The sequence below is a fragment of the Pipistrellus hanaki genome, assembly GCF_964339955.1.
Source record: "Pipistrellus hanaki genome assembly, chromosome: 5".
NCBI classification, from domain to species: domain Eukaryota; kingdom Metazoa; phylum Chordata; class Mammalia; order Chiroptera; family Vespertilionidae; genus Pipistrellus; species Pipistrellus hanaki.
Genome location: NC_140507.1, coordinates 73,338,877 through 73,478,826, shown reverse-complemented (window position 1 = coordinate 73,478,826; position 139,950 = coordinate 73,338,877). Strand labels below are relative to the sequence as shown.

Below are 139,950 nucleotides of genomic sequence, written 5' to 3'. Positions count from 1 at the left end.
GGGAAGATAACTGTGTCAATGTTAGGTAAGGACTGAAGTGCTTTGGCCAACATTCTCTCCCTCCCTCCTTTCCTCTCTCCCTCCCCTCTCCTTCCCCCCTCCCTCCCTCCCTCCCTCCCTGCTTTCTTTCTCAGGCATTTATTGACCACCTACTATATGCCAGGCCAAGTGCTGGGATGGGAGTTTTAATCGGATACAATCTCTCCCTCGGGACACCCCCTCCAACACATCTGAGGTCTACGCTCTCTTGGAAACCCCCGAGCCAGCAAAGCCTTTTAAGACACCAAAGCGTGGAGCCATGATGGTGCTGGCAGGCGGCGGGCGGACCACCCCCTCCGGTTCCTGCTGCTGGTAAAGTCCACCCCTGAGTGTGTCCCCGCTGCTGGCACTCTGGGCCGGCTCCCTTCCTCAGGGCGGGCTTGGGTGGCGAGTGACTTCATCTGGCCCCAGTGGCTGTCACTCAGCCCTAGTCAGACAGGAGACAACACGGTTGCCATGGAAACGAATGTGCTTCCCCCTGGGGGGGCCGGTGAGCCAAGGGAGCCAGAAACGGTTTATGGATGTGTGAACTGAGGCACAAAGTGACCCAGGCTGGGTGACTCAAGTGGTGGTGGGAGAGGGAGAGGCGGGGTGTGTGTGTGTGTGTGTGTGTGTGTGTGTGTGTGTGTGTAATCCTTCGCTGCCACTCTCCTCCCCTCTCCGCTCACGCTCCGGGGCCTGGAGGAACCGGGTTTCAGCGCCAGAACTGACATGCTAGTCATGGAGGGCCTCCTGCCCGGCTCTCACTCCAGGCGACCCCCAACCCCTCCCCCCAGCCAACCCCTCCACGCCTCAAAAAGTGGACATGCATTTGTATTCAGGGAGTGAACACAGATGCCTGCCACATGCCTGGTGCTGTTCTGACTCCCCTGGGTTGTCTAGACCAGCGGGGAAGGGCCAGACAACAAAGAAATAAGTGAATTAAAGAAAAGTGAAAAAGTGCCATGCCGGGGGGGAGTTGAGAGAATGGGGGGATATGACAGGGAGAGGAGGAGGAGGGGCAGGGACATTCAGCTGGGGGTCAGGAAGGAGCTCTGAAAGGAGGTGACGTTTACGCGGAGACTTCAAGGGTGAGCTGTCTGGGAGAAGGGTGGCTCTGGTTGAGGGAGCAGCTCATGCAAAGGTCCTGGGGCAGGGCCAGGCCTCATTCACCAGAGGAACAGCGAGGAAGCCTGTGTGCTGGAGCAGAGGGAATGAGAGGGAGAGAGGGAGGAGGTGAGGGCGGCGAGGGCATTGTGGACAACGGGAAGGACCCGAATGCTCACCCCACTGAGGTGGGAGCCCTGGAGAGCTGTGTGCAGAGGATTCAGATGTTCATAGGCAACCCCGTGGCTTTTGTGGGGAGGACAGGCTGTGGGGCACCAGAGGGGAGGAGGGAGAGGCTGGCACAGTGACTCCGATCTGCCCGGCGGAGGCTGCCTTGGCCAGCCTCACTGTGCCCTCTATGACGGTTGTGCTGGATCGTTTACATATGGGAAGACAGGGACTTTTGTTATAAAGGTTATTCTTTCTATTTCTCCCCTATATTATAAGTAGCAAGTTATGTTCTTTGAAAGTACATGTGTAGGTTGGTTATGTTGTCTCTGAATGTTACTCCAGGGGGCGCTGAGACTCCCAGCGCGGGGCGGCCCCTGGCGTGGATCCTGTGACTAGCCTGGCCCACAGCAAGTGCCTGGTCGCAGGGTCACCGGCAGAGGTGGGGGGGAGGCAGGGTTCTGTCCGGGCTCCTGGGATGTTCAGACACAATGGCCCCTTGTCTCAAGGACCCAATCATAACCCTTCCCTCCCCACCCCTCCCCCAGCTCTCTTTTTATGGTGAAGAAACAGACTTCCAGAGAGGGCAAGCCATTTTCCCTAGATCACACAGCCTGTCCTGGTGACCCTAAGATTTAAACCCTGGCTGGCTGGGCCTGCTCAGATGCTGTGGGGTGACAAATCTTTGCTCTGCTTTTGGGAGAACCCCAGTTCCCCACTCTCTGCCTAACCCCGCCCTTCAGCCACAGTGAGGGAGTCAGGGTGGCCACGTGACATGAGTCGAGATAGTTAGAATCAGCTGTGGACTTTGCAGAAAGCAATTGTCAGGAAGGTTTCCATTTCTATCTGAGTTGCTGACAACTGGGGAAAGACAAATAAGGCTGGATCTCGGGGTCTTTTGATTCCATGGATGAGGGAGCCTGACTATAACCGAAGCGCACTCAGAGGAGAGCCAAGCTGAGACACGGAAAGAGACGGACTTCCAAAAGCATAATTTCAGCTCCTAGATCCCATAACATCTTCTCAGCTCCTGGATTCAGCTATGCCTGAAGCTGCACTCAGGACTTTACAGTTGCAAAACCTGTTTTTACGTGGGTTGCTGTTTTTCAGTCATTTCTTTTTGTTTTGTTCCTTCTCATCTGTGTACGTTGCATTGCTCACAATCGGAGGCACCAGAATTCCTGCCCCTGAAGTCCGCATCCCATCATGGCCCCAGGCTTTCTCTGTGCGCTGGGCAGGCACTATAAAGAGGCACCAGGATGATATATTCGTTTTCTTGATTGTGGTGATGGTTTCATGGAACGATACATGCATCCACACCTACCAAAGTGTACACTTTTACAGTTTGTATGTCAGTTATGCCTCAATAAAGGCATATGTTTTTTTAAAAAATAGCATCTAGCCCCAACCGGTTTGGCTCAGTGGATAGAACGTCGGCCTGTGGACTCAAAGGTTCCAGGTTCAATTCCGGTCAAGGACATGTACCTTGGTTGCAGACACATCCCCAGTAGGGAGTGTGCAGGAGGCAGCTGATCGATGTTTCTCTCTCATAGATGTTTCTAATTCTCTATCCCTCCTCCCTTCCTCTCTGTAAAAAATATTTTTTTTAAAAAAGCAAGGCGCCATGTTTACAAAACAACGAGGCCTTGCCTTTAACAACAAACAAACAAACAAACAAACAAAATTAAAAATAGCATCTTTTCAGCTCCTGGATCCAGCCATGCCTGAAAGCAGGGACCTTTGGACTTTTCAGATACAGAAGCTGGTTGATGTTCTTTGGGGTAAAGAATAATTTTTGCTTCCTTGTCAGTTCTGTTAACCCTTCTCCGTCTCTTTCATGTCACCGTCTAGATACACGGAGGCCAGGAGAGGGCAGTGGCGTGATGCAGGGCCTCTGAGGATGTGTCCAGGGCACTGCTGTGGACAAACATTTGTTTTTGAGCTCCTCTAGGAGCTTGTTGAACAGATGTCTCTTCTGCAGGACTTACCAGGGCCTTTACTATACGAATGGGACAATCTGAGGCTTGCTGTACGCGGTGTCCCAGAGACCCCAGCAGGTCTGAGCCCCAGTTGGACACGAGGACCAAAGCCCCCTGGGCCTCTCCCCTTGCCGGTCCCCACCTCCCCTCCCTCCCTGCTGCTTCCTGGAATCACCTCTCAGGTAACACACTTTCCCTCTAGAGCCAGAGCCCAACCCCCCTCCCGCTCGGACCTCCTTGTTTGTTTTTTCCCTACCTTGTTGGAAAACATCAGGAAAAACAGACGGCCCCTTTCCTTCTGGCCCATCTTCCAGTCAGTCCTCCCTCTGAGCCTTTGCTCACGCTGTGCCCCCCGCCTAGAATGCCCTTCCTGTCAACCTGACCAAATCCTCCCTCTGCCAGTCAGGATTCCAAAGTGATTCTGGACGACGAGGTCCACAGCACGAGTTTGCACGGTGAGAAGTGAGCCCCTTTCAACCCTCTCTCATCCCCTCTGCTGCCATAAAGAAGAGAGACTGCACTGGAGCCTTGGGGTTTAACACCACCCCCTCCTTTTTTTAAAATCTCTCTCTCGGATGCTCTTTTAAGCAAAGTGAGAGCAGGCTCCGAGCCATGGTGGGCAGCAGCACCTCACTAGGTGGAATAATCGTATTTTGTTTCCACACAAGCGTTTTGCCACCCACCTTCTATTTGTGGCAGGTGCGCCTGGCTCTCCTTTCCAGGAAAGAAGCAGAGCTTCTGTTTTTAGATGAATCTGGGAACAGGTGGGGTGCCTGCATGGCGACAACCATTCCCTATGACACTGGGAAATGCTCTCCTCTTTCAGGAAGCCCTCCTGGATTGCCCTGGCCAAGCCTGCAGGGTCTCCACGTTGCCTTCCAGAGCCCCGCCATTTCTGATGAGGGTCCCCTGTGTTGGCTCACACTGAGTGCCGTTTTCACCTAAGAAGGGCACGCTAGAGCACTTGGCAGGTGTCTCTGGGCCTCAGTCTCCTGTCTGTGCCAAGAGGAGAGCGGAGGGGGGGTGGGGATGACTGCAGTGCTGCCATGGGGGTGGGGGTGGCAGGTGCCTCCGTGCCAGCTGGGCCTGCCTTCCCACAGCTGCTGGCGTTGCCATGGTTACCACACAAGCCTTCCCCTCTATCCATCCCCCCCCTGGCTAGCCCTTCACCCTAAGACCAGGTCTTTCCAGGGACCATGCCTCCTGGGTGTCATGGAAACGGTCTCCAGGCACCCACAGGAGGCTTCCTCATTGGCTGGAGAGCCTGCAGGCAAAGGTCACCCTCGGGGTCACTTCTAGGGACCAGGTCCAGGTTTCTTCAAGGTGCCCGGAAAGTGGGGTGTCTGCTAGGTCATCTTGATTTTTAACCCATTTGCTCCTGGGGCTGAGGGTCTCAGAGTCGCCTGGGTGGGCTAGGGCCTTAGGGACTCCCCCCAAACTCCAAAAGCGCCCCCACAACCTCTGTTTTGAGACAATGAACTGGGCTCGCTCTGCGTATGTGGTGCTGAGTGGGGCCATCTGGCAGCCCCTCCCTCTCCTTCTAGAACCTTCTCGCAGCAGTGGCGGCTGCCACAGAGCAGGAGCTGGGGGCTAGGACACTGGACTCGGGAGCAGAGGAGAGCAGGGCTGGGACTGGGCCCCAAGGAGTTGGGAAAATTTAACAGCAAGTAACACACTTGTGAAAACAATTCTCATGTGGTGACCCAGTTACTCCTTACACAAGGTAGGCACCTCTATCCCCATTCTAGCAACAGGGAAGCCGAGGCCCAGAGAGGTCACGTGCTTTGCCCAAGGTGGCGGCAAGGGTTTGAAACCAGGCTCCAGGGCCAACAGAGGCTCTCGGGTGGCTCCAATGGCTGTGACTGAAGGTGACACCTGCCACTGGAGGTGGGGGCAGGGGCCTGGGACCGAGAGGGGCAGCCAGGAGGGGGCGGGACCCTGGGTAGCCAGAAGGAGAGATAGGCACTGCCAAGGGGTGTGACCCTTCTGAAGGCCCCGTCAGACACTGCAGAGCCACCCCAGAAACGGACAACCTGAGTTTAAGAAGCGAGCCCACGGTGTGAGCCCAGCACCCCGGACAGTCCCCTCAGCCCCAGCCACGCGGCCCTTCCAGAGACGCCGCAGCTGACCCCATGCACATTCTGGGAGGAAACCAGGCCGGGGGCACACGGAGAAAAACGGAATTCAGGCAACGTGTGCTTTGTGATGGCTCCTGGGTGTTCAGCCCTGTGCGGAGCGGTAAGCAGGCGGCCCCGGGATGGGGGTAGACATACTGGACACAGACCTACCAGTCCTGGGGGCCGGGGAGCCAGAGAGGGGACTACAGGGCCGGGCAAAGAGATGATATTGGAAGAGGGACGTTGAAACTGGGCTTAGATGGTGAGTAGGAATTGGCAGCCAAAGAGAAGAGGGTTCTTGGCAGAGGGAACAGCCGGGCAGAGGCCCTGGGGCAGGACAGCGTGTGGCGAAGGGACTCATGTGGCCAGACCAGAGTGAGCAAGGGGAGGGTGGGAGGACATGGGGTCAGGGAGGACACGGAGACTGTCCTCCCCCCGGCCCCCGCTGTGTATGTTGAAACCTAATTCCCAATGTGATGGCATGAGGAGGTGGGGCCTTTGGAGGTGATTAGGTCATGGGGTGGGACCCTCCTGAATGGGACCAGTGCTCTTATAAAAGAGACCCCAGAGAGCCCAGCCAGCATGGCTCCGTGGTTGTGTTGACCTGTGAACCAGGAGATCACGGTTCGATTCCCAGTCAGGGCACATGTCCAAGTTGCGGGCTCGGTCCCGAGTATGGGGTTTGCAGGAGGCAGCTGACCAATGATTCTCTCTCATCATGGATGTTCCTATCTCTCCCTCCCCTTTCATCTCTGAAATATATATATATATATATATATATATATATATATATATATATATATATATATATATATATATATATATCTTTTTTTAAAAGAGAGACCCCAGGGAGCTCCATACCTTTATGAACCAAGAACACCAGATACCGAACCCACCAGCACCTTGATCTTGGACTTGCAGCCTCCAGAACCGTGAGAAACAAAAGTCTGTTGTTCGCAAGCCCCTCGGCCTGTGGTTCTGTTAGAGCAGCCGCAATGGACTGAGAAGCCTCCCTGTCGCCGTTTCTATGTCAACGCTCCCGTGTGCCAGGAGCCAGCAACATCCCCATTTCACAGATGAGAAGACTGAGGCCCAGGGAGGGGAAGCCTCTTTTTTCGAGGTCCCACAGGAAGACTCGAGTCTGGGCAGCCAGACTCCCGTCCCCAGGGCTGTGCCACCTGGCCCTGTGCCTGGCTGCGTGGTGGCATTTTGCTTTGTTATTTCCTGGGTGCCCCATTAATCGTCTGAACCAAGAGATTAGCACATCCTTTCTATACGGCCCGGTGTCTAATTGTCCAGGCTGCAGAGCCAGTGACTCAAAACCTCCCTTCCTAATTGTCTTCCTTTGCACAATTAGTACCTCGTTATCCATGGCTCTGTGGCTGCCTGCGCATCCGTAGTCTCCCAGCCTCGTTTCTAATTGTCCAGACTCGGCAATTAATACCTTGTGCTGGGGCGTCTTCCCCGCTCGGTGTGGTGCAGTGTTTCCCAGCCTTCTCTCATGATGAGAATCACCTGGTGGAGTTGTTAAAACAGATTCCTGAATCCCAACTAAGAAGTGCTAAACTAGAATTTTTGGGAACATATAGGTAAAATTGTATACTTAACTAGTGCTCTAAGACAGATGTTATATACAGAGCACTAAGTTAGGTATGCAATTTTACCTATATGTTCTCAAAAATTCTAGTTTAGCACTTCTTAGTTGGGTTTCAGGAATCTGTGTTTTAACAACTCCACCAGGTGATTCTCATCATGAGAGAAGGTTGGGAAACACTGGGTTAGAGCCACGTACATTCCTGGGGTGGGGGCGGGGGAGGCCCACGGGAGGGAAAGGCGCTCCTGCCCACAGAAATCAAGTGAAGGCGGGGCGCACAGAACAAGGACGCCCTGTGCGGGAGGAGGGGCCACGGGGGCGGGGTCCTGCCGGGTGCACAGGAGTGTGTGAGGTGGAAAGGAATTCCAAGCAGAGGGAACAGCAGGTGCGAGGATCTGGATGTTGGAAAGAGCTGGGCATGCGGGCGGGGAGGTAAGATTTGGTGAAATAGTCTGGCTGGCATGTGGAATTATTTAGGGGAAAATTAGGGAGAACATGGAAGATTTCGGGAGGGTCTTTATGAGTGGCTTGGATTTTTGAATTCTGGGGATACACAAGAGCAGGGGGGAGACTTGACAGGTTAAAATGTTCTAAAAAGACATAACCACTCTAGATGCTTCGGGGAGAGTGAGGAGGAGGAGGACGTGGTGGAGGCCGTGAGACTGGGAAGGAGGTGATTTCTGTTGTCCAGAGATAAGATGAAGATGAATTGAGTGGCTCGGAGGCTGTGGGGATGGAAAGAAGGGAATAGACGAGACAGAAATTCCGGGAGTGGAACGGACAGGCTGTGGAGGCTGACAAATGATGGGTGAGGATGTGGGAGGAGGGGCAGCACCCCCCAGGCCTTTGATGAAGGGGAAACGAGGTGGGTGATGGGGCCTTTCCCAAGAAGAGGACATGGAGGTTTGTAACAACGATGCTAAGTTCCATTTGAATCGCGCCTAAGTAGGGGTTGGGGTGCGGGAACGTTGGTTTTCCTGGTCTAGAGCACAGAAAGCAGTTCGGGGTGGCCCTCACCAGTTTGGCTCAGTGGACAGAGCATCGCCTGCAGACTCAAGGGCCCTGGGTTCGATTCTGGTCAAGGGCATGCACTTTGGTTGCAGGCACATCCCCAGTATGTGTGCAGGAGGCAGCTGATCGACGTTTCTCTCTCATCAATGTTTCCAACACGCTTTCCCCCCTCCCTTCCTCTCTGTAAAAACAACAACAACACAATAAATATATTTTTAAAAAGAAAGAAAGCAAGTAAGAAAGAAAAGAAGAAAGGAAGAAAGAAGTTCAGGGTGGCGTTCAGACTTGGCAGGAATCTCTGAAGCTTATGAATTCACAACAACAAGGGAGAAAGTGGAGACCCCTACGCAAGACACCAATGGTGATTGTTATCAGCCATTGAGATTGGGGGGTGGTTTGTTACACGGCATCATCCCAGCATTAGCTGACTGCTACGAGCGCCTGTAAGCAGACTCTGAGCTCCCTGGACTCCTCTTGGTAAACATGGAAATGGGGGCCGCAGACACGCTCGCCGCCGCCGATCCAAACTGGGGCAGCTCCACCTACACGTCTCAGAAATCCCTGGCCAGACAGGAATCTGGCCTCCCGCAGCTGCTCTCTGAATTAAGAAACCCAAGGGGCTCCAATAGGTTCCGTGGTAAATTGCCCATGAAAGTACCGGGGAAAACGCTGCTCAGGGGGAGAGGAAGATGTGCGATGATATATCTGCAGGAAAAAAAAAGATTTGGGAGCTCGGCAGCGGAAGGTTCTATAAGAACCTTTTAAAAGCAAACACGGGAGACATGAGCAGTTTTTTAAATGACAGACAATACAATGGAAGATAATATATTTAAAACCCATATCAGTTGTTAACAGACCGTAAAAATACAGCTACATTAATCTGAGCTGTCTGTCACGAGCCCTCGGAGCAGCTGTGTGATTTTATAGTTTCTCTCCTGGAGGCTTCCTTGACACGTTCACAAATACATCTCAATTTATTTGGATAAGAACAATGGAAATATTGAGCTTTCCCCCTCTTCTTTATTTTCCCTCTTCTTCCTATTGGCTTGGAGAAACGCTTCTGCTGAGTTATGAGGTCCCCAAGTCTCAGAGCGACAGGGAAAGGCTCGGCTGGTGCCTGTCACCGCCGTGTTTGCAGACAAATGCCTCCCCGTCTCTGAGTTGGGTCTTTTGGAGAATGTCCTGCACACACCTGCTGGGCCCTGTCTGTGCAGTGCGTCCTCCCCACGCGAGGCTAAAGCTGGCCCTTGTGGGCTCCTCCACGTTCCCCCATCACTGCCACAGCCCGGCCCTCGCTCCCCGCTCTCTCTCCTTTCCGCACTTGGTTCAAACCATAAGGGCTTGCTTTCTGTTCTGCCAACATGCCAGGCACCGTTCTGTCCTGGCTCGGGGACTTTCCACTTGCTGTTCCCTCTGAAAGCTTCCCCTCCCTGGGGGCTGGATCTTCTTGCTTCGGCTCTCAGTTCAAATGTCACCTCCTCTGAGAGGCCCTCCCTGACTGCTCCCAACTTCCGAGGCTTTCTTGGTTCTTCCTTTTACACCACCTATTGTTTCCTTCCCAGCACTTACACCTTTCTAAAATGTTTGGCTTATGTGTTAATTTAGTACCTGTCTCACACTAGACTGAGACCCCTGAGAGCAGGAATTTTTTGGTGTGTGTGTGTGTGTGTGTGTGTGTGTGTGTGTGTGTGTGTTTTGGTCTCTGCTATTTCTTTGGTGCCCTGAGCAGAGCTTGGTATACATATAGCATGTGCTCACGGCATACGTGTTGAGAGGATGAATAACAGGAGTGAGCAGGGCACTGCTGGCAGGAAGAAGGGCTGGGCAAAGGCTTGGACGTAGGAATTTGCGATTGGAAATTGTGAGCCCCAAGTGCCAGGCAGGGGACCCCCAGCTTCCCCCTTCCAGAGAGGGGTTTATCGCTGACAATTCCAGCAGCTCAGACCCCATCCCAAACTCCATCCCATCCACGCTGGGTTCTGCTGCCCAGGGGTCCCCTCCCCTGAGAGGTGGTGACAGGCTCCTGGCTCCCCATAAAGGACTCCTCTGCCCCGACTCCACCCTGCAGCCTTCCGTTCCGGCACCCAGATGTCGGACTGCGGACGAAGCCTCCGATGCCGGCTGCCGGCTGCCGGGAAGGCGCGGCGCAGATGTCCCCGGGATGGAACATCTGGAGCCCATGTTGCCAGCAGCTGGCGGGATCGGGGACGCCGCAAGCGCAGCGACATCTCCGGGAAGCCGGGTGGCCCCGAGCCGCTGCCTCGGCTCACCATCTGTCTGAGGCCTGGTGGTTCCTCTTGGCTGGGGAAGAGAGAGCCCCACACCTGACTGTCATCCCGAATTCCTCCACCTCCCTCCCTTCCTCCCTCCCACTTCCTCCCATCAGCAAAATGGGGGGCTTGAACGCCACATTATGCCTTGGACCCAAGCATCTGTCTCCATCCCGCTCCCAGGGCCGCGGCCGGGCCAGGCCACCGCCATCGCTCGCCTGGGCGAGGGCAACAGCACCTCTCGGGTTTGGTCCCAGCTGCTCCCGCCCTCACTCCTCTCGCCCTGTTGCAGCCACATGGGCCTCCCTGCTGCTCTGTGATTACGTCCCTGTGCCCGGAGCACTTTCCTCCCCAGATCTGCTCAAATGCCACCTCCCTCAGGAAGCCCTCTTCCCTTCCTTTGCATAGTCACTCCCTGTCTCAGTCCATTGCGGCTGCTGTGACAGAACCACAGGCTGAGGGGCTTGCAAACAACAGACTTCTGTTTCTCACGGTTCTGGAGGCTGGAAGTCCAAGATCAAGGTGCTGGTGGGTTCGGTATCTGATGTTCTTGGTTCGTAAAGGCAAGGAGCTTCCTGGGGTCTCTCTTACCTTTATATCATTTCTATTAGAATATATAGAATATATATATATATATTTCTATTGATTTCAGAGATGAAGGGGGGAGGGAGAGATAGGAACATCCATGATGAGAGAGAATCATTGATCAGCTGCCTCCTGCACGCCCCATACTCGGGACCGAGCCCGCAACTGGGACATGTGCCCTGAATGGGAATTGAACCACAGCCTGGGCGAGTCCATTTTGAAGAAGTGGTTCTAACGCCGAGCCACACTCAAGGGGCCAAAGAGCCGCGTGTGGCTGGAGAGCCGCGGTTTGCCGACCACGGCCCTAGGAAGCTCAGACCCAAATGTGAGGTCCAACTATCAGTACCTTCTTACAGCCCCAAACCACGGTGGGACATTATCGCAATTACTCCTCACACAACCTATGAGATAGGAGCTGTCAGCTACTCTGGCTATGGACCCCAGCCCCATCTATCCACAGTGTACATATATATCTTCAATTTTTTGGGGACAGTAAGATGATCAGCCATCCCGGTTTGCCCGGAGCTCCCTGTGAGGTGGGGATGCAGGACTTTCAGTGCTAAATCCAGAGAAGTTCCGGGTAAGCCAGGATGAGTTGTTCACCTATAGGACAGCTTTAAAAAAAATAAAAATAAAAAAGATCAAACAGCAAGCCTTTCGCACCCAGTGGCCCACATGCCTAGACCCTTAAGGACTCATTTAGATATCGTGGAGCACCTGAGCCAAGTGTTTTGTAGTGTGTGTGTGTGTGTGTGTGTGTGTGTGTGTGTTTTGCTGAGCACTTGTTGATAAATTAATAAGAATAATTGCAAACAAACCCCTAGTCGTTGCCCCTGGGGAGGTGGCAGAGCACGGCTCAGTCAGCAAGGGGGTTGGCACTGGGGGCCCAAGGTCTGGCCCCGCATCCGGGTCGCTGGGTGACCTGGACAGCATGGACCTCAGGTGGCACTGCTGGCTGGGAGGGTCCGGCCGCTGAAGCTGACCAATTATGTGCGTCTCCAGCAGGCAGTGCTGGGGAGGAGGTGTGCCACCTCCGGGGGGATGAGCCGCTCAGGGTGCTGGGACATGAGGCTGGGATGTTTCTAACTTCTTCCCCGTCCTGTGCATCCATCTGGGTCCTGCCTCACCATCACCCATTTGGCCCAGCGCAGCTGTCTCTGACCTTCTCCCAGGCTCCAGCCAGGACCCCGTGGCCTGTCCTCCCCGCAGTAGCCACCAAAGGGCGCCTGCTAGCACCGGAGTTGGGTCCTGCCCCTTTCTACCCACAATCCTCCAGGACTCCCACCTCCTTCCAGGTAAGAGCCCAAGTCCTCCCTGAGGTGCACAGGGGGCCGCATGGCCTGCTCCTGTCCTCCCCCTGCTCTCACCCCCTTCCTCTCTCCCCTCGCTCACTCTTCTCCAGCCACGCAGGCCTCCTGGCTGTTCCTTCCACATGCGAGGCCCCTTCCACAGGCCGTGCCCTCTGCTTGGGACGTCCTTCCTGCACAGGCCCCTCTGGCTGCTTCCTTCTCCCTATTCCTGTCTCAGCTTAACTGTCACCTCATAGACACCCTCCCTGACCATCCCCGTGAACGCTGCATCCTCCCACGCACCCTTTCCCCTACACCACCCTGCTTACACTCCGCCCGTGGTGTCACTGTTTGAAGTGATTGTTTTGTTTACTTGCACACACTCTCTCTCCAACTAACACAGCTCCAGGAGGGTGAGGAATACTGTCCCTCCTGTTCTCTGCCGGGTCCCCTGGGTCTGGAGCAGGGACACGCACACAGTGGCCGTCGGTGTTTGTTGGATGAATAAATGAACACGCAGGGGCAGAGAGGGTAAGAACGCAGAGGTGGGCAGCAAAGAACTCATGTTTAATCCCCAGTTTTGTTGTATCCTGGCTGTGTGATCTTGCATCAGAAGCTTAACCTCTCTGTGTCTCCATCTCCCCATCTGTAAAATGGGGGAGTCTAGTGAGATGATTCCCATAAATAATTCACATGACATGCCTTGCACAGTGCCTGGCAGCCAGCTGGGTCTCAGCCAATAGCCAGCTGTGGTAGAAAAGCCAGTGTCCCACCCGCAGGACTCAGTGATCTTCATCTCAGAGACCTTGCCAGGTCAGGACGCGTGCACCAGCTTCTCTTTCTTTGTGGCGATTGTGTCCAAACTGTTCATGTTCTATGGCTTCTCTACCATGCCCACCTGAGGCACACGTCACCGACAACTCTGCAGGGCACAGCCTTGAGCACACCTGTTCGCACACGCGTGCAGATGTGTCTGAGTTGGCGATGGAGGACGGGAGTTGCTGCACTGCAGTCTGATGCTGTCAGCCCACCAGCTATATGAGTCCTGCTTCTTTCATCTCATTAGTACTTTTAAATATATATATATATATATATATATATATATATATATATATATTGATTTCAGAGAGGAAGAGAGAGGGAGAGAGAGAGAAACATCAGTGATGAGAGGGACTTATTGATTGTGGATCGAGCCCACAACCCAAGCATATGCCCTTGACCGAGATCGAACCTGGGACCCTTCAGTCTGCAGGCCAACACTCTGCCCACTAAGCCAAACCAGCTAGGCCCCAAGGTCATTTCTTATTAGCATCCCACCCAAATGTTACCTGGGTTTCCTTTTTCCCTCTTTAAAAACAAGAATTTGTTGATGCCCCTTATCTGGACTCTAACCACAAAAGTAACTAAACAAACTGAAATGTAATAAGAAACATGGCTGTCATCTGCCCCAAGGAGCCAACATGTGTATTTCCTTTTAGTCTTTTTTCTATGTGATTATATACATTTTAATCTATTTAATGGCAACCTACTTATTTTAAAAAAATGTATATATTTTTTATTGGTCTCAGAGAGAGGAAAGGAGAGGGAGTGAGAGAGAGAGAGAAACATCAATGATGAGAGATAATAATTGATTGGCTGCCTCCTGCACTCCTCCTACTGGGGATTGAGCTTGCAACCTGGGCATGTGCCATGACTGGGAATGGAACCAGGGGCCTCTTGGTTTCTGGGTGGACACTCAACCGCTGAGCCACACCCGCCAGGCTTTTAGTGATTCTTGCTTTTGACATGTATCCAGGGTATCCCCCTATAAGAACTCATCGCAGGAGATGCTGATCTGTACTATCAATTTCACCATCAGCATCTGTCTCCAGGGCTGCTCTGTCTTTGCCCTCATTGTTCTTATTTTAATTGCGATGAAATTCACACAGTGATCACAGATTTGGGATGTATCCTTTCGCTGCACATTACCCAGTTCTCAGACATCCCTCCGCCCCCTGGGTTACCGCTATGACTGTTTCGATGTGTTTTCTTCCCATCTTTTTTCTGTTCATGGAGGATGTGGGTTCCTGGTGTCTCTATGTCTGCTTCATCCCCTCTGCCCCCATCACAAATCTGATTTGATCAGTCATAAAGTGAGGGCAGGGGGGTTGTCTGTCGTGGACACCGCGGGGCCACTGGTGCCTGGCACAGCCTGGCCCACAGGGACTCAGTAAATACGTGGTGGATTAATTCATGAGCAACATCTCAAGACTTGCTTTATTTTGCAACCCAGTGTGCTAACATTATAGGACTTCCCCCGAAGCCTGTGAATATGGGATGAAAGGATCAGTACAGGCTCAAGAACAGATGACCCTTAATTCCAATGGAGACTTAAGCCGTTCCCCCCCAGTGTCTCCTGCTGTCACAGTCCTGCTTAGTGGAACCTCAAGGTGTCACCAAAGCACCCGATCTGTTCTCCATTACAGTTGGGGAAATTGAGGTCCGGAAAGGGGAACTGTTCTGCTCTAAGAGCCACGACAAAATAATGAGGGGGGTGCCTTCTGTTTTCAAAGGACAGCGACTCGGACGGGTGGCATTTGACTGGGATGTCGCCATTTGCAATCACCTGGTTTCAGTGGCTCATCACTCACCCATTTGGTTATTGTCTGTATCCCCTGGCCCAGGCTCGCTCTTGCTGGAAGCTCAGGTCCTGCAGCCCGTGGGACTGAGAATAATAATATGTATTGTTTTTTGGAGCATGTATTGAGCACCTACTATGTGCTAGGCACCGTGCTCCACGTACATTATCTCTTTTGACCGTGGCAACGTTCTAGTAAGGTTGGCACTGTTGCGACCATACCCATTTTCAGAGCAGGAAAGTTGAGGCTCAGAGAGGGGGAGGGAGTCAGTTCAAAGGATGAGAAGAAAGAGAGGGCAGCCGGGTGGGAGACACAGCTCCTGCAAAGACTCGGAGGTGGGCGGGCAGATGGGCACAGATCTGATCAGAGCCCTCTGGGTGGGTGCTCCCACTCCTGGTCTCCATCCTCCTCAGACAACCCCCGGGGTGGTTTGACAGATAAGGAAACCGGCTTGGTCTAGGGAAGTGATTTGCTTAAGCAGAGACACGGAGGTCCAGAGAGTGCGGGGTTCAGGTGAGGGGCCCGTGACCTGCTGGTGAGGAGGGAGGCCCTCTGGCCGTCTGCCAGTTCTGCGGAGCGCCCAGGGGAGGGGAGATAAATCTTCCCGTGCTGGAAATTAATAGGGAGGAGATTTATTTCGGTGCCACCTAGGGGTACCTCTCCTGCTTTTCTCCCTCCCCCAGGCTGCACACATGGTGGGGCGGGGGTGTTTCGGAACGGGGGACAAAACAGGGAGCCCAGACTCAGTAAAGGGTGGACGCTCTAGAAGGGCAGAGAGAGGATCGAGTCCCTTACCAGGGACAGGGAGGGGAAATGGGACCCAGAGGAGGGGACACGCCCCCCCCTCAAGTCACCGAGGTCCGCCATGCAGGCCAGGCCAAGCCTGCCGGAGCCCCGTCTCCGTTTAGCAGGTGGTCAGCGCACCGTCGGAGCTGTCTGGGATGTGCGCTCACACGCAGAACCCTCCCAGGGCACACAGAAAGGGACTGAGGCCCGAGGAGCCGGGGGGAACAGCATGGCCAAGGTCACCCAGCGAGGGGCACCTGGCACCTGTCCCGCTTCTAAACTGTAGGCAGCTCCCTCTCTCTCTCTCTCTCTCCCCCTTCCTCCTTCCCTCCTTCCTCCCCTCCCTCCTTCCCTTCCTTCTTCCCTCAGAACCATTTAAACGATTACAAAGATGCTATTTTTATCTCGGGGAAAATTCAATTATAGACATTGACCTTTATGTTTTTCCCCAGGCTCACGTGCCGCGGGCCCGGGGTGTGCAGGCTGCTGCGGATGTTCTCAGGAGAGAAACGTCTTCAAAAGCAGGAGGAACTCGGAGGTGAGAGGAAGAGCGGGGGCCAAGGGTGCAGGGCCAAGGCCTTGGAGCAGGAGGCTCCTCTCAGCCCCCGGAGAGACCTGAGGGCCGGACTTCCCTTGTTGCCACATTTGGGGGCCAAAGTCAGGCAAATCTGGACTGCACTGGCTTTGAGCCCCTCCCCCCCCCCTTCACACACACACACACACACACACACACACACACACACACACACCTCATTGTGTTTCCCGCTTTCCTGCAGGGATTTTTCAGGGTCTAGCAATAGCAGAAGCTCAATGGGTTGGGGCTTCCCCTAGGTATTGAATTCTTCAACAAAGACGTTGATGGGGAGTCAGACGCTGTCCAAGGTGCTGGGAGGAAATGGCCAACGGAACAGAATGGGAAAGTGTCCATTTCCAAGAGCCGATGTTGTATGTTAAAAAGTAAACAAGTCAGATACGCAGTGGGTGGTGAGAATGAAGGGAAGAAACCAAGAGAAAGAGGCTGGAGATGTGCGGGGAGGTCTGTCTTACGCAGGGTGGTTGGGGGAGGCCTCCGTGAGATGGTAGAGTTTGACTAGGAGCAGGGCAGGGGGGCAGAGGGCACAGCGCATGCAAAGGTCCTGGAGCAGGACCAGGCTGGCGAGTCGAAGGAACAGCCAGGAGGAGAGTGAGCTGGAGAAGAGTGAGCGAGGGGGAGAGGAAGGAGGTGAAGGCGGGGATGTTATGGGGGCGGGTCATGCAAGGCCTATGGGCTACAGGGAGGTCTTAGACTTTTATCCTGAGGGAGGTGGGAGTTCTGGGGGCCTTGGAGCAGAGGAGGGATGGGGCCTGACTCAGATGCCCACCGGCACCCTCTGGCTGTTGCCAGGAATACAGACTGGGGGGAAGGCGAGGGCAAGACCTGGCCCGGGTTCTCACTGGCGTCCTCTCCTGGCTACTGCCAGGATGACAGACTGCGGGAGAAGAGGGTGAAGTCACCAGGGTACCGGTGACTGCACTGGTCCAGGCTGGCGGTGCGGTGGTGAAGAGGGACCAGAGGATGCAGAAGAGGGGGATGACGTGAGCATCTTCCCGATAGAGTGTGGAGGCAGAGCCAGTGGGATTTTCTTTCTTTCTTTTCTTTTTTCTTTTCTTTTCTTTTCTTTCTTTCTTTCTTTCTTTCTTTCTTTCTTTCTTTTTTTTAAATATATTTTATTGATTTTTTACAGAGAGGAAGAGAGAGAGGGATAGAGAGTTAGAAACATCGATGAGAGAGAATCATCGATCAGCTGCCTCTTGCACACCCCCTACTGGGGATGTGCCCACAACCAAGGTACATGCCCTTGACCGGAATCGAACCTGGGACCCTTCAGTCTGCAAGCCGATGCTCTATCCATTGAGCCAAATCGGTTAGGACGCCAATGGGATTTTCTTAGGGACTGGCAGCAGAGGGTGGGGAAAGAGAGCCGAGGATGGTGCCAGTGTGTCCGCCCTGTGTGCCGGGAAGGCTGGAGATGCACCGGAAGAGACAGAAGTATGGGGAGGGGCAGGCTGGAGGGGGAGGGGGAGGAAGAGAGATCTGGCCTGGCCTCACACAGAGATGTCAGATGCCTTATGAAGACCTCGGTCTGGTGGCCAGGGATGGGAGAGGGAACTTTAATCCCCGGGGGTGGACGAGCAGGTGGGGAGAGAGAGGATGCCCGAGGGCGGTCCTGTGGTTAGAAACTGAGCAGAAAAGGAGAGAAGCTGGCAGAGAGTGAGGGGTCCACAGAGGATGGGGAGGCCCGGTGGCTGTGGGCTCCTGGGACCCAGGGAGGACATTGCTCCCAGGAGGAGGGGCCGGCCAGGTGAGATGTTGCCGGGACTGAGAGCAGGATGGGGACTGAGAAGTGGCCGTCGTATTTGGACTGGGAGGCCACTCCGACGGGGCAGTCTCAGGACAGTGGTGGGAAGGGCGCTCCGATGAGAGTTTAAGAAGGATTTTAGCTCTCTGAGACTCAGATGCCCCACATCTGGAGTGAAAGTATCAGTGAGACTTCCACCTCCACCACCACCATCACCATCTCCAAAGTCAACCTGAGGACTTGGTGAGGTCATGTTCTCAGCACATGCTCTGCGTGGCAAGGCAGAGCTCATATCACTGAGCTACTATTGTTATAGGTAGGCGTGCTATCTGTCCATCCATCTACCTCCATCCATCCACTCATCCAAGTATCCATCTACCATCCAGACATTTACCCACTCATCCATCTACCCATTTACCCACTTATCCATCCATCAACCTATCCATCTATTCATCTATTCCTCCATCCCTTATCCATCCATCCATCCATCCATCCTCCCATCCTCCCATCCATCTCTTATCCATCCACCCATCCATCCTCCCATCCACCCATCCATCCTCCCATCCACCCACGTATCCATCCACCCCTTATCCATCCACCCACCCATCCCTTATCCATCCACCCATCTATCACTTATCCATTTATCCATCTATCCATCCACCCATCTATCCACCCATCCATCTCTTATCCATCCACCTATCCACCCATCCATCCCTTATCCATCCATCCATCCATCCATCCATCCACCCACCCACCCACCCATCCATCTCTTATCCATCCATCCACCCATCCACCCGTCCACTTATTCATCCACCTACCCATGCATCTATCCATCTAGTCATCCATTCATTCATCGTCCATTCTCCATTCTCCCATCCATCCATCATCTATCTGCCCGCCAACCATCTATCCATCCATTCTTCCTTTCAACCCTTCTGTGTCTACACCTGCTGAGCTCAGTGTCTGTTCCCTCTCGCTTGTGCTGCTAACTCCCCTGCCATCTCTGGCGATTCCTTGATGTTCTCAAAGCAGCGCCCAGGTTTGACTCTGTGCCTCCATCCCCTACATCCTGGATGGGCACTGCTCACCACCATCAGCCTGAGTTTGTTGAAAGGACCAGAGCCAGCCAGGCTGTCCCTCCTGGTCCCGGCTCTGGGCTGTGCTCAGGGTGGAACACTGAGCTCCCTCCCACACAGCCCTTCTCTGCAGGACCAGTTCTGGGGTCCAAGTCTCGGGATTCACAACATTCATATCCGCTGAAAAATATCCCTTTGGAGCCAGGTTGGAGAGACAGCCTCCCCGTGCACCCCAAACTGGCTCACTGATGTCCTCCTTGATCAGAAGACCTCTTAGCACCGGCATCCAGTTTTTCTTCGAGTCACTTTGTCTTCTTTCTGTTTTCTCACCATCTCCTGAGGAGTGGACAGAACTGAAGAGATAGAGTGGAGACCAGCACAGAAGAGTCTTGTCCCAGCTCGGCCCTGCCTTACTGCATGACCGTAAGGCACGTCCTCAATCCAGGGCTCAGTTTCCCTAATGGTGGGTGAAGCAATGCTTTCTTGCAAGGAGGTAAGATTATACAGACGTGCCCACCTGTGTGTGTGTGGGGGGACCCTCAGCTGGTGCTTCACGAATGGCCTTCTCATCTTCAGATGGGGGGATGTTTATAGAAGGACTCCAATGCAAATGACATTGGGTAAGAGTTACCCACAGCCACGTGGCGGGCACAGCACGCTGGAGTCAGCCACCTGGTTCATATCCCCGCTCTGTCATGGCGCACGGTGGGCAAGCTGTGCTCCCCCGCTGAGCCTCAGTTTCTCTATCTGTACAATGGGGCTACAGTCCCCCACACCTGGTGACTAAGTGAGTAATACATCTAATGCCCTTAGGACATGTCAGGTGGCTCCTAAGTACCAGCTGTTACGGCCATTTCTGTCGCAGCCCGCAGACATACGCAGTCCTGGCGTTGTGATGTGTGGTCCTCAGATATTTTTCTCTGCTTAGAAACAATTTGGGGATCATGAGTGGGATTCTATTTAACACCACTTTCTCCCAACTGATTAATAACTGCAATAATGGTTAGGCCTCCTAACCCAGAGCTGGGCGTTTATATTTCACTCTATCCTCCGAGCAGCTTAGAAAGGAGATGTTTTTATTAGTCCTCATCCACAGAGGAGGAAGAGGGTCACGCAGTGAAAAGAAAGTCTGAATGCGACCCCCCTCACGACCCCGCCCCCCCCCCATCAACCTGATGCCGAGGCTGGTGGTTGGCCAGGCTGGCCGCTGCGGGGAGGAGGGCGCCCCTCCCGGGGCAGCCTGGCCAGGCTCCACCCCCGTAGACTTCCTCCTCCTGAAGTCATGGCAACCTGCTCCTGCGAGATGCTAATTAAGGCAAATAGGAGAAGATTCCCACCCTGGACTCTTCCAGCGAACTGGATGCCCAGGGTCTTACGGGAGCAGCCGGGGCCTGAGGGACTCGGTTTCCCCAGGTTGCATCACTTGCTGGGAGGCTGGGTCCCTGGCTGGGAGCAGAGCGGAGAAGGGGTGAGCTCAGCAGTTCGGAGATGTAGATGCCGGCCACGGAGCAGGCGCCAGGCACTGAGAGTTACGTGCACGATTCATTCAAAGTCCAAAAAACAGTCTTCCATACTTCTTGGTTTGGACAGGGACGGTGGATTACAAGTTAAGAGCAGTGCGTGGACCGCACCTGCCTTACGCCAAACCCTGTTCTCAGCACCTGACTGGTGTTAACTCATTCTCTCCTCACCCAAGCGTCGCTCTGAAGGGCGCAGCACCATGCTTGTTTTGTAGGCGATGACACGCAGGCACCGAGAGGTTCAGTCACCAGCCCAGGGTCACACAGCTGGTCAGAGGCAGAGCTGGGCTTTCACCACTGCCTTTGGAGGTACAAGTAATCCTCCCCACCCTGGGCCCCGTCACCCAGCGCCCAGCCCTAGAGGCAGCCGTGGTCACAGGTCCCTGCTCCTCCCGGTCAGCGTGTGCACACGTGAGCGCCCGTGCGCTTTCCCTCCCGCCTGCTTTTCTCACACGCGTGCAGTCACGTGCCGTCCCGCCCTCTCGTTGCCGTCACTTAGCAAGACACCTCTGAGTTCACTGCTCTCGGTACCTGGCCTCTCCCTCTATGTTGCTGTCAGCACCAACTCTGAGAGAATAATCAGACAGTTTATAATATGGCAAAAGAGACACTGTGAATAATCTACCATTTTAACTGTTTAAAATGGTAACATGTACAACTCAGTGGCATTAGAACTCTCACAATATTGTATAGCCACCACCATTATCAAGATCCAGAATCTTTCCATCCCCCCAAAAAGCAAACAAACAAAAAAAAGTAGTGTTTTAATCCTCACATGAATATATATTTATTGATTTTAGAGATAGAGGGGGGGGGGAGAGAGAGAGAGAGAGAGAGAGAGAGAGAGAGAGAGAGAGGGAGAGAGGGAGAGAGAGAGAGAGAGAGAGAGAGAGAGAGAGAGAGAGAGAGAGAGAGAGAGAGAGAGATATCACTGTGAGAGAGAACCATTTATCGGCTACCTCCACACTGTGCACTTGATCTGGGAATGTGCCCTGACTGGAATAGAACCCGCAACCCATTTGGTACAAGCGACGACGCTCCAACCAACCGAGCCGCATTGGCAGGGCCCCCTCTGTCATGTTTAAGTGTTCAGCTGCGTGGCATTGAGCACATCCACGCCCGGGTACAGCCATCCCCGCCACCCGCCTCCAGCACCACCATCCACTTCTGCCTGTGGATCTGCCTCCCCTGGGAACCTCCTGTGAGTGGAGTCACACGGCACATGTCCTCCTGTGACAGGCTTACTCACTGAGCACCGTGTTCTCAGGGTTCATCCATGCTGTAGTACATGTCAGAACTTCCTTTTTGTCTTTTTTGTTAATCCTCACCCAAGGGTATATTTTTCCCATTGATTTTGAGAGACAGTGAAAAGAAGGGAAGGAGGAAAGAGAGAGAGAAAAAAAATCAATGTGAAAGAGACACATCGATTGGTTGCCTCCTGCATGCGTCCCAACTGGGGAGTGGGATCAGGTCCGAGACCTATTCTAACCACTGATCCACACCAGCCAGGGCAGAGGTATACAAGGGCGCATCACCATGTTTGTTTTATAGGTGATGGCACAGAGAGGTTCAGTCACTAGTCCAATGTCACACAGCTGGTCAGAGGCAGAACTAGACTTTTCACCACTGCCTTTCGAGGTACGAGAGTTCAGGGAGAAAAATAATTCTCCTCCCCACCCCAGTCACCCAGCGCCCACCCCTAGAGGCCGCCGTGGTCCCTGTTGCTCCTGGATAGCGTGTGCACACATGAGCACCTGTGTGCTTTCCCTCCCTGGTAGTGTGTGCCTCTCCTGGGCACCTCCAAGCCCAGGACAAGTAGCAGCCATCCGCAGATCACTTTGTGCTGAGGCCCAGTGCCCTCAGGCAGAGCACAGATGGTGGTTGACCTTGGCCTGCACCTCCCAGGAGGCTCCAGAGCTAGCAAACTTGGTGGACACCTTTAGACCAACCACGCTGACGCATCACCTGACCAGAAAAAAATAGACAAAATGGAGACAGGCCATCTACCGGATGCAGAGTTCAAAACACTGGTTATAAGGATGCTCAAAGATCTCCGTGAGAAATTCAACAAAGAGATAGAAACATAAAAGTAGAGATAGAAAACAAAAAAAAAAGAACCAGTCAGAAATGAAATCTACATTACAAGGAATCAACAGTAGATGAAGCAGAAAATAAAGTCAGTGATTTGGCAGAGAAGGAAGCAGAAAACATCAAATCGTAACAGCAAAAAGAAGAGAATTAAAAAATGAGGAGAGTGTAAGGAGCCTGTGGGGTAACTTCAAGCATTTGCATTATGGGGGCTGCCAGAAGGAGAAGAGAGTGCAAGAAATTGAAAACATGTTGGAAAAAATAATGACAGAAAATGTACCTGAACTTGTGAAGGAAGTAGATACACAAATCCAGGAAATGCAGAGTCCCAAACAAGGTGAACCCAAAGAGCTCTGGCCAGTGTGGCTCAGTTGGTTGGAGCATTGTCCCATCTACCAAAAGGCTGTGGGTTTGATTCCCAGTCAGGGCACATACCTAGATTGTGAGCTCAATCCCCAGTGGTGGTGTGCAGGAGGCAACTAATCATTGTTTCTCTCTCTCTCTCTCTCTCTCTCTCTCTCTCTCTCTCTCTCTCTCTCTCTCTCTCTCCTTCCCCCCTTCCTTCTCCCCTCTCTATATCTCTCTCCACCACCCCACCCCCCCAGTTCCCTTCTCTCTAAACTCGATAAGCATATCCTCAGGTGAAGGTTTAAAAAGAGAAAAAGATAATCTTAAAAATAGCAGAGGAAGGCAGTTAGTTACCCTACAAGGGAGCTCCCATAAGGCTTTCAGCTAATTTCTCAACAGAAACTCCACAGGCAAGAAGTGAGTGGAGAGAAATATTCAAAGTGATGAAAAGCAAGGATTTACCACCAAGATTATTTTACCCAGAAAAAGTAACTATCATTTAGAATCGAAGAGCTTCCCAGGCAAGAAAAAGCTGAAGGAGTTCATCACCACCAAACCAGTATTACAAGAACTAGGGAAGGGCTGAACGTTGGGATGCGCACCATGTCCAGCTGCATGAGAGACTGAGGTGTCCGGAGTGGAGCTGCCGGTCTCTGGTGGAGCAGAAGACTGCTAGGATGCCGGTGGGAGCACGGAGACTGAGAGGTCCTGGCACCCGTTCTTGCTGGTTGGAATCTGGGTGTGGACAAAAATAACCGTGACAGGGAAAGGTGTTCCAATTACTTCCTGAAGTACAAAGGCTGCCGGAAATTCTGGAATTCTGTCATGGTGCAGACAAGACGGAAGGAGTGAAGTCAACAATGCCAACAGCAGCAGAAAGAGATGAAATGATGGGAACAACGGGAAAGATGCCCTATTAAATGTTTGCATTAAAATTGATTAAGTTAGAAGGAGATAAATAATTTTAATTAAAAAATGTTAAAGGGTCCTGGCTGGTTTGGCGCAGTGGATGGAGCATTGGCCTGTGGATGGAAGGGTCCTGGGTTCTATTCCTGTCAAGAGCACATGCCTGGGTTGCTGGCTAGACCCCCAGTAGGGGGTGTGCAGGAGGCAGCAGGCCAATGATTCTCTCTTATCATTGATGTTTCTATCTCTCTCTCTCCCTCTCCCTTTCTCTCTGAAATCAATAGATATATTTTAAAAATGTTAAAGGGTCTTCTTTAAGAAAAAAAAGGGAAAAAGATAAAAATATGAATAATAAAATGGCAATAAATACATTTGTTTATCAACAATTACTCTATATGCAAGTGGATTGAATGCTTCAATCAAAAACATGTGAATAGATAAAACAAGACCTCCCCCAGCTGGTGTGGTTCAGTGGTTGAGTGTCAACCTATGAATCAGGAGATCAGGGTTTAATTCCAGGTCAGGACACATGCCCGGGTAGTGGGCTTGATCCCCTGTAGGCTGTTTGCAGGAGGCAGCCGATCAATAATTCTCTCTCATCATTGATGTTTCTATCTCTCCCTCTCCTTTCTTCTCTAGAACCAATAAAAAATATTTTTTTTAAAGAGAGAGAGAGAGACAAGGAAGGTCCCAGCAATTCCACTTCTAAGTACTTATCTGAAGAAATCCCAAACACTAATCGAAAAGACATGCACATCCATATGTTCATTGCAGAATTTCTTACATTCACTAATCTATGGATGCAACCTAGATGTCCATCAATAGATGAATGAAGAATGAATATAGAAGAAGGAGTGTGTGTGTGTGTATGTGTGTGTGTGTGTGTGTGTGTGTGTGTGTGTGTGTGTACACATACAGTGGAATATGACTCAACCATAAAAAAGAATGAGATCTTGCCATCTACAATAACATGGATGGGCAGGGAGGGAACTGTGCTGAGTGAAATAAAACAGACAGAGAAAGACAAATGCCAGATGATTTCCCTCATATGTGAACTCTCCAAACCAAAATAAATGAGCGAGCAAGCAGGATAGAAACAGACTCAGAGATACAGACAACAGTTGGACAGTTGCCAGGTGGGAGGGGGTTAGGGGTGCGGGTGAAAAAGGTGAAGGGAGTAAGAAATACAAATTGATAGTTACAGAATAGATGTAAAGTACGGCACAGGGAATATAGTCGGGAATATTCTAATAAGTATGTATGGTATCAGGTGAGTACTAGATTTATTGGGGTGATTTGTTTGTAAGTTATATAAATGTCTAACCACTGGGTTGCACACCTGAAACTAATATAATGTTGTACATAAACTGTAATTGAAAACTAAAAAAATTATCTATTTTTTAATCCTCACCCAAAGATATTTTCCCATTGATTTTTAGAGAGAGGGAAAGATGGAGAGAGAGATCAGTTTGAGAAAAACACATCGATTGGTTGCCTCCACCAGGGCCCGGGCTGGGAGAAGACTGCAACTGAGGCATGTGCTCTTGACTGGAATCGAACCCGGGACCCTTTGGTCCGCAGGCCGATGCTCTATCCACTGTGCCAAACTGGCTAGACTAAAAAATTATTTTTAGGAAAGAGTTTGGGGAAACACTGACACAGCCTATGCAAAGGCCCTGGGGCAGGACCATGCTGGCATGTTGGAGAAAGAGTGAGGGCCATGTGGCTGCAGAAAGTGAGCCAGGGGCAGAGGGAGGCGTTGAGGGCGAGGCAGGGGCTTGTGGGCCACGTGGAGAACGTGGATTTTAGGAGACCTGCGGAAGAGAGACGGGACCCAGTGACCTAATATTCTGACTCAGGTTTTGCAGAGACTTCTCTGGCTCCATGTGTGAAACAGGCTGACAAGTGCAATTAATTCATTCATTAACTCACTCATCTATCCATCCACTCATTTCCCGGGGGCAGCGGCAGCCACCGAAGGCACTAAGCAGAATAGGGATAGGATACAGTTTGTGTTTTGGAATGTTCCCTCTGACTGCCGAGTGGAGGATGGAGTGTTGGCGTGAGAGGTAGGGATGGGAGGTAAGGGACCAGGTGAGAACTGAGGAGCAGAGGGAGGTCAACTCTGCCCCTGTGTCCCAGGTTGGCTCACCCTTGTCTCATCCTGAGCATTTGTTGCTTCCCAAAGTTACCTGGCACCAGCAAGATGCTTTGGAGGTATCCCTCCTCCCCCTCCTCCTCCTCCTTCTCCTCCTCCTTCTCCTCCTCCTCCTCCCCCTCCGCCTCCTCCCCCTCCTCCTCCTCTCCTCCTCCCCTCCGCCTCCTCCCCCTCCTCCCCCTCCTCCCCCTCCTCCTCCCCCTCCTCCTCCCCCTCCTCCTTCTCCTCCTCCTCCTCCCCCTCCTCCTTCTCCTTCTCCCCCTCCTCCTTCTCCTCCTCCTCCTCCCCCCTCCTCTCCTTCTCCTTCTTCTCCTTCTCCCCCTCCTCCTCCCCCTCCCCCTTCTCCTCCTCCTCCCCCTCCCCCTTCTCCTCCTCCTCCCCCTCCTCCTCCCCCTCCTCCTCCTCCTCCTCCTCACCCCTCTTCCTCCCCCTCCTCCTCCCCCTCCTCCTCCTCCTCCTCCCCCTCCTCCTCCTCCTCCTCCTCCTCCTCCTCCTCCTCACAGTTCCCCAAAGTCTCTCTAGTCCAGTGGTTGGCAAACTGCGGCTCACGAGCCGCATGCGGCTGGCGAGCCTCGGTTTGCCGCCCTGTTGACTAATGAGTTTGCCGACCACAGCTCTAGCCCATGCCAGCTAACAAAGGAGGTAACGGTGATCCCAGTCACCTGCAGGCATAGCTGTTGAGGTTGTGACACCAGGCCAACACTGTGAGGCAGCCAGGCGTGGGACAGCCCCCACTGTGGTTGGCAAGGAGCACCCGCCCTGGAGGCCCAGGTGGGGGGCAGTGAGTTGGGGCCAGGTGTGCGACACCCCTCCCCCCCAAACTGAGTCCCAAGCCCATCTGTCCCTGTGCCTGCTTTGTTCTATGTGCACTGCCACCAGGTGGGGCATAACTGGATGGTGGATGCCAAAGATCTGAGAGCTCTCGAGACAGAACCCAGGTGCAAGATGCAGCCGAGGGTGTCCGCCAGATTTGGAGGACAGAGTTGGAACCAACCCTGGAGATAAAACTGAGTCAGCTTTAGACCCTGGGCTACAGGGAGGGAGGTCTGGATAGGCTGACATCAACCACAGCCAAGCACTATTGCATGCTGGGCATGGCACACATACCACACAGGCCACAGAACAACCCCAGGAGGGAGAGATTTCTGCTCTTTCTTTTCAGAGGAGGGGATGAAGCTCCGTGTCAGGAAGTGACTTCCCTAAAGCCTTACAGGGAAGATGCAGTTCAGCCAGAATTTGAGCCCTGACCTGTCTGAGTCCAGGATTCATCCTACTGTCTTTTCCCAGAGGGTATAGAGGGTTTTCTCTGAGCAGAAGCAGCCCCTTAACTGTGGGATGGCAAACGTGACACACAAATCCCCATATTCTCCTCAGCTGCCCATGACAGGCATCACTAATCAGTAACAAAACTCTCCCAAGGAGACAAGATCCAGGCATCACTAATCAATTGCAGCACCTTTTCCCTGCAGAACTGGGACGGACACAGATTCAAAATCCAGCCCCCAAGGAGCAACTTCCCGTAAATGAGTGGGTGTGCAGTCGGAATTGTGAGGCGAGCACAGACTGACAAAGGTTCCTCCATCTTCCCAGTGGACAGTGTGAAGCCACAGGTTTAATCCCTTCCCTGTGAAAAATCCCGTTAGTTCCTTTCCATTGCCCTGAGGATGAGATCCAAACTCCTGGCCCTGCCTTTGTTCCTGCTGTTCCCTCCTGCCTCTGTGCCATCTCTCAGCTCATCAGAGAGCTCCCCACAGCCGGCCACTCTGGCTAAAGTCCCCTCAACATCTACCCTTCCATTATGTTACCACTGGAGGCCCGGTGCATGAAATACATGCACAGGTGCAGTCCCTAGGCCTGGCTGGTGATGTAGGCAATAGTGTCTTGTGTGGAAGGGCAGGTCCCAGCTGACTTCTGGGTCTCCGAGCCCCCACGACCCCCCTCATTGGGCCCCCACCCTGCTCTCTCAGCACCTGGGAGCTGGGCAGTGGCCTGCCACTGCTGGTCCCATCTGCTGGGTGATAGACAGGGTAGTTGGGCCCCACTCTCACCTGCCTTGGCCTGGTGCTACCTGCTCACCTGCTCACCTGCTCCACCGTCCCGCTGCGGTCCCACTCTTGTTGGGGCCTATGGGGCCGTCAGGGCTTCCACTGCCGCCAGCTGCCAGTGTCACAGCGCCAACACCCACCATGTTCTGTGCCGCCTCCTGGTGGTCAGTGCACGTTATAGTGAGCGGTCAAACTCTGGTCAAACTCCCAGTTGAGGAGACAATTTGCATATTAGGCTTTTATTATACTGGATGCTTTTCTTTCTTTGTAGCAATTGTCACAATTTTCAACATCCTCTTTATTCCTCAGTGTGCCTGCCCCTCCCACAAGGCAGGGGTGTGGTCTGAAGTGTCTGGGACATGGAATGGGTGCATTGGGGTCCTCACTCCCAACTCCAAGAGGAAAGAATCTGATTGGCTCAGCCTGTGCCCGGGGCCACCTGCTAAGACAGGAAGGTGGGGGTCGCAGTGTGAATGAGGCAGGGGTGCCGTGTGAGTGTGGTGGAGGGTCAGGGCAATCCTCAGGAAAGGTCCATGGGCTGGGCGGGCACCCCACTTGGGTTGTGAAAAGCAACAACAGACACAATAAGAAGAGCAAATAATCACAGCTCATATTACAATGTTAAAATGAAAATATTGTTCATATTTGGCAGATGGGAAAATTGAGACAAAGAGATAGAATGCAATGTGCCCAAGAACACACAGTGAGTACTCAAATGCCCACTAGAGACCTCCCTCCCCTGGAGGGGATATGTTCCTTCAAGACCTGACCAATAGGAGAAGCCCCCCCCCCCCTCCACCCCCGCATAATATGCAGCAGGAAATGAGAATCCCTTTCCCAGGAGTGGGAGCCTGGGCCCTCCTGGGCCCTCCTATCTCCGGAAAGGGCCTCAAGGGCAGTTCCCTCCCGCAGCATCTGGGCCCTCCGTGACCTTCGCTCCGTCTTGGCGTGGCCCCAGGAGCATGTCGGGCTGCAGCTCCGAGCAATTACAGTCTCTTTGTGGCTACTCTGCCTCCACGGCTCTGCAGGGCCCGGCACCCACAGCTGTGGGTGAAGTTTGCGTGTGGAGGACAGGAAGTGTCTATCTTTACATTCCGGCATTAACAAGCCTCTGCCACATTGCAATGGCGTTTTATTTCTCCTCCTAATAAACGAGAATGTGGGGTGGTTTTTTTTTAGCTCTTCCGCGATCACTTGATTCTCAAGTTTGAATTGTTTGGAAGCTTAAAACACTTCTGACTCCATCCACACATTTTAACATTTTCCTCTCCTGAATGAGAAAAACATAAAAAGGGGAGAAAAAATTTGGGAAAAAAAAAATTGATTATATTAACAGGAGCATGGAGTGAAAAAATGGGGAGGTGATTGTGCCACTCTCTCTGCTTGGAACCTCACTAAGAGGAGTGGGTATAACTCAGAAAACGCTGATAAACTGGAGCACAGGGAGGAAGCAGGTAGGAGAGTGTATAACGTGTGTTATTCATTCATTTCATTCAAAAGCACTCATTGAGCACGTACTGCGTGCCGGTGGTAGTCCAAGGTGCAGAAAGAGCAGATAGCAAGCCCTGCCCTCCTGACGTGGAGAATGTGTGGGGAAACAGGAGTTAAGCAGTCAATTACATAATTAGCCATCACAGTTTGTTTATTTTGTTAATCCTGACCTGAGAATATTTTTTCTATTGCTATTCAAAGAGAATGTAAGGGAAGAGTGAGGGGAAAAGAGAGAGAAACATGATGTGAGAGAGATGCCTTAAGTGGGGGGTGGGGCGCAAACCCACAACCCAGGTACGTGCCCTGGACCCAGGTCAATGGGCCAACACTCTGACCACTGAGCAACTGGCCAGGGCTTTTTAAAATATATTTTATTGATTTTTTTTTTTTTTTTTTTTTTTTACAGAGAGGAAGGGAGAGGGATAGAGAGTTTAGAAACATCAATGAGAGAGAAACATTGATCAGCTGCCTCCTGCACAACTCCTACTGGGGATGTGCTCGCAACCAAGGTACATGCCCTTGATCGGAATCAAACTGGGACATTCCAGTCCACAGGCTGACACTCTATCCACTGAGACAAACCGGTTAGGGCTATTTTTTTTTTTTAAATTGATGAGAGAGAGAGAGAGAGAGAGAGAGAGAGAGAGAGAGAGAGAGAGAGAGAGAGAGAGGAAGGGAGAGGTTATGAGAGATAGAAACATCAATGAGAGAAACATTTATTGGCTGCCTCCTGCACACCCCCTACTGGGAATTGAGCCCACAATGCAGGCTTGTCCCCTGACTGGGAATCAATCTGGTGACCTCTTGGTTCATGGGTTGGCGCTCAACCACTGAGCCATACCGGCTGGGCCATCAGTTTAAATGTAAACTCTTGGACACGGGAGGGGAGGGAGCCCCGAGGGGGAACCTCAGGTAACTTCTCAGCCGGCCTGTTAAGGATGAAAAGCAAAGCAGGTGAGTGGGAAGAGCATTTCTGGCAGAAGGAACAGCATGAGCAAAGGCCGTAAGCTGGGAAGGAGCCGGCCTCGGTGAGGAGCAGAGAGAAGTTGGCTGGGGAGGAGATGAGTGTTGCTCTGGGAGACCTGGGAGTTTCTTGAGAAGGGTCAGATTTCGAGCATATGAGGAGTAATCAACGGACGAATGATCGAAAGGAAAAACATCCATTGAATAAACATTTATTGAGCATCTGCTGAGTGCCAGGCTCGGCGACGTGCTGGGGCCACAGGGGCCACCAAGATAGGGGATAGGACCCTGGTTTTTCCTGAGGAGGAAACCAAAGAGCATGTACAGGACAACATGGATTGTCCAGGGCCACAGAGCTTGCCAAGGGGAGAGAGTATCTGACTCTAAACCCTGGGAGTCATCTGTTCCCCAATTCTGGTTCCTAGCGTGAAAGCTGGAGGGCTGCCTGGAGGAGGAGAGAAAGGTGGTAAGGGGAGGAAGGAGAGAAGGAAGAAGTAGGAATAAAGAAGGGGGGGGAGACTTTTTCTGAGCAACCTCCAGAGAGTAGGACCAGGGCCAGAGGAGGGAGGTTAAAGAAAGACAGAGACAAACAAGAGCCAAGGAAAAACTAACCCTTAGCATAACCCCAGACCAAGGTGGCTCTCCCATCCAGGAACGAGTGTGCAAGGCCAGCCTGTGTCAGGGAGGGGTTTCCACGCTGAGAAATCCCCTGTCCTCCAGGCCCCTCACTCCTCTAATGGCCTGTGATGGAAGGGCAGAGGGGACCCTGACCTGAGACCCAGGGGCAGCCTTGGCTCAGCGCGACTCAATTCTCAGAGTCCTGGATTCCAGTCCAGGCTCTGCTGTGTGGGTCTAGGCTGGTCCTCAGCCTCTCTGTGCCTCGCCGGAGCCATATCAGCCCAGACCCGCAGGAAAAGCATTGGGGACAGTGGAACAGAGCTTGTGCTCTGGAAACGCCGATTTGGTGACCCTCCCAGCTTCAGTCCTCAGGAGCTGTGGTTGTTACTAAGGGCTGGTGGGATCTGGCACACACTGGGAGGGCTGTGTTTCCACCTCCGCCCTCTGCAGACCCCTGCTCAAGGGCTCAGGGTGGAGGAGTGGGCTCCTGTTTACTGGGTTTTGGGGGCACAGGCCGCCCGTGGGTGAGGGGCTCACGCGCCTCAACCTCGTCACACAGCCCCTGGGGCAGCAGCGGCAGGAGTCAGAGGACTCGGGGCTGTGTGTACACCACTGACTAGTGCGTGCCTGGGGTCCAGTCTTGGGACTCTGTCATCTGGATTAATGACTTAAATGTGTCCCCATTTAGTCCCCGCAGGTCATCCAGGCCAAGGATCACTTTGTTTCCCAAGCCTGTCCCCAGTCTAGCCACTCTCTCCCCTAAGCTGCTACATCCTGGTCCACCCTGCCATCACCCAGCTGGGGCAGCGCTGTCACCTCCAATCTGGTGTCCTAGCTCCCACCCTCGCCCACCCATGGTCTGTCCTCCCTGCGGCCGCCACCAGAGGGCGCCTGTGAGCACTTTAGTCAGGTCCCCCTTTCTCCTCTGCCCATCCCCTCAGGGGATAAGCCCAAGTCCTCCCTGTGGCTCCGAAGGCCTTGCACAACCTGCCCTCTCCTCCTCCCTCTACCCCCCTACTCACTCTGCTGCACACACACACACACACACACACACACACACACACACACCTCCCTGTTCCTCCAACACACCAAGCACCATCCTTTCCCAGGGCCTTTGCACAGGCTGTTCCTGCCGCCTGAGGTGTTCCTCACCCACCAGCACTTCTCCCCGTAGGCTCATTCATCTGGTTTCACATCTATCTCTTCCGTTACGAAGGCAGCTCAGGTGCCTGTAATTGTCTGACGGAAGCACGGATAAATTTAGAATGAGCTGAGTCAGACCTGGAGCAGGAAGCCCAGCCCTGTCTCTCCCAGGCTACGCAAATGCCAGTGCATCCTTTTCAACCCTGAGCCTCAGTTTGCCTGGCTGTAAAATGGGGAGAACTCACCCTGGGGAGAATCCTTACTGCTCTGCTGCCCAGGAAGCTCTCGGCCTGCCACCCAGCACGCAGCAGACGCTCATCCGACGACGTTTCTGTTGTGCTATGTCCTTGACCATCCCCTTTCCGTCGGCAGCCTGCTCCCAGCTCAGAAACAGGTCTCATGTTTCGGTTTCTCTCTGCTCCCACAAAAGTTATGTCCTCTTAGGGGACAAGGACAATGACCCCAGGTTGTGGGGTCCGTGTCTGGCTTCTGAAACCCTGGGGCACAGGAAAGGCACACCCCCCCCCCAAGCCCTGAGGGCCCAGAGTGCCAGGCCCCCCGAAGAGAAGAAGCTGGATGGGTAACTGGGACGCAAGGCAATCAGATTTATTTAGCGCTTCCCGTTTTATCCTGCACGAGTCTCCGCTGCCAGGACAATCCCACTCGCAGCCGCACGGCGGGGTGGGAGCGCAGAGGGCGGCAGGGGGAGGGCCACACTCAAGCCATGTTGGGGCATCCATGCCCCCGCCATGTCTGGGCCTAGCTGCCCCCTCCCTGAGACTGGGTTTCCTTCGGAGGGTGAAGGAACACTATGGTACACAGTAAGTGCCTACTGTGTGCCAGGTACGTCCCTGATAACCGTCCAGGATTAAAGGCAACTCGCAGTTGCTCTCGGATGTTTGTTAACTGACTTAGTGACTGTGCAGTGGTTAACTGGGCCGGGTGGCATTGCCTGGCAGTGGCTGCTGCTTGGTTAGGTTTTGGAGAGAACCATGCGTACCAACTATAGATAGTAAGCTGAGAACAACGTGATAACCTCCTGGGGTGCAGCACACCCCCTTGGATGCCCTGTGGTTGTCCAGTGATGGGGAGAAGCGATGTCATTCTGATCCCACAGTTAGGGGGTGACCTTACCCTGGCTCCCCCCGCCTCCCCCTCCCAGCTCATAGCCTTCTAGCTCTGCCCAGAATAAGCCCTTTTCCCCTTCATCCAGGACTCCCTCCACCCACCCCCACCCCCAGCGTCTCATCTGGGCACAGTATGCAAACAAAGCGAGTTAACCCTTTCCACACTCTGGAAGGTCCCACACCTGGCCAGGATTGAGCCAGCCCCAGGGTGTGCCAGGCTCCCTGCCCATCCCGGGCCCCCAGCCCAGCTGTCATAGTGACTTAAGACCAGGGGCTGCTCCAGCCGGAAGAGTCAGCTGGGCCTCCTGCAGGTGCCTGGTCGGGGTGAGGGGAAATGTGGACCGACAGAAAGGGCAGCCTGAAGTGGGCACAGCCTGGGAAGATCCAGAGGTAGGACCGTGGGCAAAGAAAGGGGGATGGCTTCTCCAGATCAGCCGGGCTGGTCTTTGTTTCAGACTGTCCCCGGGCCTCCCAGCGTGAGCTGTAATTTACACAGCACACCCTTTGCCCGTTTAACGTGTACAATCCAATATCTATAGTGTACTCCCAAATGATCATCAACCACCCACAATACAGTTTTAGAGTAGTTCACCGCCCAAAAGGACCCATTGCCTAATCTAAGATCATGCAGATTTAGGCCTGTTTCCACCTGAGAGTTTTATAGTCTCACCTCTTTTGTGGAGGATAGAATCTATTTTTGAGTTAATCTCTATAAACGGTGTGAGGTAAGGGTTCAGTTTCATTCTTTTGCTTGTGGATATGCCGTTTCCCCAGAGCCACATGTTGCAAAGACCGTTCTTGCCCCACTGCATGGACAGCCTGGATGAAGTCAATTGATCGAAGATGTGAGGGCTTGTTCTGGAGCCTCGGTTCTATTCCATTGGCCTCCATGTCTATTCTGATGCTGGTACCATGGTGTATCGATACACATAGCTTTGTAATTTTTGAAACTGGGAAGTGTGAGCCTCTCAGTTTTGCTCTTTTGTAAGATTGTTTGGCTATTCTGGGCCCCTTGAGTTTCTGTATGAATTTTAGGATCAGCTTGTCAATTTCTGCAAAAGAAGCCAATAGGGATTTTGACAGGAATTGAGTTCAATCTGTAAATCTTAACAACATCCCATCTTCCATCTCCTGATCCATGAACATGGGTTGTCTTTCCATTAATTTAGGTGTTTCTCTCAACAATGTTTTGCTGTTTTCTTAGTATAAATTATAGACTTCTTTTGGTAAATGCATCTCTAGGTATTTTATTCTTCCGATCAATTGCAGATGGAGTTGGTTTCTTAATTTCATTTTGTTTGTTCATTGCCACTGCATAGGAAATAAAATGGATTTCTGTGTATTGATCTTGTATTCCGCAGCCTTGCTGAATGTGTTTACTAGTCTTAATGGTTTTTTAGTGGATTCCTTAGAATTGTCTACACACTCAATTATGTCATGCGCAAATAGAGATAGTTTCATTTCTTCTTTTCCAACCTGGATGCCTTTTATTTCATTTTCTTGCCTAATTGCCGGGTTACAATTTCCAGTGGTTTTGAACAGAAATGGTGAGAGCAGACATCCTTATCTTGCTCTTGGTCTTAGAGGGACAACATGTACTCGTAGTCTCTTCCATTAAGTATTATGTCGGCTGTCGTGCCCGTTATTTACCAGGCTGCGAAAGTGCCCTTCTATGCCTAGTTAGTTGAGAGCCTATCACGAAGGGGTGGTGAGTTTTGTCAAGTGCCATAGTCACAATTTGAACCCATGTTTCTCACTCCAATGCCCCGGCATTAACCTGCTGAACTAAATCAGCAGACTCCCAAAGGAGGCCCTCACGGAACCCAGTAAAGAGCTGATGTTCAGCAAATTCGGTGTTCCCGTATGCCTCTTTTCTCTTTAACGTTTGAAGTGAACTTGGAGGAAGAGGGGGAGAGGGAGGGGGGGGGAAAGAGGAGAGGTAGGGGGAAGGGGAAGGGGAGGGGGAGAGGGAGAGGGAGAGGAGGAGAAAGGGAGAGGGAGAGGGAGGAAGAGAAGCATGTTTAATTTGGAGGAAGTGTAATGGTGGAACTCTGGCACACCAAAGCCGTAGGGGATGCTTTAGACCTGTCTCATAGGGACCTAGGCTGGGTTCTGTGCAGACAATCCTGAACTTGGCACAAGGAGTCCTGTTCGTATTGGGCAGCTGATGGCTTCCCTGCAGTTGTCTCAACAAAAACACACTGGAGCTAATCACTAGGTTCTGAGAGTCACTGGGCGATGGGCAGGCTGGGCTGGAGGAACAGGAGGAAGAGGAAGAGGAGGAGGAGGAGGAGGAGGAGGAGGAGGAGGAGGAGGAGGCTGGGAGGGGGAGGGGGAGTTCCCACCCCAAGCAGAAGTTGGCAATGTTCAGTGACTGCACTTTTCACCCAACAATGAGTCGCACCCATTGCTGGCCAGGTGCAGAGGCTGGCGGAGACCCAGCGCCCGCCTCCAGATTCCAGCGTTTGGCACAGTGTGGGACTCGGAGGTTTCAGCCATGCCCCCGGGGGGAGCATTCTCTCCCCGTCCTCTCCTAGCTCTGGCTTGCAGGGAGTTTTGGTTTGGTGTGACTGAATCCTAATGCCTTCTTGACACTTGTAGACCCCCTGGCGCTGCCTGGAGGCTGGCACAATGTCAGACTAGAATGTTCTGTTCTCCTTGTGTTGATCTCTCCCGTCACCTGGGCCAGCCATCCTGACGTTCTCACGGACAGTGGCCACATTTACCAGGCAGGTCCCTCTGGAGCCTATACTCGGTGCCGGGGGCTTGGCGTTGTGCAGCTAACTTCACTCTCCCAGCAGCCCTAGCAGATAGAGACGATTGCTATCCCCCCATTTATAGACGGCAAACAGAGGCACGGCTAGAGTGGGCAGACAGACAGAAAAAAAAGCAAGCTGGCCAAAATACAAAACCATTCCAAATGATAATAAATAATCTGGTCCCAAGACGAAGGGTGAGCTGCATCCAGCCGTGGAAAGAGCATCCTGGGCAGAGGGAACAGCCAGTGCAAAGGCTCTGGGGCTGGACTGACTGGCGTTTGCAAGGAACGTGGAAGAAGCTGGCGTGGGTGGAGGGGAGTGAGCAAGGGACACAGGCAGAGGGAAGAGAGGACGTGGACAGGCCGGGGAGGACCTTGTGGGCTTCACCAACGAGTTGGGTTTTTACCTGGAGCGAGAGTTTGTCTATGGCTTCCCCTGGACTGTTAATTCCTGGAGGGCAGGGATTGTTTAACCTGTTTTGTTTACTTCTGTGTCCCAGGCCAGAGTAAGGGCCCAAAGGGATGGCTTTCCCAGGCAGGCACACACTGTACCGTGTTTACATCCGTTTCTCTTTGGTGCTTGAAAGAAAGAGGTAGATGTGGTTGCCCTCTTTTTTATTTCTCTTCAATATATATATTTTTTAGAATAACAATTTCTTTTTATATATACCATGTTTCCCTGAAAATAAGACATCCTCCGAAAATAAGACCTACTTACAGGTTTCCTTCTGAGTGAAATATAAGGCATCCCCCCGAAAATAAGGCCCCCTAGGCTAAACATGAGAGATTTGGTCCACTGATTCTGAAAGAAATGGAGTCACAAGAAATTCACCAGGAAATTCAGGAATTGGATTGTTATGATGATGTTCCAGAAGATGATGACGTGATTGTCATTGAATAAATGAGTAAATTCTTGATACTGTAGGATTCACAGTTTGTCTGGTTTGTGTTGACAACTACCGTACTACCATACCGAATACAGGTAATAAATTTCCTTTATTTTCATTTAACAATAAATGTGTACCGTATTCTTCCTCATGGAAAAATAAGACATCCCCTGAAAATAAGACCTAGCGCATCTTTGGGAGCAAAAATTAATACTGTATAAGACACTGTCTTATTTTCGGGGAAACAGGGTATATATTATTGATTTTTTACAGAGAGGAAGGGAGAGAGATAGTTAGAAACATTGATGAGACAGAAACATCGACCAGCCACCTGCACACTGCCACCCGGGGATGTGCCTGCAACCAAGGTACATGCCCTTGACTGGAATTGAACCCGGGACCCTTCTGTCCGCAGGCCGACGCTCTATCCACTGAGCCAAACCGGTTTCGGCTTTTTTAAATATTTTTATTAATTTCAGAGAGGAAGGGAAAGGGAGAGAGAGGTAGGAACATCAATGATGGAGAGAATCATTGATCGGCTGCCTCCTGCATGCCCCCTACTAGGGACCGAGCCCACAACCCAGGCATGTGCCCTTGATTGGAATCAAACCCAGGACCCTTCAGACCGCAGGCTGAAGCTCTATCCCTTGAGCCAAACCAGCCAGGGCCGGAAGAGTAAGGCTCAGAGTGACTTGTTCAAGGTTCCACCCCTTCATGGGCAGAGCTGGGGCTCATGCCACATCCATTGGCCTGCAGGCTCATTTCACTCTGCCTCCGCAGAGCATGCTGGGCCCGAGCGCCTACTGTGTAAGAGAAACCATGCTCAGAGTTTGCGGGACCATACCACTTGATCCTTCAAAACGGGGCTGTGTCCCCACTGCTTGGATGACAAAAACCAAGGCCAGTTTGCCGACGGCTAGATCATGGAGCTTGGAAGGACAACACAGACTCTGCAAATCTGGCCATTGCACTGGCCGCTGGGAAACTCCAAGCTTAATTTAGGTCCCTTGTTTAATTATTCATTCTCTCCTCTCCTCCTATTTATGACTTCCGCCTTCTCATTTTTGTTCCCCAGTTAATGCCTTTTGTTTATATCTGCATCTTTGGCCTGGAATGAATGAATCAACGATTTTGGAAGAAAAAAACAACACTCAAATTCTAAACTTGAGTTCCTTTGTGGGTATGAGGCCATCTCCAAATACATGCCCTGAAGAAATAAAATCCTTTCAACATGTTCAAAGCACAACGACTCCACGTGCAATCTTGTTTGGTGTCAGAGCACTCTCATCTCCCGTGGTAACCCTTTCCTTTTATTTTTATTGTGTTGTCTCATTATCCCATTTTCAAGCACCAACTACAGGCTAGGCAGGCACCTTATCACCATTCATCCTTACATTTTCTCCATGTGCGCAGGGGGCTGGCTACCTCGCCCCGTTTTACAGATGGGAAACCGAGAACCAGAGAGGGAAACCCAGTTGGCAGGTGGCAAAACCCAGGCTCAGAGTCCCACACAGATAGTTAAATTCCCGAGCTGGGGTTCCTGTGGTGGTTTGTCCTGTCTCCAGGGCAGCTGGCAATGATACTTAGGTAGAACGTTTGTAAAGTGTTTCCTCTGCAGGAAATGCTCCCTCATCCATTCCCTCATTCATTCAACCCATACACAGGGATCCCAGGGTTCATGGCGTCACATCCTAGTATGACCAGAATAAAACCAGGAAGATGGATAGAGAACAGGGCATGAGATGGTTTTAGAGGCCCAGGTCAGGGAGGGCTTCTCCAAAGATTTGCTATTATTTGTGCAAAAATTAGGTCTTCGAGGAAGACTATTTCAGACAAAGGAACAGCAGGCCAAGGTCTCTAAGTCAGGAGTGAGCAGTTTGTTTAAGGAGCCAGTTTGCGGAGCTCTGGGGACAGAGTCGTGGGTGCAAATGCGGAGAGGTGGCTGGGTTTTATCCGAAGAGCACTGGGGGGCCTGGCAGAGTGTACAGCAGGGCATGGCAAGCACCATGGCCTTCGTGCCAATAGCCCTGGGGCTCACGCGCCAACCGGTGATCAGAACTGTCCCTCGCGCTAACGCCGCCGCCCACGTGTCACGCGAAGCCCCGCGCCCCACGTGCTCCGCCGGTCCTTTAAACGCCCGCGGCCACGTGGCTCCACCGCGCCCCTTCATTGGCCGGGGGGCGTGGCGGCTGCGCGGCTGCGCAGTGACGCGCGCGGGCCGGCCCCGCCCCGCGGCCGCTGGCGGCGGCGGCGCTGGCGGAGGGGATGACGTCACCGGCTGGAAGGGGGGCGCGCGAGCCGGCGCGAAGGGAGCGCGAGCCGCAGTGAGTGTCCTCGCGCCGCCCGCCCGGCAGCCCGGCCGGCGCGCGCATGCCGCGAGCCGCTGGCGCTGGGGCTCCGCTCGGATCCCTCGTAGCAGCCAGGATGTGAAGCGGGGCAGAGCCGGGGGAGCCCAGCCCAGCCAGCCTCCAGGTAAAGGGGGGACAGAAACCCCGAATTGCCCTGAAATCGCAGGCGCTCCAGCGGGGGTCTCGGAGGCAGCGGAGTGGGCAGCGCGCCGGCTTTGTGCCGGGGAAGCCTGCACGGCCATTGTGCTCGGAGGACGCTCCGCTGCAGCCGGCTGCACGCCCAGTCGCTGCGCCCGGCCAGCTGCGCCCGAACAATGCCCCCGAGGGCCGGGCTGGGCGGGGGCTCCGGGCAGGCTCCGCCGCGGGCGGGGGGCGGGGGGCTTCGCCGCGGCGGGGAGGGGGCTGGGCTGGACTCGCCCGGAGCGCAGCGTTGGAAACAGCCCAGCGCCGCCGGCTGCACCACCGCCCCGGGCTGCGGGCGCAGGGGTATGTGCGCGTGTGAAGGGGGTGCTGGCCCCCTGAGCGCCGGCGAGGGACCCCGGGCGGGCCCCGAAGGCAGGGGGCGCTGTGCCGGGGGCTGGGGGTGCGGGTGCGCGGGCGCCCCGGAGTGGAGACCAGCCCGGGACGGGTGGCTCCAGGTGGGAGCCAGGGAGGACCCGCAGCTGCGTCCGGCTTGGCTGCTCTGCCCAGCGCCTTCCCTCTCCAGCCCCCATCCCCTGGAGACCCCCTACTCCTTGCCGTCTCCCCCGAGGTCCCTCCCGGCCTCGCCTCTCCTTGCAAAGGGGAGCGCCCCTCCATCACCCCGGCCTTGCCCCACCCTTCTGCCGCCCTGGCTTCCCCTGGCAGCCCCCCGGGCGAGGCCAGGCGAGGCTTAACCCCCGGCCCCGGGGGCCCTAGCGGGCGGACGAGCGCGCGCCCGGCACCGACCTCCCCGGGCGCCGGGGGTCCCGGGAGAGGGGAAGCCGGCCCCCCATCGCCTGCCCCGGGGTGTGCGCGCCGCTGGAGCCCCCTGGGGGCTGGGAGGAGAGGGTCGGTGACGTCATCCAGGGGGCGGAGTCGCCGGCACGGGGTGGAAGGGGGCGTGAGGAGGATGGGGGTTGCCCTGTGGGGGGCTCCCCGAGTTAATAGTGTCCGTCCGTGCCCTGGCTCCAAGGTTTCGTCTCAGCTGCGGCCAAGTTCACGGCTCCTTATGGGAAACCTTCCCATTCAGGACCCCCTCCCCATAGTGCTCACCCCCACCCATCTAGGAAACTTACCCCTCCCAACCCCCAACGGAACCTCCCTAAATCGGGGGGACTCCCCTTCAATCGCTTTCTCTTCCACATTTTCAAATCAGGGAACACCCCGCAAACTGGATTTTGTAGCCACACCCCCCAATCTGGAACCTCCTCCGAAGTGACCTTTTCCCCGATTTCCAGTCCTCGGGTAGCTGCGGACATGCGGCTCCGGGGAGGCCCCTTCCTCTGCAGCCCTCCTTCCCACGCAGCCGCCCCGGGGGACCGGGCCCCTCAGGTGGACAAACCTCCCCGCGCCTCCCGCCGAGGGGCGCCTCCCCTCCGCCTGGGCTCAGCTGGGATTCCCCGGTTCCCCCCATCTCCATCAGGGGGAGTTCCCGTTCTGAGCGCGGGGCCCTTCTGCCGCTGGTCCAACCCCTGGACAAACAGCCCGGGAGCGGGGCTGGCGGAGCCGGAGTCTGGTGTCCAGCTTGGGCGTTAGGTCTATGCGAAGTGGGACAAAGTCCGAGGGTTCTGGAGGGTCCCCAAGATAGGGATCCACCCGCTCTAGCCCCCCCCACCCCGTGGCCTCCATCCAGACTTTTGGTTGCTGGGGTTTTGGCTTTCTTTCCACGTCCCCCATTGTAGTTCTCCCTGGGGTGCAGGGGAGGGGGGCCCCTCTTTGTTTGGGGCACACTGCTTCCCCGATGAGCTAGCTGCCTTGCAGGAGAGGAAGCCAGCCCTCCCCGCTCTCCTATGGTACCAGCTGCCGCCGCCGAAGCTTTTATTAATGGCTGAGGAGCCCAGTTGATTCTGCCATTTGCATAGCTCCCCTCCCCCTCCCAGGGTCCCTTTCCTTTGTACCCCCTCCCCCTGCCAGTCTCGCCTGCCTTCTGCCCTTCAGCGCACGCTCTTCTTCCCCCGCCAGCTGATACTTTGGCTGAGGATGGTAGGCAGCTGGGGCTAGGGGTGGCTGCGTCCTGCGCCCCCAAATTTCAGAAACCACCAATTTGGGCCGATGTCTCTGGCTGGACTTCCCTGCCCTCCCTCCCCCAACCCCCCAAGATGCCCTTCACTGGGCATCTTTTGCTGCCTGTGCTGCCTGCTGTCTGTCCAAGTCCCCATTCTTCCTCTCCAGGAAGCTTTATTCTGCTCCGGCCCCGGGGCCGCGGGGTGGGGGTGGGGTGGGGGCACCTTCACCATGACGATGCACTTCTTCACGGGGCCCAGCCCCTTGGGGGCTGCCACCGGCCACACTCTGTCACACTGAGAGTTGGTATAATTGGGCTCAGGCAAACAAAACGCCGAGGGAGACCTGGCCTGCCTGGTGAGCTCATGGTTTTTCTATTCTTGTCACCTGGGCTGGTGACATCGGCCCCCGCGGGGGTCATGGGGGGGGGGGGGTCTGTCATGTCAGTGGACTTTGAAAGCCTGATCCACTCACTCCCTTTGGCAACGGGGGATGGTCATTCCGGTGTGGCCCAGGCTTGGCACTGGAGGGCAGTGCTGGCTGGTGTGCCTGGCTCCCCAGCACACCCTCTTTCTGCAAGGTTCCTTGCAAGCCCCTGATCCAGGCCTGGGGCGGGGGGGGGGGGGGGGCGGGTGCCAGGAGAGGGTCACCGGAAACCAGGGGCCTGCCCGCTGCACAGAAAGCATCGTCCGTGGACCATGCTTCTCTCTTCCCCCCTCGGAGCCCGGCTTTCTTCCTGCTTCCCAGGGGATCCGGGCATCTCCGTGTCCGCGGTCCCCTGGGAGGCACGAGGCTGTCTCCCCGCACAGGGACTGTGGCCCAGGGAGCGGGTGGGAGGGAGAAGCTCCCTGGGCCCCGGGGTGAGCGGTGGCTTCTGGGTGGATGATTTGGGAGCCATCACTATCCCCCTCCCCCCCCCCCATTCTCTCCGTATCTGGTATCTGGGTCGCACCACGTGCACGCCTCTGCCTGGCATTTCCCGGACCTGGGCCCCGTCAAGGAGTCCGACCCGTCTTTGCTGGACAAAGGGATTTCTGAGGGGTGACTCAGTTTCCCCTCCCGCCTCCCGGGATCAGCACTGAGCAGCATGCCTTTCACAGGTGTCCGAGCGCCGCTCACACTTCCCACCGCCGCTTCCAGCATCCGGGCGCCCGGAGACCTGTGGCTGCGCCGATTGTGTGCGCTGCCAGGTGGCCTGAGCGCGGTGGCTGGGCAGGGCCGGCGGGGACCGGGAGGGACCGGCGGGGACGGTGTGGCTGGGAGCTCGGCGTGGCGTTTCCGCCCGGCGCCCTCTGCGCTCACCTGCTCACCGTGACTTCGGTGCCCGCCTCGGCTGTGCGTGGGGAAAGGGAGCGGGGGCGTGGAGAGAGTTCCGGGTGGGGAGGAAAACCCTAAAAATAAAAGTGGATATTTATAAACCCAGCAGGTTTGGGCAATAATTGACGAAGCTTAATGTTTTCAGCTGAGAGCCATTTCCCCCGCCCGACTGCATTAGGCTCCATTTGTGGAGTCGCTGGGAGCCGGCTGAGGGCTCTGGAAGAGTGCGGTGGGCTTGGCAGGCGCCTTGCAGGCCGGGCCTCTGTGTGTGCGTGTGTGTGCGTGTGTGTGCGTGTGTGTGTGTGTGTGTGGGGGGGGGCATCTTGTGCTTCAGGAGGGAGGATTGGCGGGGGGACGACGCTGGGGGTCGGCAAGGGCGCTGAGACACCAGAGTCTCCGGCTTCTCCTCATCCGGCTTCTCATCCAGGCAGCCTCCTGGAGCACCCTCCGGTGGTGGGCATCCCCTTTTCCAGAATTCGCAAGGAGATTTGTCTCCCAGGAAGCGGGTGCAGGCTGTCCTTGCTCTGTCCTTCTGTGCAGCTAAAGATGCCGGGGGTGGGCTATTGGGAGAGACACCCCCCCCCACACACACATACCTGCTCACCAGGTAGGGTGGCTCCGCCTTCAGTGGGGACAGGAGGGGACGAGATGGAGGCATAACTGCTGTGCCAAGCCAACGGAAACCCGCCCTGGGCGCTCGGACACAGGCACATCACTTCCCGTGTGAGGGAGAACCAGGGTAGCAGGGTTTTCCACAAGGCTTTCAAATGTTGCCTATTCCCACCTGGTCTGGAACCAGGAAGCTGCTGGCTTGCAGGTTGGGGAAGATGGGAGTTGAGGTTCCAGTGCACGTTCCCCTATTCCAAGGATGACGGACAGCCCCGAGGCGGGCGGGCAGACCTTCGTGCTGAGATCGCGGGAATAGTGGCGCCTGGGTCTCCTGGCCTGAGGTTCAGTGTGTCACCTCCTCTGCCTTTCAGAAGCTCGAGGGTACTGAGCATAGCATGTGGGCTCATTTTTCCCTTTTCTTTTTTTTGCCAAAAGGAAATAAAAGACACTCAGAAAAAAAAAAAAAGGGGGCGGGGGAGAGTCCCGGGGTACCATTTCTGTCTTGTCTCTGGCTGATATTTCTGAAGTGTTGTGTGTGTGTAGGGGGTGTATGGGGAATATGAAAAAATCGATTGCCTTACACTTCTGCAAAGGCGAAAATTAGTGAGCGGGTGGGTGACTCACGGAGAGGGCCTGGACTTTTCATGGCTTTATTTTTGTCTCCTTGTCCCCCGCCCCCCACCCCCTGCCCCCTTCTCGGAGGAGCTGCCGATCCCCATTGCCCCTCCCCAGGCTGGACCTGGGGGCTGGTGTGTTTGGCCTGGCCTTGGAGTCCCCTCTTTTCTTTCCTGCTGTCAAGGCAGTCGAGGCCAAAGGGGTCCCAGGCCTGAAGATCCTTCCAGCTTTTTTGTCTCGCATCCCTTTTGGTTCCTTCTCGGTTCCATGGATTCCACTCTGGCAAGGTTTCTGGGTTGCAGTGACCCTCCTCCCCCGAAAATGTCTGAACTGGAGCCGAATTGCAAAATGTCCTTTTTTCTTTCCAACGGGCAGATTTTGTTCAGAACTCCCTGGGTGGTCCCTGCGACTTTTGAGGGTTTTTTTTTTCTCTCTCTCTCTGTGTGTGTGTGTGTGTGTGTGTGAGTGTGTGTGTGTGTGTGTGTGTGTGTGTGTGTTTTAAATCTTTGCTGTTAGCCCCTTGTAGTAAGGTTGGGAGTCCCCGGTCTTCCTACTGGGAGAACTGAAAATCCTCATTTTTCCCGATCTTCCCTTCCCCTCTCCCTCCCTGTTTGGCCTCTTTGCGCAGAAACCTTCTCGCTTGCAAAAGGAGGTTAGGCCTCTGGCCTCGGGGTCAGAGCCCTGACTTCGACCCCAGACCCTGCTTCTCCTGGGCACCCTTGGGCTGGTTAGCTGACCTCTGTGTTGCTTCGTCTGTAGGATCAGGGCATTCACAGCCTGTTTCTTGGGGAGCTGGTACCTGAGATGCTGTGTGTCTGACGTAGGCCGAGGCGTGGGACCCCGGATGGAGGCGGTGGGGGGAAGGGATGGGACAGAGGGGGCCTGGGAAGATGGTCTGTTGTCTTGCTGTCGTGTGGGTGATTAAGTGTTGGTGGAAATGTAAGGGTTCTGGGGAAGTGAGGTCGACACATCTGTGTGTATAATTTAATGCCGCTTACAATTACCCTGTGATCGGCAAATGAGGGGATGTCGGGGGGATAATAATAGCTGCCCCGACGAATTCGGAGCTGGCGCCCCGTGTGGGCCCCGTGCTGAGCAAGCGCACGAAGCCCGTCCTCGGTCTTTAACCTTCACACCCCCGGGAGCCGGCGGCTGTGCGCGGAGCCCGATCTCTCAGAGACGGAAACCAGGACACAGAGCGGGGTCTTCACGGGCCTGGGGTGGCACAGCTTGTAAGTGGCAGAGGGAGAAATGGCACCCAGGGCCACGGGATGCCGGAATCTGAAGTCTTACCTGCCGCAGAGTCAGGTGCTCTGCCAGCTGCCAAAGAGGTCATTGTAATGACATTTCACCCGCTGGGGGCACCTGAGAGGGACTCCGGAGGCTCCGGGCTCCCAGCTGCCCCCCTCTGAGGGTGAGAGAAGAGCCTGGACGCTAGACCAAGGCGGCCTGGGTTCAAATCCCAGCTCGGCCACCCGCTGGCTGGGCGGCCTGAGCCAAGTTGCTCGCCGTCTCTGTGGTTCCATTTTCGAATCTGTGGAACGGAGAGTAATAGCACCTGCCACGCAGGTTATCGGGAGGATTCCATGAGTTCATACAGATAAAGCAACGCCTTGTGACTTAGTGGGACCTGCCTTGCGGGGGCTCCTTGGCGGCCCCCCCTCCTGTCCGTCCGTCCATGGGGTTCAGCCTGGGTGAAATGTTGGGATGACTCAGCCGCTGCAAACTGGGGCGTTCCCCGTCACTGGCTGCCTGATCAAGGCTGCCCCACTTCTTAGCGGGACCAGGCCAGGCGCCGGCAGGATCGGAGCCACAGGAGGCCAGGGGAGGCTGGCGGGGAGGCCGGCGGCTGCTCCTGAGACCCCAGCCGGTGGTGACCTCTGACCGCCAGGAGCCCCCGTGGCTTTGAGCAAATGTGCAGGGTTTGGGGGTGGGACACTTCACAGCTGTAAGGTCTCGGCTTTGGCCACGGCCTCACTGAGCGGTGTCTAAGAGGATCGGTTTACAAGCTTGGCGTGCAAGCATTCGTCCGTCCATTCATTTGCCGATTCATTCCTTCAGCCAATCAGTATTTGAAGGAATACCAGCTGCCGGAGAATTGAGAGCCAGACTCTGCCGCTCGCTGGCGATGGGCCTTGTGCTAGTTACATAGCCATCCTGTGCCTCAGTTCCTCATCTGTAAAATGGGCGCTTTGGCATTGCTTCACCCAGGACAGGGGCGTTGTGAGAGGCACATGACATAAACCTGGCCGATTTCAAACCTTAAACCCACTGTGCAAGTACTTTTTCTTTCTTTAAAAAAAAAAAAAAAAAAGCAGCAAATAAAAATGAAGTTCTGGGACTACAGCAGTGAACAAAGCAAGCTGGGTCCCTGGGACCCCGCAGTGTATTGGGGGAGCCAGTGAGGGCATGAGTAAGGGTTCTGAGGCTGAAAACCGGTGGCACCTGGTACGCCACCTGGCCACTGTGTCGTCTGGGGGCACATGGACAGCCGCTCTGAGATGGTGTGGGGGCAGCAAGGGCAGAGCTGGAGGCGAGGGAAGCAGCAGTGAAGGCGGAAGGCCCCACTGGAAGGGGGGCCGGGTCCCCTCTCACCAGTCTGGAGGGGGAAACTGAGGCAGAAAGGCAGCCGGAAGATCATTCTCAAACCCACTGCCCACCAGGGCTCAGCAGGTAATGCCAGGGGGCGGGGTGGGCCAGGCAGACTCCCCCAGCCTCTTGGGCAGCCTCCCCGAATGGCTCCATGGCCGGCGCTGCCGGTTTTTCTGAGAAAAACCAGGAATCTAGATTTCACATGAAATTGCCCTATTTTACATCTTTGGATCTTTTTCTTTTTTCTTATATTTTCATTGATTTCAGAGAGGAATGGAGAGGGAGAGAGAAATGGAAACACGGATGATGAGGGAGAGTCGTTGATTGGCTGCCTCCTGCATGCTCCCTGTGGGGGGTTGAGCCCACAACCGGAGCATGTGCCCTTGACTGGAATCAAACCCGGGCCCCTTCAGTCCGCAGGCTGGTAACTCTATCCACTCAGCCAAACCAGCCAGGGCTGGATCTTCTCTTAAAGCTTCCTCCATTTGCTGATTGCCTTACCTCAAGCCACCTCACTTGCCGTCGCTGAGCCTCTGTTTCCTGGGCTGTGAAATGGGTTTAAGGTTTGGAATCACGTCCATGGGCTCTGCGGAGGCGCCGGCCCGGTGACTCCCGGGAGGGCCGAGCACAGGGCCCGGGCCAGCGTCCGCGCTCGATGCACGTTGGCTCTGATTGCATTAATATCGGCCGTAACGATAAACTTGACTTAAATTAAATGCTGAGCAGAAGGAAGGTCCCGTGGGGCCGGGCTGTGAATTATCTCCTGGCCACGGGACCCGTTCCTCACACGCGCGTCTTTCCCGGAACAAACCTGTTTGCCCTCAGGGCTGGGGCGTGGGGTCACCGGTGTCGTTGGTAGAGTTTATTGGGGTGGTTTGCAGCCAAGGGTGGTTTTGCTCCCTGGGTGTCACGTGGCAATGGGAACCTCTGGGATGCTTCCGGCATCGAGGGGTGGGGAGAAGGGGAGAGGGATGCTGTTAACACCCCCCCCACCCTACCCCCGGGGACGGCCCGGCCTGGTGTCATGTGTGCTGACGCGAAGACAGACCCTGGCTCCTGCTCACGGGCGTAGCAGCAGCGGAGTCAGGCTGTGGGCTTGTCCATGGGTGCCCGCCTCCCACGCTTCGCAGGGTCCTGCTGGACTTGAACTTGCTGAGGTTGCTGATGGGTTCCCTCCGTGCACCTGTCCGGGCCCCATTGCCCTGTTGATCATCAGAAGCGTGTCATTGCCGTGACGTGTGGTCTGGAAATCGGGGACGGCCAGGTGTCTGGCGATGGCGCTGGATCTGGAACGTGGAGGGGCTGCCGTGTCCAGGTTTTTTGTTTTGTTTTCCCCCCACCTGGCCCTGGGAGCTGGACTCTGGCCCCACCGGGGAAGGGTTTTTGGAAAGTGAGACCTCTGGTTTCGAATTCTGACACTGATCTTCTCAGCTGTTGTTCTGACCACCACACCTTGATTGTTCTCATCCGGGAAATGGGGACAGAGCTTGCCTGCTGCTCTGCCATTGAGGGTGACATGGGGTGATGCTGATATGGTGCCGGCACCTGGGGTGCACAGTTAGGGGCTGAATGACTGTGTCCTCCTCCCCGCCCCCCATCTTCATGAACAGCTAGGGGGATGGGGACGAGGCCCAAACCTACGGTTTCCCAACTATTCCAACGGACGGGCGGTCACCTCAGCAGACGTGAGCCCTCGTCCTGGAGCCCACGCTGCGTCCTGGCCTGGGGCGTCAGCTTTCTTTCATTTTCTCTTTCCATCCTTAGAGTGGCCCTGAGAGGCGGCAGCTGTGGGTAGGGCATGGAGGAGCACAGTGGGGGTGAGAGACTGGAATGGCTGGAGCCTTTTGTCCGGGCTGCCCCTGCCCCACACCACACTGAGGTGTCATCTCTGTGCTTGTGGAGGTTCAGGGGTCTCTGCACTTGGCTTAATGCTTTGCTGTTACTTTATTGAAATTCTTAATAACTTTCCGTTGCCCGCGGTTTCGTGTTGCAGGGGGCCCCACGGTTATGTGGCCATTATGGCGCCGGAGGCTGCTTCCCACGGCGGTTGGGGTGGGAGCAGAGGGAAGGAGGCTGCTGTCGGCCGGGTCTGGGTTCCAGACCTGTCTTTGCCTCTCACCAGCTGTGTGACTCTAGGGAAGTTGCTTTGCTTCTCTGGATGGTACATCCAAACTGCCCCCCTGGCAACAAAGTCCCTGCCGGCCTCCCTGCCCTCTCCCCCACCTCATTCTGCACCACCACCACCACCACCCCACACTGATTGTCCCAGCCCCACCTCAGCAGCCCAACACCCTGCTCGGCTCACTCTGCCCGGGGCAGGGAGACTCGGAGAGCGGAGTGGAGGTGCTGTGTGACTTCAGCTACTCACTCGCCGTCTCTGAGCCTCTGCCTGTCTGCGGTGTCTGGCACAGAAGCAGTGATGCGTGGCCATGGAGAGCCAGGGATTTGGAGGATGGGGTTCAGGGAACCTCAAAATAGCCCATGGGATTTCCCATGTGGGAGAGGCCCAAACGAGCCGGGACTCCCAAAACAGTGCGCGGCAGCCAGGCGAGGTGGTTTTCAGACTCACTGGGATACCCTTTGTGTGTAGCCTGATTGCTGGGGAGGACACCAAAGAGGCCCACAGGAATGGGGCAGGCTGTCTTTGGGGGATCACTTTTGACATCTGAAAAGCCCGCACTGGAGTCTTGACTTGGCCTCATGGGCCCGTAGACCCGCCTGCTAGGGCCTCAGTCTGCTGGTCTGTAAAATGGGTGTGAGACTCTCCTGGGTGGTTAGAAGGACCCATCCCATGGATGCCTGGAGAGTACTGGCATACACGTGGTGCAGTGCCATGTGAGGGTAAGGCCTTTGGGAGCAGATGGGGAGACCTGTGATTAGGGGTTTGGAGGGTAGGGTTTGGGGGAGCTGGGGAGCTGTTGGGCCGGGTCTGACTTCTCTCAGGGTGCGGAGTCACGCCTGAGCCTCCTGCTGCAGTGCCAAGCGCAGGCTGGCAGGAGCCAATAGCAAGCCCTGGGCAGATTCACCCACAGGCCAGGCTGTCATTGGGATGGGCGCTGGCAGGAGGCCTGCCCAGAACCACCTGAGGCATGGAGGGGAAACTAAGTCACACTAGCGTGGCCAGAGTCTTGGTAGGTATCGGGGGGCGGGGGGGGGGGGCAGTCAGTCCTGACCTTCTAGGTCTGAGCTCAGGTCGCCCTGCAGGCTGCATCGAGACCTCTGGACTCCCTGTCCAGTGCTCTGCCCGGACCCCACCCCGATGTCACTCCCTCACTGTGCCTGTGCCTCTCGCCCTGGCGGCCTGGTCCTCCCTCGGCCGGCGTAGTTTCCTCTAAGCCCGTTCTCTTCAAACGCTGAAAGGGGAAAACGCTGTCTTCCTCGCGGATGGGAAGCTGGTGTATCCCTGACAAGAGTAGGTGGGACTTGACAGAAAATGTGACGGGAGGAAAAAAGGACATGCAATCATTTAGCTGCTACCACAGGCTGGGAGTGGAGGCCGAGGGCTGCGGAGACGGTAAAGCCACGTCAGACTCAGGGAGCGTCCAGCCCCGGAGGCCGTGGGCGCGGGGCGGGAGGCGCCCCCCTGCCGCTGAGCCGGGGCTGCTGACCGTGGCTGGGACTGTCCGGGCCCCCAGCCCGCAGGGAGGCCAGGTCCGCGCCTGCCTTCCCACGGAGCTGCTTGGGCTTCTCCTGTCTGCATCTGAGCATTCCTTCTCAGCGGCCTGGGGAGAAGGTTATTTCTCCCTGAATTCAATTAATGAGCCTATTAAAAACTATTTATTTTCCCTGACAGTTGTTTACTGTGGAGAGGAGATGAATGGGTCAGGCGTCCTCACCGGGTGGGCGGGAGGATGGGGATGCCCGGTGCCCTGGGCGCTGGCGCTCGGGGAGAGCAGACAACGCACCGGGCACAGGGGGCGCTGCCTTCCGGAGCCTCCGGAGCGCAGAGCCTGACCGTGGGCTGCGGGCGCTGCCTCTGACCCGGGGGTTTCGGGGGAGGTGGGTCCTGGGCTGGGTGTGGAGGCAGGGGGCTGGCCCCAGTGACTTCCGTCTTCACGTTCCAGGCCAGTGTCCCAGATGCACTGGTTTGGGACCTGAGACCTGGCCCCCCGGGACCATGTGATTGTGGCAGAGGGTCCGAGGATCCCTCCTCTTCTCCGTAGCAGTTGAATCCCATGACTTAGCCGGGCACGTGGGCATCTGCTAAAAAGAAGCATCATCTTTCCATTGTGCTTCGAAGCTCTCTGTGCTCGATGGTTCGGTTCTGAGCAGGGGGATGAATAAGCAGGATTTCTGGGAAATGGGAAGTGCTACACGCTCCCTCTTCCCCCCCCCCCCCCCCAGCTGGAAGAGGGAGGTGATGGTCGGCACTCGGCAGCCCTTTTGGATCAGGAGGCAGGAATCAGGTAAGAATGAGGGAATCCGAGAGATGGAAGGAGCCTGGGCCCCTAGGTGGTGGGTGGGCACAAAAGCCCTGCCAGGCCAACCTGGGAGCGTGCTTGATGGAAAGGGAGAGATCCCGCCTCTCTGGTGAGGTGTGTGGCACCCGCAGTTCAGCGTGATCTGACAGTAGCAGTGCAATGCGCCTCAGTCAACGGTGCTTTCCTGGTCTCCTCAGGTCTCTTCTCTTCAAATTTCTACTTTTTTTTTTTTTTAAAATTGAGTTTTAGAGAGGAAGGGAGAGGAGAGGAGAGAGAGAGAGAGAGACAGAAACATTAATGTGGGAGCGAAGCATCCATTGGCTGCCTCCTCCATGCCCATACCAGGGATCGAGCCTGAAACCCAGGTATGTGCCCTGACCAGGAATCCAACTGGCAACCTTTGGGGTACACGGGATGGCGCCCAACCCACTGAGCAACCCTGACCAGGGCTCTGTTCACATTTTTTAAAATATATATATTTTTTGATTTTAGAGAGGGAGGGAGAGATAGAAACATCAATGATGAGAGAGAATCATTGATCGGCTGCCTCCAGCACGCCCCCCACCGGGGATCGAGACCACAACCAGGTTATGTGTTCTTGACCAGACTCGAACCCGGGACCCTTCAGTCCGCAGGCCGACGCTCTATCCACTGAGCCAAACCGGCCTAGGGATCTGTTCACTTTTAAGCGAGGCCTCCCCTCACCTCCCTATTGAGATTTGCAGAATTTGCCTCTCTCCCCAGCTCCCCAGCCTCCCACCCCACCTCCCTCCGGCTCTGCTTTTACTCGAAGCACTTGTCAGCACCTCCATGTTGTCTGGCTCGTCCTTATCTCCACCTCCTGCTCTGGCTGGGGCTCCCCGGAGGCGTTTTGCCTGTCGTCTCCGCTGTGCCGCAGCAGCGCCCGTGCACAGTAGGGCTCAGCGCATCTGTTTTGCGCCCAGACAGCTCCGGTCACGGGGGAGACACGAGGTCAGGGGTCTTCCACCTGGCGGGTGGCAGCGCCCACACTGGCACCGAGCAGGTGGCTCCCGCGTTCTCTCTCTCCACCCTGCCCCCAGCCAGTTGGCCAGTCCGGGCGGGCCGAGCCAGTCCCAGTGCTGCTCCTGATCCTCTCTCTCGCCCCCACGTTCTCACCTCAGCCTCCAGAAATAGCCCCTTTAAAATAGCCGTGTCCCTGCCAGCCTTCCGGGGCCTCTGCCTGCCCACGGACGTGACGCCTTGCTGATGGGCCGGTCTCTGTGCTGCTGTGGGATTTTTAAAAATGCAGTTGGTGTTGGGTGGTTTTCCCCACCCCTCCTTTATGCCCGGAGAAGCCCTGTCATCCACAGGGCTGCTTCCCCGTTCCCGATGCCTGGCATTGAGGTTTGGCTCTGTGTGTCCCTGTGACTGCTCCACCGAGGCATGGCCACTGAGGGGTGTCCGGTGTGCAGAGACAAGAGCTTCTGCCATAGGCTCACGACAGCTCCACGGTCCCGAGACCGGTTGGGAAGCCCTGAGTTTGAGTCCTAGCACCGTCTCTTGCTGGCTGTTTGGCCTTGGGCAAGTGCCTGAACTTCTCTGAGCCTCGGTCTACCTGTCTGTGAAATGGGGGGGGGGGGGGGGGCATCTCAGGACTATAAGCAAATGGCTAAAGTTATCCGGGCCTCCGACACAGCTAATAGGCACTTTCTTAGGTTCTGTTCTTGTCATTTATTGAGACTGTGTAAATGAGTGGTTAAGAACTGGACTCTAGCACCCGGAGGCTTGGGTTCAAGTCTCAGTTCTATTCCTTCTTTGCTGTGGTCTCACCTCTCCTGGCCTCACTGTCCCCATCTGTAAAATGGGGGTACTGATGACCCCAGCCTGCCAGGGTGCCAGGCAGGGTCCAGTGAGTTCCTTAAGGGTGAACTCCTTAGAGCAGCGCCGGGCTCAGAGTGAGGGTGAGATGGCGCTTGTAAATAATACGTTTATTGGCTAAATATTTATCAGGGAACTTCCGTGGGCCGGCTCTTCCTGGAAGCGGGGTCAACGAGATGTATACTTCTCCGGTCCAGCTGTTGGCCTTCGGGCCCTGGCTCAGCCTCCAGGCCCTCCTCTCCCGCAGGGCAGGGATTACACCGGCCGGAGGGACATGCCCAGCCCGGGCTCCAGGCACCAGGCAGGGGCCTCTCTTCCTGTGCGTGCTCAGCAGGTGCTGGGCCGCCGGCTGGCTCCGGCTGGAGTGGAGGCTCAGGAAAGGGGGCAGCGGGCAGGGCCCAGGGATGGCTCAGAAACGGGGACAGGAAGGGCCGCCGGAGGAGGCGCGGATGCTTCTGATGCTCGCCCAGCGCCGGTTCAGCTGCTGCCTCCCCCACGTCTTGCCTTCCGCCACCCAGGGGGTCTCTCAGACACCTGTGTGCTGGGCTCTCTGCGGGGACCCAGCTGGTGAGGAGGGGCTTGCCGTGTGGGGCTCGTGTTCTGATCACAGGGACAGTGAGCAAGACAAAATAGGTGTCATGTCCGATGGCGATAAGAGGAAGCAAAGGAAAAGACGGGATTTGGGAGTGGAGGGATGAGGGTTGTCATTTTAAAGGGATGGTAGGGACGGCTTCATTGAGGAGGTGACAGTTTGAGTAAAGGCAGGGGGAGGGGGGCGGGGGGAGGGAGGGAACCAGGTGGATATGTGGGGAAGAACGTTCTGGGCAGAGGGGACAGCCAAGCCCATGAAAAATCCTGGGCGGGACCGTGCCTGGCATGTCGGAGGGGCAGTGAGGAGGCCCATGTGCTGGAGAGAGTGAGTGAGAGGCGGCGGGAGGTTGTGCAGGGCCTCCTGGGCTCTGGGAGGTCTTGGGCTTTTAACCCTGGGGCGGTGGGAGCCCTGGAGGGATATGGTCAGAGTGGTGTTGGGACCTGACTCCGGTGCTCACATGCGCCCTCTGGTGGCTGCTTCGGGGAGGACAGCCTTTGGGGGCTGAGGGCAGAGGGGCAGGGTCAAGGGCCGAAGAGCCTGCACTCTTCCAGGTGGTGATGATGGAACTGGACCAGGTGGAGAAAGAGGGGGGGGCGGCGGGGGGGTGGTGGTAAGATTTGAGATAGAATTTGAAGGCAGGCTTTTCGTGAGTCTAATCTTCATAGGAGCTTTGAGGGGGAGACTCATGCCCATTTGGCCCAGAGCGGTGGAGTCATTTGACCGATGTCACACAGATGCTGCACAGGGACTGGGCAGCCGGGCTGGCCGACCCGCTGCCGGGTCTGGATGGGGTGCAGCTTGCTCCCCAAGTCTTTCGCAGCCATCCCTTCCCCCTAGTTTACAGATGAACCACGTGCATTTGAAGGCTCCGTTGAGAGGTTTGCCGGGCCCCACCCTGTCCTGCTGCAGGAAAGTACACTGTGCGTGCGGGGAGCCAGGCAGAGCAGGGCAGAACTGGCGGTTCTGCTGGACCTCAGCTCCACGTCCGTCCTCACTGAGCTCTGGCGTGGCTGTGTGACCTGTGGCCGGGGCCCAGCCTCTCTCAGCTCTCGTTTGCTGTGACCTTGGTTTGTTCACGCAGGGATCTTGTGTGAGCACCTGCTGTGCACCGGGCGGCTCAGGCAGAGCGGTTATTCCTGCCGTGGCCACGGAGCCTCCGAGTGTCGCTGACAAACCACAGCGCTCGGGCCACGTGATGGCGGGCCGAGCCCGGCCCTCGCTGTGCTTCTGCGGATCCCTTCAGGGGGCGCCGCCGCTCGGAGGGCAGCCCCGGGGCAGCTGCCCGTCGGGGGGGTAGGTTACTGGGGCCTGGCAACCCGGGGATGGTGCCGGGCACAAAACCCCAGAGTGGCAAGCCTGGGTTGAGGAGCAGTGCAGAGGCGTTTTAGGGAAACTTGAACCTTACATTTTACTTTTCATTTTGCAGCTAGTTCAGGAAGGAAAGTCATCAAAATCTCTGTTCAAAGAAGTTTAAAAAAGCTCTTTTAGTAGCTACCAAATGGTAATTCTCTGTGATAAGGAAGTCATGTCCAATTTAATTGACAGTGGTTTTTTTGTTTTGTTTTGTTTTTCCTTCTTCTCTTTTTGGTAAGTAATATAGCTGTGCACCTTAAATTCAATGAAGCATGGCAGTTGCCAGGCCTGGCACTGGGGTGGGGGAGGGGAATAAAGGTGGGGGGGAGGTCAGGGAAGGCTTCCTGGAGGAGGTGGTGGACGTTGGGTAGGAGCTGGCTGGGCGGTGGGGAAGGGGGTGTGTGAGGCAGCGGGAACAGTGTTGGCAGACTTCCCTTTCTGCTCACAGGGAAGCCCTCCAGGTGAAGTTGTTCAGTCTTGCACTGGGCCGGCACCGAGCGGCTGTGAATGGCTGATGCTCTCTGTCCCAGATCGGGATGGTGACACCCACGCGGGTGTTGCTTTCCGGTGACTGTGTTTCCACAGACCCGAGGCCCAGGGGTTTGGGTCTGTCTGAGGTCCCTCGAGAAGCGGACAGTTGAGCAGTGACCTTCCAGGGTTCACACCCTCAGTCCCTGCCCCGCTTCTAGTGAGGCCTCAGCCTCCGACACACAGGGGGCCTGCAGCCGAAACGGGAAGAAACCCGGGTCTAACTGACTTCAGGGTAAAAGCAGGCGAATTGGGCCCTGGCCAGGCAGCTCAGTGGTTAGGGTGTCGTCCCGAGACACCAGGGTTATGGGTTGGATCCCCGGTCAAGGCACATACAAGAATCAACTAATGCTGATGAATGTACAAATAGTGGAACAACAAACCAGTGTTTCTTCTCTCTCTCTCTCTCTCTCTCTCTCTCTCTCTCTCTCTCTTTTTTTTTTTTTTTTGTCAATTAAAAAACTACAACGGATGCATTGATTGGCTCTTGTAACTGAGAAGGCTTGTGTGAGAACATACCACCTTCAGGCATGGCTCAGTCCAGGGTGCGAAGGGAAGGGAAGCAGACCCAGGTTGCTGAAACCGCTTGCCTGAGGCCGTAGAACTAGGAGGAGCTCAGACCAAAACCCAGACCCAGAGCTGCTGTGAAGGCCACGTTCGTGGCGTGGGGAGGTTGTCCCAGGCCGGCGGGCGGCAGCTCATTTTACAGAGGGGGAAACCGAGGTTCGCAGGCTGGAAACGGTTTGCTGAAGGTCCCACCGTGAGGAAGGAGCGGAGCCTGGATCCGAACGCTCCTCAGGCCTGTGGTCTCGGACCTCTCGCCACAGGGTTCTCCGTACACACCGGGTGAATGGCCGGTTGGTCCAACCGAGGCAGCCAGGGAAGCAGGTGCGCCTGGGCCGGGCTCACCTCTCCCCACCCAGGAGGTGCCCCCTCGTGCCCGCTGCTGCCGCCCGCCCCAGATGGCTCCGGCATCTCCCGGCTCCTGATGAACACATCACGGCTGACAGGTGGGGAGGTCCCCGCCAGCTCTGGCTCCCCGCCCGCCGCGGCCCCGGCCAGGCCTGCCCATCTCAGTCACGGGAGGAAATGAGACTGGCAGGCAATTGTTATCCTCCGAGCCAGCCCGCTCCCCGCGGCCCAATTCCCTCTGTGTTTGTGTTGCTTGCTTGAGCCTTCCCTCCCTTCCCATAACCTCCCCTCCTCTCCTCCCCTCCCCTCCCCAGCAAGCGCCCGACTGACTGCTCAGCAGCTCCCGCCATCTCCACCTCAGCTCGCTTCGCCCTTGGGCATCCATGGCATTTATTGGGCACCTACTGCATACCAAGCATGGTGCTTGGCTGCGGGGGGAGGGGGGCATTGCCACCACAGACCCCGTTCTGCCACATCTGAGCTGTGTGACCTCGAGCAGGTGTCCTGACCTCTCTGAACCGCTGTGAGGTGGAGGGAATTGGCGAGGTGTTAGGTGGGAAGCACCTTGCACAGTGCCAGCACACGGTACCCGTCGTACGTGTCCGCAGCTGTCATCACTGCTGCTGTTACTTTACCAGTAGCTCCTGCAGCTCTGCTCTCCCCGCTCTTCCACGCATCCCTCCTCACGTCAGCATTCGCCGGGCCTCGCCGGGTCATCCACAGAGAGTGTCTGCGTCCCGCCCCGGGCCCGGGGAGCCAGCGCGGGCCTCCGGTGGCAGCGTGGGGGGACAGGCGTGTTTTCCTTCTTTCTCCGGCTGCTGCCAGGGAGCCAGAGCCACTGCCCGGCCCGGCCCTGCCCTGCCCCGTTCCTCCGGGGATGCTCCGGCTCTAGTCTTTTCTTCTGGGCCCTGAGAGGAGCGTCCGAGTGCGGTGAAAGCCGTCGCCGTGCTCTTTCTGGGCCCAGGCCCCTGGCGGGGGGGGGGAGGTCCGGATTCGCCAGTGGAGCGTTAGCCTCCTGTGCGCCGCCCGGAGAACAGAGCGGTGCAGCAGACAGAGGGGACACCCATTCCGCCTGGAGTGTAGCAGGGAGAAGGACAAGACACACATCAATAGGCTAAGCATTTATTAAGGGCCTGCTGTATGCCACCTTGTAAGGAGAATGAAGCCAGGGGAAGGGGTGGGTGGTGAGGAGGGGACCTGTGAGTCGAGGCTGGCGGAGGCGAGGAAGCGGAGGATGCGGATGGAGGTCGGGAGGAGAGCTTTCTGAGGCTGCACGTTGCCTGGGTCGTAGGGCCGCGAGGAACCCTGTGCCTGGCGCCGGGTGAGTGAGGCAGAGGGAGGAGGGGGGGCAGGGGGGCAGGGCCTCGTGGTCTGGGGGGGCCTGGACAGACTGGGGGGGGCAAGGGCAGAATCGGGGGACGAGCGCGGGGGTGACTGCACTGGAACAAGAGGGAGATGCTGGGGGCTGAGCCAGATGGAGGCAGGAGAGGGGGAGTCAGTGCAGGGATTCTGGGAGGGTTTCTCACAGAAGCCGGTGGGATCGGCCAAGTGCCTGGGGGAGGGTGGGATGGGAAGGAATAGGATGACTTAGATCTTAGGCCTGAGCATCTGCCAGGACGAGAGGGGCAGGCACGGGACCCCGCCGGCACAGGACAGCCACCCCGGTTCCCAGGAGGTGGGGGGGGGGGGGGGGTCTTGGTGCGGGCCTCCTGCAGGGGCGGATGCGAATGCGAAGGGGGCCGGGGCCCTCGGCCAGGCACGTTCCTTTCCCGGCCTACGCACACATAGCGCCCAGCTGTGCCTTTGGGGCTGGATGGGGCTTGCTTTGGGACCCTGCCAGCTCCAAGCTCTGCTGGGGCTCTTGGGGCAGAAATTCAGAGATTCACAGAGGCCTCCATGTGGGGCTATACGGGCCTCCATATGGAGATATTGCAGACCAGGAGGCTGAAGCCCAGAGAGGCTAAGGCACTTGCCCCAGGCCACTCATGGGCCTGCACTCCCGCCCTTCCCCTCTTGGCCCCTCTTTTTCCTTCTCTTCTGTGTGTCTTCCACTCCCCGGGGTCCCAGTTCGGTTCCTGGCAGCTTCAGGCTCCCCTCGGCCCCAGCTCGGCACTGCCCGCCAACCTCCATGCGCTCTGGGTCCGGGGCGGGTGCCAGGTGGGCCTGAGGGACTTGAGCACCCCCTGCCTTACACCCGGGGTTCCCTCTGTGCCCCCCCGCCCCCCCCACAATCCCACTAACGATGGAAGAGGAATGTGAGAGAGGGAGGGAAATTATATACACACGAACATACAAAAATTAGCTTAGGACCCGGGCCAAGAGCCACTTGCGCTTGGCTGGGCATTGTGGGTAATTCATCGCCGATTACCATAAAAGCCAGAGCCTGGCTGACAGGCGGCTGTGGGCTTTTGTTTAAGATTCTGATGAATCTATAATTCCTCTCCAGGTCTGGAGCCCGGGGTTCCTTCTCCCGCGACGGCCGCTGCAGGTCCCCGGCCACCCTGCCCATCTCCCCCTCTGTCCAGCGCTCTCCCCGGGCGGGCGGTGCCAGGCTCCTGCCCAGAGCCGGGCTGGCCCGTGCCCGTCGGTGGCACGGCCTCAGGGAAGCGTGGCTTGGCATTCCACGCCCGCTGCCAGTCCCAGCAACCCCAGGCCTTGTGCTGCGGCCCTGTCCCTCCATGCCCACTTCCCGGGCTCCCGCTGTTTGCCTGCCCCTCACGGGTGCTGGGGACACTGCGGCCGATGAGACGGACGGGGTCCCTGCCCTCTGCTCCCGAGGAGGCTGGGGTCGGGCGTGTATCCGTGTTTAAAGAGTCCCAGGAGATGCAAATTAAAACAACGAAACAACCATTTTTTTGCCCACCCTTGGCAGAATTGTCTGGAGCCTGGTAATATCCAGAATGCCACCGGCAGGAAAATAAATACGCATCTCCGCTTCGCAACATCTTTAATTTTTAATTTATGTTTCTGGCCAGGTAATGCGTGCCCGTGGGGCACAGATGCGATGCAGACGATGCATGGTGGATGCCTCTGCTGTCCCCCCCCTCCGGGGTCCTCAACCCCCTCCCCCTCTCCTTCCCCAGAAACAGAAGTCAGAACATTTTTTTTTTTTCTGCGAAGGGCCAGATAGTAAATCTTCCCAGCCATGCGGTGGAGAGTCCTGTCTCTGCCACTGGCGCACGAAGGCAGCCAGAGCCAGGAGCCGGGTGGATGGGCGTGGCCATGTGCCAATAAAGCTTTATTTGGCCTGGGGGGGCGTGGCTTGCGCCCCGTTCTGCATCCGTCCCTGGGACCTTCGTGCAGTGACGGAAATGCTCTCTGCCTGGACTTCCCAAGGAAGTAGCCACTAGCCAGGGGTCCTCTTACGCATTGGAGATGTGGGTAGTGCATCCGAGGACGTGGATTTTAAATTGTATTCCGTTTTATCTCATTTAAAACCAGTAGACACTTGCAGCCTTGACTACGTCTTGGACAGCGCCGTTCTGTGGAGCTCTCCAGCGAATATTCAGCGGGCGGGCAGACTTATACTCCTTTGTGTCGCCGGAGGGTAGCGTCCTTTACAGGCTGTTCTGTACCTTAGCGTTTTCTTCCCCCACTTAAAAATACCGTATCCTAAAAAGTAATTTCGTGATTGTACATCCAATTCCAAGGATATTTTTCCCTTTGATTTTTTAAAATATATTTGATTGGGGGTTTTTTTGTTTTGTTTTTTTGTTTTATTTTGTTTTGTTTTTACAGAGAGGAAAGGAGAGAGAGAGAGTGAGAAATATCCATGAGAGAGAAACATCGATCAGCTGCCTCCTGCACACCCCCTACTGGGGATGTGCCTGCAACCAAGGTACCAATATCTGCTGATGGTGATGCTCTATCCACTGAGCCAAACCCGTTTAGGCATCCCCTTTGATTTTTAGAGAGGGAAAGGAAGGGGGGAAGACTGAGAGAGAGACGTGGATGTGAGAGAGACACACCGATCGGTTGCCTCCCGTGTGCCCCCGGGCCCGGGGCCGGGGACTGAGTCTGCAGCCGAGGTGTGTGCTCTTGACCGGAATCAGTCTGAGGGCTGATGCTCCACCACCGAGGGAAAACCCCGTTCCTTTTCACAGCTGTGACACCGATCTCATAATACTGAGAAATACCGATGTTCCTGTGGCATTATGGGGTCCCTCGGACGGCTGCATATTTAACGGATCCATTATTAATGGGCACTTACGTTATTTCAAGTCTCGCTGTGAGGGTTTTTCTACACGTGTCACTTCAGGGGTGAGGACTGTCTGGTGTGTCATTTCAGGAGAACGCGTCTATCAGATACATTTCTGGAGGTGTTGTTTGCAGGCTCAGAGGGAATGTGAAAACATCCCTACACCTCTCAGCAGTGAGCGAGACAAACGCTCCCCCCGGGCCTGGGAGGCATGGATGCCGAGACTCGGCATGGCCTCGGGGGAGCAGCGGGTGACCCAGCCCCCCCCCCCATATATCCTATATAATAAAAGGCCAGCCACCATAACAGTGTAACAACCAGGACGACCAATCGACCGGTTGCTGTGACGTGCATTGGCCACCTCTTTGTCCCTCCCCTCAGCCGCAGGCTCCGATCGCTGGATGGCCAACGGGGAACCACGGGGAAGCGGGGTGGGTGGGGGTAGGTGGGACTGGGGACTGGCGAGCAGGCGGAAGGCACACCTCTTGGTCCCTCCCCTCGGCCAGCAGGCACCGATAGATTGCCAGATGGCAAACAGGGACCCAGGGTGGGTGTTGGCGGCGGGGCGGGACTGGGGACTGGCAAACCGGCAGAAGATGGCCCTGATTGCAGGCTGGGCCTAGGGACCGTACCCGTGCCTGATTTCGTGCGCTGGGCCTCTAGTACATATATAGGAGAGGTTGGACCATATATTTATTGTTGCCAAGGTCAGGGCACATGCCCGGGTTGCTCAGAGAGGAAGGGGGAGGGACAGCAAGATAGAAGGAACAGCCTCTTGCACGCCCCCTACCAGGGATCAAGCCCACTACAGGAGTGTGATGGTTGTTCAAGCCTCGAGTATATTCATTTCTCAGCTGAAATGCTCTGTCATCCCTTACCCCTCCAATCCCGTTTCTCAGCGACCAGCCACCTCTCTTTTCCTGGAGCTTAGTGTGTTCAGTCCCCATCCCAGGGCCTTTGCATGTGCTGTGTCCCCTGCCCAGAGCCCGCTCCTCGCCCGTCGCTGCCTGGCTGGCTGTGTCTGTCACTCTTCTTCCTGAGAGGAGAGCCTTGGGCGGCTGTCTGCGTTGGTCCCCGCTGTCTCCCCAGTACCCTGGGCAGCGCCTGGTGCAGGGGAGACGCTGAGGTGTGAGTACTGAGGGATCGAGACCCGGCCCCACCTCACCCTGACCCCGGGACCTCGCTGGCCTTTCCCTGATCTTCAAAGACCTGGAACCTACAAAATCAGCTTCGGGCACTAAAAAAACCGACCTTCCTCTCCTCTCTGTAGGTAGGGAAACTGAGGCAAGGGAGTGGCAAGAACTAGCTCGGGGGCCATGTGGCTCACCGGGGACAGAGCTGGGAAAAGAACCGTCTCCTCCTGCCTCCCAGAGACAGTAATTCCTAAAGGGGGGCTGCCCCGGAGTGCGGCTGTTTCGGGGTGACCATGGAGGAGGTGTCCGGTGGCACAGACTATCAGTGACTCCTTTGGGGTTCATAGGGAACAGGGCAAGGAGAGGGACTCAGTCGGGGTCAGGGCGGTCTTAAACCCTAACACCTGCCAGTCCAACCTCCTTATAACCGGATCCTTTCAGGCTCCGCCTTCGGCAGCGGTGTCCAGGGAAGGTGGCAGAGCTCTGGGCGCACTTCCATTGTAACCGTTTTCCTGGTCACGTCCGAGGCTAGGCAGGGAGAGCCGTGCATGGCGGAGCAGTTCCTAGTTTCACCAGATTCTGAAGTAAGTTAGGTGAAGGCAGTGATTTCCAACCCTTTTTGTCTCATGGCACTAATTACCAATTACTAAAGTTCTACACCGCACACCAAAAATATATATGACAAAAAAGAGGTATAAGTTTTATTGATTTACCAAAAAAAAACCAAACAACTAACGTTACCTACCTTTTATTACTCCAAAGTGCCTTTGAAAACAAAAAATCAGGTGCCTATGCTTGTATTTAAGGATTTCTGGTACCAAGAATTAACCAATTGGACATAACCTTATTATACGATGTGACCAGTCAGATGCGGCTCTATTGAATGACCTATATACACTGAGTGGCCAGATTATTATGCGTTCTGAGATCATCATCATCTGGCCACTCAGTATATATATTTTAGAGGTCCGGTGCATGAATTCGTGCATGGGTGGGATCTGGCCAGCCTGGCCAGGGGGAGGGGACATGAGCGGTTGGCCTGCCTGCCTGCTGGTCGAACCCCTGGTCGAGGGGACAATTTGCATATTAGCCTTTTATTATATTGGATACACACTGAGTGGCCAGATTATTACGCGTTCAGAGATCATCATAACCTGGCCACTCAGTGTATTTATGGCTCAAGACCAGCCGTTCTCACACCTCATTTCTTGTTTTGCCTGTTGTCGGTTTTCCATGTGATAATCTAAGGGAAAGAGGTCAGTGCCCCAGACTCAGTGAGTCAGGTGTTGCATGTTTTCAGAATTCTTGGGGCACACCAGTGTGCTGGGGCACAGGAGCTGAAGATCACGGCTTCAGGGAAGGCATGAGCCGGCTGGATGTAAGGTTGAGGGCATTGGGATGTGGTAGGAGGCCTGAGCAAGGAGGGGGACGTTTGGAGAGCTCCAGCCACTCACTGGGGAGCTGCTGAGCGTAGAGGCACGTTGCAGAGGGCACGTGGCCAGAGCCAGGGAAGCGGCCACAGGTGGCTCAGCCTGGGAAATGGTGGTGGGCCTGGCCGGGGGCCCACCCTAGAGGACCATGCGTGGCAGGGGCCCAGGCCCTTCTCTCACCCACCACCCCCTCTGCTTCTGGCGGGGTCAGTATGATGGCCCCTGCGTTTGCAGACTGATGGCCCAGACACAGGGCTCATACACAGCTTTTTACAAATGTCTGCCCGTGGGCCTGGAGTAGCATTCCCCGGAGAGTACCTGGGCGGCAGCTCAGATAGACCCGGCGCTAATCCCCGCTATGGGCCTGGGGCTGCAGGCGGCCTGTCCAGCAGATGGGCGCCTCCGGGTGCAAAGCCTCTGAGCCATCATTTGTCCCTCGTTTGTCCAGAGAGCATTTATTGAGCATCTGCTCTGCCAGGCCCCAGGGCCCAGCAGTGACCACATACAGCCCAGCCTCACTCTCCTGGCTCCCGGGCTCCAGGAGAGCCGTCCACAGCACTCCCTGTGATGACGAAAGGCACTGTGTCACCTGGGCACGTGCGGCTCCGCTGATGGAGCGCCGTTCCGTGCACTGAAAGGTCACGGTTCAGGGCACTTGCTCTGGTTTCAGACTTGATCCCCAGTAGGGGCAGTGCCAGAGGCAGCCGGTCAGTGCTTCTCTCTCTCCCCTTCTCCCTTCCTCTCTCTATAAAATAAATAAAAACGTATATATATTTCAAAAAGAAGTGCCGAAACCGGTTTGGCTCAGTGGATAGAGCATCAGCCTGCGGACTGAAGGTTCCCAGGTTCGATCCCGGTCAGGGGCATATGCCTTGGTTGTGGGCACATCCCCAGTAGGAGGTATGCAGGAGGCAGCTAATCGATGTTTCTTTCTCATCTCTATCTCTCTCCCTTCCTCTCTATAAAAATATAAAAATATATATATATAAAAAGAAGTGCACTAGATCTGCACCAGTACCCTGGTCATGGGCCTCATTCGTATGCAGGAAGCTCAGCCGGTGTGACTGAGGAGCTACATTTTGAATTTGTTTAGTTTTATTTAAGTAGTCATACATGGCTATTGGTTCCCTGCTGGAGAGTGCTGATCTAGGCAATAAACAAGGAATAAATACAGGGAGGGGCAAGAGTAGGCTTACAGTTCATATGGGGAATACTAATGCAATAATTAATATATAATAATATATATAAACTGTCTCACATACTCACAACTCTAAATCTTCGTTTGCCTTACTCTGTAATTTCAGATGAAAGCAGGTGCCAAAAAAGAAAAAACAGAGGAAGGTGTGATAAAGGTGATGGGGGTGCTACCTGAATGGCAGTGAGGTCAGTTGGGGTGCCTATGAGGTGCCTGAGAGTCATAGAGAGCTAGAAACGTTTGAGGGCGCCCTGAGTGGGGAGAAGAAATGAACTTGTGGAGGAAGGGTGTTCCAGGCAGAGGGAACAGCCTGTTCAGCGGCCCTGAGGCAGGACTATGGCTGCACGTTGGAGGAGCAGAGAAGAGGTGTGTGGCTGGAGTGTAGTGAGCAAAGGGGAAAGGGGGAGGGGGAGGGGAGGGCAGATTGCTCCGGGCCCCGTGGGCTGTGGGCAGGGCTTGGGCTTTCGCCTGGAAGGAGGTGGGAGCCTGGAGGGCTGAGGCCAGAGTAGGGACAGGACCCAGGACCTGACTCAGCACCCTCTGGCTCCTGCGGGGAGGACAGACTGTGGGGAGTGAGGCGCGAGCTGGAGGACCAGGGTGGCGGTGGCTGAGGTCCAGGCAGGCCGTAACAGGGACCAGACAAAGAAGGCACATGGAGACGGGTGGACAAGTCCGTAAGAAATGGAAGAGGGAGACTCGGGAGCAGTTATTTGCAGACCGGCCGCGTGTGCAGAGCCGATGAGGGGAGAAGAGCCGGCTGGCCCTCGGCTCCAGCCGAGCCTCTGGGAGGATGGAGCTGCCAGCAGCCGAGAGGGGAGGACCTGGGAGAGCAGGTGCATCGGGATCCAGCGGCCCCGGAAGGCATCCCGGATTTCTCTGGAAGGAGAGGGCGGGCGCTGGGCCTGGGGAGCCGGCGGGTGAAAAAGGCGGCGGAGGAGCTGGGACGTGCCCGCCGTGGGCAGGGTGCCCGCTGCGGTGCGGCTAGCAGGCGGAGACGGCGCCAGGACCGCGATGCGAGTGTGGGTGCAGCAGGCTCCTGGCTGGTTGGCACACGCTCCCTGCCCCGGGTCATGGATACTGTGCTGGGCAAGGAAGCTGCCCAACCAGTTTCCCCCTCACTCTGATCCCAAGAGGGTGGGCTTTGTCGGTTGCCTGCAACTGAAACTTGGAGAGATTTGGACTTCAAATGTGAGGACAGTGGGACAGATTGGGAGAGGGCTAGGAGTGTGAGGGGGTGGGCAGGGGAGGGTCCTACCCAGGTGTATGGGGTTTTGCCTGAGGGCCCCCCATCAGGGTGGGTGTCAAGGGCTGTAGGACATCCCAACAGAGATACTTTTTTTTTTTTTTTTTTTTTTTTTTAATATATCTTATTGATTTTTTACAGAGAGGAAGGGAGAGAGGAGAGTCATAGAGAGCTAGAAACGTCGATGAGAAAGAAACATCGACCAGCTGCCTCTTGCACACCCCCTACCGGGGATGTGCCTGCAACCAATGTACATGCCTTTGACCGGAATCGAACCTGGGACCTTTCAGTCCACAGACCGACACTCTACCACTGAGCCAAACCGGTTTTGGCCAACAGAGATACTTCTTGGTTGGGACTTTCGTGCAGGAAGTGATGGGCCCCAGGTTCACGTGTGGATGTCCCTCGCCGTGGAGTTCGTCATGTAGAACAGGTAGGAACTGGTTGAACTCCGTGGGTTGGACACAGATAAATGGTCTTAAGACTGCGATTGCCATTTTCAAAAGGAAGTACCAGTTTGCACACACGGAAGACTGGAAGGGCACAGTTGGCCGCAGGACCTTTGCACTTGCTGTTTCTCCTGCCTGAAGGTCTGTGCCATGGGTGCTCGTAGGTCTGATTTGCTGGCTTCCCCGGGTCCTCTGAGCAGTCCCCTGGGCCCCTCCAGGCGTCTGGAGCCTCCCTGTGCGTTTGTTGCTGCTGTTGTTGGGATCTCTTAGCACTGACCGGCATTCTGCCACTGACAGTGGTGGTTTCCCTGCGAGTGTCTGTCTTCCTCACTTGTCTTGAGGGCAGGGGCGCTGGCTCTGCCATGCCCACTGCTGTGTCCCCCCTGGCTCGGCACACGGTGGGTACCCAATACACGCTTGTGGAAAGAGTGGGTGAAAATGACCACATGCTCCCGTTTTCTCTCCAGGAGAGGCGTGCAATGTGGGCAATTTTTATATTCTTCTTTATGCTGATTTTCTCTAAATTTTCTGCTGCGCGCGCCTATTTTATAATTAGAAGAAAAGTTATTTTGAAGAAAAAAAAATATTTCCCCCCCCAAATGCAGCTGCAGGGGCTGACGTGATCAGGCCCCATGCTTCTCCCCAAGGACAGTTCCTCCTGGGTGTGTGTGGAGGACATGACCGAGCATTCAGGAGCTCCTGGGGTCAGCCCTCAAGAGCACTGGGAGGGCAAAGCAGTCAGGGAGGGCTTCCCCGAGGTGGCAGCTCCTAACCTTCATGCTGCTCAGGCCCCAAACCATGGAGTTGTCCTTGTGTCCCTGCTTTAATTCATGCCCCACCACTGGTCCTTTAGAAAATGCTGTTGGCTCTGCCTTCTCAGACTGTCCAGAATGGGCCCATCCTCCCCGGCTCCCTTCCTGTGCTTCCAGCTGACTCAGCCCCCTCTCTGCTGGCCTGACTATGTGCTGTCCCCTTCCCTCTGGGCCCACCAACCTCCCGCAGGGTGTCTTTGCAGTGGACAGGGGGCTCCTGTGAGCACTGGAGCCAGGTCCTGCTCCTCCTCTGCCCATATCCCTCCAGAGCTCCCCCTCCCACGGGGGAAAAGCCCACGTCCTCCCTGGGGGCCCACAAGGCCCTGTATCCCGCCTCTGTCCCCGCCCTGCCCTCCCCTCCTCCCTCTGCCCCCGCCCCCCCTGCTCCAGCCACACAGCCGCCTCCTCCCTGTTCCTCCACCAGCCAAGCATGGTCCTGTCCCAGGACCTTTGCATATGCTGTGCCCGCCCCCAAGCACTTCCTCCAAGCATCCTTCTCTTCCACATTCTCCCACTTCCTCCACGTCTTCGGTAGAATGTCACTTCCTTCCTCCCTGACCGTGTTTAAGACTGAAATCCCCCTCCCCCCGCTTTCTCCATGTTCATAGCACTGACTGCTGACTGATCCTCGGTGTATTTTACTTCTTCTGTTTCCCTTCCATCGCCCTCGCTAGGACATCAGCTCCATGAGGGCAGGGACCTTGGTCAGACTTAGTCACTGCTGTGTCCCTAGTGCCTCAAACCAGTCATGGCTTATTACAGTAGGTGCTCCGAGATTTTTATTTTAAAAGGGTGGGTGAAAGAGAAGGTGGGTGAAGATGCCTGCTTGTGAGGAGGGTGCCGTGCCCTGTGCCCTGGGGAGGGTAAGGTTGGAGCGGGTTCTCCTGGGAGAGGAGGGTCCTGCTGTTCAGGGAAGGTGTGCTGAGAACCTGCTGTGTTCGATGCAGGCCCTCTGCTGGGTGCTGGGGACCCAGGACAGGGTGTGTGCTCTGATCCAGACAGAGACCCTTCCCTGCCTCGGAGTCCGGCGGGTGGCAGAGGCGGGCCCGGACCAGGCAGTTGAAGAACGGGGTGATGGGAGCTGTGCTGGGGACATTCGGGTTGCTGTGTGGGTGGAGTCACCCCGCTGGGGCAGACCAGAGGCAGGCCTCATTCCTCGCCCAGATCTCTCCCACCCTTACCTCGAAGTGGCTGTGTCCCCAGCCCATGTGGTCACTGCCATGCACGGAGGCAAGAGGTCATCTCCAAGGAGACACGGGCAGGAGGCCCAGAGAGGGCGGGACTGGCTGGAAAGGGCGTGGCCGGTCTTCAGCCACCATCCCCTGGGGCCTGGAGACCCAGAGACGGCGCTTCTGCCCCGGGCGCCCTGACATCTCGATTCATTGTGGGCCTGGTGCTTAATAAAGCTGGGAAAACAGGTTCTTCCTTGAGGTCACATGGGCGAGCTTGGATTCATGCCTGAGTGTGTATGAGCCCCATGTCTGGGCCATCAGTCTGCAAGTGCAAGCAAAGCGCCCACCGTACTCCTGGTGGCATTCCTGCGGGCCCACTGTGCACCCTGCCAAGCAGGAGGAGGACACACTGCATGATTTCACATCCATGTTGACACAGAGCACCTCCTGTGTGTGCCATGGCATGCTGAGGTGCCAAGTGTAGGCACCTCATAAAGTACCTACTGTGTGCATTTTATAGTTGGGCTGTGGGGGGGGATATTGGAGTATCTTGTGTTTAGCAGCACCTACTATGTGTTCTGTATAGAGTCCACATCCAGACATTCACGGAGAACCTACTGTGCGCTCGGGGCTTTGGGAACTCCAGGGCAGGCCTTCCCAGTGCCGGGGGAGGTGGCATCCTACACTCTGTTTTGTGCAGACGGGAGAGCTGAGGCACAGGGTGGGGAGGGGGCAGATTACCCGGGAGCGGTGGGAAGGGACCCTCTAAGGCAGCCATGGCAGGGCATGGAGAGGCCGCCTTGGGAAGTGAACTGTCCCTGAGCCCTTATCAGGGCCGCCTGCGGCCCACAGCTGCCTGCGTGGCCCCATCCCAGCCGTCCTTTGCCCCACTGTGCAGAGCTCACTGAGGGCGGGGCGCCTCTGGCCAACAGGCCGTGTCCCTGGACGCCTGCAATTTGTAGCAACTTGTCCATTTCTCCTCCCCCAACCCTGGCCACCCCAGGCCTCCCGCAGCATTGTGGGTAAGGGCTCACCCTCTGGACCCAAACCCTGGCTCCAGCCCCTGCTCTTTTCGACCTTGGACCATGAACCTCTCTGTTCCTCCGCTAACCCCTTTGTAAAACAGGGGTGATGGTGGGTGAGGGGATCAGGCCCTGCACTTAGGATACAGCAGGAGCTCAATACCTGTTAGCTGTCCTGAGCACGAACGGTGGAACCAGGCATTTGGGAACAGATGGGGAGCCAGCCCCATGAGGCGGCCCTGGGCTCCGCTTTAGGGTCTCTGCCCGCCCCTCTCCAGAGGCCTCTCTTCGCTCCCAGAACCCCGGGGCCTCCCGCGCTCCCAGCATCAGCCCCGGAGTTTTCAAACCCGCACGGGGCGGCAGCGCGGCCGGGATTGGCTGCCCGGGAGGGGCCGCCCCTCCCGCTCCCCCTCCTTCCCTCCCACCCACCCCTCCTCGTGGATCGGGTGTCTCTGGCCTGGCACGGTGGCCCCATCTGTTTCCAATCTGGGCTGCGCTCCCCGCCCCTTCCTCAGGGCTGTGCCTAAGGTGGGGGCCTCTGCCACCGTGTTCCCATTCATCCCCCCCCCCCCAGACCCAACCAGGGGGGCAGCCTCTCTGTGCCTGCCCCCCCCCCCTCTGGGGCCCTCTGTGGATGTGGGGGCGCGGCCGCTGCCATCCAGCTCGGCCGGGGCGGGTCTCTCTCTGCCCCTTATCCGACCTCCAGTGTTTGGGTGTGTTTGGGGAGCCCTCTGCTGTTTCGGGCTCCCAGTCCCTCCATCCGTTGCCATGGCCACGATCAGCACCTGGGAGGGGAGCGGGAGCGGGATCGGGGTTCCCTCTGCCATCAGGTTTCCAAAGGGGAGGGTGTCTCTCGTGCATGTGCATGTGGGGGTGCAGAGTGCCCTCCTGAAGGCTTTGCGCACGCGGGAACCCCTCTGAGGCTTCCAGGGCCCCCGATGAGGCTCCCCCGCTGGTCCCCCGCCCCACTTCCGTCCGGAGCCCCACCCCCGGCCCCGCCCCCGGGCCGGGCTCTCGGGCAGCGGCCTCTCCCTGCGCGCGGCGCCGGCCTCAGAGTGGACGCCGCTCCGAGGGGACGCGCGGCCGGGGGGCCGGCTGCAGCGGGGCACCCCGTCCTCCGAGCCGGGCCGCGGGGTGAGTGCACCTGGGATTCCCTTCCACCTCTGGGGCCAGTCTGCGCTGGGCTTTGTTCCCCTCCTTGTCCCACCTCGGGGCTCCCGGGAGGGGAGAGGAGGGGAGGGGAGGGGAGGGGAGGGAAGGGGAGGGGGTGCCCTCGCGTTTCCCACTCACCCCCTCCCGCGCGGGCCTGGCCCAGCCAAGCTCCAGAGACAGCCCCAGCCCACCCCGCCTGCTGCGCCCCCATTCGGGCCGTCCCTCTCACTTTGGAAAACTCCTGACCGTTATGCTCCGCAGGGTCCCCTCCCCCGGCTGGCCCCCAGCCCTCTCCTCCCCCACCTCCCGGGGCGGGGCCAGGCTGGGCAGCCTTAGCTGCCAGCCCGCGGCTCCTAGCTGGGGGGCTTCTGCATCCTTCCTGGGGGACCTGGGCCTCGGAGGAGGCGGCTGGACCATGGGGGTGGGGTGGGGGGGATAGGTGACTGAGATCTCTGCTCTTCGTCACCCCTAAAACTCACTGAAAGTTTCTCTCTCTGTCCCTGCGCCCTGCTGGCCTGTGGGTCCCAGGTTGACACTGTGTCTTGTTGGGACTTTAGTAAAGGGGGGGAGGGGGGTCAGGGCAAGCACATCAGCACCCACCTTCTCACCTCCCATTCCTCACCCCGAGCTCCATGCCTTTGTACCTCCCATTATCGGCCAGCCAAACCTAAGCCTCAGCAGTCCCTTTTATTGCCCCGGAGTCCTGCTCCCCGAGGTCCTTCTTAGTCCTGGGCCACTCCTCAGGGGAACTTCCTGCAGCTCTCCCCACAGGCCCAGCACCCCCTCCCCTGTCCTGCCTGCCCCTCCTCGAGTCTCACTTCTACCCCTTAAGGCTCAGTGACAGAGCAGATGTAAGTTGCGGCATGTTCGTGCTGGCCTCCCCTGCCTGCAGTGTCGCCCTCTTACCTCAGTTTCCACTTCTGCATTGGACGTGCCCACAAGAATGATGCGGGTGAAGTGCCAGGTGGGGCCGGGCACGCAGTAGGCATCCAGTACGTTTTGGGGTTTTGCCACGTGCTCAGGGTGGGGAGAAGGCTCCCATCCCGGAGGATGGCAGGCCCATGACGGGAGCACAGCTGTGAGGGGAGACAGGGTCCGGAGAAGCCCAGAGTGGGTGCTGGTCCAGCCTGGGGCATTCAGGAGGGCTTCCTGGAGGAGGTGGCAGCTCAGCTGAGGCCTGATAAGTGTGAAGGCTGAGTGTGATGGGGGAGGAGGAAGGCTGTGCTAGGGAAAGGAGCAGCATACACAAACACCCCTGTGTGGACCAGAGGCCAGTGCGGAGGGCAGTGGGGCAAGCAAGGCACTGGGTGCCACCTGACGGGCCAGCAGTTCTGGATTTTAATGGACATAGAGGACACAGCCACTCCCAGCTGCGGGGTGTGGGTCAGAGTTGGGCGGAGGAAGGGTCCCGGGGTGGGCGGATCCGCGGCGTCAGCTTCCAGGATGAGCTGGCAGGTGGACCACTGGGGAAGGGCGTACCTGTCGGAGGGACTCGGCTAAGAAAGGCCCCGAGGCCCCAGGCAGACCCCTGCATTCTGGGAGCAGTGGGATGTTTGGGAAGGTCCCAGAACGCTGAGCAGAGGAGCTGGGGAGCCCGGGAGGGTGGGGGTGCGCCCAGATCTTGGTATCTCACGCTCCTCTGTGAAGCCAGGGGACGTGCTGGTGGGAGCGAGCCTGGCAGCCTGGGCCCTCGGGGAGTGCAGGCTCTGGGTTCGAACGAGAACCAGCCTCAGACTTCGAACCCCAGCCCAGCCCCTTCCACGCTGGGTGAGCCCTGGTGAGCAGCAGCCCCTCTCTGAGCGTCAGTGTCCTCACATTCAAACAGGGCTTGGCACCCAGGGGCATCTAGCTGGGGTACTGATTCCCCCTCGGGGGCTGGCTCCTGTCTGCTCGCCCTTCCTCTCCTGGTCTCCGGACAGCCCTAATGCAAACCCATAGTCAGTTAAAGCAGCTCCCTCTCCCCAGGTCTGGGAGGGTGGGGGGGCCGGTCTAACACTGAGCATTTCCCAGTGGAGGGGGGCGTGGAGGCCCCCCAGGGACTCAGAGCTACAGCTTGGACCCTGCTGGGCACTGTGGGGACACAGTCATCCAGCGAGGCCCGGCTCCCGCCCTTGGGGGACTTTGGGGCTTTGTCCTGAAGGGAGGCCGAGGGGAGGGAGACGTGTCGGGTGGTGTGAGGGCGGAGAGGGGCTCCAGCACCAGGTGTCCTCGGCCCCGCTGCCAGCATCGCCAGCCTTGCCTCCCCCGGGCCCTGGGCGGTGGGAGTCTCTGAGGGTCAGCGCTGCGCAGGATGGACACCAGGTGGGGCAGCGAGGCCCTGGGCGTCCTCAGGCCCCAGGAGACCCCCCCCTCGGCGGGCGACGGAGCCTGTGCGCCTCGCAGTCCTGGGCCATAATCGCCCCTTTATGCTCCCTGCTCTGCGTGGGTACACAGGCCGGCACATGGACCGCGTGACCCACGCCCCGGCGCCCGGCTGGAATGGGCGCCCACTCGTCCCCCGTCAGCACAGCCTGGGGTCCCCCCTGGGAGGGTCGTTCCCTTTCCTGAGACCCCAGTGGCCACGGACGCACAGTCGTATGAATAAATATGGGCTCTGGACCCAGCTGGGGACCTGGGCCCGTCGCTAGGGACTCCTCTGTGAGCCTCAGTTTCCTCATCTTTGAAAAGAGGGCATGCCTCCCTCCCCCCCAGAACGGGCTGCCGGGAGCAGAGGGTGGGCAGCTCAGCGCCTGGCACAGAGAGCTCTCAGCTGGCCGCAGGGCAGGGCCCTCCCTGCACCCTGGGCTCCAGGTCCTGGGCTGCTTCTTCCTTCTCTCCAGCCCTGGCCGAGCCTCGTCTGCTGCCTGTTATTTTCTACAGCTCCCCGGGAGGCTGTTCTCTTCTAAACAGCCACAGCGTCTCCCGGGAACTCGGGGATTGTGGCATCCTGCAGCCCCATGGCGCCTGCCTCGGTTTCCCTTTCTTGTCCATGGCAGGGCTGGTGCCTCAGGCTGCTTTCCCAAAGGAGGCGCAGGGAGACTTGGCTGCCTGCCGACCTGGCCATGTCTCTTCCTGCCCAGAGCTGCCTCGGGCTCCTAGCTGTCCTGTGTTTCTGCCCTAATCTCTTCCCATCTCTCTCCTAGGGCCTCTAGGTACTGCTTCTTGCTGTTTCTTGTTGGATGACACCCACCCCTGTTTCCATTCACCGTTTAGTTCTTAGCCAAGTAATAATATTGCCGTTAAGTCTGGAGGCAGAGAGATCCAGGCAAGGGGACAGCCAGTGCAAAGGTCCTGGGGCAGGGCCATACCTCTTTGTTGGAGAAATAGCGAGGAGGCCATTGTGGTGGGAGCAGACGAGCAAGTGGGAAGAGGGCAGGGTGGGGCAGGGGCAGGTCCTGCAGGACCTTGTGGGTTGGGGGAGGGGAGGACTTGGTAAAGGCCGTGGACAGAGGAGGGATGGGATGTGACCCCGGTGCTCACAGGGGTGCCTTGCCTTGGGGGTGAGGACAGACTATGGGGGGTGAGGGTGGGAGTGCATTGGCCCCGGTGGGTGATGATGGAGCTCGGCCAGGAAGAGGCAAAAGTAACAGTGGGCATAACTGGGGATAGGTTTCAAAGGCAGAGCTCACAGGACTTTTTTATATTCTCTCCGGGTCCCTTGCAAATGACCCCACACTCGGGGACTGCTAGAAAGCAGGAGGGTCGTGGGCTTTGCAGGGTCTTAGCTTCTGTCCTAGCAAGTTCCTCCGGAGTTCATGGGGGCTGAAGAGACCCTGTTCCTTTCTCTCCCGTGAGTGGTGACCGACCCTCCTCTCTGATTCCGTCCTGTGCTCCCACCCTCATTCCACCTTCATCATCCTAACACTGTCCTCCCCTCCCCACACCGGGCCCCAGCAGGCTGGGTTTGGGAGCTCATGGCCTGGCCCGCCTGTACCTGGAGTAGCCCCCTCCTGCCCGGACATCAAGCAAGGCCGGGGCTGCAGGAGCCAGGGGTGATCGGGAGCTGCCTTGTGTAGAAGGCGCTGCTACCCCTGCCCCCGTGGGCCGTGGAGGAGGGGGAGCAGCTGTAGCTCGGGCCTCCCCTGCACCAGGCCTTCCATGCAGGTGGCCCCTGCCCTTGCCAGCTGGTTTCCTAGGTGAGGAGACGAGGCTGGAATAGGGAAGTCACTCCCCTGGGGGCCTGGTAGGCTGGGCAGCCCTGGATTTGAGCCCCTCCGTGCTGCTGGCTGGCTAGGCTGCCTTGGTTTCCCCAGAGGCTTGCTGAGGGCGCACCCAGCTAACCAAAGGGGTCTGGGCCGGAGCCCTCTTCCCCAGATGTGCAGCATCTGTGGGTGGGGCCAGCTGCTGTGGTCGCCCTGGCCTCAGCTGGGCCTCCACCTTCCTCGTCAGCCACTTTTACCCTTAAAGGTCCCACGGCCGGATACAGAGTGAGGGGCTGTGCTCGGGTTCCGGTTTCCCCAACTGGTCGTGTCTGAGTGTGTGCTATAGTCTGTGTACATGCCTGTCTGCACGTATGTGTGGGCGAGGGGATCTGGCTTTGTGTGTCTGGATCATTGTCTGGCTGGGTGGAAGCGTGGTGTGCATGTGGCCTGTCTCTGTAGCCTGACTGTGTGCACGTATCCCAGCCTAGGGTCCGTGTGTTGAGTTGACCTTCCTGTGCCCCGCAGATGTCTGACCCGATTCCATATTTATATTTCGCTGCAGCCCAACCGTATACCTGTATGGCTTGCCTGGCTGTGGCCCTGTGTGTGTCTCTGGTCTGGCTGTGTCTCTGATCTGACTGTGCCGGTGGTCTGACGGTGTAGGTGTATTGTCTGCCCCTACGTGTGTGTTTTCTCCGACTGTGTTTGTCTGAGGTCTGATTTTGTGCCTGCCTGTGTTCGTGGTCTGACTGTGCGCACATTTTATTTGCCTGACTTTGCGTGTGGCCCCATCTCTCTTGCCTGACTGTGTATACACCTGTGGCTGTTTCTGGACTCCCTGTCTGTCTGTGGTCCGACTGAGTGCCTGTCTATGGCAGTGTTTTTCAACCTTTTTTGGGCAAAGGCACACTTGTTTCATGAAAAAAATCACGAGGCACACCACCATTAGAAAATGTTAAAAAATTTAACTCTGTGCCTATATTGACTATATATAAAGTAATTCTCTTGAATAGGAATCAAATAAACACAAAGAAAGTATTTTATAATTACTTTATTATGAAATATTAAGTAAACAAAATAGTGAAAAATTATAAAATTCTTGTCTTGTCTGCACCTACGGCACACCAGGCAACACTAGTGTGCCGCGGAACAGCGGTTGAAAAACGCTGGTCTATGGTTTGACCGGGCAGATTCCTTCTTTGAGTCTGTTCTGACTCAAAGCTTGAGCTCTCCCTACCTCCATTCCCCACCCCCCCATTCCAGCTTCCTCACCCTCTGCCCTGGGTCATGACCGGCCACCACCCCGTCTCCCCTGGGACCGCTCCATGGCTGGGCGAGGTGACCGCAGCAGGGTATTTTGGGAGCCAGATGATAGGGGCTGCCCCATCATTATGTGGCACTCGACCCTGTGGCCATGGCCCAGACACACCCAGAGTACGGCCTGGGGTGGGTGCAGGGCTGGCCTGGCCAAAAGGCTTTATCCCTGCCCGCCCCCCCACCCCCACCCCTCTGCCCCGACTCTGCCCTCACGTTGTGGAGGATGATCTTAGTCATTTCTGGGGCCGTGGGATGTGGAATGGGGTGGGGGGCCGGCCTTGGAGGGGCCAGGGGGGTTCCGGAGGAAGTGACAACTGAGCTGAGACTGTCATGTGCTGGGAGGGAGGGACAGCATTCTGGCAGAGGGCACAGCTTGTCGGGAGACAGCTCAGGCTGTGGGCTGCCAGCGGGGCGGCTTCCTCCGGGGGCGGCGGGAGCCACAGCAGGTGTGGAAGCAGGGCAGGGCCGACAGGTGCGTGCTGGGAGGATCTAACGGGTGGCCGGACGGGCCGGGTCGTAGGACAGGCAGCAGAGTGAGCTGGAACCTCATCCTTCCGGAGTTCCAGGCTGTGTGTGTGTGTGTGTGTGGGGGGGGGGATTGGGTGTTCAGAGCAAATGCTAGAGCTGTGTTCAGTTCTGGTTTGGGACGTGGCTGAGTCAGGGCTTCTGTCCAGATTTGGGGTTCAGCCTGGTGTTGGGACTCAGCTGGGTGTGGGGGCTTTTGCGGTTTGGGCTGCTATGACAAGGGACCGGTGGCTTACAAACAGCAGGCATTTATTTCTCACCGTTCTGGGAGGTGGAAGTGCCAAGTCAAGGTGCCGGCAGGTCTGGTGTCTGGTGAGAGTCCAGCTCCTGGTTCGTAGACATTGGCTTCTTGCTGTGTCCTCACAGCGTGGGAGGGGTGGGGGAGCTCTCCAGGGCCTCTGGCATCAGGGCGCTAATCCCACTCAGGAGGGCTCCACCCTCACGACCTAATCTTCACCCCAAGGCCCTGCCTCGGACACAAGCGTTCCTCTGTAGTCGGGGCTCAGCACTTCCCACCCATCACCACCCTAGGACCCTCCCCCATTGTCCTGTAATCCTGTCTTCCCCATCCTGTGACCCTTCCGCTGCCCCCTTCCTCCTGCTGCCTCCTCCAGGAAGGCCTCCCGGATTCCCCCGCTCCCCTCTCACGGCCCCTCCCTTGTCTCTGCAGACGCTGCCTCATCTGACGACTGGTCGGCTCGAGTCCGCTCTGCGAGGGACTGGGGCCACCCCCCCCTCCAGGGTGGAGGTTGGAGGTTGGAGGTTGCAGGTCACTGCCAAGCATGGCGCCTACCTGGGGCCCTGGTGTGGCGTCTGTGATTGGTACCGTGGGCCTCCTTGTGGTCTTGCTGGGCGGAGGCTGCGCGGCAGAAGGTAAGAGCCTGGCGCAGGGAGTGCGGGGGTTTGAGTGCGCATTTATGGGTGCCTGTGGGAGAACTTGTGCTCCCTGGGGCTCCTGGTTTTGCCAAGAGGAGCCTCTGTGTGCCATGAATGTTACTGAGTAAAAAGCCTACTATGCGCTGAGTCCTGAGGGATCCAGAGGTAAATAATAACGATGGCATCATTAAAGCAGTAACAGGGATGATGACGATGTCTGCCTCCCCAGCATCAACTCTGCACCAAGCCCAGAGCTAAATACAGACTTACCTGCTTCCTCTCCCTCCAGTCTCTCAAAACCCAGCATGCCAATTCTGTTACCTCCCATATTTTCCAATGAGGGAAACCTAATGCTCAGAGTAGGCAGGGACTTAGTTGAAGTCTCTCACTCCCGAGTGAGCCAAAGAGTTACCTTCCTTTGCTGCAGGTAGAAATACCAGCACCCAGGTGGCAGACACACAGGCATCCAAACCTTTCCAGGCAGAGCCAGGGGAGGCTTCTTAGGAAAGAGGGGGCATTGGACGTGGGGCTTTGTGGGTTTGTAGGAGTTCGCTGGTGGAAAGGGCATTCCTGGTGAAGTTGTTAACACATGGAAAGAGGTAGGTGCAGTTTGGAGATGGGCAAGGCTGTGCTTCTGGCAGTAACATGAATAGGATGAGAGTCAGTTGTGGGCCCAGCACCAAGATCCGACCCGCTATGAAGGGTCTAGAGGAGGCATCACTCAGACCCATGGGGACACAGTATCAGGCCAGAAGAAAAAGAAACGGATCTTTGATCAGGCTGGTTTTGCTGAAGACCTGCTGTGTGACCTTGGGCTGGTGACTCAGCTGCCATTTCCTCCTTGATTGAATGAGACTCATAACATTATCCCTGTCCCAGGATTCTTGTGAAAAAGACACTTGATAAGCCTCTGCATGCTGCCTGGCACATAGTAGGCCCACAATCCCACGTTGCTACAAGCATAGTAGTTATTGCTGCTAGGTAAGAACACTGGAGACACACAGCTGTCGCGTCCATTGGTGCTTTTTCTCGTTGTCACATTGATTTTTAGTAAGTGCCTAACACGTTAGATCAACCACATAACCTGATGAGATGAATGCTGTTATCACCATCCCAGTTGTACAGATGGGGAAACTGAGGCACAGCCAGGTTACAGTACAGCCAAGAAGTGGCCGTGCTCAGGTTTGAACCTGGGGTGCCTGGCCCCAGAGCCAGGGTTCCCCACCTTGGTATGAAACTGCCTCCAGTCCAAAGTCGGGGCGTGGCTGGGCTGAGAGGTGTCCAGTCCCCGCCAGGGCAGGTCCTGCGCCTTCCTGGGCTCTATTCCCTGCGGTGGGAATGGCCTCTGTTATCAGGGCACTAATTCCACTCTGGAGGGCTCCACCCTCATGACCTAATCATCACCCAGAGGCCCTGAGAATTTTTGGTTTTTCATTCATTATTTAACAGGGTTTCTCCCGGTGGGCACTGCGGACAGGGAGGCCTGGTCATTCTTTGCGGGGGGGTGGGGGGGTGTCCTGGCCACTGTGGGGGGGCGGGGGTTAAGCAGCATTCCTGGTCCCACCCACTCAATGTCAGTGTAAGGTTTGAGGCGCAGAAAACTGACCACCAAGACATGTTAAAGTAAAGTTTATTCCCCAGTAATGAACGGGACTCATTACGGAGGTAGAGAAAATAGAATTGAAGGAGTGGGGAGGAGAGAAAGGACCCAGCCGGGCTGCCTCCAGATGGACATGGAGGGAAGGCAACACGTGGCTGGTCTGGGGGTCTTATTAAGGGGAGGAATAGGAGAGGGTTGGGCCCAGGGCGGAACAGGAAGGGGTGGGCTCCAGGGCACTTTGGCACGTGCTGATTGGTGGTTCAGTGTCTTGGGGATGTCTCTGTGGCAGATGCCAATAATGTCATAACTCCGCCCACCAGTTGGCGGGGAGGGAGAATCTCACATTCCAGACTCTTTGATATATTATATTTAAAAAATTGAGAGTCTGGGAGAGTCTGGGCAGGGGTTCAGGGGCTTTCCACCCCCCCCCCCCCCCGCCTCAACCTAACAGTCAGGCGCACCCCCAGTGTGACAACTATAGATGTCTGCAGACAAAAATGCGCGCCCCCCCCCCCCCCCATTGAGAACCACTGATTGAGCTACACTGGTTGAATACATTGTATTTACTGCTCGCCGTTTTGTTCCACTGATCATTGCCAGCCTTGGCCTTGGTAGAGCTGAGCTCATCCCCTTTTCAGGTGGGGAAACTGAGGCCACAAAGGGGCCATTGTGAGGAAGGATGGAGATCAGACTTCTAGTCCCGGCTGGAATCCTGGCTCCATCATGTGACCCGGGAGGGACTGTGTTCTCATTCACATAAGCACCTCCCCTGTGTCAGGCACCGGCTTAGACACAGAGGACAAAGCAAACATCTCACCCCCTTGGGGAGCAGCCAGGCTGGCAGGGAGAGAGGATGGTGGACGTGCCCAGGAGCAAGACCAGCAGGGCGATGAGGCATGGGGGAGGGGCGGGGCGGTCACAGTGAGGAGGTCTCTTCCGTGCAGAGGCTTAAAGCAGCTCAGGATGCAGCTCACAGGTAACCCGGGAAGTGCCCCAAGCAGAGGGATGGCATGTGCAAAGGCCTGAGGCAGGACCGGCCTGGTTTGTTGGAGAGACAGCCGGGAGGGCTGTGTGGCTGGGGCCAAGGGAGGAGGGGCGGGAAGGGAGGGGAGGGATAGGTAGTGCCGAGCTGTGTGGGCTTGGGGAGGACTGGGCTTTATGTCTAGGGAGGTGGAAGCCCTGGAGGGCTGTGGGTAGAGGAGGGGCAGCAGCTGACTCACTGTCACCCTCTGGTGGCTCCTGTGGGGAGGACAGACCGTTGTGAGAGACCTTAGGAGCTGAGGGGCCAGGTGGGCGGTGATGGGTGTGACCCGGGATGCCAGCACCTGGCATGTAGCGGGACCTGGCTCAGTGGGTGTTCCCTTTGGGACCCTTAGCTATGATTACTGGGTGGCTTCAGGTGTTGGTAGTGGGCTCGATTCAAATCCAGTCTTCAGGGCTGGGACGTCTCAACCCCAGTAGGTGAGCCTCTTTAGCAGGAGCCCTGCCATCTGGGCCCTGCAGGGGGGGCGATGGGCACCGATATTGGCACCGCCAGCTTCAGGGCTTGGCCGAGGTCCTCAGGGAGAGGTTTGAGGTGGGGGCGTCAGGCTGCACAGGCTTGGGGGAGCAGCCAGCGCCAGGAGGCGTGATTTCTGCTGTGGAAATGGCTCCCGGTCCGGTGGGACCTTCCCAGGATGCCGTGGGCCGGCCCAGGCCGAGTTGAAGAGGACAGTGGGTGGGTCTTTGGATCTGGCACCGAGGGTTTCTTCTCTGCAGAATCTGAAGTGGAAAAACAGAAACCAGGCCTTTCCCAGCCTCCACGCTGTTGGCATCGCCACTCGGACCCTCAGTCTCTTCATCTAAGAAAGAAACGGGGGCCTCCGGAGTGCTCTCAGGAACAAAGACCCACAGTCCCATTTATCAAGCCTGCTGTTCGCAGGGCTTGGGAGCCAGAGAGGGCCGGGTTGGAATCCTAGCTCTTTGCCCTTCACGAGCTGGGTGACCCCAGGCAGGCCACTCGCCCTTTCTGAGCCTCATCTGTGACAGGGGTAGTAAAGTAGTGCTGAGCCCCACCAGGCCTAGCACAGAAGGAGCGCTTGCTGGCACACACTGCAGCTACACTCCGTGCATATTTCTGTGTCCCGGGCTCCCTTGCCAAGAAGAGGAGGGGCGAGAACGAGAGAATCCGAGCACGCACCAGGAGCTTCCTAGTGGTGGACGCAGTGGGGAGAGCGCTCTCCTGGGCCGGCTGGCACCTCGGAGCCCCCGGGAGAGGCCGAGAAGGCCCCTGTGGCAGGGAGGAGGGGCAGCCCAGGAGCGAGTAGGCAGCCTCCCCGGGCCTGGTGTTCACGGGCATCGACGAGACCGTTTTCTCAGGGTCACTGGACACAGAGAGGCGGTGGGATGGGGTCCCGGAGAGTGGGCTGCCCGTACCCGCCCCCCCGCCCTGTGGCACACAGCCGGGTACTTCGGCCCCGTGGGTTCAGGGCTGTGATGGGGACATCCAGGCAGAGGTGGGGACCGAGGGGTTATTGACCCGGCCTGCTGTAATCTGAGAAGCTCCCGGGGTAGGTGCTGGCCCAGTGGAGGTTGGAGCTGCCAGAGGAAGGGAGGAGAGGGGGAAGGGACTCCAGGGGGAGGAGGGAGAGCAGTGCTCCCCGAGTCTCCTTCCCCGGATTGGTGGGGGTAGGGGGGTGTCCCCAGCTCTGATAAACAGCCGTGCCTCCCGCGGCCGCTCTGCCCTCTGTCCAGCGGCTCTGAGGGAGGGTTTTCCCAGAAGTGAGACTCCTGACCTGGCCGCAGTGATTTTCCCCGTGACCTTGGCTGGGGACCCATATGGCCCCCGTCACCATTCCAGAGGCTCCGAGGAGGGGCAGCCAGCAGCCAGAGCCAGAAGGCGGGCCCAGCCCAGGGCTCAGTGTGGAGCAAAACACCGAAGTCAGGCTCAGGGCCTGGAGGTGATAGGAGCATCAGACAGAGGCCCCAGTTCACATCCAGGTGCCCTCATTTCTGAATCTGTATAGTCCCATCTGTACAATGGGGTCACCAGTCACTGCCTCAGAGGGACACACAGGAGTCGAATGAGGCCACACGTGCCACGTGCGGCGGGTCTGCCCATTTCCCAGAGAGATGGCCAGTGTCCACACCTGTCACACCCGTGGGACAGAGCCTGAAGGAGGGAGTGAGGCCAGGCCGATCGCTGACGGGCACTCTGCTTTGTCACGCCTCGCCCGAGCCGTGACTGGGATACGCAGCTCCTGGTGGTGGAACCTGAGGCTTCCCTGGGCTTTTTGTGCTTCTGAGCAGCTCGGCGTTTCCAGCTGAAGCCGGCCGCCTCCGCGCTCTCCGCTGAGTTTGAGGGCTCAGAGGACCAGGATTGCTGCCGCTGGAGGTGGTCAGCCCCTTCCTGCCTCTCCTCAGACCCCAAACGTTTACTTAATGGTTTTCTTTAATTAGTTTACCTTTTTTTTTTTTCAATCCTTTAAAAATTTTAAATTTATCTTTAAATAGTTCTAAGTCTAAAAAAGATACCTCTTTTCCTCCTGTGTCTAGCCACATGGTTTTTGTCCCTGGAGGTAGCCACTGTTTCTAAACTAACTCATATTCTCTCTCTCTCTCTCTCTCTCTCTCTCTCTCTCTCTCTCTCTCTCTCTCTCTCTCTCTCTGTTTTTCTTCTCACACAAACAATAGCATTCACTGCACTCCCCCCCCCCCCCATTTCATGATAGGTCTTGCTGTTTTTCCCCTCATAGTTCATTTGAAAAACACCCTTGTTTCTTTTTTTACAGCTGCATAGTATTCTACTTCCTGCTGAGCCCGTATTCCTTTCCTCACTCCCCTTCGGTGGGAGAGATAGATTATTCCCCTCGGGACCTTGTGTGCAGTCCTCGAGTCTGCTGGTAAAAACCTCAGAAGTAACTGAATTCACTTTATGAGATACCTGTAGCTGGACTGTGAATGGGAGTTCAGTATCCCTTGGGGCGACTCAGAGGTTACTGTGAGAAGTCAATAAAAAGGAAACCATGTTATTAAACTCTGGCCGGATACTGCAGCCTGTCCTGGTACAGATTGAGGCCCCTAAGGATGCTAAAGACATAGTAGTTCCCACGTGACACTTCCGTGGAGAGACTGTCCGATCACTGTGAGGGGCAGACATCGTGGGCACAAGGCCAGCCTGGTTCACACCCTCCTCGGCCGCTGGCGGACTGGCTGCGTGTGTCCGAAGCACGTGTCTTGCCTGGCCAGTGCCTCAGCCTTCTCACGTGTGAAATGGGAATGAGGGTGGCCTTGCCCCTCAGCACTGTCAGAAGGATTAGATGGCTACTCATCTTAGATGTCACTAACCTGCTTGGTGCCTCAGTTTCCCCACATGTCTCACTAGGGGATGAGACCAAGTTATCTCCTGCCAAGTCTTTTCCAGACGAAAGACCCTTCCTGGTTTGGCTAGTCACCACTGGGGGCCCTCTGGGTGCTGAATTTGGGGACCTCAGAATCTCAGGGGTCTCCCTTCCACCCTCCCCTGTGGCACTGAGCGGGTAAGCCCACCTGAGGCTGTGTCCACATACAAGTGTGTGTGTGGGGGGGTTGATGCAGGCGGTGGTTGGTGAGGTAGGCTGTGCAGACCCCGGGGTACCCACAGGTACCTTGGGGCGAGGGTGGGGGGCGGGCAGTCAGTGGCAGCGTTTCTCCACCTTCCTCCTCTCTCCAGCCTTCCTGTTGAGCTCCTGGGGTGGGTAGCTCCATGACCAGGCAGGGGGGCCGAGGGGCCTGTTTGCATGGCCCCATGGGTCCTGGCGCTTACCAGGACCTTTCTTTTTCCTGCTTTAGAGCCCCCCAGGTTCATCAAAGAGCCCAAAGACCAGATCGGCGTGTCGGGAGGCGTGGCGTCCTTCGTGTGCCAGGCCACGGGGGACCCCAAGCCCCGGGTGACCTGGAACAAGAAGGGGAAAAAGGTCAACTCGCAGCGCTTTGAGGTGAGTTGGGGGTGTGGGGAGGCAGCCAGTGCCCCCGGATTGGGCCACGGCGGCTCCGTCGTGGAAGGTGTCCCCGAGACGTTCCCCGGACGTGACGTGGGCAGCCAGGGCCGGGCCAGCCTGGCCGGGCACCCTCTCCAGCGGGACCCTCCCCCCACTCGCTCCCCGCCACGGGGCCCACCCACCCAGTGAGGGCCCTGCCAGGCTGGCTCGCTCTGCCACCTTCCTGCTGTGTGGCCTTGAGCAGGGCCTTGCCCTCTCTGAGTCTTTTTTTTTTTTTTTTAATATATTTTATTGATCTTTTACAGAAAGGAAGAGAGAGGGATAGAGAGTTAGAATCATTGATCAGCTGCCTCTTGCACTCCCCCTACTGGGAAGTGCCCACATGCCCTTGACCGAAATCGAACCTGGGACCTTTCAGTCCACAGGCCGACGCTCTATCCACTGAGCCAAACCGGTTCCGGCCTGAGTCTTTTCTGACACACAGACTCACATCCAACATCACTGCTCACAGAAAGAAATCTGGACACGTGCACATGATTAGACATGCATGTTTCCACATGCCAGCCACCCATGCTTAATGTGCATGGTGCACACCCATGTACACATAACACGCTTTCCTTGTACATAGCCAGGCCCAGTTTTCTGCCTCTAGTGTACGCACATAGGACATCCTCACACCGGTGTGGACAGCCCCAGCTCCTCTCCCTGGACCCGGGGACCCCAGCCTGGCCCTGACCTGTCTTCCCTGCCCGCGGCAGACGATCGAGTTTGACGGGAGTGCGGGGGCCGTGCTGCGGATCCAGCCGCTGCGGACGCCGCGGGATGAGAACGTGTATGAGTGTGTGGCCCAGAACTCCGTGGGCGAGATCACGGTCCACGCCAAGCTCACTGTCCTCCGAGGTACGGGGCTCCCCGGGGCGGTGGGAGGCGCTGGGCCCTCGGCTTCGGGGCCAAACACCGGAAGCACCTGTGGACGTCTTGCTTCGGCTTTTCTCTTTGGAGGCCTTGCTCTCTTCTCTAGCCCCTCATCCCCCCACGCCCAGAGCCTGCGACAGGAGTGAGTGAGCATTTGCAGCAAAGAGGCGTCTTCAGAGATAGAGCCATCCTTTTTTTTTTTTTTTTTTTTATCTCAGTCACGCTCTTCTGATTACAAGAGGCTGACTGAACCCACTGGTTCAAGGAAGAGAAGGAATTCATTGGTTCACGTGGTTAAAACGTAAGCATCCAGCTTCAGGTTCAGCTGGATCCAGGAGCTCATACAAGTGTCCTCAGAGCTCACGCTCTGCCTCAGGGCTCATTTTCTTGTACACGGATCCTCAGATGGCTCAGTGACTCCAGGCTGCCAAGCCCCCACCCAAAAGGGGGGCCACGTAGCCCAGGACCCTGCGCTCTGGCCCAGCTTGCCCACGCCTGAGCCAGGGACCGTGGCTGGGGGAACAGAGGACTCCGAATGGCAGAGCTCTCCCTGGAGCCGAGGGTGTGTCGGTCCCTTAGACAGAAACAGCTGTGTCCCCCCTCCCCCACGCCCCACTTCCTCCTACATTCACACGGGTCCTTTGGTCACACTCCTTCCACAGGCTGTTTGCTGGCCTTTCAGGTGGGCTGGGGTGGGGCACAAGAAAATGCTTCATCCTTACAAACCAGCAGCACCCAGACAGCCTCGCCACACATCCCTGCCCAGATGTTCTCTCCTGCCTTCTCTATCGCAAGGTGGTTGTAGCCCAGGGGCTGCAACATGAGTTCAAATCCTGGCGCTGCCACTCTGAGGCTGTGTGACCTTGCCTGAGTTAGAGAACCTCTCTGGGCTGCAGTGTCCTTATCTCCAGAGCGGGATAACAATGACGCTCAGCACAAGGGATGGTTTCCTGGGTCAGATGAGTGGTCCTTACAAGTGAGAGGCTCACACAGTGCTATGCAGGGAATGAACACTCGATCGAGTCTCTCTGATACTATTATTATTCTCGTTTGAACAAGCCAGCTTGGCCACCGACCATTCTGCCGCTCTCAGGTGGGGGGGTTGCTCCTGTCCCCGGCAGGGGTGCCCTGGCCCCCTCTGGTGTATAAGTACGAGCCCCCGTCGGCGATTAGGTGGGAGGTGGCCCACACGTGGCTCCCGGGGGGGTGTCCTCCCGGCGTCCTCCAGGGCAGCAGAGCCGTGGTCAGCGTGGAGCCCTGGGAGGAGGCATCCCGTCGGCCCCAGGGCACTTTGTCCCTGACCCCGTGTGTGACCTCTCAGGGTCCCGCGCTCAGAAGCTCTGCTGTGACCGTCTGGAAATCCTTAGAAACGTTTTCACAGAGGCCCCCTCCTTCCCTGTTGCATGGGTCCTGGAGCCTGTCCTGCAGGGATGGAGGGAGGAGGAGGAGTCGGAGGCCTGGCCCGCCTTGCTCCTCCCGGCAGATATTTTCGCCCTGACCTTTCCTGGCAGAGCGGGAAGAGCCTGCCCCCGTGCCCAGTGCCAGCCTCCATTGTAAGCTCTCCGAGCTAAGAGAACAAGCTGTGAATCTACTCAGTGCCCCAGGCGTCTGGGAAGGCTGTGTCTCCACTCCCCGCCCCCACCCAGGCCTCCCTGGCATCTCTGTGCTCCGGCTGCTAGAGGGAGCGAGCCTGGCTGGGCACCCAGCCCGGGTGATTGACCCAGGCCCCGAGGCCCCCGTCCCTCCCCCTCCCTGACACACACACACACTGAGCGTGGAACATCTGAGCTGCGGGGCCCGGCATTCCCTGCCTCTCCCTCCCTCCCTCCCTCCCTCCCTCCCCACTATCTGATTGTGGACTCCACTCACGCCTCCCACGCCGTTGTTTTAATTAAACTCCGAGGAATAGGGCACAATGTGGTGCGTGATGAACAATTTTGTTTAATTAGGAGCTCGCAGTAACGTCAGGCGGCCTCGGCCTTCCCCGGCACCCCCGTGCCTGCCCCCGCCCTGGCTGGCTGCCACCCACACGTGCTCACGGGGACCCCAGCAGAGCTGCATGCACATGGGAAGTGCTAACATATGGACAGTGTGGGTGCGGCTGCACACACGTGCGAGCATGCATGCACGTATAGGGAAACAGGAGCACAGAGGGTGCAGGCGGACCAGCCTCCCTCATGCACAGGCCAGCTCCTAGCGCCACGAATCGAGGCCCTGCTGTTTGGGCATCAGCCTCTGGTGCTGTTATGGGCACTAATGAGATCCACCTTCCTGGCCGTTCAGCTCCGGGGCCTGAAGCACCTCAGACAGGGTCCTCGGCTCCCTCAGACCTCGGCAGGTCCAGGCCTGGTTTGGGGTGCTGCAGCTGCCATCCCAGCCGCCTCTGGGCTCAGCCAGGCTTGGGTGCTAACCCCAGCCTTGCCGTGTCCTGCCTGTATGACCTGGCATAGGTGTGTGTCTGTTGGAGCCTCAGTTTCCCCCTCTGAAATAGGAGGGCACAGGAAGGTACCTACGCAGAGGCTGGCACGTAGTTAGCGTTCAGGACTTGGGACTGGGGCCACTCACCCTCCCTGCCGCGCCCGCTGCCTGGGCCGCGACCACACCCCTCCGTTCCCCTGAGGGAATAGGGTGATGTGGCTCCCGTCCAGGCCGGCTGTGCCAAGCCCCACCCTGGAGGGGTGGCGTGTGACCACCGGGCCTTTGCCCTGTCTTCCCCCCTCTCTGTCCTCAGAGGACCAGCTGCCCCCTGGTTTCCCCAACATCGACATGGGCCCCCAGCTGAAGGTGGTGGAGCGGACGCGGACGGCTACGATGCTGTGCGCTGCCAGCGGCAACCCCGACCCCGAGATCACCTGGTTCAAGGACTTCCTGCCCGTGGACCCCAGTGCCAGCAACGGGCGCATCAAGCAGCTGCGATCAGGTGCGCGCAGGAGGCCGGGAGGATCGGGGAGTCACAGGGCAGCGGGGGGAGGGCAGCATCTCCAGGGCCCAGGCCCTGCGGGCCGAGGGGGGACAGGGGGCGGAGAGGGTGGGCCGCCGTGGAGGGCATTGACGACGGGGTTGTCTTCCGAGCTGGACCAGTGGGGCTGGAACGGGGCCCAGACCGGCAGGGGCGGCGGAGCTGTGGTGGATGATAGGAGCAGAGTTCCTTAATGAGTGGGCACGTCGTGGGCCAGTTTTGCGCAGTGAGTTCCCTGCGAGGCCCGGAGGATGGGGGCTGTCTGCAGTGCCCAGCAGCGGGGACACGGAGGGGGACAGACAGGCAGAGACGGTGGGCGCCCTGGAAGGTGGATGGGGAGAGGCTCTCCTGTGCTGACGAAGGAGGCGTCCCCAGAGGGGAGAGAAGCACAGACGGGGAGGGTGTGGGGGCCGTGCAGAGCTGCAGGCGCAGTGTCTCCAAGGCGGAAGCCGTAGGGAAGTTATGGGCGACGGCGGGCAGAGGACGGCGGTGGGGGTTCGTTTTACTGGGGCACAGACGGGCAGCCTCGTCTGCTTGTCCGGGCCCTGGCTGGCGGTGGGGCTTGGGGGCAGAACACAATGCCTCGGTCACCTCCGGGACGGAGCTCAGCTGTCTCGGCATAGCACCCACGTGCCCCATCTGTGAGCCCATGTGTCTGGGGGCTGTGTGTATGTCTTGTGTCCGTGTTCCCCTGCTTCACAACATGTCCATGTGTTTGTGTGATCCGGTCTGTGGCACATGCAGCCATGCCATCAGCACATGGTTCGCGTTCTCCCTGCCAGGGCAGAGCCCGTCTGTGTGCGTCTCAGCCACACGTGTACCCATGTTACAGTCCCTTCCGTGCACCCGTGCCCAGGACAGTCCCCCCACGTGCACGCATCTCAGGCCACAGCCTTCTAGCACGCATGTGTGCAGACACAGGTGGTAGGGATGTGCCCGTGTGCACGCACGCGTGTTTCAGTCCATTGTGAGTACACACGTTGGAACACGCCTTTCTGCTTTCCTCTTCTGAGGACTCGGCCTGGGAGCCACCGGTGCCTGAGGCCTCCCCGTGATTCTTAGTGCCCCTTCCTTACTGCCCGGCCCCGCCTTCCCGGCCCCTCTCTGCCCACCCCCTGCTCTCTGTTTCCCTCCCCAGGGAAGGCCCCACCCTGAAGAAGGGTGGACATTAAGACCAGAATTTCTGCGCCTGGGAGAGAGAGAGCCTGACCCCTCCCGGCCTGTCTGGAGATAATCTACAGCTTTGGGCGTTCAGCTGGGGCCGTGGTCGGCAAACTCATTAGTCCGCAGAGCCAAACATCAACAGGACAACGATTGAAATTTCTTTGGAGAGCCACATTTTTTAAACTTAAACTTCTTCTAACGCCACTTCCTCAGAATAAACTCACCCAGGCCGTGGTATTTTGCGGAAGAGCCACACTCAAGGGGCCAAAGAGCCGCAGGTTGCCGGCCACGGCGCTGGGGGAATGATGGCCACCTTGGGGATCCGGTTGCCTTCCTGTTGGCTTCCACCGTTGGCTCCCGGTATAGTGAGAGGATCAGGAGCGTGGACCTCGTGCCCTGATGCCGGGTCAGGTGTCCGCTGTGTCCTGGAGCAGGCCCTCTCGGGGCCTCCATCCCTGGCGCTGTGGGGAGGGGCCCGGGACGGACCGCCTGGCACGTAGCAGGTGCTCAGGGAGCATACGCTGCTCTGTGAGTCCCAGTAAATCTGATCGCTCTGCCTTTCCCTCCACACCCGCGCCCACGCGTTGACCGGCGTCTGCGTAACCACCCGTTAACGATCCTGTTCTCTCTTTCTTATCCCTCTGTTGTAAACGTTCAGAAACCTTTGGTAAGTCTCATTTCTTCACCGTGTCAACCACTAACACCCCCCCTTCGTCCCCCCGTCCCTGCCCCTCGGACTAACAGCCACCGTGACAGTAACCGTGGCCCGCTCCGCGTGGCATGTGGACTAACCCGCCCTCCCCAGCCAGGCGCCGGGAGGGAGCCGCAGAGAGAGGAGACCCAAAGGGAAAGAGGAAAAAAGGCGAGGCCGCACGGGGCCGCTCCCGCCCCAGACAGTGCTGAGGGGAAACCGGAGCTCTGCATAGAACAGCCCACCTGCCCCATCCTGGGCCTTGCTTGACACTGCTGGGCGGAGGTGAAGTTACAGAAGCCGGGGGCTGGGGCTGGAGTGAGACGGGAGTGTTCTCGCTGGGCTGGTCATGGGCGCTGCCCACCCTCTTTTCCCAGCATCTTCCCTGAATTCCCTGACGCCAGCTGCTGGGCTCATTCTTACTCAGGTGAGAACGACTGGTAGCGGCCCATGATTTTTCCTCCTTATGTTTCCTTGGCTGCGTCCTTTTCCTCTCGCCGCAGTGGCCATGGTCTGTTTGGGCACCTGGGGAGAAGTCCTGTGCGCTAGCCTCTGGCTTCTACCATTGGGGCTGCTGTAGTGAAATAGCCCAAAGCAAGGGCTGGCCTAGACTCCCCGCTGCCCTCGATCCTACTTCTCCCCATGGCGGCCTTAGGCAAATTCTCCTTGGAGAGGGTGGCCTTGTCCGGTTGAGGGTTTTTTGTTCAGGCTAGAGAGCCCCCAACCTGATAGGCTGGATAGCTGAGTTCAAGGCCCACCCCTGCCTTTGACTCATGGTGTGACAATTCCCTGGCCCCTCTGGGCCTCAGTTTGCCTGTCTGTAAAATGGGCCGGGGCCATGCAAAGGAGCTGGTGTGTTTTTTTTCCCCCGCCCTCAATATCTTCTCTGCCTTGGCCTTGTGGCCCCTTGTCCTCAGCGGGGTTATGAGCTATCATTGGGGGAGTCGGGGAGACACCCCCCAGAAGATGAGCAGAGGGGGAGACGCTCTAGTCCGGGACCTTTTCCTGTCCCCTGGGTTGTCTCCGCCCCCGTACCCGCGTGGACACACACAGACCCCCTTTTTCCTCTTTCCCTTTGGAAGCAAAGGAGACTGCAGGGCCCTCCCTCTCCCTTACACCCCTCCCTTCCCTTCCCTCCCCTCCCGTCTGTCCTACGTGGCCTGTCGGTAACACCTTCCCTTTGCTTTATTAATGCCCGGCCCTGGGCCACTAACACGTCTCCCACCGTCGCTAACACGATTCCTGAGATCCCTACTGCTCCCTGCCCCTCCCGAGAAGGCAAAAAGGAAGGGGGTCATTGACCTCCCTCCCTCCGCCCAGAAGGAAGGCAGCCAGCAGGCCTGGCCGGGCACAGACCCCCCGGGCGCTCGGTGCCCTCCTTCCCGAGGAGTGCCTGCCTGCCCGAGGGAAGCCCTCCTGGCTGACAAGCCCTGCAGCCCACCCTGCTCCTGGGAGCCTTGCCTCCGCTCCTCGCGGGCTCTGCAAGGCCCTCAGGCCCAGGCTGGCTCTGGCTCACGGCCTGGCCTGGCCACCCCGGGGCCCCCGGCCCCCAGCACTGCCTCCTGTCGTTCACCTGACTCTCTCTGCTTCCCTTTCAGAAAGCACTCCGATCCGAGGTAAGAGGCTCGCTGCTCACCCACCCACCCACTCATGCTCTCTTGCTGCCCACCCAGCCCCCAGGCTCCACGGGGGGCTGCCTCAGGCCGACCCTTTGCTCCCCACTACATGTCTCCTCCTCGACACCCTGCCCAGAGTCCTTCCATTCTCTGTGTCTGTGTTGCTGTCTGTGGCTCGAGGGCTGCGTCCGGCCGTGGTGGCTCCGCAGGCCAGCGGGCTGCAGGCGTGGGGCCGCCGCTGCGCAGGCAGGGCAGCGCCTCCCGTGCCCGCCCAGAGGGGAGGAGCCAGGCTGGTGACCATGGCTCTGTGCAGCCCTGGTCCATGTCCAGCCTCCACCTTCCCATCGGTAAAGTGAGTGCGCAGAGGGACCTCCCAGCTCTGCAGCTTAGATCTGGGGCTTCCAGCCGAGGGGTCCGGGAGACCTGCGGTCTCCGTGGTCTGACGTTAGCCCTTTGGGTACTGTCCCAGAGAACGGGCTAGAATGGGCCCGGATAGGAGCCCTAGGAAAGAGTCTGCATCCGATTCTGTGTTTCTTCGGAACGCAGTGTGCCTGGGGCGGCCTCTCTCCCTCTCCGGGCCTCTGTAGTGATACTTGCATTCCTGCTTCCCAGAGCCTGGGAGTTGGGAAGGTAGGAATGTTAATGGGGCCCTTCACCTCCCAGTTGACATGTGCCAGGCCGCTCCCCTGGGACAGCCTGGAACAAAGCGAGGAGGCGGGGTCTGCTGAGAGCCCTCTGCTCCCTGGATCTCCAGACTCTCTGTGCCAGGGGCCCCGACGGGAGCCTGGGATTCTCACCCACTTGCAGATCCTCTCCCGTCTTCATTTACAGGTCAACAAGCACACGGGTCTCGGCCTGTGAGATTCAGGCGCAGAGCAGTTCTCGGTCTTTACTGACTTGTGGAAGTGAGGGCACCCTAGAGCTTGATTCCCGGTGTCCCTGGGGAAGTCCTGGGCTCATTTCCGTTTGCTCACGGGCACTGAAGTGCTTGATCGCAGCCTGTGCTGTCATGTTTGTTTTTTTTTAAAGTATATTTTATTGATTTTTTTACAGAGAGGAAGAGAGAGGGATAGAGAGTTAGAAACATCAATGAAAGAGAATCATCAACTAGCTGCCTCTTGCACACCCCCTACCGGGGATGTGCCCGCAACCAAGGTACATGCCCTTGACCGGAATCGAACCCGAGACTTTTCAGTCCGCAGGGCAACGCTCTATCCACTGAGCCAAACCGGTTTCAGCGTGTATTTTTGAGACGTTTCATTCACTCTCTGTACTCATGGGAAGTGATGTCCGCTTTGTGCCTGTGCTTTCTGACGTGCTGAGGGGAACTCGAAGAGCTGTGATTGGGGCCTGTGGTTGTAAACGTGGTTGAGAAAACCGGCCCCTTTAAATGTCTGTTCGCTCATGACCAGCAAACCCTTTGAGTCAGGCCGGTGGTTTCAAACCTCCTCGGTGTGTATTGCTCCCAACATCCTTTGCTCTAACTATCGGCAGGGGTGACCCCGTCCTGAAGTTTTGTCCAAAACCTTAGAGAATGACAACCTTGCCTCTGTTGGCTAATGGCCCTGTGGGCTTTGGGGCCTGTGATCGCAGACACGTGTGAGGAAACCAGACCCATTAGTATGTTCCCCTGCACACGGGCACCGGTCCCACCAGCACAGCATCCCCAGCTCCCGCTTCGCACATCACCAGGGTGGCCCGCCGGGTCCCCGGGGTCTCGGGGTGACCACGGGGGTTACGAGTGCTAACCCCGTCTCTCCCTTTGCAAACACGCCTTCTTGGCACACACTCCCCCGGCTATAGTTCATGTTGGCCGCCGTGTGTGACGCCCAGCCCCGTGACCAGCTGCGGTCACGGTGACGGCGGAGGCTTTCTGGGGAGTGTGGTGTGTTCGGGATGGTAGGGGCTAGGCGCGGGGTTGGAGTGGGGGGTGGACGGTGGGGACACGAGCAAGGGGGGGGATGAGGGGGGGAGAGTGCCGACCCAGCTGGGCTTCCAGGCTAACTCAACTCTTTCGTCTGCCCTTCCGGTCCAGCCGGAACAAGAGCCGGGCCAGCTGGGGCCCTGGGAGAGCCCTCCGAGCACCCCTGGGCCCCCCCTGACTGGGCACACGTTCTCCGCTCTCCCCACAGGGGCTCTGCAGATCGAGAGCAGCGAGGAGACCGACCAGGGCAAATACGAGTGCGTGGCCACCAACAGCGCCGGCGTGCGCTACTCCTCGCCCGCCAACCTCTACGTGCGAGGTAGGGAACGCCGCGCCCAGGTCGGAGGCAGGGACCCGCCCCATCCCACCTCCTCCCCCTGGGGCTCACAGCCTCTGGGCTCCCCTGCCCCTGCAGACCTGAGCAGGGGGCCCCAGTGCCCCGTCGAGGCAGCATCCGGGGCCAGGCGGCGGCCCCCTCCAGACCTCAGTTTCCCCGCCTGTAAAATGGACTCCCCGGTGGAGTACCGGACGTGGAGGAGGGTAGCAGGAGGGGACAGGGCAGGGCCTGGTAGGGGATGGGGGATGGGGAGTCAGGTCAGCCTTGAGCCTACAGGGCCGGGGGAGTCTGCAGGCCTCTGCCCCAACCCGCCCGCCCACCCCAGTCAGCTTCTTCTGTGGTGTGTCGTGCGTGCCTCCCTTGTCATGTGCTCGCTTCGCTTCTCCAGAATCCGTGGCCTCGTGGCTCGCCTCACTGCCCCCCCTCCAGCGCCCTCCATCTAAGAGTTGGGGAGGGGTCTTCGAGGGTGCCCCCCACTGCTGGCTCTCAGCCTTCCTCGAGTCCAGTGCTCTCTCTCTCTCCCAATCGCCCTCAGAAAGGACTCGTGGGGCCAGCGCGAGACCAGGGCTCGGCAGGCACCTGCCCGCAGCTCCGGGCTCTGTCACGCCAGCCAGGCTTCTCCCGCCCGAGGCATGGGACTCTGGCCCCAGCCCCCGACCCCCAAGAAAGCCCCCCGAAAGCATCTACACATACTTCCTTTGGGGTCCCTTGGTCCCCCAAAGACCCTGGGGACTCCCTTGCCCTCAGGACCTCTTATCCCTGTGCTGCTGCTCTCCGGTCCTTCAGATATGTTAACCCGCCTCCTGCACTGATCTCGCCCCTCCACCTCCCGCCTCCCCACGGATGTTTCTGATCAGCTTTGTGGTGGAAGCAGCTTCTGCCTGCCTCCGGGCCGTCCCAACGGGCTCTGTGCACTTGACGCCACCACAGCCCTCCTCCAGGCCTCAGTTTCCCCATTTGACACACCAGGCCCCTGCCATCCTCCCCCCGGGCGGGGGCGGCTCCTCCCTCACCACAGCCTCCGGCCCGGAAGCCGCTCCTCGATTCTGCACCTTGGGTTTTGCACCTGTTCTCTGAGGAGGAGGCTGCACGGAGGGAGGGGACGGGGACGCGGGCGGGCGGGCAGGCGGGCGGGCAGGGGGCACGCATTCGATCCGCTGCCACGGCCCCTCTGGTGAGTTATAGTGCGTCCGTGGCTCCCACTGACTGGTCTTTGTCTAACCTGCTTATTTTTCTGCCAACACCTGGGATGGGGTGTAGGAGTCTGGCAGAGGCCAAGCAGGGTGGGGGCGGGCCTCGAGCCAGGCTGTGACAAGGACGAGGGGCCTTCGTGTCCTCAGCCCCCAGAGGTGGGGCCCCGGCTTGTGCCTCCTTCCTTTGGGGGGGTATCCAGCCCTCCAAATCTTTGCCTGGGTCTCAAATGCTCCATAACTTGAACTTAAAAAAGAACTGTGGAAGGCAAATATAGATTGTGTTTGTCAAGGAAGGAGAGGAGGACAGGAAAAAAAGGTCATTGCTGTTCTTTTTTATTTTTTAATTTTATTTTTATTTTCTGGTTTAAAGAAAAGAAAACAACAAACGATTGCAGCTTTTAGCCTTGGGAAGTCCTCTTTTTACTCTCTGTATCTCCCCTATTTTTTCTCTCCTCCCCATGTCATTGTGTTCTGCATCAAACCCCCTTTACATCCCTCAGAGCTTCGAGAAGGTTGGTGTGTTTTTTTCTTTTTTACTTTCTTTACCCACATTTTTACATTCTGAAAGTGACACACACACACACACACACAACACACAACACACACATACACGAAATACACACAGACACGCACATGGACACACACAGGCACGCACGTGGAAAATGATAAATGAACTAAAAAAAAAAAAAAAAAAAAGAACAGAATACGAATAATAAGTGCAAAGCAAACAAAACAAAAAGCCGCCAAGCGTGAGCAAAAATCCAGAAAGACACGAAAATCTCAGCCGCGCCCAGCCCGGCCTAGGGCAGGCCGCACACATGCGATGCTTGCATTGTGGTCGCCTCTATGCATCCTGTTGGTAATGTTGTTGCTAAGTTTTTTGCACTCCTCGTCGTCATGGTAACTTGGGCCTGATGCATGCTGGGAGAATGTAAAAATTTCTCTGCATGCCACTCTTGTCGGTTCGGTTTGGTGAATTCCCAACGCCTTCTGTTGGAGTGTTTCTCGTCTTCCGTTCCGTTCTTTTTTTTTTCTTTTTTTGTTCCTCTTTTGGTTTTCTTCATTTTTCTTCCTTGATTCCTTTTTATTTAATTATGAGGTATTTTTGGTTTCATTCTGTTTCATTTTGGGGGGGAGGGGGAGAAACCGATCAGTTCGTTATTTTTCCCCCCCTCCCATCCCTTTCCCCCGGCCCCCCTCCTCCTCCAAAGCATTTTGTCTTTGGTTCTGTCTTGTGTTTCTGTGCTGTTTGATTTCGGTTTCTTGGGCTGAGCTGTTCTGTGGTTGTTCTCCAAACGCATTGTGACTTAAAAAGCCAGTGTTCCTGTCCCAACTACCATCTGGGAGGGCGGAAGTCCCGCAGCTGAGATGCTGGGCAGAAAGTGGCCACTGGGTTCCAGGGGGGCAGGGCATAGACAGGGGACGGGAGGTGGGTGTCAGCTGGGAGGGTGTCATCAGTTGGCCTGACTCTCCCCAGCCGGCCCCCTTTTCCCCAGATCTGGCACCTCAGCCTTGCCAGAGGGAAGGGGCCTTAGCAGGCAGGTTCCATCCTCTGCCTCAGCATGAGACTATCTCCCACTCTCCCAAACAGCCCCCCCAAAAAACAGGCATTTGAAGAACAGCCGAATGGGCTGTCAGCATTTTTGAATTCTTGTTCAGTATAGTGACAGGTCCACACGTGGGAAGTGGCTACCGTAAGCCGGACCCTCCTCCCAAAAGGATGCATGCTTGACAGCATTCGGAACGGCAGCTGGTGTGTGACTGTGGGGCCTGGCTGGGCACAGACACGGAGCCGCCCGTCAGAAGGCGTGGCCTGGCGGGCGGTGGAAGTCCCTCGCCAGTGATCCTGGCCTTGCGCGCCCCGCCTCCGCCTGCCGGCAGCGGCGGCCGATTCCCCCACCGCCTCGCAGGCTCGGGGTCTAGTCACAGGTGTCTTTTGTCCAGAAATACAGCACGGCCACTTTCTGAGTCCCTGAGCATCACAGCTGTGGAATTCTGGAGAAAACCCAAGGGAACTTTGGACACAGCCTCTCCGCCCCTCTCTCTGCCTCCCCGATTCTCTCTGCCTTTCTCTCTGTCGGCTCTCTTTCTCTCTGTGTCTCTCTCACTCTCACAGACCTTCAGAGGTGCATGCTCCCATCATTTGCTCCCTCCCTCGAATTAATGGCAAGCCCTCGAGAGTCCCACGCCAACCCCCACACCAGTCTCCAGTAATTCCCACTTAGATTTCTCATCTCCAGCCCCCAGCCTCTATCCAGCAGAGAGGATCCCCCAGGGCAGAGGCATCCTCTTTGGGGTCACCTCTTCCCCCTCTTGTCCCTTTACGAAACTCCCAGTTATGAAGCATAGGGCCAGGTTGGCAAGAGGAGTGTGGATGCAAGAAAGAGGAGAGGTGTTTCTCTTGTCTTTTTTAATCCACTGTGAGAGCATCAGGCTGACCCTCAAGGAAGTTCCAAAAGATGGAAGAGAGGGGTCTCCCTCTGCCAAAATCATGCCCCAGTGAATTGGAGCTGAGGGTCTCTGAGACCACTTGGACTTTGGGGGCTGTGTTCCCAGTGGTGAGAGCGCAGACTCTGTGCTCCAGCAGACCAGGGTTCAAACCCTGCCTCTGCTTCTCGGCTGTGTGGCTTTGGCTAGTCACCATAACGATCAGTAAGGGTCGTTAGGATGTCTCACTCACAGGGGTGCTGGGGGGATTCCTTCTAGCTAGTGAACGCTCCTCATGGCCCCTGTGTCGTCCATGGCACAACAGACATGGCCGTTGGGATTGTGGTAGGACAGGGAAGGCAAGACTTCAAGCAGACGATCTGGACTCGGCACTGGCCTTGTTTGGGGACCTCGGTTTCCCCGTGACATACCTCCCAAGATCCCCTGTCGGGAAATGTGGCTGATGGGAAGGTGCTTGGAAAAGCAGGGCAGAAGCTCATTCGTGTGCTCAGATCTCATGTTTTGCTAGTGCTTTTCGGAGACCATTCCATGATCTCATTTTCTCCTGGCTCCGAACCCACCCCCGTGAGGCCAGTGGCCTCCCCGGAGCCACGTCTCTCCTCTTGTGCCCTGCCATTCCCCCAGGGCCCAGGCAGTTCTGTGGCCTCCGTGTCAGAAGGAGGCAAAGAAAGGCCCCATTTGGGTGCTAGGCTCCCCTGGCAGATAGGAGCCAGCCCACCCCACGAGATACGGGCCACCTGGCACGGTCGCTCTGCCCTCAAAGCGACAAGCATTGACATTGCTGCCAGAGCAGCCAGCCCTGGGAGTTCATTGCAAAGAATTCCCAAATCTCACGCTTTTTTCCAATTTACAATCTCGAGCTTTGCTGATGTCCCGGGTTGTTTAGGGGGTGGGCTATTCAGACGTGCCCTTCCCCTGACCATCATCTCTGAGATCCAAAGGACCAGAGTCAAAACCAAGCCCGTGTGGTAATGCCGCTGGCAGCCGCGCCCCCAGAACCCCCCTGGGGAGGTGCAGCCTCGGCTTTTGACAAGTTGGGACGATGACCAGATTATTCACTCCCCCGGCTGTTAAAGCCGTGTTTTTTGTGTTTAAAATGGTAAGCCGTTAAGGGATGAATTAGTGGCCCAAGACAGTGTCATTCCTGCTTGGTCTAGCAACGGAGCATCCCTGAACCACGGTGCACAGGACCCAGTAAATGGTGTGCCACACGCCTCCGGGGTGGGGACAGACACGCAGGGAGGGCTCAGAGCCGCTGAGACATGGGGAGTAACTGTCCAGGGACTTACCGTGAGGGTTTTGGAGGAGGCCACGTGGGACTGGCGTCACTCAACGCCGGTCAAATGCTGAGCTGAGACCCTGGGACTTGATGCCCATCACCAGAGGGAGACCTAGACTGCCCAGTTCCGAGGGGTTCTCCAGAACCTCTCCTTTGAGACTTGTCCCCCGGTCTTTTCATACCGACTCCCAGTGTGGAATTTCATAGGACAGATCGTTTTTAAAGTTAAATCTCTGGCACTCCAGCCGTATAATTAGTGGACATGACCTCTAAGTGCTCCCCTTACCTCTCGGCCCCCCCAAACAGGAAGTAGTTGAAGATATCGGGCCTGGAACCCCTCTCCCCTCCTTTATCTCCAGAAAGACTTCCAGCGGGGAGCGTTGGCCAGCTCCCCAGTTCAGCCGATTATACCCAGCCACGCTGCCCCCGGGGGCCCGGACTTGAGCCTGGGGGTAGGCGATGGCCCGTCAGCCCTTGTCTCATCCACCCTATCCCTAGGAGAGAGGGGGCTCCGGGTGGGCTTGGCGGGCGGCGGGAGGGGGGAGGGAGGCGCTCTGCAGGAACACTGAGCTCTAGACCCCTCTCGCCTGCTGCCTGCCTCACACTCTCTGCATCGCTGTTTCCTCTGTTTCTGGTGGGGGTGAGGGGAACATTAGATTACACCTCGTCACCTGGAAAGCCCGAGTCCCGGCTGCAGCCGAGGGGCCAGGGAGCCCGCCGATTGGCCAGATCTCATCTCATGTTCTGCTAGAACACAGCAAAAAAAAAAAAAAAAAAAAAAAAGACATGGGGAGAGAGAGGGTATCAAAGAATGGACACCAATAGACAAAATCTATAGTGCAGCGAAATAATGTCCAGCTCAAAATGCCAGCTTGCCAAGGCCGCTCGCTGGTCAGCCCGTGGGCCAAGGGTCCAGCCAGGTCCCTCCAGGCCTCGCATGCTGCCTGGTGGCGGAGGGAGCTGGTGGAGGGAGAAGAGAGGCAGGAGGGTGGGGAGTTGGGGAGGAGGGGCCTAGGGCAGGCGGTACCCACCCTCCCTGGGCCACAGGCCGAGGTTCAATGCGGGGGCTGAGGAGCGGGATTTGAAATCAGGCCTCGGAGCCCCCCCTTCCCCTGACAGGTGTAATCTAAGCTTCAGCGCGTGGAGGCTGCAGAACTTTCGGCATCTCTCCCCTGCCCTCCCTGCCCTCATCCTCATTTTGGGGTCCGGAGGAGCATCCAGGAGCTTCTCGCACCCCAAAATGCCCGGCAGAGCCCCACCCCCACCCCCTCGGAGCTGCGGCTTGCTGAACCATTGGGATGTCTGACACTGTCGAGTGCCCTACCTAGTGCTTCAACCAGATCACCTCACTTTTGAGTTTTCCCCTCCCCCTCTCCCCCACCCTCCCCTCCCCTGAACCCCACTTTTGGTTTTTGAGTTTCTGCCTCTTCCTGCTTGGGGGAGGGGTCGTCTCCCGGTTGCTTTGATGGTTTTTGAGTTGTTTTTCCATGTGAATCGGGGTTTGAAGCGACCCACCCCCTCCCGAACCCGCCACCCCCCCCACCCCCACCGCCCACCTTCCCGACCCCTCACCCACGCGGGTCCCCCCCGCTGGGACCCCCGGCTACTCGGTGATGAGAAGAGCTGGAAACGAGAGCCAGCCGGAGCGTGCTGAGGACCAAGGCTGGTGTGGTCCCCTTATAACCCGCCTGGACCCTCCATTCAGGTCGGTAATTGGGGGCGGGGGTCCCGCGGGGCCACCCTGTCCCGAGGGCTCCGCGCCCACCTGACTTTCTCGCCCGCACCTCAGTCTCGCAGCCGGGGGTGGAGAGATGACGCGGGTGGGTGTCAGCACCAACCGGGGCAGAGCACAGGGTCAGCCGCCCGGCCTTGCCAGCTGGGAGAACGCCCGGGAACCCGGTGCCGAAGGGCAGAGTCCTCCCCGAACTCGTGGCAAACCAGCCCTCTGCCCGCGGCCCGCCCTCGGGAGAGGATGGGGTGGTGAGAAAGCGAGTGGGCAAAGTGTCGGGCGTCAGCTTTTACCGCTGTTGGCAGGTCCCTCTCACCGATGGCTGCCGGCCATGTTGGGGACTCTGGGCCCTACCATCACTGTGGTTGATAAATGCCCTCCCACACTGAGCTGACGCACAGTTAACAGCTTCCCCCAGCAAGGCTTTTGCATATTCAAGAGGTATGCCTTGTCTGGAAGAAAGGTACTTTCCAAAGGGTGATACTTCCTGAGGGAAGATTTATTTTAAAAAAAAATTTTTTTTTAATTGATTTCAGAGAGGAAGGGACAGGGAGAGAGAGAGAAGCATCAGTGCTGAGAGGGAATCATTGATCGGCTGCCTTCTGCATGCCCCCCACTGGGGATCCAGCCTGCCACCCACGCAGGTGCCCTGACCGGGAATCGAACCCTGTCCTGGCACATAGGTGGATGCTCAACCACTGCGCCACACCAGCTGGGCGTGAGGGGAGGTATTTTAAGATCCGATGTGAACAGGTTCTTTTTGGGGCGGGATGCTGAGCCTTACCGAGGGATAAATGGGGCTCTCGCTTAATCTTTAAATTCTAAAGCTAGCGCTTAGCGCCCTTTGATGTCCCGGCAATCCCTTTCCGTACGGTAAGCCTTTTGCTGAAGGCGCTGGGCACTTGTTACGATGGCTGTTGGTTATCATCCAACGGGTGGTCGCTGGGCACCACCCAGTGGACAGCTGTGCGTAGGGGACGGGTGCCTTTGCCCTCTGTGGTGTCCTCAGTGGGTAAGGACACACAGGGCTCAAAGAGCCAAGTGCCAAGAAGGGACACCGGCTGTGACCCTGCTCCCTCCCACGGGGACAGGAGAGAAGGCTCGCTGTCTCCGAGGCAGGGGCCGGCATGCCTGGCTTTGACCTCCGGCTGGCCGGCCACTTCCCTGGTGTCTCCCGACTTAGCCCCGGCCCCTCTCCGAGCCACCACGCCCTCCTCCACAGCCGGCATCAGAACATCGGCCTTGCAGTGTGGTTGGGATCCAGCGAGATAGGGATTCCGTAGAAAGTCTTACTGTTTCCTTTTTAAAATGCTTTCATTCCAATCCATCCCCAGACTCTCCCAAAGGAGAGAGTCGGGTTTGTCTCCCCACAGCCCGGGAGCCCAGCAGGAAACGGTCCTCGTCCTGCACTCGGCCGAGCTCTGTCCGAGGCACGGCCCCGGGCCGCCCAGTGGCCTCAGGAGGTCACAGGTGGGGGCACGGAGGCTCCGGGAGGCTGAGCGGCCTTCCCCAGGCCACAGGGCTCTGCGGCCACCGCAGTGCCCCCACCTCGGCCCCAGGGGCCTCGAGGGCGGGGCCTCCTGTGCCAGGAGTGTCTGGTCGAGAGGGGTTCTGTAGAGGGGGCCCCGTGGGGCCGGGCTGGTTTGCCCCGAAGGTTCTTTCTCTGTGAGGTGTCGCCTCATGGCGCTGAGGCCCTCGGTGTGGGCAGGGGGGCCAGACCCTGTGTTCTGCCAGGGGTGGGGGGCCCCTCCCCGGGGAAGCCACAGCCCTCCTCCTTTCAGACCCCGATTTTCAGCCCCACACCCATTCCATGTTGTTGTTGTTGTTGTTTTTCTCCTTGCTTTTGGGTGTTCTGTTTTGGAAGAATTTCTTTTGTTTGGTTGGTGTTTTGGATTTTTCCCCTTTTTTCTCCCCCCGCTTTGTTTCTTCATTAGTTTCTCCTGGTTTGGACGTCGATGCTGTTTTCTGTCCTTGATTAATTAGCTCCCGCGCTCATCCCCCATCGTGTTCCGTTTCCATGACAACGCAGCATCGGGCATCCCACTCGTATGCCTCGCTGTGGATGCTGGTGGCGGTGGCTGGCCTGGACCACGTCCGCTGGCTGGCCGGACCCCATTCTCTTCTTCCAACGCCACTCACCCTCCGCCCAGCCCTGCCAGAGAGCTCCCCCCATCTCAGAGCCCCACCCATCACACCCCTGTCTGTGTGTCTGTCAGCATGGCCCCTCTGTCTCCCCTCCCTGCCCTGCCCCACTCCTCCCCTCGGGGGATGCCTTCCCCGTCCTCCATCCTGTCTCCAGTGTGACTCTGGACTTTTCGTGGGGCTTCCTTTTCCGAAGGTTGTCAGCATCTTGGCCCTCCTTCCTCCCTCCCCCCGAGAGCTCCCCCCTTCTCTCTGCCTCCATTCAGGGGTTCAGAAAACAGGGGTTGGGGTTTCCGCTAGGAACCCAGGCTGCAAGAGAAGGAACCAGGCTGCCTCCCTTTACCCCCTACAGCCCCCTCCTCTGTAGAGCAGGCCACACCCCCTGCCAGCCAGCACCCTCTTAGGGGCAGCTGTACCCCTTCACCACGGGGACATGAGAGGCAGGCTGGAACGCTGGCAGTCACGTGGCCCTTTGAAGACTTTATTCTGTCCTCCTCACAGTTAGAGACGAGGCTCCTGGGCCCCTCCCCGGGCTGGGGACCTGCCCACGTGGCCTCCGAGGCCCCAGGCCATAGCCAGGGGTGAGCTCTTTCTGGCTAGAAGGATTTACCAGGCGTACGCCTCCCCAAGGGGCAGCAAGCCATTTGGAAGTCCAGGTGCCCGTGAGCATGAACCCCTTCCTCCTCCCACACCCCAGCCCAGAAACCCATCCAACTTCTGAAAACGGAGCCCCCGAAACGCGTCCTGCTGCCTTCGTGGTCTGCGAGATGGGGACCGAAGGCTGCACCCGCTTCCCCGCTCAGAAACGCACAGAACATGTCCCTGTTTTTCCTCAGCGTTCAAGTTCATGCCCCACGTTTATTATTATTATTATTATTATTATTATTATTATTATCATTGTTGTTGTACTCTGCCAGGGCTGTGATGTGACAATGTGGCGTGTCACATTGGGTCACATCCGCTAGAATTAACATGCAGCACTGAAGTGGGCCCCCTCCCTCCTGCTCCTCTCTCTGTCTCTCCCTCCCTCTCTCTGTCCCTCTCCCTGTGTTCTCTCTCTCTCTCTCTGGCCTCCCCTGTCTCTCCTCTCTGGCACCCACATGAGTGTATGCACTAAGGCCCCTGAGATCCAGGCCTCTCCCATGCATTAGCTCTCTCTCCGTTCCTCTTCCTGCCTCTCTCTCTTTTTCTCTTCTCTTTTCCCTTTCTCTCTCTCTCTCTCTCTCTCTCTCTCTCTCTCTCTCCTCTCAACCAATCTCTTTTGCATGCTGTTTGTGACTCTGAGAGCTGCATTTATCAATGGAAACTTGTGAGATCCGACAGAAGCTTTTAGAAGGGTTTCTATACCCAAAAACCACAAAAATTTCATTAGAGTTTCTCATCTTTTCCTGGAGGGCCCCCGGGGAAGTGGGCGGGGCCCTCATCACCCAGAGGAAGGGGGGGAGGGGGCTGAGATTCCCGGCCCCCCCGTGCCGCCTGGTTCCAACTCTCCCCCTGACCCCCCCTTCATCCTGTCCTCCCCAGAGCCCCCCACATGCAGCCAGGACCCTCCGAAGCTCCCCACTTGGGAGAGCGAGTGGAGGGTCAGCCCCCTGCAGCCACCTCTGTCATCAAAGATGAGAAACAGCTGATAAATTTTTGTGTTCGTAACTGTGCTGTGACCAGTCCCCTCTGGTCTCTGAAACCCTGTTGCTATGGAATAATGCTTCATGTCTCTGATTATATATCGATTTATCTCTATTGTTTGTGGAGTACCTTCCTTTGAAGTTTTTGGTTTCTTTGTGTTGGAATTTGGTTCTTTAATTTGGTTTCTTTGTTTTCTTTTCATTTGGAATTTTAAAAAAAAATTCAACTGGGGGAAAGGAAACAGCCCTGTTTATATTTAAATTGTTTTCCACTTTCCCCCCCCCCCTTTTTTTTTTCTTTCTTTCCTTCCTTCCTTTCTATCTTTCTTCTTGCTTTTCTTGCTTTTCCCCTCTGCATTGTCTCCCCCTCCCCCCCCAACACCCAACCCCACGCATCTCCCTCCTGCCGCCCCCAGTCCGCCGCGTGGCTCCTCGGTTCTCCATCTTGCCCATGAGCCACGAGATCATGCCAGGGGGCAACGTGAACATCACCTGCGTAGCCGTGGGCTCGCCCATGCCCTACGTCAAGTGGATGCAGGGGGCCGAGGACCTGACCCCCGAAGATGACATGCCCGTGGGCCGGAACGTGCTGGAGCTCACCGATGTCAAGGACTCTGCCAACTACACCTGCGTAGCCATGTCCAGCCTGGGCGTCATCGAGGCTGTGGCCCAGATCACGGTGAAATGTAAGCAGGGGACTTGGGGGGGGGAGGGGGCGGGCAGATGGCCCCCTGATCCTGGTGCAGAAGGTGGGGTCCAGGTGGAACACCTCTGCGTTTTGGCCTCGGACGTTCGTGGCCTTGAAGGGGAGAGTTCTGTGGTCATACGGCTGTTGCTTGTACGTGATTCTGGGCCTGCCCCGTGGAAGGAGGCGTGGTCTGGCTCTGCGGACCTCACAGTCCAAAGCGGGAAACACCTGTGTAGCCACGTAGCTGTGACACAGGCCGGTGAGGGCTGTGATGGGGCCACAAAGCCCCATTCACACCCCCAGAGGAAAGGCCCCTGTCCCAGGAAAGTGAGGTCAAGGAAAGACTTTCACTTGAAAGGGAATAAGCCAAAGGAGAAGGAGCATCGTTTTAAGAAAAGGAATAGCTGCCGAAACCTGTTTGGCTCAGTGGTAGAGCATCAGTCTGCGGACTGAAAGGTCCCAGGTTCGATTCCAGTCAAGGGCATGTACATTGGTTGCAGGCACATCCCTGGTAGGGGGTGTGCAAGAGGCAGCTGGTCGATGTTTCTCTCTCATCGACATTTCTAGCTCTCTATCCCTCTCTCCTCCTCTCTGTGAAAAATCAATAAAATATATTAAAAAAAAAAAAAAAAGAATAGCTTATGCAAAGCCTCAGAGAGATCGGGAGGGCAAGGTGTGAGGACGGCAGATTCTCCCTACGTCTCAAGTTTGTGGTGAGATTCGGAGGAAGGTACCCACAATTTTTTTTTTCTAACTTTAGAACAGGGGCCAGCAAACTGCAGCCCTCAGGCTGAAGCTGGCCCTCCACTTGTTTTTCATAAATAAAGTTTTATTGACACACCCCCATTTTGTTCATGCCTTGTCTATGGAAGCTCTCTGGCTACAAAAGCAGAGCTTAGTTTCAACAAAGGCCTGCAAAGCTAAAAGTATTTACCGTCTGAGCTTTTGCAGGAAAAGTTTAACAAGCCCTAGGTCAGCTGGTTTGTTGGTCATTTTGCCGAGGGATTGAACTCTTGGCGAATGCTTCCTGAGGCCGGTGTGGAGAGAGTCACGATTATCCAGGTGCTGAGACACAGTTGTAAACAATACTCTGGCCCCACTGGTGGGGTGGACAGACACATGTGGAAATGAGATGACCTGTGTGGTGACAGGAACCGGGCAAGGTAGCTTCTAGCCTCGGTGGTGAGTGAGGGCTTAAGGAATGGTTTTAGAAGGAGCAGGCCATGTGGCCATCGGGGCATTCCCGGTCCTGGGACAGCAAGTGTGAATGGGAGCAGACAGGAGGGCCCTGTGGCTGAGCAGAGTGAACCAGAGAGAGAGAGCTGTGTTTCCTTCCAACGTAAATACTTTTCTTAAAACAGCAAATATTCGTTTAAAGGAAGTGGTTTCAGCTTTATGGGCCATGTAGCCGCTGCTGCAGCCACTCATTTCTCCCGTCGCCGTGGAATGGTGGCCATTGGCCATAAGTAAGTGCTGCTCCAATAAAACGGTATTTGCGAGAGCAGGTTTTGGACCGGCGTTTGCTGACCCCGCAGTAGGCGATGGGATAGGGGTCCTCAGGCCCGATGTCACTGCCAAGGGAGCCGAGGCTCAGAGCCGTTGTGTGGCCGGGAGTCACACGGCTTCCCGGGCCCACCACGTGACCAGGCCCCCCGCCCGCAGCTCTCCCCAGAGCCCCCGGGACGCCAGTGGTGACCGAGAACACGGCCACGAGCATCACCATCACGTGGGACTCGGGGAACCCGGACCCCGTGTCCTACTACGTCATCGAGTACAAATCCAAGAGCCAGGACGGGCCGTACCAGATCAAAGAGGACATCACCACCACGCGCTACAGCATCGGGGGCCTGAGCCCCAACTCCGAGTACGAGATCTGGGTGTCGGCCGTCAACTCCATCGGCCAGGGCCCGCCCAGCGAGGCGGTGGTCACCCGCACGGGCGAGCAGGCCCCGGCCAGCGCCCCGCGCAACGTGCAGGCCCGCATGCTGAGCGCCACCACCATGATCATCCAGTGGGAGGAGCCGGTGGAGCCCAACGGCCTCATCCGGGGCTACCGCATCTACTACACCATGGAGCCCGAGCACCCCGTGGGCAACTGGCAGAAGCACAACGTGGACGACAGCCTGCTGACCACGGTGGGCAGCCTGCTGGAGGACGAGACCTACACCGTGCGCGTGCTGGCCTTCACCTCCGTGGGCGATGGGCCCCTCTCCGACCCCATCCAGGTCAAGACGCAGCAGGGAGGTGAGGTGCCTGCGGGCGGCGTGGCTTCCGGGGGGGGGGGGGGGGGGAGTGCCCGGCAGAGGGGGAGGCAGCGGGGCAGACAGGCAGCTGGCCGCTCTCGCCGAGACGCCCCGGGGCGGTGTGTTTGTGCCACACGGTGCTTTACGATACCTTCGTGCCGGCGTTTCACAGCAGGAGGTTGTCCCAGGAAGCCCGGAGTCCTGGCTTCCCTCGGGAAGTCTGGTTTGGCCAGCCGGGGCTGCGGTCAGACACCCGGGCTCCCACGGCTGCACCAGAGCAACGGGGGCCGTCCGTGTCCAGCTGCTCCTCATGGCCGGGCCGCGGCGTCGGAGTCCGCTGCTCTCGCTGGAGCGCTGCCTCTCGAAATGACCCCAAGGCAGTGGCTGGGCTCCGGCCGCTCGGACGGAAGGACCTGGGGGGCAGGAGGCGGGGGCCATCTAGGTGTGTGGGACCCCCACTCTCTGCCGGTTTCTCGTCCTTTCCTCGCGGGCTCGGGCTCTCTGAACCCCAGCTCCAGGAAGCCTGAGGAGCCCACGCGAAGGGACAGGAGGGCTGGGACTGCCCCCACGGAGAGGAGGGGATGGAGCTGCAGGCTCCAAAGAGTGTCCCCACCACCTTCTCTGTCCCTTAATCTGGGGGGCGTGGAAGGCGGGGTGATTGGAAAAGGGGGTCTGTAAATGCTTTCCCATTGGACGCAGAGGGCGGGAGAATGGAGGTGGACAGCTGACAGCAGGAGGGGACACGGGAGCAGTGAGAGCAGTGGGAGGACCTTCGGGAAGCGTTCGGAGACCAGCAGCCTGAGCTCCCCGGGACTCTGAGGGGCATGCGGGCTCCAGGCAGGCTAGGTCCCCGGGGTGGACCCCTCCCCGGCCTCCCCCCCACCTCGGTTCCTCTGCCTCCCGCAGTGCCCGGCCAGCCCATGAACTTCCGGGCCGAGGCCAAGTCTGAGACGAGCATCGGCCTCTCGTGGAGCCCCCCACGGCAGGAGAGCATCGTCAAGTATGAGCTCCTGTTCCGGGAAGGCGACCACGGCAGAGAGGTACCCGGGGCCGCGGGGGAGGCGGAGGGCACGCACCGGGCCCCGCCGGCTGGCACTGCCTCCCGGGCCCCCTGACGTCCGTGTCTCTCTCCTTCTGCTCTCTGCCCCCCCCCTCACCCCCACCCATGTTACTCCTTTTCCCTCCGCTCTCCTTTCTGTTTCTCCATCTCCCTGTCTGTGTCGTCCCCCGCCCCCCGGTGTCTCCCTCTCCTCTCCTGTGTCTCCCTCTCGGTAATGCATTGGTGCCGGTCTCTGTGCCCCTCCACGTCCCTCCTTCTGTCTGTCTGTGTTTCTGTCTGTGATGTCCGTTCCCCTCTCTGCCTCTCCGTGCGTGCCCGTTGATGTCTCTGTTGGCGTTTCTCTGTCTGACGCTCTGTGTCTCTCTGTCTCCATCTCTCCTGCTCTCCCCCCGCCTGCCCCGGCCCCGGCCCCGCTCCCAGGTCGGGAGGACCTTCGACCCGGCCACGGCCTTCGTGGTGGACGACCTCAAGCCCAACACGGAGTACGCCTTCCGCCTGGCGGCGCGCTCCCCGCAGGGCCTGGGCGCCTTCACCTCGGTGGTGCGGCAGCGCACGCTGCAGTCCAGTAGGTGTCTCGCGGACCCCGCGCCCGTCTCCGGGGGGGACCTCGGCCGGCGCGGACGGCCTCCGTGCGCTCACCCCGGAGCAGCCTGCGGCAGGGTGGGGGGCTCCTCGGCCTCCGACGTGTCCACAGGCGCTGCCCCCGCTCCCCGCCGGGGCGGGGGTCCTACAGGCTCCGGTGGCTGTGTCTCGGGGACCAGCTTTGGGGTTTTGCCCTTCGTTCAGGAAGAGTTGCTGCGGGCACCTCTTTCCCTTCGTCTCCCTGATCTGGGGCTAATGAGAGGGGTGCACGTGGCTGTAACAGCTCGCACCCCGGTGGCCCTTCCCCCAACGCGGGGTCTCCATGACCGAGGACAGGGGTGGGAGCCAGAGCCAGGGATAGCACAGGGCCCGCCTCAGGGCTCTCAGATTCCCGGCGTTCGCTGCTGTGCCTGCCCGGCCTTCCTGTCTCAAGCGAGTTCCCTTCTGGCCAGGACCCTGCAGCTGGGAGCCGGCTCCGGGCCACGCCGTGGCCCCCGGCACCGCCCTCCCCGCCTCCTCCGAACCCAGGACCGCCACGCGCCCCTCCTGCTGCGCCCCTGCCTCCCTCTCTCTCCTCTGCTCTCTCCTCTCTGCTCAGCGGGGCTTGGCGTGGCCTGCGCCGCCGCCTCGGCCTCTGCCTCGGCCTCCTGCGTGGAGGCCTCCTCCCCTCCCGCGTCTCAGTCAGTCGCGTTAGCCACCCAGGCCCGTGCTGGACGCGGCCTCACTGCTCTGATGTTCCAGCCGCCCAGGTGTGTGCACCCGGGCAAGTCAGTCCAGAATGACAGCACCTCGGGGCCGGGGTGTGGGCCGCTGGGATCAGAGGCCTCGGAGATGCACACACACCCCCACACACACAGCCTTCCTCCCCCACCCTCCGCGCCGAGCCGAGCCGCGCCGAGCCGAGCGGAGCGGCCGCAGGTCGCGGCGTCGGGCGTGTGTGTGCGCGGCACTCAGTGAGGGTGTCCTGTGGCTCGGGCGGCCACGTGAGAGACCGGCCAGGGTGCCGCGAAGGTGAGTACGCGCTGGTCTCAAGCAGGTTCACAAAGACGGCCCACCCTGCCTGCTCCCCCCGCCCAGCCGCTCTGGGCTGCACGGACAGTCCAGAGCCCGAATCCACCCCCCAAATTCACCCCCTGCCCCCCAATCCAACCACCCCGCAGCCAAGCAGCACGCTGCTGGGAAATCTTGCTGCTTTTCCCTATCTGCCTCACACAGTGTCTGGTACACGTGTCAAAGGCATCCGCTCTTTCTGTCTTCATGACGCCCCGAGCCCCATGTTGGCGTTTCTGTCCACACCCCCAAGACGCTGCAGGTTGGGCCGGATTGTGAAGGAGGCGGCCTCCAGGGTCGGCACACAGCGGCCTTGGCCCAGCCACGCGGACCTCGGGGGCGGCCCAGGACAGGGGACCGGGGACCGGGGAGAAGGGACTCCACCTCGCGCCCCGAGGCGGGTGGGGCCTGAGAGAACGACAGCCGAGACGCAGGGCCAGGCGTGTCCCAGGGGCTGCGGGCTGCTTAAGCGGAGCTCCAGGGTAGGTGGAGGCCAGACCCCTCGGCCGTGGGTCTCCCCAGACACCGTCCCGCCCGCCCGCCCGCCTCATCGGCGCCGTCCGGAGCTGCCGCGGCCACACGGGGGGGCCAGAGCTGGGCTGTGGGCCCGCTCGCGTCCGGAGACCCACCCAGAGCCGGGTCTCGCCCGGTAGCTCGGCACCCGCCATTCCCTCCCTCGTAAGAAAGTCTTGTAGGTTAGCAGTTGAAGAGTGGAAGGTAGGTAACCAGACTGGGAGTGCTCTGGAAGGCGTCCTTCTTTTATTATGGTTTCCTCATTATCACCATCACCATCACCACCACCGTTGTTTTGTATTTTTTATTATGGTTTTGGTTTTATTTTTCCTCCCCCTTTCTCAGTGAATCCATTCCTTCCGGCACATTCCTTGAGTGGTTATTTTTCCCCCCCGCTCTTGCCTGATTCCCTTGGGCATTTTTGGTTGGGGAGGCTGGTCAAGAAATGGGGGAGGGGACCCCAAGTGTCTAGAGTCCCTGATTGCTTTGAAGATGGGGCTTCCGATTCATCTCCGGACCCCGGGCCGAGCGCGGGGTGTGCCTGTCATAGACACTCTATAAACACGTGTCCAGTGAGCAGGGAGGCTGGAGGATGGGGAAGGTGCTCGGTGTAAGGCCAGTGACTTTTGGGGGATCCCTCCAGCCGAGGGGGGGTGGCTCCAGCCACCGTCCACTGGCCTGAGCTGAGAGCAGGTACAGGCTGAGGTCAGTCTTCGCAGCCTTACGCTGAGAGAGTCCGCGGAGAACAGCTGAGCCCAGGTTCAGATCCTTGCCACGTGCCCTTGGGCAGGCAACTTGCCATTTCCTGGTCTCAGTTTTTCCTTCTGCAAAATGGGGGGTGATCTATAAAAAGCAGCAGCATGGGTGGGGGCCTGGCTGTGTACACAGTAGGTACTCAGTCAGGGATAATAGAAAACCAGGCAGCCGTGTTTTGAACCTGCGTTCCCCATCTGTAGCATGGGGCTATCGGGGTGATGGATCTGGCTCCCCAGGAGAGCCATGAGTATTAAATGAGGTATGATCCGTAGGACGCATTTTGAGTCTATAAAAGACTTAGGATGCTGCGTGTCAAGAAAGGTGCCTAGAACTTGAGGTTTAGTATCAGTAATGCCCATAACACAGGGCCTGGCCCATTGTAGGTGCTCAACCCATGGAGACTGTTACTGTTATTTCATAAAGCCTCTTAACACACAGTAGGTGCTTAATATGTGGGAACTGTCACTGTAGTACATTGCCTAGTACACAGTAGATGCTTCATATATGCAGCTGCTGTTTTAAATCTGAACACGGATTGTCACAGTGCTGGGCATACAGTTGGCATTCGGTGAATGGATGGTATTAGCAGTTTGTCACAAGGTTAACCTCATGCCAAGTGCACAGTAGGTACTTAAAACATGGAGGCTGCTATTCTGCAAAGCCTTTGTTTGACACAATGTCTGGCATACAATCTGCTCAATAAGTGGTGCTTTCTTTTTTAATGTATTTTTATTGATTTCAGAGAGGAAGGGAGAGAGAGATAGAAACATCAATGATAAGAGAGAATCATTGATTGGCTGCCTCCTACACACCCTCTACAGGGGACCGAGCCTGCAACACAGGAATGTGCCCTTGACCAGAATTGAACCTGGGACTTTTCAGTTCACAGGTGGATGCTCTACCCACTGAGCAAAACCATCTAGGGCAACCTTTCTTAAAAGAGGTTGGCCTGGTGCTAGGCAAACGTAGGTGCTCAGATGGAAGCCATTGTTTGTCTGAAAGGGCCTAACATGGTGTTGATGCACGGATTTTATCAAAACATGGAGTTACTATCTGCAAAGCCCTTGGCATTGTGTGTACAAATAGTAAGCGCTCAATACGAACTATTACCATTTTTATAGAAGGCCCTTGGCACATGTCTGGCACACAGTAGGTGTGCTTGATACATGGGAACTACTACTGTTATCCAATAAAGCCCTCAGCATAGGGCTGACATACAGTAGGTACTTCGTGTAGGGGGACTCCTGTTACTGCATTAGCAGTTCTTGGCACACAGTAGGTGCCTAAGAAGTGAGAACTATTAATCTGCTACAAGACCCTTAGTACGGTGCCTAGCACATGCTAAGTGTTTAATATAAGGGAATTGTTACTGGTTTTCAGTGAGCCTTCTAGCACAATGCCTGGCACACAGTAGGTGCTACATAAAAGGCAACTGCTATTTTTATCTTTAGAGGACTATTATAATGCCCCATCCATTGTAGGTGCTCAGGAAATAAGACTGACTATTGATCTGTAATGTTTAGTGTAGTGCCAGATGCACAGTAGGGGTTCAAAACAGAACTCTGATCTATAAAGTCCTTGGCACGTGCTAAGTATGTGCTGTGTTCTCTATAAAGCTCTGAATTTAGGATCAACACAGTAGGCACTTGCATTACTCTTGTATAGTCCTCGGCAGGATAATTGGTACACAGTGATGCTCAAGACATTGGCATCATTTTCAAGTGAGGCCGAGGCAGTGGTCCTGGTTGCTGTAAGCTCTGGGGTAGTCTCTAGAGTAGGGGTGTCGAACTCAATCAGAGAAGGGGCCAAAATCTAAAATCCAGCCTAAATCGCGGGCCAAATGGTTTACTGAACAGTCATAAACTGACAATGTCATAAACTGACAGCGGAGTGCAGTGATGACAGCGCGATGCGGGCCACATTGCAAGGCCTGGCGGGCTGGATTTGGCCCGCGGGCCTTGTGTTTGACACATGTGCTCTAGAGTCTCTGGTAGGACAGGTGATCAGTAAATAGATGCCTTTACTGTTAACCCATGAAGCACTTAGCACCATGCACATAGTATGTACCAAATAAATGGAAATGGGGCTTTTACTGCTATTCCCTGGCAGTATTATTCTCCTGGCATACAGTAGGTGTTCAGTAAATAAATGTGCTTACTATTATCCTATGAAGCGCTAGCCCAATAAATGTGGCTTTTATTGTGTTACCTAGCATAGGACCTGGCACACAGTAGGTGTTCAGTAAATAAGTATTTTACTGTCACTCTGTGAAGCCCTTGGCATGGTGCTTGGCACACAGTAATTACCTAATGGGTCTTTTATTATTATTATTCTCACTCAAGGCCTTGCTCCTATTGATTTTAGGGAAAGAGGAAAGGAGAAGGGAGAAAGAGAGAAACATGGATGTGAGAGTGAAGCATTGATAGGTGCCTCCCACATGCGCCCTGACTAAGGATTGAACTGCAGCCTGGGCATGTGCCTTGACTGGGAATCGAACCCGGGATGACACTCCAACCAACTGAGCCACACTGGCCAGGGCTTTTATTGCTTTTCCACTTGGCACGGTGGCTGCCACACTGTGAGTGCTCAATAAATAGGGCATTTATCACTATTCCCTGGCAGTGGTATCCCCTGGCACACAGTGGTGTTCAGTAAATAAATGCATTTACTGTTATCTGATGAAGCTCTTAGCGCCATAGATGCCTAGCACACAGTTGGTGTCTAATAAATGGGGCTTTAATTGCTGTTCCTCTGACCCATAGTAGGCATTCAGTAAATTAATGTGTTTACTGTTATACCATCCCTGGCGGTGCGCCTGGCACACAGTAGGCACACAGTAAATGGAGTTTTTGCTATTCTTTTAGCACAGTGCCCAGCAACACAGTATGTGTTCAATAAACATTTTACTGTCATTCCATGAAGCCCTGGCACATAGTAGTTACCTGATAAATGGGACTTCATTGCTTTTCCTCTTGGTATGGTGGCTGACGCATAGTAGGTGCCCAGAAAATGGGGCTTTTATTGTTTTTCCTCTGGCAAAACATCTAACATATAATAGGTGTTGGATTAAAAGGTACATTTAGCCTGGCCGGTGTGGCTAAATGATTTAGCATTGACCCATGAGCCAGGATGTCACGGTTCGATTCCCGGTCAGGGCTCATAGGAACTATTACCGTTACCCAATAACGCCTGCAGCACAGAGCCTGACACACAGGAGGTTGTGGGCTGTATCCCCAGGAAGGGGATGTGCAAGAGGCAGCCAGTCGATGATTCTCATCACTGATGTTTCTGTCTCTCTCCCTCTTCTTTCCTTTCTCTGAAATAAAAACTTTTTTTTTTTTAAGTACATTTACTGCCTTAACCGGTTTGGCTCAGTGGATAGAGCATTGGCCTGCAGACTCAGGGGTCCCGGGTTCGATTCCAGTCAAGGGCACGTACCTTGGTTGTGGGCACATCCCCAGTGGGGTGTGTGCAGGAGGCAGCTGATCGATGTTTCTGGCTTTCTGTCTCTCTCCCTTCCTCTCTGTAAAAAATAATATAAAAAATATATTTTTTTAAAGTACATTTACTATTCTATGAAGCACTTGGCATGATGCTTGGTATAATATGGGGATTCAGTAAATAAGTTGTTTTTCTAAATCCTCACCCAAGGATATGTTTTTATTGATTTTAGAGAGGAAGGAGGGGCGGGTTGGTTGACGTGAGAGAGAAGCACCAATCGGCTGCCTCTCACACTCACCCTGACTGGGGATCGAACCTGCAACCTCGGTGTGTGTCCTGACTGGGAATCAAACCCACAACCTTTTCGGTGTACAACGTTCCAACCAGCCGAGCCACCCAGCCAAGGCCGTAAACAGATGCTTTTGCTGTTACCCTGTGAAGCCCTCAGCACCGTAAACAGATGATTTTGCTGTTACCGGGTGAAGCCCTCGGCACCATGCCTGGCACACAGTAGGTGCTTGGTACACGGGGCTTTTATTGCTATTCCACTCGGTGAGGTGCCCGACACATAGTGTGTGCCCAGTAAACGGGCTTCTGTGGCTGTTCCTCTCATCACAGTGCCTGGCACACTCACGTGTGCTCCACGGGGACCGTGGCGGCCCTCTGCCTAAGACCTACTGTGTGTCCGATAGGTTGAGCCACGTCAGTGAGAGCAGAGTTCTTGGCCAGCCCTCCCAGCCCCACCCCCACCCACCCATCTCACCTTCGGTTGACACCCGCTTCTTTTGGGTTCGACTTCTCTTTGCTTTTGGTCCTGTTTTGTTTGTTATCATCTTCTTTTTTATTTTCTCTTTCCCATCTTTTGTTTCCCCGCCCCCCCCCCCCCCGCCCGTCCCGCTCCCCTCCCCGCCCCCACGTTCTCCCCCCCTCCAATAGAACCGTCTGCCCCCCCTCAAGATGTTAAGTGTGTCAGCACACGCTCCACGGCCATTTTGGTAAGTTGGCGCCCGCCGCCGCCGGACACACACAACGGGGCCCTGGTGAGCTATAGCGTCCGCTACCGACCGCTGGGCTCGGAGGACCCGCAACCCAAGGAGGTGAACGGCATCCCCCCGACCACCACCCAGATCCTGCTGGAGGCACTGGACAAGTGGACGGAGTACCGCATCACCACGGTCGCTCACACCGAGGTGGGACCAGGGCCCGAGAGCTCGCCCGTGGTCGTCCGCACCGACGAGGACGGTGAGCACCGCCCGGCCCGGCCCGGCCCGGCCCCTCAGGCCCCGCCCACCGCCCGGCCCGGCCCCTCCAGCCCCGCCCACCCGCCCCGGAGCCTCCCGGCGGAAAGCCCGGCTGGCTGGTGGCCCACAGGTGGAAGTCACTGTCTGCAGAGGGAGACGCGCAGCTGGCTCTCTCCCGAGGAACCCCGGCTCCTGGGCTTGGGATCCTCTGTTCCGGCCCGTTGGGTGCCATCGGCTCCCGGAGCCTCTTGCCTGGGAAGTGAGCCGGCTCCCCCGCCGCTTGGTCCCGTGGTAGAAACCATGGACCAGAGTGTCAGAAGCAGCAAGTAGCACTTGCAGAAACCCTGAGGTTTTTTGTGGGTTTTTTTTTTTTTTTTGAGGTCCCTCAAAAACCTACCGTGTAGACTTCTCTTGGGCTGAGCCCGGGGCTGCGGCTGCCTGGGTCTGGCCCCTCCTACCTCAGAGTAGGCTGACTGTGTGCTGGTAACGTTTCACCACCAGCTATGGGGAGACAGAGAGACGGATCTGTACCGTTGGTCCAATCCCGGTGCCAGTGCTCCTGCCGCGGCCCCTGGCGAGGCAGAAAGTTTTAAGCTGCGAAGTGAGAGGGAGGCTGAGGGCCTGGGGCTGAATGCAGCGGGAGCTTCCCCCGTGACACGGGGCCCCTGTGAGCCCCGGGTTTGCTTTCCAAGCTACAGCCCTGGCAGGTCAGGGGGGCAGCCCCACGTTGTGCCGGGAGCATGGGGGGCGTGGGGGGGGCGGGCAGCCCGAGCTGGGGGCTGGTGAGAAAGAGCTCGGTGCCCAGTGGACAGCTGCCCTGCCTGGGGGCAGACCTGCTCTGCCTCTTCCTGACCCTGGGGCCACGGGATCCACTCTCTGGGCCTCGGGTTCCCCGTCTGCAAACGGGAAAAGAGCCCCGTGTGGCAGGCGGCTGCGAGGATGGGGGTGGGCCTGTGGTTCTCAGAACGAGGTGTGGGTGCCCCCCTGTCAGGTGGCCCCGGGGCAGCAGTGGGCACTAGGGCTGCACTTAGGGCGCCCAGTGAACAGCAGCCACCTGTCACCCCGAGCGGGCAGCTGCCCGGGGCAAGGCCGGGCCCCCCAGTAACGGCCCCCACCCTCCCCTTCGTCCCCGCTCCCCCTCCCCCGCCAGTGCCCAGCGCGCCGCCGCGGAAGGTGGAGGCGGAGGCGCTCAACGCCACGGCCATCCGCGTGCTGTGGCGCTCGCCCTTGCCCGGCCGGCAGCACGGCCAGATCCGCGGCTACCAGGTCCACTACGTGCGCATGGAGGGCGCCGAGGCCCGCGGGCCGCCGCGCATCAAGGACGTCATGCTGGCCGACGCCCAGGTGGGCCGGGCTCCAGGGCCCGGGGGGCGTCCGGGGGGTGGGGTGCCCCGCGCTCCTGCCCTCGCGCTGCTTCTCGGCACTGCTCACCGCCTCCTCTCTCCCCTGCCGCCTCCTCCCACGCGCAGTGGGAGACGGATGACACGGCCGAATATGTGAGTAGTGCTCTGGCCGCGGTGCTCCTGCCCGGGCCCTGCCTGTGTTCTGTGCCGCCACCCTGCACGCCCCCGTCAAAGGGTCTCCTCCCCCGGCCCCAGCTCCCCTTTCTGTTTTCACATCGGGCGACGGGCACAGCCGCCCGGGCGCCTGCGGGGACCCCAGAGGAGTGACCTGGACACGGCAGGTCATCCCCTCCTTACCTGGTGACACTTAGATCCCAGTCTCTCTCTCTTCTCACACACTCACGCACATTCACACATAGTCTCACACACACACACACACACACACACACACATACTCTCACACACACACACACACACACACACAAACACACACACACACACACTCTTACACTCACACACACACTCACATACACACATACACTCACACACACACACTCTCACACACAAACACACACAAACACATACTCTCACACACACACACACACAAACACATACACACACACACACACAAACACATACTCTTACACTCACACACATACACACATACACTCACACACACACTCTCTCACACACAAACACACACACACACATACTCTCACACACTCCCACAAAAACACACACAGGCACATACGCACTCACATACACTCTAATACCCTCACACACACATTCACGCTGTCACACACACGCTCACGCACACACAGGCATGCGCATGCACATGCACATGCATACACACACACTCACATCCACTCACACCCTCACATACACACATTCACACTGTCTCACACGCACACACAGGCACGCACACACATACACACACTCACATGCACACACACATACAAGCACGCACACTCGCACACACACACTCACACACCACTCCCATCCAGCCTTTGCACGGCTGTCCCTGAGGCCGGGGACGCCTTTCCTCCAGTGCCCACCCCCTCCTCCACCACCTCCTCTCCCCTCGGACCCAGGCCAGAGCTGGGTCACTTTCCAACCCAGTCTGACCCTCTGTCACCTGCCGCAGCCTTCTGACCTAGACATTCCTCTCTCTGCTCCCAGTGCCCCTGCATCTGGCCCTGAGCGGGGGAGGGCAGGCGCCGGGTGAGGAAGAAGCCTGCAGCACCGCCTCCCGGAGGCCCTGAGCCAGGCTGGGTGCTGTGTGACTTCGGGCCGGTCGCTGCCTCTGGGCTGTCTCTCTGCCTTCCGTACGGAGGCCACAGCTCTCCCGAGAGCCCGGGTCTGATACTAAACGGCCACACCCTGCTCCCCTCCACGGGGAAGGTTCAGCCTCTCCTCCCCCAGACCCCGGGAGGGCCCAAGTGTGAGGCTCAGGGGCAGGAGACCCTCTGTTCATGCATCCCTGTCCCCCCCCTCCCATGCTCTTGACCTGGGGACCCCCCCTCAACTCCCAGGCATGCTGGACGTGTTTGTGGTGTGCATGTGTGGGGACGTGGACACGTGTGTGATGGCGTTCGTGGGTGTGTGTGCAAGCCAGGGTGCGCTGGCATTTGTTGAACAGGCAGTCATTTCCTGAGCTACTGCAGGCCAGACCCGGAGGGAGGGTAGCAGACCTGGAGGGAGGGGCAGCAGACCCGGAGGGAGGGGCAGCAGACCCGGAGGGAGGGCAGCAGACCCGGAGGGAAGGCAGCAGACCCGGAGGGAGGGCAGCAGACCCGGAGGGAGGGGCAGCAGACCCGGAGGGAGGGCAGCAGACCCGGAGGGAGGGGCAGCAGACCCGGAGGGAGGGGCAGCAGAGTGACGGTGATGGAGACAGAGCTCTGAGCCGCCTCCCCGGGGGCCGGCCCCGTGTGGGAGGGACGTCAGTGGGAGAGATCGGAGTGTGGGCGGCGTTACAGCCTGGTGGAGGCGGTGTGGACAGAGGTGTAAGGGTCAGCTCTCCGGATGGGTGTGTGGGGCAGCCCTGACCTGTCCCACCATGTCAGCTGTTGTGTAGTTTTCTGCCACAGGGACAGGTGACTGGATAGCCTAGTGTAAGCATAGTAGAATGACTAGGAGGGGGGGTATTGAGTATTTAATGCCTCTGTGCTTTTTAAGGTTTTTATTGAATTGTAAGTTTACATAACTTACTTTTTAGTATTGGCGGTGTTTACTAACTGGCTCACAAAATTCCTGAAAATTTAAATGTCGGCTCTCGTGAGCTGGGATAGGAAATTCCAGCACACCAGTGGTCGTAGTGGAGGCAGAGGGAAGAGCCTGTGCAAAGGTCCTGTGGCAGGACCGTGACGGGCGTGTTGGAGGGCAGGAAGGCGGTCCTTGTAGCTGGAGTGGAGTGGGTGAGGGGAACAGGAGGAGGCGAGAGTGGGGAGGAGATATGGCAGGAATGGCAGGGCCTTGTAGGACTTAGGGAAGACAGGATTTTACCCCAAGGGCGGGGGGGGGGGGGCGGGGGGGGCGGATCTAGAGAGCTGTGGGCAGAGGAGGGATGGGACCTACTCCGATGCTCACAGGCGCCCTCTGGTGGCTGCTGCAGAGAGGACAGACTCGGGGGATGGGCTGGGAGCCTGATTCCTAGGGCAGGGCCAGCTCCCTGCTCCGGGGAGGCTGCATGTGGCCATCTCAGCATGGACCTGCTCCCTGTCCGGGTCTCTGCATGAGGTCGAGTGCATGTCTCTGTCTGAGGACCAGGCCCCACAGCCACCCTGTTTGAGCCCAGCCCTGGAGGGAGGGTGGACAGGGCGGGCCTCGCCCCGCCTCCCTCACCGACGCCACCCCTGCCTGCAGGAGATGGTCATCACAAACCTGCAGCCTGAGACCACCTACTCCGTCACTGTGGCCGCCTACACTATGAAAGGCGATGGCGCGCGCAGCAAACCCAAGGTGGTCGTGACCAAGGGAGCAGGTATGAGACCCTCCCCCCGCGGCTCCTTGGCCCCGGCGTCCCTGCAGCGTCCTGGAGCCCGTGTGGAAGGGCGTACTGGGCAGGGAGGGCCGCTAGAGCAGACAGGGTGGGAGCTGCTCAAAGGGGCACTCAGGCCCAGCAAGGCCCAACCCCATCTCCTCATCATCACTCTCTTCCTTAGTTACCGGGCCCCTCCGGATGCAAATAGCTAACAGCCACCGCTAATGCCCTCACCCTCCGGGCTGGACCCAGCTGCCCCCTCTGCTCAGATCCCTCCTCTCCCCGGCTGTCCCCTCCCCATCCTTTAGGTCTCTGCTTCATCTCTCCCTCATCAGGAAGCCCTACCCACCCCACCCCTGTCCCACAGTCTTGGTCCGATGTCTCTCTGGGGCCCCAGCACCCTGTCCTTCCCCTGTCATGGCTCTGATCACCCCAGGCGGGTTGTCTTTTGGGGGTGGTGTCCTCACCCCTCCAGCTGCACCAGGAAGCCTCCTCTTCTGGCAGCCCTGCCTCAGTTTCCCCTTCTGGTGCGCCCATCAGCCTCGAGGTTCTGTTTTTGCCCCAGCCACCATTGAGCTGCGTGAGGAGAGAGCCATCGCCGTGATGATGCAAGGGGGCGATGCCCCCGGCAGAGGGTGCAGCCCAGGCAGAGGCTCGGAGTGTGTTTGAGAAACAGGCCTCCCATCCCACGCCCCACACCCATTCCTCTCTGCGGGACACTCAGTGCCACACCTCTGACCCCACAGTCTGGCATCCAGGCTGGACACAGCCCCTGTTGCCTGAGCCTGGTTAGTCTGTGTACCCTCCAGGGTCCAGTGCCCACGTCACCTCCTCCAGGGAGCCTCCTACGGTCTCGCCCTCCTCTCAGGGGCATTGCACTGGAGCTGTGCTCGCTAAGCTGAACCCACGGCCCACACGGTGACCGCTCGGTCCATGAAAGGTCCCGATGAGGCCTGCAGTGAGGAAGCTTGGTTTCCTTTGCAGAGCCCAGCTTTCCCCCTGCTTCCCCTGGCCCCAAAACCTCTTTTGGCACATTCATTGCTACTCAGACTGTGCAAACCATGAGGCATGTGCAGGGTCTGGGCACGGCTGTGTCCCGTGGGTATTAATCAGGTGCCAGCGAGGGCAAGAACAAGGCAAGAAACATAGGACTCCCAGCTAGAGGAGGAGCCACCTCGATGAGGCCCCTGTGGTGCCTGTGGGCGTTTTCCTTTATTGGCTTCTCCTTGCTGCTCCTCACCCTCATCCGGCACAGGCCTGCCTCAGGGCCTTTGCACCGTGGTTCCCTCTGCCTGGAACCCTGTTCCTCCTGGACCTCCCTGCAGCCTCATGCCTTGCCTTTTTTTATTTTATTTTTTTTATTGATTTCAGAGAGGAAGCGACAGGGAGAGAGAGAAACATCAGTGATGAGAGAGAAACATTGACTGGCTGCCTCCTGCACGCCCCCGACTGGGGATCGAGCCCACAACCTGGGCATGTGCCCTTGGCGGGAATGGAACCTGGGACCCTTCAGTCCGCAGGCTGACGCTCTATCCACTGAGCCAAACCAGCCGGGGCCCTGCCTTGCCTTCTCCAAGTTGTTGTTCCTCAGCGAGGCCCCTCGGAGACCCACTTTTTAAAAGTGCCGCCCTGCCCCGTGCTCCCTGCCTGGCCGGCGGTCCCTGATGCCGGCCCCGTGTCCCCACAGTGCTGGGCCGCCCCACCCTGTCGGTGCAGCAGACCCCCGAGGGCAGCCTGCTGGCACGCTGGGAGCCCCCCGCCGGCACCACCGCGGACCAGGTCCTGGGCTACCGCCTGCAGTTCGGCCGAGACGACTCGTCCCCCCTGGCCACGCTGGAGTTCCCGCCCACCGAGGACCGCTACACGGCGTCGGGCGTGCACAAGGGGGCCACGTACGTGTTCCGGCTGGCGGCCCGGAGCCGCGGCGGCCTGGGCGAGGAGGCGGCGCAGGCGCTGAGCATCCCGGAGGACACGCCCCGCGGCCACCCGCAGATCCTGGAGGCGGCCGGCAACGCCTCGGCGGGCACCGTGCTGCTGCGCTGGCTGCCCCCCGTGCCCGCGGAGCGCAACGGCGCCATCGTCAAGTACACGGTGGCGGTCCGGGAGGCGGGCGCCCCGGGCCCCGCCCGGGAGACGGAGCTGCCGGCCGCGGCCGAGCCGGGCGCCGAGAACGCGCTCACGCTGCGGGGCCTCAAGCCGGACACGGCCTATGACCTCCAAGTGCGGGCCCACACGCGCCGGGGCCCCGGCCCCTACAGCCCCCCCGTCCGCTACCGGACGTTCCTGCGGGACCAAGGTAGGCGCGCGGAGACCCCGCACAGAGCCGGGCCGGGCCCCGCGCCCGCCCCCGCCCCCGCCCCCCCCTCCCCCCCGCCAGGTAAGTGGTCGCTTTTCTGCTTCCCCGTGAGGCTCGAGGCGAGTCCGGACCCCGAGGCTCTGGCGTTGGCAAAGGTGGGACGTGCCCGGGCGGCACCGCCATCCCCGCCCCTCCCCTCCTCCGCCTTCTCTCTGCAGCCGCGCCGTCTCCCCCGCCGGCAGGGTCTTGGGACAGGGCCAGGCAGGGCCGGGCCAGGGCCAGGCAGGAAGGCCGTGGGCACAGCGCACAACAGGGAATGCCTGGGCCGCCCCCTCCCCGCCCCCGCCCGCCCGGCCGCCCCGGCGCTCACCGGGCCTCCCCTCTCTGCTCTCTCCCGCCGGACCGCTGCCCCGCAGTCTCGCCCAAGAACTTCAAGGTGAAGATGATCATGAAGACGTCCGTGCTGCTCAGCTGGGAGTTCCCCGACAGCTACAGCTCGCCCACCCCCTACAAGGTGCGCCCGCGGGCGGGTCAGGCCTGAGCGCGTGGCCAGGGGGAGGGCTGGGTCTGGAGCCAGGGCCTGTTGGGGAGGGAGGGGGGGGCGCTGAGTGGGATTGGGGCTGAGCTGGGCTTGGGGCTGAGTGGGATTGGGCTTCACGGGGGACTGAGGCTCCGCCTGGGGTTGGGGTTCACTCTGCGATTAGGTCTCAAAGTGGAGACTCCTCTGGGGTTGAAGTTGGGCCTGGGATTGGGGCTCAGTAAGGATTGGGGCTCTGCCTAGGGTCAGGGCTGGGCTGGGATCTAGGTTTGGTCAAGGCCGGAGTTCAGCCCGGACCTCGCTGAGCCAGCCCGGCCCGCAGATCCAGTACAACGGGCTCACCCTGGACGTGGACGGCCGCACCACCAAGAAGCTCATCACGCACCTCAAGCCCAACACCTTCTACAACTTCGTGCTGACAAACCGCGGCAGCAGCCTGGGCGGCCTGCAGCAGACGGTCACGGCCTGGACCGCCTTCAACCTGCTCAGCGGCAAGCCCAGCGTGGCCCCCAAGCCCAACGCCGACGGCTTCATCCTGGTGTACCTTCCCGACGGCCAGAGCCCCGTGCCCGTCCAGTATGCCGCCCCCCGGGGCCCCTTGGCCCCCTTTAGCCAGCCCCCTGGCCTTTCTGGGCCTCCGTTCCTCGGCCAGGGTTAAGGCGAGGTCCGGAGCCGAGGCGCGTTGGGGTGGTGTTTATAACGGGGGTTCCGCCAGCCCCATCGGCGTGGCCCCCGGGAAGGTCCAGGGCTTCTCACAGGAAGCGTCACTAACGGTGGCCTGTGTCTGCTCTGACACCCTGTGTGCCTGACCTTCTCCCGGTTTGGGGTTCCCAGATTGGGGGGGAGGCCACTCTGCACAGACTCTCAGCCCCTGGGGAGAGTCTGGACCCCAGGGCTCCAGAACTGTGTGGGCCTGGGAGCTGGGGCGTTGGAAAGGGTGCGTAGGAATTCAAGAAATACAGCTGCACGGGAGAGACCCTGCAGGCCGAGGTCCGTGCGATCAGCGGCCCGGCTGGGGCTGGAGGGCAGCGGACCCCGTTGCAGGAGCAGCAGGGAGGACTCAGAAAGGGGGGCTCCCCTCACCCCCAGAGGGCGGCCCTGACGCTCCGTCTCCTGACAGGAGCTACTTCATCGTGATGGTGCCGCTGCGCAAGTCCCGTGGCGGCCAGTTCCTGCCCCCGCTGGGCAGCCCGGAGGACATGGACCTGGAGGAGGTGAGGGCCGGCGCCCCGCCTGCGGGGGGCGCACGCGTCCCGGCCGTCCTGAGCCCCCGGCCCGGCGGGCTCTGAGCCGCCCGCGCCTCTGTTCCCACAGCTCATCCAGGACATCGCCCGGCTGCAGCGGCGCAGCCTGCGGCACTCGCGCCAGCTCGAGGCGCCCCGGCCCTACATCGCCGCCCGCTTCTCCGCGCTGCCGCCCACCTTCCAGCCCGGCGACCAGAAGCAGTACGGCGGCTTCGACAACAGGGGCCTGGAGCCCGGCCACCGCTACGTCCTCTTCGTGCTGGCCGTGCTGCAGAAGAGCGAGCCCGTGAGTCCCGGCCACGCCTGCCGTGAGGCCGCCCGACGTGGCCTCGCCAGACTCCCATCCTCCCTCCTGCCTTCCCTGACCTCGGAGCCAGACTCCCATCCTCCCTCCTGCCTTCCGGGGCCCGGGAAGGACGTGAAGGGGCGGGATCCCAGGAGGAAGGCGTTTCAGAGGAAGGAGCTTGGGGGTGGGGGCTTTGGCTGGGTGTGTAGGAGTTCAACCCAGAAGGGCCCCGCAGGGTCTGCACGTGCAAAGCTCTGGAAGCAAGAGGCACGGAAAGGCGTTCAGAGCGGCCGGCGGGCCCGGGCGGCGTTCTCTGGAGCCACGGGGGGTGTGGAGCCGGGAGGGGCCGGGGGCGTGAGGAGGAGGGACGCCGACGGGGCCCTCTCCGCCTGTGCACGCAGACCTTCGCGGCCAGCCCCTTCTCAGACCCCTTCCAGCTGGACAACCCGGACCCCCAGCCCATCGTGGACGGAGAGGAGGGGCTCATCTGGGTGATCGGGCCGGTGCTGGCCGTGGTCTTCATCATCTGCATCGTCATCGCCATCCTGCTCTACAAGAAGTGAGGCCGCACGCCCCTGACAGACAGAGGGGGCGGGGAGGGGGCGGTTCCTGGAACAGGAGGGGGGCGGGAGGGGGGGTCATCTCAGAAGATCAGTACGGGAGCCCCCTGAGGTAGCGATGGGAAAACTGAGCCCAGAGGTTAAGCTGCCAGATCGCAGTCACACGGCTCAGGGAGGGTCCGGGCTGGGGCTCACTCCGGCCAGCGGCTTGACGACTCCTAGGCCGCACAGTCCCCTGGGGGTGGAGAGGATGGGGGCCAGAGGCTGCCAGTCCAGTCTAATGAGGACAGCGCTCCTCGCGGCCACGTGGGCCTGTCTTGGCGTAGACAGGAGGGTGGTGGGCCTGGCACCGGGAGGAGCCCCGTGTCCTGCGTGAGACGAAGGCTCAGAGCTGTTAGGAAAGCCACCTGCCGTTCGGAGCAGGCCCACCCCCTCACCTGTCTTCTTTCCCTCCTCTCCCGCGCCTGCTTTTGGGAGCAGCAAGCCTGACAGGTGAGAACTGGCCCTGCCCTCTGAGGCCCAAGGAGGCTGAGGAGGGGGGATGGGTTGGTGGGGGAGGGGGCCTGGCTGCTCCTTTAGTTGCACACGTGTGTACACACGACTTGTCGTGCGTATACACAGGGCCTGGAGTGTGTTCACACGTGCGTACGCGTCTGTGGACACATGCTGGCACTCACCGATGCTCCCCTTTCTCCTCCCCAGTAAACGCAAGGACTCGGAGCCCCGCACCAAATGCCTGCTGAACAACGCCGACCTCGCCCCCCACCACCCCAAGGACCCCGTGGAAATGAGGCGCATCAACTTCCAGACGCCAGGTACGTGCTCACCCCCGTGCCAGGGGCAGCCCTGCCGGGCAGAGGCAGCTGCCTGCGGCCACCTGCCCCGCCTCTCCACGCGTGCTCGGTGCAGCCAGTTCCTGATTCCTGACTCCCACCTGTTCCAGGCATGGAACTCGCTTACAACCAAAGGAGGCTTGTGCTGTCTTCTGTCGGGGAGCGTAAAGGGCGTGTAAAAACCACCAAGCCCTCCTCCTTCCTTCTGGCAGAAAGAGCTGTGTTTCTGTTCACACCTCTAGTCTTAAGACCACTTGGCCTTTTCCACACTCCCTGGGATGTGCCCCTAGCAAGACACTAATCATACCTCCCACGTGGCCTGCATCCCCCCCTGCATGGCCACAGATGCTCGTGCGCCTTCTGCCTCCGAACAGCTCCCTGTAGGTGAATAAGGTGCAGCTTAGGCCACCACCACGCCCGGTGGGAAACTGAATCAGCCTCGTCCGTGATCCTCTTCATGGACAAGAACCACGCACGCCCGCCTCCTCCCTCTCACCAGGCTGGTGCCAGCTGCTTCTAACCGAATAAGGGTTTTTTGTTTTGTTTTTTAAAATATATATATATTTTATTGATTTTTTTATAGAGAGGAAGAGAGAGGGATAAAGAGTGAGAAACATCGATCAGCTGCCTCCTGCACAATCCCCACTGGGGATGTGCCTGCAACCAAGGTACATGCCCCTGACCGGAATCGAACCCGGGACCTTTCAGTCTGCAGGCCGATGCTCTATCCACTGAGCCAAACCGGTTTCGGCCAAATAAGGGATTTTTAATGTAACTGATGGTGGCTGTTCTTAACGTGGTTCCCTCGTTCCCTCCACCTGCACTCTGGAATCTGCTTTCTCTTTCTGAACTGGTTCATATTAACTCAGTTTCCAACCAAATAGAGATTATATATATATATATATTTTTTAATTAATTTATTGATTTGTTTTTGAGAGAGAAGGGGAGAGGGATAGAGAGATGGAAACATCAGTGATGAGAGAGAACCATTGATTGGCTGTCTTCTGAACACCCCAGAGTGGGGATCGAGCCCGCAACCCTGGCATGTGCCCTTGACCAGAATCAAACCCGGGACCCCTCAGTTTGCAGCCTGATGCTCTATCCACTGAGCAAAACCATCTAGGGCTAAATAGAGGTTTTAAACATGTTTAACTGGTGGCTGACGTCCGCTCCAAGTTCATGGCATCGGCCCCTGACCTTCCTCCACCCTCAGTTCTCCCTCACCATCCTGCACTCTCCCGAGCCCCGCAGTGACCCACACGGGGAACGGAGGCCAGGTGGGTGTGGGTGACGTTGACGGAAGAAGCTAACACTGTGGGATCCTCCCAGAGTCGTGGCTAAACACCAGGCAGAGGAAGCAGCCGCTGCTCCGGTCCCTGGTCGGGCCGCAGCACGTGGCCCTCACTGCGGACGTGCCTGCCCCGCGTCTGCCGGCAGCTGTGTGCGTGCGCCCCGCGTGTTTTCATTTACTTATTGTTTGCTGTTTCTGCAGATTCGGGCCTCAGCAGCCCCCTCAGGGAGCCGGGGTTTCACTTTGAAAGTTAGTTCCTGTGTCTTTCTGTTCTCGGCTCCCTTCCCCACCCGCCCCTCGTTTGTTTTCATCTTTGGTTTCTCCATCCCGCCACCTCTCTCTGCCCGCTGTCCTGCGCTGGCTTCAGGGGAAAGGGGTCCGGCCCGTTGTGCCCTTAGAGTGACTGTGTGGGGGTGGGGACGGATGTAGGTGAGACTCATACGTACGGGAGAGCAGGAGCCCACCCTGGTGACAGGCAGGGAGAGCCACAGGCAGAGGGACACCAGCCTCAGACTCCAGGGGGGCGGGCTCCTGGGAGACCCCGGGGGCCCCACCAGAACAGCAGTTGTTTACCAGCCGGCCTGGCAACACTTGACCCGATTCACGTAGCTGCCAGGTGTGTGTGAGCTCGTAGCTAGCACTGGCCTGGGCGTGGAGACTGGTCTGGGAGACCCAGATACCAGGAAGTAAGAGCCAGACCCACCCCCCTACCTCTAGTCACCACCACACCCCAGGGGCTCGAAGATCAGGCTGTCACCGACCCATGTACAGGGCCGTGCACAGGGTGATCTGTGCACAGGATGATCCGTGCACAGGATGGTCCGTGCACAGGATGACTCTTGTACAGGGTGATCCGTGCACAGGGTGACCCATGTACAAGGTGACCCGTGCACAGGATGGTCCGTGCACAGGGTGCTCCGTGCACAGGGTGCTCCGTGCACAGGATGGTCCGTTCACAGGGTGCTCCATGCACAGGATGGTCCGGGCACAGGATGCTCCGGGCACAGGGTGATCCGTGCACAGGGTGCTCCGGGCACAGGATGCTCCGGGCACAGGGTGAGAACACGGCTGCAGAGTGAGGGGTGCAGTGTCTGTCCCAGCTGGGCAGAGACATACCCGCAGGCCCCCAGCTCTCCTGGCAGAGGACTGGGAGGCCCTCGGACCCCAGAGGGGCAGGAAGGAATGTGTCTCCACCCCGGGGAACAGTGTTTCTGGAGGCTCAGCCAGCTGCCATCTGCTTCTCCATTTGTGTCACCCGCCTGCTTCCTGCCACGAGGCACCAGGAGCTTGAAGTCCTCCGGGGCGCCCCTCCCCCGGCCGGGTGGGGACAGGGTGGGAGGACCTGTGAGCAGGGGTGCCGGGCGTGGCCGGGGCTGCAGCCCCTGCTGCTCCATCTCAGACCCTCGGGCCAGGGTCCCCGCACCCGCCAGGCCCTCTAACCACGGCTCGTCCATCGCAGACTCACACTGTAGAGCTCCCCCACCCCCGGCTCGGGCTGGCCCCCCTGACCGGCCCGCACCGCGGGGTCTGCTCTCCCCGCAGGCATGCTCAGCCACCCGCCGATCCCCATCTCAGACATGGCGGAGCACACGGAGCGCCTCAAGGCCAACGACAGCCTCAAGCTCTCCCAGGAGTACGAGGTGAGCCGAGCCCTCCCCAGACTGCCCCCTCCCCGCCCCAGCCCTCCGACGGCCACCTGACACCCCCTCCCTTCCCCGCAGTCCATTGACCCGGGCCAGCAGTTCACCTGGGAGCATTCCAACCTGGAAGTGAACAAGCCCAAGAACCGCTACGCCAACGTCATCGCCTACGACCACTCCCGCGTCATCCTCCAGCCCATCGAAGGTAACCGGGCCCGGCCTCCCTGCCCCCTCCTTCCCGAGGGCCCGCAGCCCGCTCCGCCTCCAGGCCACGGCCGGCAGCATGGACGAGCCAGGGGTCCGATGGGAGAGGCTGGTTCTGGGCCCAGGCCTGGTCCAGCGCCAGGAACCACTGGGCATTGTTAGATGTGTGTTTAAGTGATGGCTGCTATCCCTTCCGTGTTTCCACCGGCCTCTCTGCACTCCTGGCTCTCAGCTGGAGCCGTAGGGCAGTGTCTGGGTCCCCGGGTGGAGGAGGGGTTGCTAGTGACAGCTGGAGGGGGGGCCAGGGACGTGCGCCACCCCTGCCGTGCCCAGGACGGCCCCGCAGCGCACGGCCCGGCCCCCGTGGCCGCAGCGCCGAGGTGGGATCCTACCGTCTGTGCCCACGATTCCTGGGGGGCAGGTCGGGCGCTCCGAGAGGGCTTCCCGTTGGGCTCAGGGAGCCGGCCTGGAAGGAAGGGGCGCCCCCACTGACCTCGGCGCCTCGCCCGGGCCGCAGGCATTGTAGGCAGCGATTACATCAACGCCAACTACGTGGACGGCTACCGCCGGCAGAACGCCTACATCGCCACGCAGGGGCCGCTGCCCGAGACCTTCGGGGACTTCTGGCGCATGGTGTGGGAGCAGCGCTCGGCCACCATCGTCATGATGACGCGGCTGGAGGAGAAATCGCGGGTGAGGCCCGGACCTGCCCTTCCCCATCCCCGGCCAGGCCAGGCGCACACTCACCTCCGTCCTCCTTTCCGGCACAGATCAAATGTGACCAGTACTGGCCCAACAGGGGCACCGAGACCTACGGCTTCATCCAGGTGACGCTGCTGGACACCATCGAGCTGGCCACCTTCTGCGTGCGGACCTTCTCCCTGCACAAGGTGGGCCGGGCCGGGCCAGAGGCTGAGGGGGGACAAGGGAGGGCGCGGAGGCAGAGGGGGAAGATGGGCCCAGCTTCTGCCCTGGAGGCCCCCCCTCAGGCAGAGAGCCAGGCATTGACCCAAGCTGACCACATTCCCGTGAAGCCCATTTTGTGGATGGGGAAGCTGAGGCTCGGGGCGGGGCACCGCGTGTCGCTGGCCACAGCGAGAGAACAGAACCAGCAGAGCCCCGTTGAGCAGTGAATCTGTTATCCTCCTGGGCCTCAGACCGGTCCTGGCAGAGGCCAACCCTGCCCTAAGGGAGCTTAAGGCTTGGGTGGAACAGAGCAGGAGGGACCCCGCAAGCCGTGGGTGGTCAGGGCTGGGCCGAAGGTCACCTTCAGGTAAGCGTTTAGCTGAAGGCTGCTCTCCTTGGTGAGGCTCCACCTGTCCTGCACCCGCGGACTCCACGGCGTCGTGTGCAACCCCGCGGGGAGAGGAGGTGCTCCCCCGCCTCAGTCAGGTCCCCTCTTGGCATGAAGCACAGCCTGGCCCGTGCATCAGGAAGCTGAGTGGACGGGCAGGAGGAGGCAGTAAGGATGCTTAGCTCCTTCACACACGTCCAGCACGTGCTGTGTGTCAGGCCCAGAGCCGGCACAGGACACAGCAGAGACCAACACAGACGGAATATCCTGGCCTCGTGGGGCTGAGTCTAGGCCAGTGGCCGGCAAACTCATTAGTCACCAGAGCCAAATATCAACAGTACAACGATTGAAATTTCTTTTGAGAGCCACAATTTTTAAACTTCAACTTCTTCTAACGCCTCTTCTTCAACATAGACTCACTCAGGCCGTGGTATTTTGTGGAAGAGCCACCCTCAAGGGGCCAAAGAGCCACAGTTTGCCCACCACGGGTCTAGTGGACAAGACACAGACAAAAGACATGCCAATAATGAGTCATTTTTTTTATTAAATGTATTGGCATGGGTCGATAACACGCGTAGGGTATGTCCTGGGAATATGACATCTCTGTGCTCCATTGCGTGCTCACCGCCCGAGTCCAGTCTCCGCCAGTCGCTGTGTATTTGATCCCCTTTATCCTCGTCCCCCCCCCCCCCCCCTTCCCCTCTGGTAACCACCATTCTGTTGTCTGTAATTACGAGTGTGTTCCTGTGTTGCTTCCTGTTCTTTTCCGTCTGGCTTCACGTAGCGTCACGTTCTCACGGTCCGTTCACGTTGTCAGCACTGACAGTGTTTTGTCTCTGCATTTGGCTGAGGAGCATCCGTTGTGTATTCGGACCACATCTTCTTGACCCATTCTCCTTCGAAGGACACGTGGGTTGTTTCCGTGTCTTGTTTCCGTGTCTTGGCCGCCATGAATAAGGTTGCCGTGAACATCGGGGTCCATAGATCTGTGTGTGTGCTTTCGAGTCTTTCAGGTGGATCCCGGAGGGATTGCTGGGCCATCGGGGTTACTGTTAATTTGGGGGAACCTCCATACTGTGTTCCATGGTGGCTGTGCCCGTTTACGTTCCCACCAGCTGTGAGTGAGGGTTCTCTTTTCTCCACAACCTCTCCAGCACTGGTTATTATTACCCGTCTTGTTGGGAGCAGCCATTTTGACAGGTGTGAGGTGGTACCCCTTTGTGGTTTTGATTTACATTTCCCTGGCTGCTAGTGAAGTTGAGCATCTGAATGTCTTGGAAAATGGTTCTGGTCCCCTGCCCGTGTTTTAATCAGATGGTTTTTTGGTTTTTAAGTTGTATATTTTGGATATTAGCCCTGTATTGGAATACCACTTGCAAATATGTTCTCCCATTTAGTTGGTTGCCTTTTTGTTTTGTTGATGGTTTCTCTTGCTGTGCAGAAGCTTTTTAGCGTGGCGCAGTCCCATTCATTTATTATTTTTTTCTTTTATTTCTCTTGCCTTTGAGGGAGGGGAGGTCAAGTTCACAAAAACCCCTCTGAGACCAAGGTCCAAACACGACAGGAAATCTCACGTGTAGGATGACGACAAAGCGGAGGAGAGGGATAGAATGTGAACTGGGGGACCTGGAGGAAGGGAGCCGTGAGCTGTGGGGAAATAGCTCTCCAGGCAGAGGGCACAGCATGTGCAAAGGCCCTGGGGCAGGACCGTGCCTGGCGTGCTGGAAGAGCAGTGCGAAGGCCAGGTGACTGGGGCTGAGTGAACAGTGTGGGGAGAGAGGAGCTGAGGACAGGGGAGGATGGAGAGGGCTGTGCAGGGCCCGTGGGCCATGGGGCGGACTTGGGCTTTTTCCCCAGGGGAGGTGGGGGCACTCCAGGGCGGTAGGCACAGTGGGCACGGGACCTGACTCATGCTCACAGGCGCCCCCTGGCTTCATGGGGGTGGCACTGGCAGACTGGAGGGGCCAGGGTGATGATGGGGAGGACCGTGGCGACTGCCTGGGGGGCGAGACACGGGCAGGTCTGGGGTAGACTCTGAAGGCCGTGATCGTGTTGGCCGGTACGAGCAGGTGCAGGGAGAGAGGGGGGCACGGTGTTGGCCCCGTGTGTGACACAGACAGGAGACTTCCCTACGGGGACACTCTGTGCGGACCTGGGCGCAGGGGCCGGAGGGTGCGCTGGGCGCCCTCCGCGTTGGGTGGCGGGCTGTGGTGACGGCCGTGTCCCTGCGGCTCCCAGAACGGCTCCAGCGAGAAGCGGGAAGTCCGCCAGTTCCAGTTCACGGCGTGGCCGGACCACGGGGTGCCCGAGTACCCCACGCCCTTCCTGGCTTTCCTGCGGAGAGTCAAGACCTGCAACCCCCCCGACGCCGGCCCCGTGGTGGTCCACTGCAGGTAGGCGCCCCGCCCCGCCCCGCCCCGCGCTCCCCGCGCCCCCGCCCTTCCCCGCCCCCCCTGAGGCCCCTGTCCCCGCAGCGCCGGGGTGGGCCGCACCGGCTGCTTCATTGTCATCGACGCCATGCTGGAGCGCATCAAGCCGGAGAAGACGGTGGACGTGTACGGCCACGTGACGCTCATGCGGTCCCAGCGCAACTACATGGTGCAGACGGAGGACCAGTACAGCTTCATCCACGAGGCGCTGCTGGAGGCCGTGGGCTGCGGCAACACCGAGGTGCCCGCCCGCAGCCTCTACGCCTACATCCAGAAGCTGGCCCAGGTGGAGCCCGGCGAGCACGTCACCGGCATGGAGCTCGAGTTCAAGGTGGGGCGGGCGGGGCCGAGGCGAGACTGACGTCGCCCCGGCGATGGGGCGGGAGGATGGGGGTAGGGATGTGGGTGGGCGGTCCCGGCGGGAGGGGGGGGACGTGGGTGGGTGGGCCCTGCGACCGTGGCCCCTCGGGGCTCTGGCCCGAGGCCGTGCTGACGGCAGCCCTGCCTCTCGTCCCCCAGCGGCTGGCCAACTCCAAAGCCCACACGTCCCGCTTCATCAGTGCCAATCTGCCTTGTAACAAGTTCAAGAACCGCCTGGTCAACATCATGCCCTACGAGAGCACGCGGGTCTGCCTGCAGCCCATCCGGGGCGTGGAGGGCTCCGACTACATCAACGCCAGCTTCATCGACGGCTACAGGTGCCGCCTCGGCCTGGGATCCCCGGCCCCGTCCCTGCGGGGCCTCCGTTCTCGCTTGGGAGTCGCCAGGCACAGGGAGGCAGAGGGAGGGCGCCGTCCGGGCTGTGAGCTGAGAGCTGCCGTTCACAATGGGCCCGTCTGTCCTTCTGCACCCATGATTCCGTCCCCCCGGGGAAATTCGGCAAAGTCTAGGAACTTTTTAAAAACATGTATACTTTTTTTTTTTTTTTAAATATATTTTATTGTTTTTTTACAGAGAGGAAGGGACAGAGAGAGAGAGCGAGCTAAAAAACGTCGATGAGAGAGAAACATCGACCAGCTGCCTCTTGCACACCCTCTACCGGGGATGTGCCCGCAACCAACATACATGCCCCTGACCGGAATCGAACCTGGGACCTTTCAGTCCGCAGACCGACGCTCTACCACTGAACCAAACCAATTTCGGCAACATATATACTCTTATTGATTTTGGAGAGGAAGGGAGAGGGAGAGAGAAATAGAAACGTCGATGATGAGAATCATTGATTGGCTGCCCCCTACAACCCCCCATCGTGGATGGAGCTCACAACTGCAACCTGGGCATGTGCCCTGACCAGGAGTTGAACCCTGACCGCCTGGGTCATAGGTTGACGTTCAGCCACTGAGCCGCACGGGCTGGGCTAAGGACGTTTTTGATGGTTGTGATTTGAGTATGTGTGGAGGGGAGAGGTGGCTGCTACTGGCATCTGGTGGGTGGAGGCCAGGGATTTTGCCCAGAACAGTGCCCGTCACAGAGTGAGCCTGCCTCAAAGGTCAGTCCTGCTGACGAAACCGTGGCCAGTGGCCGGCAAACTCCTTAGTCCACAGACCCAAATACCAACGGTATAACAATTGAAATTTCATTTGGGAGCCAAATTTTTAAAACTTCAACTTCTCCTATAGCCACTTCTTTAAAATAGACTCACCCAGGCCGTGGTATTTTGTGGAAGAGCCACACTCAAGGGGCCAAAGAGCAGCATGTGGCTCTCGAGCTGCAGTTTGCCGATCACAGGTCTAGGCAGAAGGTACCACCTATGCCAAGGCCTGGCTGGAAGAGAGGAAGGGTCCTGTGCAGACAACCCACGTCGTTTGCCACTCGAGGGAGGCGGCGCGGGCGGGCAGAGAGGCCAGCGGGCAGCCCTGCGAGCTGGCGTGTGTCCTGAGGCCGGTGGCCTCCTTGTGTGCAGATGGGGTGCTGGGAGGGCCCAATTCGCCAGGGAGGCGTCCACGGCCAGCCGTCCCCAAGGGGGCGGGCACGTGGCGGGTGCAGCTGCCGGGGTCCTCGGCTGGGGGTCCCCCGTCAGCCTGGACTCACACACCCGACCCCGCAGGCAGCAGAAGGCCTACATCGCCACGCAGGGGCCGCTGGCGGAGACCACGGAGGACTTCTGGCGCATGCTGTGGGAGAACAACTCCACCATCGTGGTGATGCTCACCAAGCTGCGGGAGATGGGCCGGGTACGCCGGGGGCGCAGGGCAGGGCAGTGCCCAGCGGTGTCCGCAGACCCGGACAGGGCTGACCTCGGATGCCATCCCCTCGACAGGAAAAGTGTCACCAGTACTGGCCGGCCGAGCGCTCCGCCCGCTACCAGTACTTCGTGGTGGATCCGATGGCGGAGTACAACATGCCGCAGTACATCCTGCGGGAGTTCAAGGTCACGGACGCCCGGGTGAGTGTGGGGGGCCTTGGCAGCAGGTTCGGGAGCCCAGGCTGAGCTCCCTGGTGCCCTGGCGGTCTGGAGACGGCTCCCCAGCGCGGATAGAAGCCAGGCCCGGGCACAGGATAAGCACGGGGGTGGGAGGAAAGGGGGAGCTGGCCAATAGCTCCTGCCACCGGTGGGCGGAGGAGGACCAGCCCCTGTGCTGACCCCACAGTGTCCCCACCTGAGCACGTGTGAGCCCCTCACTGGGGAACACGGCCCAAGGGGTTATGTGAAGGGAGCGAGGGGGTGTGGGGAGTGTTAGGGGCTGAGAGCCGGTGGAGGTCGGACACAGCTGGTACTGTGGGAAGGAAAAGGGTGGCGAACACTGGACTCGGTGCTGGGGGTTGGCACCATCTGGTAGGGAGACATGACAGGCAGAGGGGGTGTTGGCTGGGGTGGGGGTGGGGAAGCCGGATTGAAGGAGCAGCATCCTGGGTCGTGGTGCTGCTGGTGCTGCTGGTGTAAGATGGGGCCGGTGGGTCGGTGGGATGCGGTTGGAGAGTCGGTGGCAGGCTGTCCTGTCGGGCGGAGAGGACATGCTGGGCAGAGGAAGACGAGGCCGGAGGGTGGAGCGTGTGGTGACGGGATGGAGAGCGTGGCCCGAGAGGGGGATGTGTTATCGGCAGGGGACGGAGGGAGATTGGAGAACAGCTGGGCGGGGAGGAGGGGGTGGTGATGATGAAGAAAATCGACGGGAAATGGCGCTAAAAGTCGAGAAGGATGCGTGTTCAGTGGCAGGGACAGCGCTGTGCGCGGTGCAGACGGAGGAGGGTGGGCTGGAGGGAGCCGGTGAGAGGGGGTCAGGGGAAGGTGGGGCCCCTCCAGGGTGACCCCGGGTGGATGAGGGGGTTGTGGAGAATGGAGGATGGCAGTGACGACGCGGACGGCGCTGCTGGGTGTGGGAAGGCCGGTGGAGGGAAGGGTGATGGGGGAGGGGGGTCAGTGGAAGGTGACAGCATTGATGGTCGGGACGGTGGCCAGTGGGGTGAGAGGGGAGGGGTTGGTGGCGCTCTCAGGGATAGAGGGTGGTGAGCACGGGGTCCCTGCTTACCTGCGGGGGAGGGGGGTGCTCCGAGACCACCGTGGAAGCCTGGACCTGCAGACGGGTCCGAGCCCTGGACAGACGCGTACAGTTACAGCGTCTAACTTACAAATCAGGCCCAGCGAGAGCGCAGCAGCAGTAGCTCACAGCCCCCCGTGAGGACACGGAACAGCTAGGAAAGATGCTGTAACGAACGCTGTGCGTGGCTCCGGGGCGGGAAGTGAGACGGGTCCCGGAGCGTGAGCTCTGTGGAGGGAGGGGACCTGGTGACCAGGACGGCGGCTCAGCGCTGGGGTGGGAGCGTGCACAGCGCCCACTCCGGGCACAGGACCGCCTCCGACCGGGCAGGGCAGGGCAGGGCAGGGTGCGAGGTCTCACCACACTCCTCGACGTCACGCCATTTAACACGGACTAAATGGGAAATTCCAGAAATAAGCCATTCCTGTTGTGGACCCTAGTTGACTGCGGGTAACTGAACGTGTGGGAACCGGAACTGCAGATAAGGGAGGGGCTGCTGCCCTCGGGTGGGCGGTGAGGGTGGGACGGTGGGAGGTGGCACTGCCGGTGGTGAAGGGTGGTGAAGGATGGAAGGCGGTGGTGGGGAGGTGGTGCTGGGCCAGGACGTGGAGATAGGCGGGAGGGGCGGGAGGGGTGGAGATGGGCGGGAGGGGCGGGAGGGGTGGAGATGGGCGGGAGGGGCGGTGCGGGAGGGGCATGGCCAGGCGCGGAGGTGCCCATCGCTCTGGCCTTGGGGGAAGAGGGTGCTGTGGGGGGAGGCGCAGCTGCGCGGGGCAGTGTGGTGAGTGTCTCTGGGAGCCGGTGTCGGTGGGTGGCGACCTAGAAAATGTGGAGGAAGGAGGTGCTGGCCATGAGACCGGAGCAGTTCGGCCACAGGCGGCCGATAGTCCTCGGGGTGGCGGGAGGGAGGACGGGGGTGGGACGGGAAACGGCCGAGCTGCCACGCGCCTCAACGGCGAGACCGGCTCTTCTCCCTCCCAGGACGGCCAGTCCCGGACCGTCCGGCAGTTCCAGTTCACGGACTGGCCGGAGCAGGGTGTGCCCAAGTCGGGGGAGGGCTTCATCGACTTCATCGGCCAGGTGCACAAGACCAAGGAGCAGTTCGGCCAGGACGGCCCCATCTCCGTCCACTGCAGGTGCGTGCCCCCCGGGCCCGGCCCTTCTCCGGCCGGGGAGACCGGGGCCCCGGAGGGTAACCGTCCGCCTCGGGGGTCCCATCGGAGCTGAGTTCACGCCGGGGAGTCAGGCCCCAGAGGGTAACCGTCCACCTGGGGGGTCCCATCGGAGCTGTGTTCACGGGGGGTGGGGGGAGCCGGGCCCCAGAGGGTAACCGTCCGCCTCGGGGGTCCCATTGGAGCTGTGTTCACGGGGGGTTGGGGGAGCCGGGCCCCGGAGGGTAACCGTCCGCCTCGGGGGTCCCATCGGAGCTGAGTTCACGCCGGGGAGCCGGGCCCGGAGCCCCGCCCTGAGCCGCCCTCCCCCCGCAGCGCCGGCGTGGGCCGGACCGGCGTCTTCATCACGCTCAGCATCGTGCTGGAGCGGATGCGGTACGAGGGGGTGGTCGACATCTTCCAGACGGTGAAGATGCTGCGGACCCAGCGGCCGGCCATGGTGCAGACGGAGGTGAGGCGGACGGGGGGATGCCTGCCATGCGGCCCTGTCTCCGGGGCCTCCGTGTCCTCCCTGGGAGGCGGCTCGTGAAGGGGGGTCCTCGCTGCTCCCGCTTCGGGCTGGAGGGGACTGGTCCGCTCTCGGCACAAGAGCAGGTTCAAGTCCGGAGCCAGGAGGTGGAGTGGACGCGGAGAGAGGGGGCCACTCTGGTCCCAGAGCCAACATCCCACCCTCCCCGGAGGGGGAGACAGACCCAGAGCGGGGAGGTCTTCCCTGCGGTTGCATTCACGCTGGGCCTTTTAACAAAGTCCCCAAACGCTTCTGGGCAGACACAGCCGGGGCCACAGAGCCCCAGCCTGAAGGGGCAGGTGGCGGGGCGGCTGAGCAGCCACGTCTTAAAAGATGCGCATGACCTGCTGGCAGAGCGAGGGGGGGGCGTTCAGGGTAGAGTCCCCGCACACAAGGGACACACCAGAGGGACACACGCCAGAGGGACACACGCCAGAGGGACACACGCCAGAGGGACACATGTCAGAGGGACACACGCCAGGCTGAGGAGGGGCGTCCCTGGGCCCCGGGGAGCCCCGCCTGAGCCCCGTTCCCTCCCGCAGGACGAGTACCAGTTCTGCTACCAGGCCGCCCTGGAGTACCTGGGAAGCTTTGACCACTATGCAACCTAAAGCCATGGTCGCCCGGCCTGACTCCACCGGCTCCAGACGCCTCTGCCGCGCCGGGGCGGGGGGCCGGGAGGCCCGGACCCCGGCGGCGGCGGCGGCGGCGGCCTTTCTACGCGGTCTCTGGGAACGACGCGGCCCCTCGGCCCCCCACGCGGCCCCCAGCAGCCTCCCTGGCCCGGCCGCCGCCTTCAGACACTTGCCACATTCCTCGTTTCCTTCCGATTCCAAAATGAGCAGTTCCGGGGTGGGGGTGGGGGGTGGTGAGCAAATGGGGGTGTTCTCCCCAGAACCAGAGGAGGACGGGGCCATGAACTGGACCCCTCGTCCCCCCGCTGTGCCCCCCCTCCCCCGCCACAGCCTGCACTCCGGGGTGGGCCGCTGGCTGGGCGGGGCGGGCAGAGGGCAGCTTTCTTTTCTCCGTGTAACTCTCCAGTGACATTTCCTTTTTTTTAAAATAACGTATTTTTTCCCCCGTTTTTGTTTTTTTTTTTAAAGAAGAAACAAACTGAAAAAAAAACACAAAAAAAAAACCAGTGACTTGCTGTCGATGAACTTAGAAAGAAAAGCATCGCTTATTCCTGTTCTCTCCGCGTCTGTTTTTTCACGGTGGGAAACGGTCTTGTGTGGCGGCTGGCCCGTGGCCGGCTGCTCCTGCCCTCAGGAGCCCGCCTCCCTCACCGACAGGACGCCCTTTGGCTCCTGATTTCTTTTTTCCTTTTTTTTCCTCTTTTTTTTTTTAACGATTCTCAGACATATCAAGGACAGTTCTGAGGGTGGGCGTGGAGGGAGGAGCCCTGCAGCCCGAACCGCCACCCCTCGCCCCCGAGGAGGACGAACAAACCAGACGGGAGACGCTCCCTTTGGGGCCAGAGAGGCTGCGTGCCGCCCGTCAGGGGGCCTTCCCGAACCCGGGACCGGGGGCAGTTCAGGGCAAAAGCAGAAAGGACGGCACCCCCACCCCCGAGCAAGTGAGCTTTCCTCTTTGTACAGGAGCAGACCTGCCGTCGCTCTCGACACTGTTTATCCAAACGGAAACAGCTGGGTGGCTTTCCCACCGCTGTGTATGTAGATATATCAACTTTGTATTAAAGGAAGATCGTCTGATCCCGGCGTGGGCGGCATCTCTGTCGTGCCCGTCTGTCTCCATCGTGTCCTGGGAAAGCTGTGTTCTCCTGCCGTCGGTGACGGTCCAACGAGGGGCGGGGCCCAGAGGCGTGGCGTGGCTGGTCCAAGAGGACACAGTGTCTAAGGGGCTGGGGTTTGAACCTAGAACCCAAGTTCTGGTCTTTCAGAGGCCATCTCCTTGGTGATAGTTACTCTAGTTGATGATAGTGTGACTGCCCTTGAGCACCTGCCGGGGGCCAGTGCTCTGAGCTGGGCATCGTCAGCGCAGTTTGCAGATGGGGAAACTGAGGTGCGGAGAGGGGCAGGCCCTAGCCCGAAGTCACACACACGGAAGCTGGAGCTGGGATTCCCGGTCTGGTCTCACCCACAGCCACCCTGCCTTCGCAGAAGGGCCGGTGCTGGAGCTGAGCCCACGGAGGCAGCATTGGGTTCGGAGCACTGTTCTTAGCCAGTGCGTGGGCCCGTACAGAGCCAGGTCAGGCCCCGGGGGACCCAGGGGGAGCCGCTTCCTGTCTGCACCTTGACTAGAAGCCGGAGACACACAGCCCTTCGCCGGTGTGTCGGCGCTGTACACGCTCCCTGACTCCCGCCCGTCAGTCGCTCAGCGGCCCTCGTGGCCACACACAGGCTCCAGGGATGAGAAGGGTGGTCTCAGGGAGGATGGGTCCAGGTTAGGTAGGAAAGGGTGGGGTCATCCCTTTTAGAAACTATCAGGCCCAGTATTCAAAAACATAAAAGCTGTGACTACACCATTTGTAAACATATCAAGTAGATTGATCAAGTTTTATATTCCCCAAATTATCAAATATTCATGGACCATCTATGAAAAATCAGCATTTAGAAAAACCAACAGTGCACTTTTTTTTTTTTTTATCCTTACCCAAGGACGTTTTGATTGATTTTTAGAGAGAGATAGGGAGAGAGACATATCAGTGTGAGAGAGAGAGAACAATTGGCTGCCTCCTGCCTGCACCCTGACGGGGGATCGAATCCACAACCTGG

The 139,950-nt window shown here is 58.1% G+C and overlaps 1 protein-coding gene across 1 annotated transcript; it reads left to right on the top strand.

Annotated features, from left to right (window-relative positions):
- Positions 1–39,277: 39,277 nt before the first annotated feature.
- PTPRS (protein tyrosine phosphatase receptor type S) lies at positions 39,278–138,927 on the top strand. Its single transcript, XM_084883688.1, has 35 exons — positions 39,278–39,481; positions 76,759–76,961; positions 83,374–83,519; positions 84,281–84,422; positions 87,169–87,357; positions 93,000–93,110; positions 103,961–104,230; positions 105,895–106,476; positions 107,382–107,515; positions 107,956–108,100; positions 114,814–115,119; positions 116,269–116,462; positions 116,588–116,614; positions 119,324–119,441; positions 121,129–121,737; positions 122,154–122,251; positions 122,598–122,851; positions 123,396–123,489; positions 123,590–123,805; positions 124,207–124,364; positions 124,846–124,857; positions 125,068–125,180; positions 126,691–126,738; positions 128,032–128,129; positions 128,211–128,334; positions 128,851–129,026; positions 129,104–129,223; positions 131,866–132,020; positions 132,102–132,387; positions 132,576–132,754; positions 134,104–134,230; positions 134,317–134,442; positions 136,517–136,671; positions 137,023–137,158; positions 137,758–138,927. Exons 2-35 carry the CDS (start codon positions 76,871–76,873, stop codon positions 137,824–137,826), a joined length of 5,808 nt encoding a protein of 1,935 aa, XP_084739814.1. The 5' UTR covers positions 39,278–39,481; positions 76,759–76,870; the 3' UTR covers positions 137,827–138,927.
- The last annotated feature ends 1,023 nt before the right edge of the window (positions 138,928–139,950 follow it).

Excerpts from the sequence above, each read along its gene's own strand:
- PTPRS (XM_084883688.1), top strand. The coding sequence starts at position 76,871 with ATGGCGCCTACCTGGGGCCCTGGTGTGGCGTCTGTGATTGGTACCGTG. Across the intron at positions 119,442-121,128 it reads GGTCGTGACCAAGGGAGCAG|TGCTGGGCCGCCCCACCCTG; the intron begins GTATGAGACCCT and ends GTGTCCCCACAG. Across the intron at positions 128,335-128,850 it reads CATCCTCCAGCCCATCGAAG|GCATTGTAGGCAGCGATTAC; the intron begins GTAACCGGGCCC and ends CCCGGGCCGCAG.